The sequence below is a fragment of the Cygnus atratus genome, chromosome 7 (assembly GCF_013377495.2).
Source record: "Cygnus atratus isolate AKBS03 ecotype Queensland, Australia chromosome 7, CAtr_DNAZoo_HiC_assembly, whole genome shotgun sequence".
Taxonomy (NCBI): Eukaryota; Metazoa; Chordata; class Aves; order Anseriformes; family Anatidae; genus Cygnus; species Cygnus atratus.
Window position 1 is genome coordinate 20,682,421 of NC_066368.1, and position 107,526 is coordinate 20,789,946.

Sequence of the window (107,526 nt, forward strand, 5' to 3'; positions counted from 1 at the left end):
GCCCCCGGCCGGACGCCCCCCGTGCCTCAAGCAGCGCCCCGGGTAGCAGGAGCCCGGCCCCGGCCGCCCGGTGCAGCGGGCACGGCCCGCGAGGAGCACCCCACTCCCTTCCCTCCCTGCTGCGGTGCGTGAGGGAACGGCGTTAGGGCGGCTCGGACGGGTCCCGAGGCCGTGGTGCAGTTTGTGCCACAGCACGGACGGATCTTGCCCCATTGCCAGCAGGCTGTGTAATCGGCACCTGCCCGCACACACGGTTCTGACCCCGTCAGGGCGACCTCTCCTTTGCCAGGCACTGCCCAGCCGGGCATCCAGTCCAGCTGCCACCCACCAGCCCCGCTGCCCCGGGAGCTTTCTATTTGTCTTAAATGGAGAAGTTAGAAGAGGAAGTGTGACTTCCCCTGGCAGCGGCGAGGGACCATCAGCCGCGTTTTCCTGCCCGCAGCCCGGCGCTAACACACCCTCCTGCCCTGGGGCGGCCAGGGGCATGTGGCTGCAGGTCCCAACAATTCCAGCACAGCCAAAGGCTGCAGGTGGCCCTCGGGCCCTGCGGCTGCCTGCACTCCTCCTGCAGCCGGCAGGGACCATCACGCCTGCCTGGGCCCTGGGAAGAGGAAAGGCAACACTCACAGGCCATGCCGTTGGCCCCCTGCTGCCCCCAGCTCAGGTTATACAACCCTGGGCACAGTATTGCACACTGGGACTTGTAGTCCCTGGAGATCTTCCTAAAAAACTGAAGCCAAGCTGGCTCCTCGAAGGCCCAGCGTCTTTCCCTGTTCTGTAGCATGGCATTGCCCCACCTCTCGCAGCAGGACGCTGTGCCCCACAACTTCGTACCGTGCTCCCACACCTGCCTTTGCCTTGCTGCCGGCCGGAGGACAGCGGGCCCGACCCTCGCTCCCAGCGGCCCCGCGGTCGCACGGCAGCGGCAGGAACAATGCTGCCCAGTGTGGCGGGCGCCGGGCCAGTGCTGCAGCTGCTGCTGCCTCCAGCAGCCTTTGTGGGGCTGGGATTGTTCCTGGACAATGGGACGGGCAGTGCAAACCCAAGCAGGCTGCTTTGCATGCGCAGGTGGTGCGGAGCAGAGGGGGATGCGTTTTCAGGATGCTTCAGGCTCTGACACGAGCAGGTTTCCCGATGGAGCTCAACAGGTGGCGTTTCCAGGAAGGAGCTTGGTAGTTAGGGAAAAGCCAGGTCACTTTTGGATGGCGCCTCTCTGAAATCACTGGGTCTGCTGAGTACGCTTTAGCACACGGCCTTTTTTCCTGTTAATACTGAATCTGAGTAAAAGCAACATTGCTTCAGATTCTGCACTTACAAGTTTCAGCGTCAAATTTACATTTTTCAGCCAGAGCTTATCTTTTAAATAGGGCTTTCTCGTGTTAGGCGGCTTCATACTGAGGACAACACCAGCTCCACAGTAAGCCCTTCTATTGACATATGCTGATTACTGACATTTATTCCTGCTCTCTTTCAGCTGCGGAAGTTCTTGATGTACATTGGAACAGCAAGAGGCAAGCAAACCCAAACTACTGTGATGTCTGTCCAGCATCCTCTGGAACAACAGTGAGTCAGACCCGTAAAAATGAGAAAGAAGTCCAAGTCTAGCAGAAGTGGATGCTGGGACAGGCTTGAACGCTAGGGCTGTGACCACCCCTACTCACCAACAGCCACTGGCAGCACGGCTGTTGTGTAATTCGAGTTACAAGGAAAAGTCAAGAGACTTGATCAATAAAACTGTATTTATCACACAGCAAGTGCTACCTGTCAGCTGATCCTTGATCTCCTCTGAGCTCACACTAAAACAATTTATGTTTTTTTTTCCAAAACACTTCAAGCCTCTTTATTGCAAAATCCAAACAATGCTGAAATAAATTTATCTATTTTTCAGCCCATTCCTATTTGCACTTTAGTGAAAACCGTCTAAAGTGCAATTTTGTCTTTCCATCCTACATTCTTTACATTCCAGTCCCATTTCCGGCAGTTTCCTCTGGTAGCTTTTGCTTTGCACCACGATTGTCTGAGTTCAGATACAGGAATCTAGGTACAAATTGGGTTTGCAAACAGTTTAAAATGCAGCATCCTCAAAACAACTATCTTAAGGCAACAGGAAAAACTGGGCTTTGCCGGTAAATGACTGCAGTCCAAGAAGTCAAAAGGCTGTCCAGGGATCAGAGGGCAGCAGTGCTGACATAAAAGCACTTTAGAGTTGAGCAATGGCTTATGAAGAGTTAATCATCTAAAGGCTTCAGCAAGCGGTTTGGAGACAGCTTAGAAAAACAGAGCTGTAAATAGAAGTCAAGCCTTGAAAATACGGGACAGAGGTGGGCTGGACATAGAAGCACCATGGGCAGGCAGGGCAAGGGCTCAAAAGCATGAAGGAAAGTGTCTAAGAGCAGCAGGGACACCATGGCTTTGGTACTGGAGGGCGAGGAAGAGAAGGTTACAGGAATAAAAGTATTCAAGGAATGGTAGAAACAGGCAAAGATAACCAGGATTTATTAACGGGGCTTTCCTAGCATGCGCATCACATTTCCATTACGCAATATTTAGACCTTTGACCATGAAATTCAAACGAACTCAGAAGTTTTTAAACTCCTTATTAAGCCCATAGGAATCCTCTGGAATCCTTCCGATAGGGAAGGCATCAGTGCCTCACACAGCTCTAAAGACACTGTGTGGATCTTACCACAACAGAGCAGAAAACATCAGGATGGAAGTACCTGTGGCTGCCCACATCCATGACAAGGAATAGCCCTGGAAGGCTCCAGGATCTCATGCCCTCACCAAGTCAGAGTCCTGTCAGTGGAAATAAGGATTTCTTCCTCATCAGAGGGAAAACGCTTCTTTCCTTGAAGTGAGCCACACTGTCACCGAGGTCTGTGTTCTGGCTGCGTGCCGAGATGCCGCAGGGCATCTGCTCTTCAGCCCTCGTTTCTGTCCTCAGTCCTGGCTGTGCATGAGCACGCACCATTACACCGGAGATCTTACAGCTGACACCAAAGTGCTGCCACGAAAGCAAGAGCAGCCTTAGTTGTTACAGCTCTGCCTTGACCTTGGTGGAACCATTCCTGCCCCACTCTGGGCGGCCCCAGCCTCCACCGCAGCCTCCCGGCTGAGCCGCCCAGCGGTCAGAGCAAGTCCCATGGACAGAGCTCGCTGCTGGAAGCGTTGGTGCATTGAGCCAGGGCAGAAGGGCACAGCACCGTAAAAATTAAACTCTCCACTCTTCCCAGAGCTCTGGGCCACAGAACCACAACAGGAAAGGAGCGCAACACTGGAACGTTCATTTACAGGATGTATTTATTACACTGTAAAAAGTCCATTGGATTCGTAAGCCATTTACTCCATATGTACACTGGCTGTACTGCCACCCCAACCTTAGGTTCCTCTCAGTACAGCACACGCTGGGTTGGAGTCAGCGCCCACGCCCCTCCCAGTCACCAGTGGGATTTCTGAAGCTGGTATTACTGAGAATTTAGCCAACCAATTTAGAGGAGGAAGAACTGAGATGCAGTGCTTGCCAGGCAGCCAGCTCTGCGTTGGGCACGAGGCAATGGAAGAGCAGGACACCCCTGCTGCACGGCAGAAGCACGGGAATGACTACCAGGGACTGTGTGTTGACTTCAGTTGCAGGAACACCCTAGGTGGAGAAGGAGGCGGGCACCCGACGACCAGAAGATGCAGAAGGGTACAATCTTGGCAGGAGCTTCCAAGAGAAAGCTGCTCCTCTACCAGCAGGTGCCACAGATCCCAGCGCCTTCTCCAGCTGAAGAGGAGGGGACAGCCCTGGGGCTGGACACTAAGAGGCCAATGCAGCAAGTGGTAGAAAACACAGCACTGCTGTGCACCCCAAGGGGAGTAGTTCCCCAAACGCTGTTTGAGAAATGGCCACAGTGCTCTGCTCTCAGCTCACAGGGCTCTGCCTTTCCCTCTCATCTGCTTAACTAGGCAGGGCCCTCTGAATTTGCTCCCTCCATCCAGAAAGCCTGATTATGTTTGCAGGACGAGGTGGGGAAGACAGTGCTGTGCCTACCAGGCTGCCCTGCTCCCTACCTGGTTAGGGGATTGCTGTGATCCACGTTGCAGAAGGAAAGCATGTGGCTACAGCAGACAAGAAGCCCTACATCGCAAGCTGGGAACTACGCTGCAAGCAATCATCTAGGCAAAATTCTCAACCTGCTGAGCCCAGGCATGTCCAGAGCCCAAATAAAGCAGTGCGACCAGAAGCGCGGGCAGGAAAGGTAGGGAACAGCTGGGGAATTGTCCAGGGACTGGACTGAACCATCTGAGAGGCGGTCTCATAGTGCTGCCCCTCTCTGGTGTTACATCAAGGATTTTTCACTCTTCGCCAGATGACGTGGTGGCAGCTTGGTCCCAGGCTGCTGGGTGGGGGTGTTGCCTGGTCCCTGAGATTGTGAAGGCAGGAAGGAACTGGTCAGTGGAACTGGACACCAAGAAGGCTGCAGTCAGGGGTTTTGGGGCAGTTGCCACAAGAAGGGAACAAATGTGATGTGCTCCGGGGACTGCAGCAGCTGCCCTTCTGCTCAGGTTAGCATCATCTTCTAAAACAAACATGCTCGCTACCAGAGAATGTTTGGCCAGCATCCTCTACCCAGAGCTTCCTCAGCGGACAGTTCTTGCACACCCTCAAGCTAATTGACTTCAGAGGTTGTCATGGGGTCAGTGGGCCGTGGAGTAGCTAAGAGAGGAACAGGAGAGGTGGCTTCTATTAGGGCTGGATTGAGAATGATTGGCAGAGTCATAGGTGGCACCCCAACCTGCAGGGGGGAGGCAAGGGGCTGCAGGATGAGTGGTGGCTGTGCTGTTGTAGGAGGTACGTCTGCAACGGGGCTTGCCTTGGTTGGAGCTGATGCTGTGAAAGAAGGAGAGGCAGAGGTGCTGATGGTGGGTGATGCAGGTGCAGTGGCTCTCTCAGACTCTGGAAAAAGGAAGAGACAAAAATATAGCCTTACACAGGCCTTGACAAAGCCAAGCCAGGCTAAGGGTCAGCTCAAGGACCTTTTCGGACTTTCCCCATCCACGTGCCTTCATTAAGGGGCCCTTGAGAAGCAGGTGCCAATCACAGGCATTCTGCCCCAGCCTCTGCCCCCAGTAACCACAGCAAGAAGGCTGCAATCAATCCATTTAGAAGCAGGATCAGCAGCACAAGACAACTGGCTACTCTAGATCACGCCAAAGCAAGGAAAAACAAATGCATGGACTCACCAGTGGCACCCATTTCACAGGGCTTCTCCAAAGGTCCTGCGTGGGTGGCTGACCTCACATCCCCCACAGGAGAAGGGGGCAGGGCAGACACTATTGATTTCTGAGGGTGTTGCTCCATTGGCATGCTGGGGACAGGATCTAGGAAAACAAACACAGAGTGAGACCACACACCAGTCTGCTCCTTCCTTTTGCCTACCCTCCGTTTGCCCTCCTCATGCCAAGCTCTGCCCCTATCATCTCAGCACCATCCAGACACCATGGCAGCTAGGCTCAACAAGGTGCAAGCGCTGGGCCCAAGACCTGTCTTTTAACGTCTCTCATCCCCTTGTACCTTGGATGACTGTCTGTTTGAAGAGCTCATCTCGAAGCCTCGGTAAGAAGCAGTCAATCCTCTCCCAGGTGATCTCCCAGAGATCCGAGTATCCTGTCCGTGAGTCAGCACTGTGGAATATCCCAGCCGTATCCATTACAAGCAGCATATTCTTCAGAGATTCTGGGATGGCCTCCAGCTGTAATCAGAGACACTCGTCAGGACACAGAGGTGGGACATACAGCAATGAACAAAGGCCCAAAACAGCTGATGGGCCACACTGGAAACAGGCCAAAGGGAAACACCATGGAACAAAATGGTTTTGGAAGGGTTAAAAGGCTAAAAAAGCCTTAAAAGGTTAAAGACCATGAATGGTTGCTCAAAGCACTGCAGCATCACTTTCAGCACCTTACCAGTAAGTCACTGGAGCCAGCATGCATGTATTTGTCCATGAAGTCCAGGATTGTCAGCCACAGGGCAGCAAAAGTGGTCAGTGAGAGCAACGGGGAAAGATGCTGTAGGAACACCTAGAAAAGAACACAACTACTGTCAACAAGCAGTATCAGGGCTGCTGCTCAGGGCTTGACAAGCTTATTGTGCAAATCCAGAACTCCCTCTCCTTGTTGTAGGCCAGGAGCATGCACAGGCCAAGCCCATGGATACCAGGGGCGTCCTTTCTGAGCTGCATAAGCAGAGGAGTAGGTCTTGACTGTGATGCCTGAGACCACTACTCAAGTCTAAATCACCACCTCTTCCAGCCCTTCTGGCTTACACTTTTGACATGCATCATTCCACCACTGGAACAGACTGCCTTCAACTAATGTTGAGCTGAAATACTTCATTGTTCATAAAGTCACAAACTCCTTCCTGACAGCTTTTCCAGAATCATGGAGACTGTTCTGGAAAGAAGGCAAGTCCCAACAGGAGAAGGTGTTGGAGAAACTCAGCACTAAAGACTGTCAGACTAGCAAAACACCACCCATCCAGGTCAGAGATGCTGAGAAGCAAACAATTTGGTCCTCTTGATGCACATGGTCTCCCCTGAGCTTTCAGACAGTAGAAGCGAGCTCACCTTGGAGAGCAGCGTTGAGGCTCTCATCCTAGTCTCTTCCATCCCACCAACATCAGCCGGGCTGATGTTCTCGAGGAGCTTGGTTAGCAGAGGAAACAGCACCTGTTGGACAGACATTGATATTTTTTAGTTGAAAAACGACTGATGAGATTTTCACAAGCAACCTCAAAGAAGGAGCTGACTTTTGGGACTGGTTTATAGACAAAGAGCGTGGGAGAAGCAGTGAGAGATGGAAACTTCAGCCTGGAGAAGAGACGGCTCCAGGGAGACCTTATAACATCTTTCTAATGCCTAAAGGGGGCTGAGGGGGGGGCTCTTTATCAGGGACTGTAGTGATAGGACGAATAATGGCTTTAAACTAAAAGAGGGTAGATTGAGATTTGATATAAGGAAGAAATTCTTTACTATGAAGATGGTGAGGAACTGGAACAGGTTGCCCAAAGAAGCTGTGGATGCCCCATCCTTGGAGGTGTTCACGGTCAGGTTGAACAGGGCTTTGAGCAACACGATCTAGTGGAAGGTGTCCCTGTCCATGGCAGAAGGGGTGCAATTAGATGATCTTTAGGATCCCTTCCAACCCCAACTATTCTATAATTCTGTGATTCTATGAAGTGTGTGGACTGATTTCCAAGAGGCTCTATCAGAAGCCTAAGAGGAACTTTTCAGAGGAGCAAAGTAGGGAAAGACTCGTCTATTACAGTGAACAGACTGCTCAACAAGATGGTGATGAAGTAGGACACCATTCTGCCAATCCTACAGAGCTTTGCTCTTCATGACAGCACTGTCCTGCCTGCATGCCCAACCCAGCCAGGAGGTTACCTTGTTGAAGCAGGACTCCCACTCCAGGGCATCCAAGGCCTGCAGGTCATGTACCAGGAGGGCCCGCTGCAAGTAAGTGAGTGCCTGCATCCGTACCTGACGTCGGGCATCACAGCACAGCCAGGCAATACCTGCGAGAGAAGGATCCAGTGTAGAGCCCACAGAGAAAGTGTCTCATTCCCACTCCCCCAGCCTAAGGTGAAAAGGTTAATGAAGACCAAACACTCTGGGGCAGGGGGAGGGATTATACTTGTTCCAGGTCACAGACTTGGAATCTACTGTCAGGTCTAGAAGTAAGCTGGCAGCTAACTCATGCTAAAGATACTTTCCTGAATCTGACCCAAGTTCTTAATCCAATTACAGCAGACCCTAGAAACAGCCTCTGCCTGCTTTCTGCAGTTAACTCCTGGCTCCTCAAATGTCCTGAGTGCTGCCTTATATTGGAAGTCACAATTTGCTCACTCTCATCACAAGGGGATGACTTTACCCTGTAGCAAAGGACACCAGCAGTTGGACCACAGTGTTCGGGAATCTGCTTCGATTTTCCTCCCTTCAGTCTCTAGATGGCGTTGCTCCTCTGCCCAGGAGCTGTAGATGGTAGCCGCTCGCGTGTGCAAGGTGTGCATGAGGTCCAGGAGCTGCAAGTCAAGCATCACATTAAATAACACACGGTACTTAAATTCTTCAATCAAACCTGGTCTCTACTCTTCCCTGAACCAATGCTAAGAGGATCTCCTTTTTGTGGGCTCTCCTCTCTCCACAAGCTCACATGCCCTGTCAGACTCCACACTATCTCCCACATAAACCTCACGTCTCCAAATGCCCTTGATCCACATTTATCGTACCTTCTACGGTGACTCAGTTCCAGGCACCCACCCTCCTGGCTTTCCACTGCTCTTCTGCTTTTGCCTGTCCAAACTGCAGTCTTCCCCTCTCACTGCAGAACTACACACTGCCACCAGACCTACCTTTTGCTATTCAGTGTCCACTAACCCAGGATGCAGCCTCCCTTCCCCTCCTGAAGGATCCCAGTGACTCCTTAACAAGGCCCTGAGTATGGGAAAGGAGAGGAGGAAATCCTTGCTATACTTACGTCCTGACTAACCTGTAAAGACACAGTGTGGTAGCTGGCAGGGATGCTCTCATCCTCGTCCTCATCACTGTGTGTGTGGGCCTGGTGCTGGCTCAAGACCCGTGATCGTCGTGTGGAGCTCTCCTTTGGCTTTTTTTTTAACCGACTGGATTTACTATCATGCCTGTGGCTCTTTCCCCTCTTCTCCTGGGACTTGTAGCCTAAAAAGTGAAAGGTGGCAACATACCGTATAAACACTCCATCACAAAAGGTTCTGCTATTCAGTGCATGCAGCAGCCACCTTTTGATATCCCCAGTGGAGGGTTCTGTCCTGTGAAATGACAGCTACCCACTTTAAGAGGTTCCCAGTGCCCTTCAGGAACAGCATTCTGCAACAACAGGAAGTCACGACTCCTGCTGATACTGCTACCTTCACATTAGCCGCAGGTCTCCCCTATACCCCAGTGACAGATAAGAATACGCTCCCTGCTGTCAGCAGGAGCCAGGAAACTTTTCTCATAGCAGAACATATTCTGGGGGCTGAGGACTCACTCCCTCAAAGTACTTCACACTTCCCTTCACATTGTCTGGCCACCTCAAATCAAATCAAGTCAAAGGCCACCTTACCCCCATTCAAGCTTGCCTCCACAAAGATGCGGATGGTTTTGACACAGAGCTCAAAGTTCTCGGGTGTCACATGGGCAGCATCTCGCACGATGAAAGACAGAGACTCCACGCACTTCATGAGAGACTTTGTGTCATGCGGGCCCAAATCCAGCCCCACAGTCAGGCTGTACTGGTTGACAAGAGGAGACGGCCCCAGCCTGTTGAGCCCAGCACTGGGTTTGGAGGTGTCAATGTCATCTTTCCCCACCTGCAGGGCACAGCAAGAGGGTAGTAGGAAAGGTTAGTGTAATAAGCAGTACCTTACACACTTGCCAAAAGGGCCTTTCTTCTGAAATGAACAGGTAATGTCATTTCTGTAGCACCCTTTTCCCTTTCATCCACATTTGCCTGCTAGCTTTCTGCTGTGGCTGCATCTCCTCCCCATCCTCCCTTTACACTCCACTCCCCTTAGGATCTGTATTTTCTACTGTCTTACTCCTTCTCTCTCTACCACACACTCTTCTCAAAACCACGCCAAAATCAGTCTTCTTGAGGCACCAGAAGCCCCTTGGTTACTCACCACTAGCCAGCCACTGTTCATCATATCCACATCTGTCACTGAGCGATGCATCTTCCCCGGCTTCCCATGGTCTGTGTACACCTCTGAGTCAGAAGTGTAGCCACGATCCAGGCTCATGTCACTTGGATGATAGGAGGAGGAGACCTCACTGTCCGACTGTGCACCTTGAAGACAAAAGGTATGGGTTTTAAGAGAATGAACTTGGAAGAGCAGCTGTGGGTAAGGGAGAAGCAATCCAGATCACCATCAGCCTACAACCACCTGTGGGCCCTGGAAGAATCTGGGCCAGGGCTCTTCTCCTGGGAAAGAACAACTGTGACAGGAACATGCACAGGAGACAACAGGAAACACAAATCTTGGGCAATGCTTCTTCCCTGCAGGTACACCTGGCTTTCCCCTTCAGAGGAAGGGGACTCCCCATCCTCCACTAAGTTGCTTGTCAACTTGACCGTGGATTTAAAAGGGCAGAGTCTGATGCTTTGGGCCTGGGAGGAGAATCAGATGTGCCACACGTTTTAAGAATTACTGGAGGTGCTAGGTTCAGCCAAAGCAACTCCAAAAGTGCAACAAAGAATGACATGACTCACATGGGGCCTCTGAGGTCAGTCAGACAGCTCCACACTCATATGGGTGAAGTATTTCTCACAGACAACAATCCACTTAAGCATGTTCCACCTGTCAGATATACCTGCTCTGAACTTCAGGATAACTTTAAATTTCACGTGTCCACAGCGCAGAAATCCTTGCAAGGGCCAAATTTAAGGCATTGACATAAATGTTATTTTAAGAAAAAAAAATATGTTCTTGATCGTTCAACATTACCTAGAAACCTACCAGCACAGAGAAAGACTTGCTGTGAACACAACGTACCAAACACTTTCAGGAGGTAAATGCTTTGATTTGCAAGGTGTCACAGTCAAGTAGTTTGCTCAAGCAGCAAAGACAGAAGCAATAAAAAAGAGCTAGGAGAAAACAACCTAGTATTAGCCCCAGAAGGCAAAGGCCACAGGGATTTTGTAAGATCAGTTTTTCCCAAGCTGTTTAGCATAATGCATCAGGACTTAGCAAGGAAGTTCTAGAAGAAGCAGTGAGGAAAACAAAGTCTTCTAGGAAAGTCCTTTTTTTTGACGTTTGCTTTAAAAGTCTGAAGCTGTCAGCCTCAAATACACTGCCAGCTGGCTGAAGTGGAACGGGAACAGTTTGCTGAAAAGACAGGCTTCTAGCACAGTTGAGAGAAGAGGGAAACATTGGGTTGGTCTTGCGGGCATGACTCAGGCACTATGAACACAAATGGATTTGGAAATAGAAGTTTAAATAACAATTCCGTTTACGAGATCCTTAAAAGAAGGGACAGAAAGGAATCAGTCCCACAAAACAGGAACAACAGCTGGGTTTACATTACACACCCAGATGAGAGATTAAGTCTGTATTAGCCATGGCACCAGACCACAAGCACCAGCAAACGTTCCTTGGGGCAGAGCAAAGACCTTCTAGGGCTGCTACAACCACTATCAGTTTTCCTCCCACTGCTCCCCCAGGGACTAGCACCTGGACTGCTGCTCAGAGTATGAAGAGATGGCAGAGTATAGACAGGGACAGACCATGGGGTAGGAGTGAACAGCAGGTGCTGGTCTTTAATCTTCCTAATGTAGTTTAATATCAGCTTTGTTTTCTTGCAGTCCCCTTTGCTAATTGAAAAGCTTGAGGAAGCAGCTGCTTATCTGGCAGGCAGGCATCAGATTTCCTAGCAAAAGCTGGCCTGTCTTACCTGTGTCGTTATCTGCCCTTGCTGTAACCTGCAGGGCTGCAGGCGGCTTCACCCCAGACCCAATACACTCCAGGAGGGTGAAGAGCGTGTACCAGTCATCCCCAGAGTGAATGTTGGCAGCATTGGTCTTCAGCAGTTCATGGAGGCCGTAGGCAACCTCATGGCTAACTCTGCACAACACATTTGGCTTCATCATGAGCAGGATACGTAATGAGAGGAGAACCTAGCCACAGAAGGAGACAAAGAACAACAGACCCTATTGCTTATACTCCCTTCTCCAGCTAAGTCCACCTCACTTATTTAGGGCTATTTGCAAGTGCTGTTTGTTGTTACCTGCAGCATGGACAGCCTAAATATGTGTCCATCCAACAGTGATTGGTTTCCTGTTTTGCCAGGTGTAGCCACAAAAAAACCCAGCAACTGACCTTCAAAAAATCCCTTACCTGTGCACTGATTTCTTCCCGACGAAGGAGCCGAATTGCCAGCCTCAGCAGCCCCACCACTGCCCTCTCCACCAAGAAGCAGAACTCCATCGCATGGACACAGAGATGATAGAGGTGGTCTCGGACGGTTTGCCAGACACACGTCACACGGTCCCTAGCCACAACAAGGAAGAGGGAAAGGGTAGGGTGAAAGGAGATGAGGCAAGCAGGATCCAGCTATTTCTTCCTCCAGAACTCCTCACAACCTGCTACTTCATCACTTTAATGAAAAGCTCCAGCAGAGAGATATAAGAACAAGCACAGAGAAACAACAAAGCTGTGAAGTTTCTTATTTACTTCATTACTCTCAAAGCAATCAGGTGGGAGAATTCTCCCTCCAGAGTTCAGTTTATGTTCTCCATATCTCAGGATATCAAGCAGTAATTCATGGGTGAATAGTACCTACGTTTGCATATGCTAGGATAGAATTGCTAAGCCCTGAAATTACAGCCACATGCTGCTTCAGTTGGCAAATCAAGCACATAAGGAACTCATTCCCTAGACTCAGGCAGCAGCTGCAGTAAAGCAGGGACATTTACAGTGAATCTGAATGTATTTCAAGGTCATACCTATTCTCTAGCACAATTCTCAGAAGCATCTCCAAGCAGAAGGCAGCATCCTCTTCGTCATATGTCTCCTCATCAGGAGTCACAGAGATGAGAGCCTACAAAAACCAAGAAACATTTGTGACTCGCAGCTCCTCAAAACAGGAGGACCAGTGAGGACTAACAGAATGCTTCAAGTCTGGACAAAACAGCACTCCAGTATCTGGGGAGGTCATGCACAGCCCATCAAAAATGCACTGGAGGTCAGGGGTCAAGCTAAGTATATGGGAAATCCTATTTTATTATGCAAGATGTAATACGAATTTAAAGAATGTTAAATTCTGACAAAGTCTCCCAGATGGGGAAGAATTCTGAAAGCCAGCAGCTTCTTGCTAAGTCCATGTGAAGCACAGAAAAGGTAGACATATGCAGGAATGACTACAAATACTGGAGGTGTTCCTCTCAAGCCACCAACTTGCCTACAAAGGGAGAATTCCTGACATAATAAGAGTAAGAGCAAAATGTTCTGAGATGGCACATGAAAACTCAGCCACTACTTCCCCAGGTGGGCCAGCAACATACTGGTCTTTGTGCAATCCAAGCAAGAAGTTCCACTTAAGCTGTTTTAAGTACCGTTCTTTGGGTTTTACTTATTTGTCATTTTTATTTTGAAACTCAATACCTATTCTCTGAACCTCTGAAGAAAGCCTTGATAAATAAATCTTTCCTCTGTTTTAGTACAAGTCCCAGTAGTGTCATGGATCCTATTGATGAAGCTAGTGAACTGCCATCACGGCAGCCTGGAGAAGACACTTGCACATTAAGGAGCCATAGAATCAGGGAGCACACACTGCTAGCCTGCACAGCACCGCTGCAGGGCTTGCACTGTGCTATTTACTATTGGAAGTGGTTTCTCTGCTACACATCAAAAGGCTTCCAGTGAGCAGCTGGCACATTTGTTCCACACCCTGGAGTGGTCTCAAACTCCACAACAACCTGAGGAGTTACTACCAGTTGCTACCATCCTCTCCCAGGGAGATGAGCTTGTCCAGCCCAAAGGCTAATGAGCCCAGCCTTGTTACATCTCCCACCACAGCCAGGTTTCACTCTACCTAAGGGCACACAGTCAAGTATTTCCGATCAACTCTTGTCTCTAAACTGGCATTTTACAATGTTCTCATTAAGCACACGGCACACCAGAAAAGGTGTGAAGAAGCACAGTCTACAGTTTCAGTTCCTACACAGAGCTACACATACTTTCAAACACTTCCCGTAATCTTCTAAAGGCTTTCAAAATGCATTCCACAATTTAATGTCTCCCTCTGCTGCTAAAGAAATTGTGTCTGCCTGCACAGAAGTTACACGTAAAAACCAAACTAATGGCTGGTTTCATATCCAAAATAGGCTCAAGACATCCTCTGAGGACAGAGGAGCTATGTGAGTATACAGCACACATCCATGATCGCTCACAGCATACTTGCTCCACCACCAGTTCAGTCCTTTGCCCAGTATCTTTCTCACCTTCATCAGCTCCTGGAGGGATTCAAGTTGGAGGAATTTGCTTTCTGTGATCAACTTCTCAGGATCACATTGCTGCAAAAGATAGAAAAGAGGATGGTAAGTCTAGACAATGTGGAAGACATACAAACAGATCCTCCAAAACCACAACTTGCTCCCACAATAGGTATTGAGAGCGACTTCAACACAATTACCTGAAGGAAAACTGCTGCCAGCTAGCTCACTACTTGAACAGCAATTACCCCTAACAGACCTGATCTGTGCTAGACATATTTTAACACATAACTCTTTGCCTCTTAAAAAGAAGCCTCTGCCTACAGATTGATCAACCCCCCAACTCAGATTTTGTTGGCAATATATGCTTTCAGACTGTCTTGGAAAAGATTAGTTATTTGAGAGTTTATACATTTGTACTTAATTATCAGATTAAGATGCCAAGGGCAGATCCCAGTTCTTTGTGTGAAACTGTTCCTATTTTCATGTTAGCACGTTTGTACAGCACAGCACATAAGACCCTTCAGCTGGCAATACAATTACACTCCTCTGTAGTTTCTTGTAATTTCCAAGTCCTCTGGAACCTGCCATACTGCCCAGAAGCATGCATATTTAAAGCTTCTGTTGCCTGTTATCCACACAGCATTGTCACCACAAACAAAAGCTCGTTCTTTTATAGCCTGTACATTACCTTTATGCATTCAAGAGCTGCTCGTTTTGCCTCCTGTGTCTCCGTTGATGGCCCTCTCATACCAGATTGCTCCGTCCCACTAAGGGTGAGCCAACTAACAAAACTCAGCACTGTAGATTCACCACTGCAAATTGGAAGACACCAGCATCAGTGAGAAAACAAAACAAAAAATCATGCAGTATTATTCCTCCAGCATTGAGGGAGAAAACAAAAAGACGACTGCCTGAGCTACCTGCACCACTCACCGGTTAGATGGTGTCTCCTCACGTTGCAGATAGATTTTGCCATTGGGATCCACAAAATCTTCGACCTGGAAGACAGACCAGAAGATGTATACATTCAGTCGTCTACTTCTTTGTAGCCTGTTTTTGTTACCCCTGTAATGTTTCACTTGATGATGTAACACCACACTCACCATCCTCGGCCAACTCACCACACTCAACTAACCTCAGCTCTTCAACCCCTACCTGTACAATGACTTGTCTCCCCCATCTGGCAACACAAATGCTGTACTTGAATACTTCATGCCTACAGTGCGTCCCTCTTCCATACAACATTCAAAATTTGGTCAAGTAAAACAAATACCGGAATTCCTCAAATACCACAAAAGGTAAAATGAGAAAAAATGAAACACTGTGAAACAAGCTGGAGCCTGCATGTAACTTGAACATTACACGATTTGAAGGCTCAGCACACACTTTACCAAACCCAGGCCTTTGCAAGAGAGATTTCCTCCTCTCTGAACTGCTTCTATGAAAAGCCAGCTTCCCACTCCCTGGGCCTTCAGTTACCCACGAGCTGGCTATTATTACCTCCACCATGGCCTTGGGCAGCAGTTCTGCTCGGAAAAGCTGAAGCATGGCCTCCATGATGTTTTTCCAGCCCTCCCTCAGAATGTCACCGTGGCGATGGGCCAAATGAAACACAGTCTTTGCTGCAATATGGGCCTTGGGATTACTTCCAAAAACAGTCGGCAGGTTCTCAATAGACTGCAGGAAAGAAGAGGGGGTGGTAGTCGGCAAGAGATGTTTCTTTTTCAACAGAAATTAGGGCAGACTGTTCAGATTTGGCTACAGAAAAGACAACAATTCTTTGTACAGGGCTGTGGATAACTAACTCCTCAGCTTACATTTGCTTTGCACAAAAACAAAGACAAGGTGGCTTACCTGACACAAGCTGAATCACAGAGGCACTCAGACACAAGCTCTTCAAGAACAGCAATGATACTGAGCATTTTGAAAGTGCTTGCTGAAAACTCACTAACTTTAATTGATTGGGCTATAGGAACTCATTCCAGGATCAAAGCCTTCTACAAAAATTATCATCACTCCCCTGGAGGCAATCGTTATCATCAGAGGTGCAAACTGTGGCCAAAACTGCTACTGACTTACAAAGTTACTCTTACCACTAGTTACTGCCAAGTTAATCCCCTCCATATTCCTTTCTATTCCTCTTCTTTCAACCAAACATGCATAGTAATTGCGGTGCTCAGAGAGGATACCTGATCACCAGGGCGATCTGTCCCAGGAAGGACTAGCAGCTAAGTGACACTTTGCTGTTCTTCTCTTGCTTTCTAATAGTCGCTTTCTGTTTTGTCTCCTCAACCCCTGAAGACCGCCCCTCCTTTTCCCCTTCCACCAGACTCTCGCTCAAATATTTGTTCAGTTGTCATATTCCACTACTGTCTCCAAGCCCTACAGGAATTTAGGGCAGCAGAAAGTAATTGGTGTCGTTGGAATCTTGCCAAAGATAAGAACTCCCAGCTCTCTTCAAATCCAGAATTCCCTGATTCTACAACATCACCAAAAGACATACTTTCTTAATTTACACAGACCTAGGACTGCTCTAGATTCCAGTCTCCCAACTAGATGGGATGCAGCTGGCAATAGCTGGTGCCTCTGAGGGCTTGGTGTAGTTGCTTCTAATGTATAAATCTGCGTCAAACAGTTGTTTAATGGCAGACATTCCTCTGCTTGTGTTATCTGTTGGTAGTCTCAAGGTTTGGTATGCTTGGAGAGGGTTAAGTATTGCATCTCTACTGTTGTGAGCTGTAGAGGAAGGGGGGATCTAAAGCAACCCCATCGCTCAGGCTTTTTTTTTTTTTGTCTTCTAATTGTCAGTCTGGTACTCTTTCACTGCTACCAATGCCAAGATGCAAGGGATATAAAACAGCCAGGCCAGACAACACAAATTCCCAATAAAAAGAATGTATGATTTTAGAACAGCCTAATTCCATTAACTGAACTAATTTGTAGGACTGTTCTTTTTCAGATATCCCTTTAAGGGATTTCAAAGATCACTTGTCTTGGTCATTTTAGACCTATGCTTTCTGTCTTGAGTGATCTTCTTCCAGCCCCTGCCTTTATTTTTATTTTTTTTTTGTGGTGTGTGTGTTTGGTGGTGGTGGTGGTGATTTTGCAGTTCTATTCTGCTCACTGTGGATCTTGCACAGGTTCTCAGAACAATGCTGTGGGTTTCTTTGCAAGTTCTGACCTTAGAAAGGAATTGCTGTCATCTTCTTAGCACAAAGCATGGTTCCCACACACTATCTATCAAAAAACAGTCTGAAGCCTGTTGAGGAAGAGAGCTCCAATATACTAAAAGCCATACTTCTTTTCCCTCCTTGCAACTTACCTCGCTGCTGAGGGCTGTAAACTTGCAGAGAGAAATTATGAGATTGTCAAATACATCACTAAGGCCATAGTGAGCAGAAATCATTGCACATTTCCTGGAGGAAGAAGAAGAAAACAGAAGAGAATGTAATAACTTGGCAGAGAGAAGTCTCTCTACAGGACAGCAAATCAGATAGCCTCTTTGTCGATGTTTTAGACCTTCCTCTCCACACACTCATAATATAAATGTATAAAGAGACACAGAGAGACACAGACACAGATTTCTAGGTTGGAAGAGACCTCAAGATCATCGAGTCCAACCTCCGACCTAACACTAAGTACTCCACTAAACCATATCGCTAAGCTCTACATCTAAACATCTTTTAAAGACCTCCAGGGATGGTGACTCCACCACCTCCCTGGGCAGCCCGTTCCAATGCTTAATAACCCTTTCGGTAAAGAAGTACTTCCTAACATCCAACCTAAAACTCCCCTGTCGCAACTTTCGCCCATTCCCCCTCGTCCTGTCACCAGGCACGTGGGAGAACAGACCAACCCCCACCTCACTACAGCCTCCTTTAAGGTAACTGTAGAGAGCGATAAGGTCGCCCCTGAGCCTCCTCTTCTCCAGACTGAACAAGCCCAGCTCCCTCAGCCGCTCCTCGTAAGACTTGTTCTCCAGACCCCTCACCAGCTTGGTCGCCCTTCTCTGGACTCGCTCGAGCACGTCCATGTCCTTCCTGTAGCGAGGGGCCCAAAACTGAACACAGTACTCGAGGTGCGGCCTCACCAGAGCCGAGTACAGGGGGACAATCACTTCCCTAGACCTGCTGGCCACGCTGCTTCTTATACAGGCCAGGATGCTGTTGGCCTTCTTGGCCACCTCAGCACACTGCTGGCTCATATTCAGCCGACTATCAACCAATACTCCCAGGTCCTTCTCGGCCAGGCAGCTTTCCAACCACTCATCTCCCAGCCTGTAGCTCTGCTTGGGGTTGTTGCGCCCCAGGTGCAGGACCCGGCACTTGGCCTTGTTGAACTTCATACAGTTGACCTCAGCCCATCGCTCCAGCCTATCCAGATCCTCCTGCAGAGCCTTCCTGCCCTGGAAGTCTACTCATGTATAAAATCTACTCTTATCCATCAGATAATCACAATCATCCTCAGATCCTGGAATCCTGATATTCGTCTGATATATGTGATGATGCAAGGATCACTTTCAAGAAGAAAGTCCAAACAGACGTACCAGCTGCAGCTGAGCCAATACACCTAATTTCATGTCTTGACATAAAAAGTTGCTGACATTTGCAGTAGTGTTGAAGGTTTAGTTTCCAAGAGATCATGGCTACAGTAGTATATTAACAGAGCTTTAAAGCTGCACTTAAGGCATGGTTTGGTCTGAATGCAAGCACCATCATAGATCATTACAAAACAGCTTCTCACAGATAGCAAGATTTTAAAATACTGACCATCTGGGAAATTAAAAAGATACAAAAGAAGAAAAGAGGAAAAAAAAAAAGGTTCCCCATCTTATCCAGCCACAGCTATGGCCTCATACACAGGTTTTACCAATATACAAGGATTTTGTCAGCATCACGGTGCAAAGTAGGAGTGATATTTTCTGCTCACTTCTAAGCACTACAGCTATGTCAGCAAGTCTTTCAAATGTAATTACACTGGAATTTAAAAATACATACCCCAAAGCACTTTGATTTATTGTAACACAGCAGTCAAACCAAACAGTGAGTGGCACCAAGAAAGGAAGAGATGGGATGAATCAATACAAATGCTAGAAAACTAGAAGAGCGTAGGTCACAATAAAAAGCTCTTCAATTGCTCGTAACAGATGGTATTCACTGTGACCTGCCTAGCAGGCAGATGTGAGGCAATGGTCGCACTAACTGTTCTGGGTTTCATGAATGCAAGAGTTACCTGAAACCAGAGATAGCCTTCTGTATGATTGTTTCTTCTAAGCTCTTGTCAAAAACATAAGAAAGTGCTGCAATGGTTGGCCCCCACGTCATGGTAAAGAGATCATGATCATAGCTTCCAGGAGGCACATGGAGAAATATTCCCTCATCAGTGGCACCACGATGTAGCAGGACATTCCAGATATAGTTTTCCTTCACCAGGCCCGTCTGTTCTTCTGGCATCACTATCTCATCATTTCTACAAGGAAGGCAGGCAGAAAGGTTGAATTTTTAATTCTGAGCCAAACCTAACATTTACACAGTGCCTTTTGCTACATGGTCCCAAAGCTAAGTGATACCTACTCTGAAGTGATTTTGCCAGCTCCTGAAACATTCTATTTTCTGAGGCCTGCCTGCTTCCCTTGTCCCTCTTTCCAATACCTTTGATATAAAGTGCAGTGTCTCTCAGGAGCACTTAGTAACTACTGTGTAAGGACACTACTGAACCAGCAGCTACCTAATACTACAGGTGGAAAATACAATATATACTAGAGTTAAATGATGGTAAACTTTGGACAGAACACTAGCACAGCTTCACCCCCACCCCCTTAGAGCACTCAGCACATCTCATTATTCTCAGATAAAAAACTGTTATACCATTGCAGTCAAGAATAAGCATGAGTATCTAAGTATAAGAATAATGCAAATATTCAAATGTATTATTATGTACAGATTACAGTCTGTTCCCCGCCCCCTGATAATAAATACGAAGAAAACAAACTGTCCCCCAGTCTCAACTATGACACTGTGGCAATCTCTTTGAGATGGAGCAATTCTGAAATGATGTATCAATTGTTTTAGCCATCAAACATACTGAAAAAGTTAAAGTATCCGGTGAAGGGAGGATAGATAGGAATACACTGGAAGAGAGGCACTACATCACTGCAAGATAATAAGAAAATTCTCAGGGTACTACTAAAACGACATTAAGAACACCCTCGGGGAGACACTAATCAAAACTAGAGCTCTATTTGAAAGCTTGAGTCATGTCTCGAAGAATTTCTAGATATTCAGTACAGGCAGCATTCCCACCTTCCTGAAGCAGGCTCAAAAGGGAAGTCAAGCACACTGCCCTGCTTCCAGCATGAGCCACTGCCTGCAACTGCAGACTGAAACCAGCTGAGATTCAGAGTCACATCTTGTCTCCTCAGAAACATAATCCTCTCAGCTTCAAGTTGGCAGTGTCTGGATTTACTGATAAGGCAGATTTCTGAGCTACTGCTGAAACTCCCCACCCACAGCTAGTCCACGCCCAAAAGGGCCTCGGCCACCAAAAGTTCTCCCCAGTTACTGGGAGAGTGCCAAAAACTGTGGTGGCAGAAGAGATTGGGTGCACACAGCAACTTCATATGAAAACCTCAAAAGCTTTTGAAATGAAGTATTAAACTGAGACCTGGATATGTTATGTCATAGCAACAATGCTGTCCTTGGGATGAATTGCTAGCTCTGGCACTGCATAAAAAGTTCTGAAGAAGCCTAAAGGCCTGGCCAGGAGGACAGAGGCTTCTTAGATACAGCATTTCACTTGTGCTCAGACATTCTTTTCCATATTGGTATAAGATGTATTTTTTTAACATTAGCTAAAGCTCTGTGGATTAAAATACCATGGCAGGAATCCAAAGATACAAATCCACTGCAATTACTATGACAGGCTTGTTACTCTAGCCCCATATGGAGCTGGAAGGTGGTTTGAAGCAAACATCATCAGTGAGCCTCCTTTCAGAGCTCTCTGGAGTTCTCACAGACCAAACAACTCTAGTTTGCTCTCTGCATACAAGGAGATGACAGGTTGATTCTTACTTGATGGCATGGTACATGTCTTCCAATATGTCCTGTTCAAAGTCTTTGCCTCCATTCACACCTTTCAGGTTCTTCCGAAACTCCTGTGGGGAAAAAAAGTAACACCAATATAACTCTCCTAGTATCTCCACCTTGAACTGCTTGGCTGCATTCAGTTCTCCACTTGCTTTCCATGGGATCAGGAGCAGATTTGGCTGTGCTCTTCAACATGCAGCCTCAAAGTTCAAAGACAAAAAGCTATTCTTAGTGGCATTGAAGTGTGCACCAGCCCATCCCATCTCCATTCTTTCAGTGTGAGCAAACAGAACACATACTTAGCTGAGGCTGGACATCAGAACGACAGGTCTGTACCAGTGCACTGACACTCAAAGGACTTGACCTCTCTCAAAGCCCCCAGCAGTTCAACAATCTTCTCATTCTTACCTATGTCTTAGGATACAGTATGTTAAAATAAAGAGGCACCTTGACTAAACTGGCATGTTGTCTGCTAAGCTTAGCATTTCTTCAGACTGTCCTTCACCCCCAGCCCTCCTCTCCAACTGTACTCAACCAGCGCTGCACACCAGCTTATTGCATATGAGTCATGAATGCCAGGAAAAAAAAAAGAATGCCATTGAGATAACACAGATACTGCATAGCTATCAAAACAAGAGAAGTCAGGTGCCTACACTGCCAATACCCACCTCCAGAGTCATTGGGACATTCTGCTTGCGGACGTTATGGTTGTGCTGGTCAGTGTTCAGCATAATAACAGCATAGGCCAGGGCAAAGCAGGCATCGCTATTAGCAAATGGGGACCCATTCGATTTCTGAAAGGCAAATATGTACACAAAGTCCTACATTAACAAGGATGTATCAATGACCAAGAGAACCATTTTCCCACCCGCAGTACTGAATCATCTCCGGAACAAACAAAAAACCCGAGGCTCTGGCTCTAGCTTCCAAAAAGCACCCTGGAAATCTACATGCCACTGCTATCTCCTACAAAACAACAGCTGCTGCCTGCAGGACACAGTAAGCTTCTACACGCAGTTTGATCTGTCATGTCCAACACGGTGTTTGAGCTTTCTGCCCACCAAGTACACACCCTCCAATGTTCTGTGAATGCTTCCAACAGTCTCTGGATTACGGGCGCCTCTCCTGGTAACCTGAAGGCCTCCAGATAAAGTCTTAAAGCTTCATCCAGCCTTAAACCTTGGAAGCTGAAAGTCCTGCAAGAAGAATGAATTGCGATGAGAAATAAACACGATGGAAAAGGTAGGATAAGCTTACTGACTACAGTCCTGTTTGGTTCAGCATTGGAATGCCAGATGTCACAGAGAACAGACAGTAAAGAGGGAAGGGTGAGGAACAAAGAAAAAGACCATGAGTAGGCAAAACAACAAAGAACCGCTGATAATTATACAAGTTATTAATTACATAATTATCTCTGCAGTCTTCACAGAGACTGGCCCCTACTGAAAGAAGTTTGGGTGTCACACTATCATATTCATCTAAGGTGCTATCCATTTGCAAGAGATGCATAGAATCATTCTATGATTAAGGCATATTGATGCACATAGAGCCAAATGATACAGATCCCAACTACTGTTGCACTGCATTTTAATTTATCACTGAACTCTCAGCTTTCACCCCTTTGTGATTAAAGGGATATAGAAAGACACTCACCCAACAAAGCTTTCCAGCAAGTCTATGTTCTTACGGTCACTCACAAATTCCCCAATCATCTTCTTGTCCAGGCGAGGGTTTTCCCGTAGCCACCTGGCCACCTCATTGTTGTCAATGGGGGTGGCAAGAAGGTTCTTCTCTTGCAGAAACTGTATTCCTTTCTTTGGCTTTTGGTTGAACTGCTCTGTGCCAGTTATCAGGAGCTGAAGACAACATTCTCATAATTACAAACTGGAAGTGCATTATTTCTTATTTTAAAATGTTCTTACATTTGAATCAAAAGCAAATAGATTAACCTTAGCATGATAAAGTTTACTGTACCACGTGAGTAGGAAAGGCTAACCAAGGCCAGAAAACCTGTATTCATCACAAGAATTCAGTATCAAGTCATACATACGCATGAGGTGCCATCTTTGAAAAGCTTTAAGTTTCACTGAGCAATTAGCTCTGCTACTCCACATGCCTCAACAGAGCAGAGGAAAGGTCTTTGATGAGCCCCAAGCATGTTGAAAAGATCAGCTCTACCCAGCTACAATGGCATTACTACTCCATGTCCTTGTCTGTCTCCTTTGGCTCCAGGCTCTTGTACTCTAGTGTGACATGCAGCAAGATTCCTCAGCTTTTATGCAGCTGCTGAAAGAAGTGCTGCAAAAGCCTAAGAACTAGACAACACCCTGCAAGTGAGACATGCTCCTGAGAACATCTGGTGCTCCAGCATGGCTAGGCAGAGAAGATGCAATGTGGGCAGAGAAGAACAGGTGCATTTTTGGTTTTGAAGGGAAGTCAACTACTCTTCCCTGCCTGATTCTTATTTTAAGACACTAGATAGTACCACAGTCTGTGTAATAAAAAACCTGGCTGAGAAAGGGTTAACCAAAGATTCTGTTGGTGCTCAAAAAAACCAGAAGCACAAACAACTGTATGAACTTTACTAAGCGCCAGAATAAATGTCAGTTCCCCATTAGCTCCTATCACGATCAAACTGCTAGTGATGACCTAGTGAACTAAATTCGTGACCATCATGACTACTAGCTCCCCTGGGTTCTCAGCAACTCAGAAGCAACCAGTCTTCTGTTTTCTGCTTCCCTGCAAACATACCTGCATGAACATCCTCAAATTGCAGTGAAATACACAGATCCTGAAACAGCACAGAGAGCACAGGGACCCTGTGAGGGCGTAACAAAATAATACCCATGTGCTGCCCAAGTATGACAGGCCTGAAGGGACTGTATGACACTAGGAGCATTTTTGTACAGCAATAAATCCTGTAACACAACCACGAGGGTATTCTATTGTTATATAGCACATAACAACAGAACATGTTTTATTTCTTAAGACCATCCGAAAGGAACTCAGATAGCTGGCAGTTTACACTGCATTTATAATCATGTCAGTCCTATGCTTCTGAGCTTCTGGTCATTGCTTTTGGAAACATACAAGAAACCTTTCCATTCAATGCATAATTTGTTCTCTGCTTTTATTTAGCAGATTTTTTTTTCCTCCAGTACTTCAGAGGTTAAAGGAAGCAGAACAAGCTGGTGCCATGTCAGCATCAACATTTCTGAAGTTGAATGTTTAGTGTGCTCTGTTGACATGCTCAGGATGAAATCATTACCAGATTTAGCATCAGGAAAGGATTTAGCATCTGAGCAAACTAACAGATTTACGAGTGTCCTTCTGCCCTCTGCTGTAGCGTAAGGCACTGTCCTTTTTCTAGAAGCACCTGGAACTTTCTTTACAGAACTCTCAGCTACTGCTCGGACCAGCTGCTGGCAATGCTCTTGATTTCTTCTAACCTTGTTTTCCAATACAATAAAGCTGGAGTCTTAAGAGAGGCTTTTGGTTAGAACAATGAAAACACTACACAAGCTCCTTCTTCAACAATAGACTTTCACACAAAATCCAACAGCTAGGCTGCATTGAAAGCTAGATTTAATGCAAAATAAAGGGTTACAAACGAAATAGTAACTGAATCAATATTAATTTCTTAGAAATTGGCTAATGCCAAAACTCAGTAGTTCCTCTGAAGACTGTGCTGACAAGCACTTCCCCTAATGCGCCTTGTGGCTCAGCATTACCCCACAGCAGCACTGCCCTGTAGGTAAAGAACCGAGCTCCTCAGTACTGCAGTAAACTTCCTAGAGAGAAATTGATGCCTTAAATTACATTCAGATCCAGAGGCTGTCAGAGTGGATCACAAAGCAAATTAGTATGCCAGCAGCAGGGGATCTGTTGTGCTTCCTTCAGTATCTTTGTTTAAATAAGTTACGAAAACATGACCATCTCTGGTCAGAGATGGTAGTACAGAGTTAAGAGTGTAGCTTGGAATAATAAGGCTCAAACAAACATTGTGGCAAAATCATTCTTTGTCTAATCAAGACAATCTTTTCAGTCATTCTCACGACAAAGCAAACGCAGGAGTAAACGAATCAGCAAGCTAGAATGTCACTTCTATTACTGGCCTCTTGATATGGTCCCCATTGACAGGTTTGATAAGAGTAGGCAACCTGACCTTTTTGATATAATTTGCTGATTATCCCCATAAATTAAAACTAGACCCAGCAACTTTCCCACCCCGAAGTCAGATGCACATAGCTTACAAATTGTGCCATAAAATTTCCCCAACACTTCTTGCATCTCAGTAACCAGAACAGATAATAATCAATGCTGTCCCTGAAGTATAGCAGGATTTTCAGTAATTGACTGTTTAATTCTTATCGGCAGAGACTGGAACTCAAGATTTCTGAGATATGACCAGTCATGCAAAGCCCCCATGAGATGGAAAACAAGGAGAACACTCGATCCATTTGCAGTATGTTCTCAATCATACCTTCTTTTTGTTCTTAATCTGCGTAAGTTCCTGAGGGCTTGGAAGGATGCAAGAAAATCGAGTAGGCTTCTTGGGGACACTCTTCTCAGCTAGAAGGACAAATTGTCGTTACAGTCAAGCCTATCCCCAGAGTACCACTCAGCCCACTATTGTGTCCCATCACAAGTTTCAGTCATGGAGTCTTGTTGAAATATTCTGCCCTACAAATGACAATCACACTCCTGCTATTCAGCTACTACGCATCTCCCACCCACATTTTCTGCAGCATAATTGCACAGTAGCTTCTTGTTCTGGACAATTTCATACATCCACAAGATTTAATTTTCTGGATGTTGTGGTTACTTACATTACTCAGAAAGAGCCCTTGACTACCTTAAAGTATCAGTACTGTGATGAATTTCACACACTTTGCCCCAAAGTGACCCAACAGATCTAACCCCCTCCCAGAAGAAAACTGTTAGTAGGCCTATGTAGCACAAATATAAAGCAAATATTCACCACATACTTCTTTCTAATTACGAACACATAATAGCTACAGCAGTCTATGGTATAGCAGAACCAGCAGGCAAATGTCAGGACTGTTCTCAGTACATACACTCAGAGAATCAAGGTCCCCCAGAGACTATTACCTGTCTCACTTCCTCCTTCCACCTCCATGCAGCCTTGCTTCATCTGGTCGGCCATAAGGCACCCACTGGTGGGAGGACATGCCCCACCTGGCTCTGAGACCACACTGGAGGATTTTGCCTCACTGAGCACTCTCTCATTATCTGTAGAAGTTAAAAACAAAACAAAAAGCCACACAAATACATAAGCCAAAGAAAAATCTTCCAATGGAGAAATAAGAAACTGACCAGTCTAAATTGAATATGTGTTTATTCAAGGGAGTTCCCTGCAGTAACTGTGATTCCTCAGTATCCTCAATATTTTGTCTACATTAATTCCACAGCATACCCTCCTTCCGCTGTGACTGCCAGTCTTGACACGGCCTTTATATAAAGCTCCATGAGGTGCACATTTTAATCTCTCTGAATTTTATTTCTGCCACACTGTTCACTCAAACAAACAGACACGGAACAGGTGCTGGGGGATGGGGATTGTAGGTGCTAACTCAGGAACTTGATACTTCACTTCTCCACGCAATAGATGAAAGACAATAGATGAAAGACAAATTAGTTTCATCACTATCACTATTGTTACAAACAGCGAAGTAGCAAACATGGCAGACATCCATCTATCTCCACAGTAAGAACAAAGTAAGTACAAGAGCTGCGCTGCTCACTAATGCTCAAATAGATACAAATAAATCTAGGTCACAGAAGCTGCTGGCCAAAGAAAAAACACTATTCTTATTCACAAGTAGGTATGAAGCAAAGACAAGCTTAGCAATTTCGTTGCCTCAGAGGAAAGATAAAGCATGTGCTGTTTTGGACAATAACCAACACAAGATTTAAATTACATGTTTTGTTTTCTGAAATTAACAAAAAAAGGGAACTTTTTTTTTTTTTGCTTAAGATTGTTAAGAGTTCCATTGTTAAGAGGTTTCTAAATCCTCTAACAAGTAAGATCTGGAAAGGGAAAGAAGCATAATGTCATTCTTGAACAGTGGACTCTCTCTCCTTGATATTCAGAACAGAGATGAGATCCGAGGCCCTGTTCTCATAGCAAGGTTATAAACACCAGTATGCAGTTATAAAACATGCAACAGGAAGACTGACAACACATTTATGGAGCTTAATACATGAATTACCAAAATGAGATCCACAGGTTTAGCATGAGATTAAGCTTAGTATCAAAATATCAAGAAATGGAATCTTACTATTGTTTGTTTCTTTGGTGCTGTTCATGGTTTCTGGGCTGGATTTGGCAACTTCCTTCTCTTGTTGATGTATGTTACTCAGCACTTTGGCCTGGCAATGTGCCTCTGTGCTATCTATCACTGTCAGCAATGCTTCCATAGACAGCAGATGGACTGTATACAGCTGTCCAGAAACCGGAAAGGCATTCTGGGAAACAAAACAAGTAAGCATCAGACAACTTTCATTCCTCTCTCCCCATAATGGGGGGAAGATGTTCCCCTTTCAGCTTCATGAACCCTAAAGCATATAACAAAACACCCTAAAATTTCCATACAACGCTTTCTAGCATATACTTAATGGCTTATTTGCTGTGTTATTATTAGTCTAGTTGTTATTCTTTGTTGCTCTGCTTCCAGATGTTAAATAGCATTCTTCATCTCTACAAACTACTCACCCCAAATCTTTAAACCACTCCCATTCTCAAGTTCTGCTTCTGTGCTTACCATGCTCTGACTTACAGACTTCCCCTTCTGCCTATCCCTGCTCTGTCCCCTCCAGGTCCCCCCAGCCCATGCAGAGGCCAGCAGCCCCAGCGAGGCGGCAGGACAAGCCCTGTGGGTTCAGCACCTTGGAGAGCAGCTTGGTGAGCTCCTCGAAGAGGTTGGCGCAGTAGTAGTCACAGTCATAGTTGATGTAGAGCTCAGTCACGAAACTGGGAATCCTCCACAGCTGAACAATGGATTCCAAAGCCATCTCCTTCATTTCATACGGCATCTTCGGGTTTTCCACTGTGATTATTTCCATCAGTTTCTTGATGTACATCTGGCAGAAACACAGGGCAGCTCAGTTTAGGGAAAGAAAAAGTAAAGCAGTACAGTGAATAGCTTTGAGGACTACAGAAACAGATGCAAACTTCGTCTTCGCACAAAATCTGACATATCCCATATTTAATGGTGACTCATTTTGAAGGTGTCTGTAAAAAGGTTTCAAACATTTTTATCATTTAATGCACCTGGATCTATCATTCTGAAAAACTGGTATGAAGGTGGGCGACTGCAGTATACCAGTCTCAAAGACATTATTATACAACAAAAAAAGTCCTAAATAGCCTACCCATAACCCACTGAGTCATTTATACAAAGGTAAGTTGATATTCAGACTGCATCTGACTGCCTAGCTATACGCAGTTAATGAGCCCAAGGCACTATTACTATGCACCCAGTGATACTCAAAACTCACCTCCAGCTGGAATTTCAGATGCTCTCTCATGCTCTCAAAGAGAAGAAAGCACACCCTGAGGGAGGTTGCATACAGATTGAGCCGTTCAACGCTCAGTAGCTAAAGAAACAAAAAAATTCTTATGAATTACAAAGGCTAATCATTATATGTTATGATTAACAGTACCCATGACAGTCTTGACATCCACACATTGTTTCCCATAGCAAAGGTGTTGCAAATAACCGAAATCAATCCCTTCAGCCTCCTGGTCTCACCTCTTGTAAGTGCGGATGGTTATACTTGATTCCTTTCTGCTTGTGGTAATGCTGTTTTCCTACTGTGATTTTGTTCTTTTGCTAACTCCACAGATTCTCTTTGTGGAGAAGTAACCTGGGAGAAGAACTGCCTCCAAGACAGCTCTTGTGCAATTAATAGCTAGAAAAGTTCTGCCTATTTACTAAGCTAGCAACTTGCACCCATAATTACCTCAAAATCAATTACATCAAAACACGATGTTATCCCCCAGTTACAGTTCATTCCAACCAGCTTCATCCTCCTCAGCCCTGGCCTAAAGAAAATGACATGTGACAACATCTTTATTTTTGCAACATCACCATTTCCCTGGTGCAATTCAGAACTCTCATTGCAATACAGCAGAGAGCTTCTTTGAAGACTGAGATCTGTCAAACCTCCAAATAGTGAATTCCAATAGACTGCTTGATCCAAATTAGTATTTAATTCCCCTGTGCCATATCCCATGTTAGCACAAGCCAGACTTACTTGAAATAGGTGTCGGCATAACTCTTCCTTCACAAGCCCCAGGAGGGACTGGCAGTTTGCAATGGGAGCTGACTCCAGGGCAACAGTTAGCAGCTGCAGCCCCATGTGGATCATCACCTCGGAGTTGTGGCGATCAAGAGGGTTGGTGAGCGAGATGAGAAAGCGGAACAGTTCTCTAATACATGGCAGTCCATAGGGGACCAGCGCGGCTCCTAAAGGAAAGCGAGACACATCGGTACTCTTAACAACTCGGCTTTTGCTGACGTCTAACAAGTGTTACAGATTACATCATTACAGACCAACTAAGGAACAAGAATTTATCACCCTCATGGCAGAAAGTGACACAGAATAGCGGAAAGGAGAAAGGACTTCAGCAACATTGCCCACCTCTCACCTTCTTTTTGGGAAGACTGAGTAAAACGTACTCCTCGGGGATTTACATAGTCCATGTCATGAACTGAGGCAGAGTCAGAATGTTCTGCTACAGACGTGCACTCCTCTAGAACCTCAGGAATAGACTCGACAGAGGCTGACTGGATCTTCTCCTCCCTCAGACTTTCATTCTTCATTGGTATCAGTCATTTGAGAAGGAAAGAAAAAAAGCAAAACAAGACAAGGCACTAGGTATGCTAAAAGAAAGGCTTATTTGCTCACTGCTCATTCAGAGCTATTAAAACTATACAGGTCACTCGTGGAAGAGAAGCAGGAAAGCAAAATTTAAAAGAGCACATCTAGATAATCTGCAGCACCCTCTTTCCAAAACTTTTATTTCCATCTAGCTCTTAACTATTTTACTTAATTCTGTGTTATGAGACTAAATTTCCACAAACACAAGAAATTTTTTTCATCAAAGATAACTAAAAGAATTCTCCTGAAGATTTCGTCTATATTTCCCTCTAATACTTTCTCCTTAATTAAGGTTGATGATATTGGCAAAAATACGACTAGTTGCATTAGATACACAGATACATAGGTGCATTGCTGGGCTGCACAGTTATTTCTGAGTCAGTGGGGATTGTCTCAAGAAAAAAAAGAGTGTTTGTGAAGTTACAAATCACTTATACAAAAGGATGTTTATTCTGATAGAGTAACTGTACTAAACCCACAACTAACTATGTGGGGAGTTGGAACTCTTCTATAAGCAACCACAAACCTGGAGTTCTGTCTGGTTTTGATTATCAGTGACTTTGGCCTCATTTGCAGGCATTCCTGCATGAAGTCCCAAAGCAGTGACCTGATCCAAGTCTGTCAGGTCTTCTTTGGAGGTGGTCTGCGAGGATGTTTCCAAACCACTGTCTGTAGAAGGGCTGACTGCAGATGAAACATTTTCTGAGCTTCCAGAGGAGCTGGGAGAAGGAGCATCTATGAAAGTAACTCCACTTGCTGATGAGAAACAGAAGCAAAAAGATCAGCAGAATTTTCTCCCTCAGCCCCCAGTTCATACACTGAATACAACTAAGGTTTACTTTGATCACAGCAACGCACTACAAATGATCTCAGATAATTAGGTATTAACGTAGAGAAATTAGACAAAGCCCTTTCTGGCTAGGGATTAAAGCGTCAAATAGATGAATAGGTGAGATACTATCAGTTCTCCAAATTAAAACATATCACTTGGAATCTAACGGATTCAGAGAATAAGATAATTCATGTAGTTAAACAAATGGTGCAGAGGGTTTCTCTAACTGAGAAGAAATCAGAAAATAGCCCCAAAGGTGTACTTTATACTTTGATACAATGGCACAAGCACTATAATATTTGCATCAAACATCAGTCAATCCTTCAAAGTGATTTTTTTAAACTATTTTTTACACTTCGATTGGAAGGCAAGACCTATCTTTTTAATTCACATTAAAGACATGAAATTGCAATAGAATTCAAACAAGTCTGAAACAATACACTGAGTATTTTTATTATTTCTAAATGTGAGACAATTCTTCCAGAATATACGTTTTCTTTTAAGGAAAACCCACATATTTGCATCTCTTCTGGTTTTCAGGAAAACTTAAAACATAAACCAAATGTTCAAAAGGTGATGATATAACGAAGGGCATGGTAACAAAGTAAATGCACAAACCAGAGGTATGTTATAAATTTACACGTAAAATGTGTAGTTTTGCACAGTCGGATGTTTTATTCATGACTTGATTTTTGGAAATATCTTAAATAAATAGCAGAATGTTACTTGATTTTTGGGAAATGAAATGGCATACATAATCAATTTTGTAATCTTCTCTTCTTCACGTGCTAAGACAGAATTCTGACATAAAAAGCACAATTAATACATTACCTAGCTCTACAAGATCAGCATTAATTATGTGCTCTATAACATTATTCAACTTTCTCTCCAAAATGTTACAGGAGTTATAATGGAATTTAACACCTATGTGAAAGCGTAAATATAATGATTTATGTAGGGATAAGCTCTCATTTGGATGTCTAAGTTGGATGCAATTTTATCTCATTACTTCCTTGGTTTTCAGCAATCATGCTGTTGTGTAGAAATGCACTTGGAATCATTCACAATATACTGAATAGTGTTCTACGTTGGAATAAGAGTCAGAAATATGTATTTTACACAACTATTGTTTCAAGCTTCCTGTCTGCTTCCTTTCACTGTTAATGTTTATGTCTGATCCGTCAAAATGTAGAGTGCATAAGAGACAGAGTACTTTGCAGCCAGAGGGACTCATTTATCCAGAGGAGAGGTTAAAAATGGTTGTTACTATTTAGTCTACTTCTATACAACAATAGGATATGGAAGTCCCCCAACATTATATTCTCAAGCTCACAGCACTAGTCATATACTGCACCACTTCTGCAGGCTGAATGGAAGCACATGCAAAAGGACTTGTGTGCATGCCCATCAGTTTCCTGCAAACAAACCTTTTTCAGGTACTTCTGCTGCTCTCTCTACTTTTTTCTACGTAACTCTCAGTTTCTTCTTACCATATCGCAACCTCTATTCTTCTCATAATAGTTGTAAGTATACCCCATATTCCTCTGTCCCTTAATGTGCATAGTCCCATGCTTTTTATTCAGATTTCATTGACTATGGGTGCATACTTTCAATCCTTACACCTGTAGTGAGAGATCTGGTCACTCACCCATTCTTGATACCTAGATCTCTGCACATCCCACAGTTCCACATGTATCTCTTCCCCTGTCACACTTTGCTCATCCTTCATCACCTCCACCCTCACCCCCTTTAGGAATACATGAAAGAATATGTCACTTAGATCAACTATCTCCTATTGCAGGCAACTGCATTATTATACAATACTTTTGCCACTACTTTCTTCCCAGCTCCAACTCCCTTAGTTCTCCTTTTTCCAATGTTCTTGTTCTCAGCCTCTTCCACATACCTGCTACACCCTCCATCTCCTCCACACAACCTCCTCCTGCACATAACCTCAGCTACCTCTCTAGGTTCCCGTTCCCCTTCCCTATAAAATAGTCCTGTAAGGCACAATGAAGGCAGAGAAATGCTGTCATGTTAGCCACATGACTGTGCTTTCTGCCATCAATATGTAATCCATCTCCTTCAAACTTTTTCTCCTTGACCTGAAAAGCTAAGACATATTTATTGCAACAGTCACTGAGAACTAAAATAAAAAAAAACATTCAAGAAATCAAATGCAGAACAACTTGTTAAGAGAAATTAAATAAAGACATTTCCAAAACAGCCCTGGAACAGGTGCTGTCTCATCTCTGAAAACAGATTTCAGCCTACCTGCAATGCCACTAGCATTGGCTGCTGGTTGTTCTGTCGCAGGTGAGACCTTAGCTACATGTCGAGGAGGTCTTGGTGATCTCTTCTGCTTTTTCCATTTTGATGATTCGCTCATTCCTCCAGCTCTCATTTTCAACTGAAAACCATAAACCATTAAGAATATCAGTATAGCAAAACCACATAGCACAATGGACTACACAAGCCAACCCACAAAGGCTGTCTCAAAACTCTCAAAGTCAGGCAACAGCACTCACATGTATCACACAAATTTATCAGCACCTCGAAATCATGCAAACCAGCCTCTGACTTCCTACTACCCACATATTAGCCAACACTCCATGTCTGAAGCAAGGGAAAATTTACTGTAGCTACTATACTACCTCTGTCACTTGTCTCAATTTACTCTTCATCTTTACAGTAATGCTATGTTCCCTTTCCTCCAGTAATCTCTGTCACTATTAAGAAGTGTTTCGCCAGCATTTCGCTCACTCCTGGTGCATGACACATTGCAAATACCACCCTAACGGCTTAGAAACAAACCATGTTCTCCTTTCATCTCCTGTCATCTGTCCTCTTCAGTTCTAAATCTAACTTAACCCTCAGCTTCCCCGTTGACCAGAATACTGCCACTAGTTCTTATGCAGACCTTCAACTGAGCAAATGAGAACCACAGTAAGAGCAATGCAGACTGTATGGCACTTGTTGCAGTGCACTGTTATTGCAGGCACGTACAGACTTTCCAGAACTTCCTAACACCATTACAATATTTAGTCACATCGACAATGGCAACAGCAGGTTTGAAAACAGCTTCCTTCTCAAATAATCTGCTCTAAGCGCAAGAATGCCTGCTTCTTACTCCTGGGTTTAGTAGCTGCGGTCAACTTTTCCGATGCTATCAGATCTCTTCAATTTGGGGGTGAAAAATTTAAACGTTGAGGAGGTTCCTTGCATACAATGGAATCCATTCCTTAAGTCTCAGTACCGGTCTCTACTTGGTATTCTTTGTAAAATCATCTCTAAGAATATTATAACATAAAATATAATTTATCTATTTCTTATATCCCTAGTATTGGGTTATTATTCTCTAGAAGACAGCTGCATTCTTTAGTCTCCTCCTTTATCTGCAACCTCACTCCTTCCAGCTACTACTACTTTTAAATAGCAATAAGCCTTCTAGATTCTGCTATGTTTTTCTGTTTCTTTCCTTCTTCCATCTAGAATTTTCTCTCTGCACAAGGCCTATAATTTTTCTCATTTAAACAAAGCTTTTGAAAATGTTATGTCCCAGTACAGTAAACCATTTGTGTAACTTCTTTGCACCACAAATTCTATTTGCTTGACAACTAATCCCTAAGTTTTAGCAATGTTACAGTTTCTTTGAGCTTGTTAATTAACAATAGATTCAGAACCACTTTGCCTTTCTTCCAAATTTTGCAGCAAGAATCTCCTTCTAAATGACAGCTTCTAACAAACACTTACATGACAAGCACACAGTCAAAACTGAAGTTTTGTAGATTTTAAATGCTTTAAAAGGTTTATAGATCACAATCCTTTCATGGAAAAATTGTCTGTTATCTTATCTTTCCTATCCACTAGCTGATAGAGCTATGTAAAATACTTGCTGTCTTTCATTCTTCCAATTCCCAATATTTCATCTTAGTTTCACTTTCCATTTTAAAATCTTTCCAAGCCTTAAATATTATCAACATCTTTATTCATTAAAGGCTATTAATTAGACAAGGTAGTTTTATTTTACTTACTAACTATGCTAAAAATAGCCATATTTAATTTTCTCCCTTCTTAGTATAAAAGGGAATGTGAAGACGTTCATAGTTTATTGTACCAAACTGCTCCCAGTACGTAGGAAACCTAGAGGCATTATACGTTAAACCCAAGCCTGTTCCATATGATTTCAAAACAGACTTTGGTTCCAGCTACTATATCCTGTTGTCATGATTTGCCAGGTAGAAAGCAACTTGCTAATAAAAATGGGGGGGGAGAAGGAAAAAAAAAAAAACTTGAATCAAAGTAGAGCTAAGATACTGCTCAGAGCTAACCATCTTGGTACCACTCCTTTTACCCTCAGACATTGCTCCTGAGAAACAAGTAACTTTTGAAGCACACTATTGGAAAGTCCAGTCTGACAATCCGACCCCCATTTCTGATCTCCCCTTTCACACAATACCAACTACAATCTCAGATCAACATTAGCCTTTTTGAGAAAGTGCTTGTCCTCAGGCACAATACTCATTTTCAGTGACTGTCCTATGCTTTGTACTAACTCCAAGATTTTTCCTCTTGAGGTTTGTTATAAAGGCCATACGCCCATCTGCCATCATTTTGATGAAGCTGTGCTATTTTTTAGAGACGGAGTCACAACAGCCTCAAATGGACAGGAAACTATTTACTCAGGGAAGCAAAAAGACTTTTTCTTCCCCATCCCAAACATTTAAACAAATTATAAAACATTCAGACAAGTATGTAAAATTATTCATTTATTGACAAATTAATAGACAGGTGAGATTACCAAGTAGGTCTTTTCCATCTTGAACTATCAAGTATTTCACGTCCTACACAAATTGGTATTGTTTTATTACGATTGCCTAGGGCTACCTCCTATATCTTCAGCCCCCTCTTTTTTTTTCCTTTGCTATTTCCCGTCAGTAAGAGATAGCAAACTACAATGACAGTTGCATAGCTTAGAACAATTTGCAGAAGCACAGCTTCATAGAAATGTTATACCAGTTTCAATTGGCTAACTGTTTCTTTAACCAACTCCACGTTTGGGAATTCTAAAACAATACACGTATCAAAGGACAACTAAAGTACTATCTTTCATTCCATATTTTGTATTAAAATTAAAATATAACAATGCCACCATTTCTTGCTTTTTATGTTAGTATAAACATGTGAAAAAACTTCTACAGTTTCTCCTTGACCAAAGGAATTATTTCTAATGCTTGTTTTACCTTCAATACCAAGGTTGATTTTGCTAGAAAGCTTAGTTGCATGTTAACAGGCTGAGATTTTAAACCTTAGATTTCGTTCTTGACTAAAGGTTGCAGCTAAAAGAATGTGCTAGATCACTAGTAAAATGAATTTTAAATATCATCTAAAAATGTCCTTCCCTCTCTAATGCTCAGTCATATCTTAGTTGCATTAATTTTACAATTATCAGTGTCCTTCAGATTAGATTAAGCTTGTACTTCACAGTATACATAATTGAAGTTTGTATTTAAAATGCATTCCTTAGAAATCAAAGTAGAGTGAGCTCAGAGCTATTGCTCGTTCATCTTGAAACTCAGTATATATTCCACTACATTTATCTCAGTTACCTTTGCATAAAGAAACGTGTACACAAAATGGTAGAAGAAAAAAAAAAGCTACAAGACTCCTAATGCTTCCTTTAGTAGATGAGGTTTTAACAATAAAGCTCCATCTCAAAGCTACGAAGGTGAAAAATGTAACTCTACAAGGTTCTTTTTTAAAGGGTCCATGAGATCCCATTTTTCTGCAAGCCACCTTACCTGCACTCGTTTGTTTTTCCATAAGATACTGTAAGCCTCAAGAGAAAAGGGCAGGGGCCAATGATTAGTAACTAAAGTGATTATACTAAAACATGAGCTCATTCTAGATGCAGCATGGAACTGGTCAGCACATCAAGTAGCGTTCAAGACACAAAAGCATGCAGAGAGAACGCAGTCCATGATCCAAGTCCTGGACACACTGACGCACTCGTCATCTCACTTACCTACCTGCCTGTACTGCACCAAGTAATGTTATATGAGGTAACTTGAACGCAATCTGCTCCCAAAGATCTGTTCCTCAAAATACAGTGTTTAGCTATAATACTGCCTACTACAAAGGGAAACATTTCTTAGTCTTTTCTTCTGTGTAACTGCATAAATCTGCAAGTCTCCAGACACTGTCTTTACAAACTATCTTGGAGTATAGACACAGGACAAGTAAGTGGCAAAGATACCTCTAATATTCAGCTTGGTTCCTTACGAATTGAATAGCATTTAGGGCAGACAAGAACTAAAGCTACATTAGGTTTATGTGGAAAACGGAGAAACGTCCCATCTAAGCTAGTTTCCTGGGGCTTCTGTGATCAGTCAAAAAACATCTGCAGGCCTACAGTATTTCTTTAGAAGAGTTTTATAGGGGAGCTGACAGAGTCTACTGCATATCATAGTTCAGTCTGGCCCCACTCATCCCCCATTAGCAAACACTCTGCTGAGAATCGCTCTAAAGTCAGTAAAAACATGGCCAAAAGACATGGAAATTTTATAGCAGTTTCCTTAAAAACAAACCAAACCAAAAAACTTTAGAGAGCATTGAAGCCTGTGGCCCTGTGTCAAGTAACAACGCTCAGAGATTCACCTCGAGTAATGCTGTCTAAGGCATGCTGAGCCAAGAGACTCTTCAGGTACACTGTTACATCTATGATCAAGATCAACAGCTAGGACGCACAACATTTGAGGCTTCAGAGAGCAATCTGCATTTTAGTATGTTTCTTTTCTTCAGGTTTTCACTGTTACAGAGGACTCAAATCTTGCCCACCCCCTCCCACTCTCTTCCTTCAGAAGAAGCCATGGCAGTGTTTTAGATGGCACTCACCAAGACATCAAGTGCTGCAGAAAACAAGGGTCTCTCCCTCCCAAGCCTGCCCCAGCTGCAGCCATAACACTGCAAAGCAACCACTGCATGCATTCTCCCCAAAAGCCATGCTGTGTCAAATGAGTGGAGGGATTTGCTACACACAACATAACTATCTCTCACGTGGTGTTTACAAGAGAAGGAAGAAGGGAATAAGATAAGAAGGGAGAAGGGAGAGAGAGACCTTCAGGTTCTTAAAGAGCAATACCCTCTCTAATTGGTTCAGGGCTTTGGGCTGTTCCCCACTACTTAGTTCCAGTTTGTTGAGGAGACATGAAGAGATCTGTGAAAGATAGGCAAATGCACGGTTTAAACAAAACAAAATAAAATAAAAACTCAAAAGAGATGAATAACCTGGCAGAGTGCTAGGCTGCTGGGAAGACCCCTGGCATGCACAGCAAATAGACAGTACAAGGTAACTGCACAGACCAGACAAGGAAGAACATCACTTTACTGAGCTGGGAGCAGCCATCACTTGACAAGGGAAGCCTTTCTAAATTTAAATTCACCTTCACATTACACACCTTCTGTACACAGACTGTGACAAATTCTGATACCCACAGTACATTAACCTGATCTCTGTCAGCGTTCCTTAGGCCAATCTACCATCAGCACAGATCTTGTCACTTTTCTCCCACAGCAAGGGAAACAAACAATCATGTCATTAGGTTACTACACAGGAACTAAAGCTCCACGCTAGTTTCAGATTCCTAAAAGTAAACATTCAGTCTCTCTCAAAATACTGCCATAATTGCTCTGAAATGTACATTCATAAAACACTGCCACTTCTGTAAGTCGTGAAAAAAGAAGTGAAAGTTACAATGCAATACAATAGTACATTAAGCTAAGCTCAAAGGTGGTGGCTATTTCTTCTCTACCACTCTTCTTCCCCACCCTGTTACTCTTAACAGTACAATCCTGTACCTGTACTGACATTCTATATATGGAGCATGAAGAATATATATGTATACTAGTACATGTGGAGTTCCTCAATTGGACCTCCCTCCACCTGAGAAACTATTACACTTATAAGTATGTGAGGTCACATTTATGGTATCTACCGTACTGAATCCAGATGCTAAAAACACACTGCATAGATGGAGATGGTATTGATGAACAAACCCACAGCAGCTTTTTGTGTTTTCTAGCCCACAGCAGCTGATGGCTGTTCCCAGAATTCAGACTGACTTACCTAGGCAGCAGCACAGTTAAGATTCACTACTGAACAGTGGGTGCACAATCCCACAGAATTAAATGGTGTCCATTTATGCAGTTAAACATGCTCTTTCAGTGAACTAGGGACTTGCGAGAATGAAGAAACACACGTGTGAAAACAAACAATACAGAGATGAACACAAGCCCGAGACAAGAGTGAAACAGCCAGCACAGTGGTGAGTCTTACCTTCTTCATATTAGTTCCCATGTAGCTTTTAGGCTCTTCTTTAAACTGAGGCAACCTGAAAGACAAAAAACAAGTCAAAATACATAAGCTTTCTAGGATTAAAAAGAAGGAAAGACAGTAGTCTTTCTGGTCATGCTGCAGATTACTAGAAAACCAAAATCAGGTTTTCTCCTCAATGAGAGACTCTCTTGTCCTGCCAAAAAAACTGCTGATGGGAAAAAAAAAAAAAAAAAAAAAAACAAACAGGGCTAGTTGAGAGGTTGCTTTACATGTTATTTGGCTGTTTCTCTTTCTGGAAGAGAAGATGGCAATATGCAAAAAGTAAACTGGGATCCAAACCACCCCTGCAGTTGGTGCTTTTGCCTTGCTTCTATACCCTGATATCCATAGGCACAGGTGGTGGAGATGCCTTATCACGAAGGACAGAGGAGATGATACACAACAAGTAAGGAATAAGCACTACATGAAAATCACAGAGGCATTTGGAGAAAAAGTGATGTGGTCTCTCCTCTTTGACAATACTTGATTCTGACTTGATTCTGCCCCACATGCATCCTTTGCTTTGCATGACACAGAGTGCAAAAAGGAAACAAAACCTGAGAATTCAATGAAACTGAGTGTGGCAATAGAAACAACTGATTGTAAGAGTGTGTCTCAGAAGCAGTTTGACTATAATCCTTTCCTATTTCTGTACCTGCACATTTTCTTTTTAGAATATTCAGAGAAAGTCTGATTGCTTCACTAGACAGAAAAACAGTTTTGAGCTTAAATAACTTGCTCGAGTTTAAAAGTAACCTTAATAATTACCTGAAGGGTGCTGAAAAGGGCAGAACATTTGTCCAGAAGACATATGACCTCAAAAATTTATAATTCTTTGACACATCAGATCAAAGCTCTCAGCTTGAATTCAACATGTGGACTATTCAATACCATTTCTACTCTCTCTCCTGATGACTACTCTCTCTCCTGAAGAGAACTGTATTTTTAAGAGTACTTTTTTTTTTGAGTGAGGTTTGCATTCTCTGTCTTCAAAGAACTAGTTCCATATCCTAAAGCTCTTCATTACTGAGCTGTCCATCTCTCCTCAAAGAATACCTTAAACCATGCAACCTTCTCCACCTCACTCTCCCTGCAGTCTGAAAGGGTCAGCCCAAGAGAAAAGTGCCAAATCTTTCATCCCCTTCCACCTCTAAATAATGACCATTCTGGATGATTTTTCTGAGGGCTCTTAAGTGGAAGCGTGGAATCTTTCTGTCCTTAGAGGGCCATCTCGGCAATGCTGAGGCAAACACAAGCAGGTTTACCTTGTGAAGAGCAGCTGCACCATGTCGACCAGAGTGTGCTCTGCAGATTTTCTCAATAACTCTGCGAAGACAAAAACAAATAACACAGGTGTCATTACTCAGTGTGATATTATCAAGAGGCTTCTTCAAGCAGACTCCCCTCCAAGTCTTGTTTACAGAGATTACGGCAAATTTATTAAAACCAGCTCCAACACTGCATTACTGCAAATGGGAATATAATCACAAGGTGGCGCCACAAAGCTGGGAAAAAAAGGAGTCAAAAGTTGTACAGTCAACTCCTAGCAAATTTTCCATGAAGTTGTAGGAAGACACATTAATATAAAGCTCAACAGCTTTCCATGGCTGCATGTTCTGTAATAGAACTAGCTGAAGAAACCAGATCATTTCTTAGGAGTAACCACAGTGGAAATACAAATAAACCTACCGCTGAGTCTCATTTCAAAGCATATGCGGAAGCAGGACTGCATGATCTCACACACAGATTCATTGGTGAGGTGGGCTCCCACGGGAGTCAGCAGCAAGGTTCTCAAAACCTGCAAAGAACAGCACGTACATGTCAGATGGTACCAACGACACTTGCATGCATTTCCAAGAGAAGGTTGGCTTCCTCAAGGACTCGCTGTGATTTCTGCTATGAGCAGAAAACCTAACGGTTTCCCAGGAGTCATTTCCAACTGAATGCTGTCCTCAAAACAGACAGATTAGGAAACAAAACTGATCTCCCAACCCAAATCTAAAAGATACGCTGCATGTAACCTGAAGTTTAAATTCAGCAGCTAGCTATCCCCTCACAAGTAAATAGATCAAAAAGCTGTATGGCTCATAGGTTTGTCTCTACAAATAATTGTTCTCAAACCTACGTTTCAGAGCTCCATATGTTTAATTTATCCCTCCCTAACAGAGGCCGTGCACAAGGTAGGATTATCAACACTAGTACATTATCAAGCACTTGATTTTAAAATCATTTCATTTAAGCTTTTAATTATTTTCAATTGAAAAAGCTTTTACCACAGGTATATGAGCCATCTGTTTAAAAATAAAGTCTGTTCCTAAGCTCCTACAGAGTCAAAACATTGCTGTCTTCTCTTCATCTCCATGTAACAGGATATGCTCCGCAATGGGCAGCAACCATTATGGTAATTACCATTTCTCTCCACTTACCTGGAGGATTTTCATCAAGACAACCTCATCGCTTGCATGATCTGTTCCCACAAATCGGGCGTGAGTGACAGCATCTGCCATGTTCTCCATTCCCTCAGCTGTGCCCTCATGGCTGGGATCTGAGTAACAGAATAAAAATACATGACAGGAAAAGGCCACCTACAGCCTACCACCTCTGTGGGGAGACATCTACACAGAGATACTTTGCTTTCATCTGGTTCTTTAATTTGTGCGGCTCAGAGTGAGTTGCCCATACAAGAAAAAAACTCATCCCCTAGTAACAGAAAGACTTTTTAATGGGAGCTTTCAGCAAGACTTTATCAGGAGTCTATTTACATTTGCAAAAAGATACAACCTAATACAGAAAAGTATTACAATTCATTTTTTTAGATGCTAACTGTTTAGATTATGTCCTATTCCCTACAATACAGAACAATCAGCTGTTAAATACATTCAGTTCCTCTTTGGGAATTAACAGAAAACAGATTTTAAACACATGGAACCTCAAGTTTACTCCCACGAGGAGAAAATGCCAAAGAGGTTCCACTAGATTGAGAAGGAAAAATTGTCTCTTGTTCTACATGCCTCCCAAGGAACAGGAGCTGAGGAAGGAATGGGCCAGTGGTTCTCCCCAGAGAAAACAGCAGACAGACATGATCACAGTTTAGATATCAGAGTTGCAGGCCTCCCACTTCAATCATTCATCAAGGCTCCTTCTCTCTATTTCAGTCTTTTGTAGCTACAAACAATGGGGCAGTTGAGAGAATGTTTAGGACAAGATTGTTGCTAGTAACCGTATCTTGTGCCACATTACAGGGGCTTCAGAAAAGCAGCCTCTGGCTTTGATTTCATTCTTGCTTAAACAATACGGCACTGGGCAAGAATCTTGTTACCTTCATACCTAAACAGTCATTAGGAAAGAAAGACGACAACCTAAACACTAGTTAATACCTCATTAATTGGCAATGGGGCCTCGAGCTCCAGCAAGAACGAAGCTGACAGAGGAACCAGGCAAGATCTTGCATGCTTTGTAGACAAGTTTTGCAGACTCACTCTGACTCCAGATGTGTTCATACCTCGGGACTAAACCTTAGGTGCTACAGAAAACTGCTCTTACTGTGGTCCAAAGAGAGCAGCCTCCACTAGGATGAGCAGATTCTGAAGAGCTGCAGGATAAACTTCTTCTAGTCACAGAAAACCAAAATCCTGTCTGTGCACCTGAGAATTTCATCTGCCTGCACAACAACACCACTTCTTTCCCCTCTCTTACACACCCCTGATTGAGAGCAGAGCTTGCCTACTTTTGAAATATTTGTGAGACACACACAAATTTTGCATAGTTCAGAGTGAGTTTTCTCCTGGTTCTCAAGTCAAGCATCAATGAACCAAAAGGGATTCTGTTCTAAGACCAATTGGTCATTTTCACCTGCTTCATCAACTAAATCAGGCAGAGACCAGTGGCGTTTCAATGCCAGCACCTATAGTAGTAGCATTACTATTAACCAAACCTCAGCACTACAGTGGAAAGAAGGTAAGTGGGCATTAAGAGGAAAAACAAAAACAAAAAACATCTGCAGCAGGAAAGGCTTCTATATGCAGAACATGCAGATTCCCGTCACTATCAACTCTTCCAGTAGGTCTGAGTTCCTCTAGGCTTAGTGATATATTTTATCATAGTTATGGATAAATAATCTGTGTGAAAAGGAAATGTAATCAAGTGGTACATATGCTTCTTTAACAGATCTGTGACTACCACTTGGCAGTTCTAGCCCCTACCTTTAACACTAATAAACACACCTCTCTCCCAACACATATCACGCTTGACCACTTCAGTCCTGGTTCCCTGGAACAGCTCTACAAATTCAGGTCAATTTATAAAGCCTCTTGAGTTCAATTAAAAGCACAGATACTTCTACTTTGCAGAAAGAAAGATAGAGAAAAGCTCAACATGCTTCTTTGTTCCCTGGTGAAAAACAGTATGAAAAGATGTGTCAATGCCTGCTCAGAATCACTAATAAAGGAGGTTTGTGTGAAGTAAAACACCAGTTCAAAAACTGCCACCTACAATACAAGGATCTGGAGACCCCATCTAGACTTACACATTTCATATGGGGTGTACTCCCACAACAAGCAAAACAAAAAGCAAAAAGCAGAAAATCCAGGCTCTTAACCATGAGGGAAATCCAGCAGCCTGCTCAGTAAGACCTTTAATGCAACTAAAATAAATCACCAAGGAGACACAGAAGATAGAGGGGAGAACAAGCTTTAAACTCCCCAAACAAGTCCTATTGCTGGAAGCCGAGCAACAGCTGCTCACTCACAGATACGTAGTTCTCAGGTATGCCAGGAGAAGTTAACTTTAGAAGTGGAGCCTGAAGCTGCTCTGGACACACTGTGATAACAACACGAGCACATACTTTTTCTGAGGAAAATAAAACAAATACAATTCAGAAATTCAGCCACTAGTCTTCCTATAGGTCAGGTTTGAGCTCATCAAAAAGGCTGCCAGCTAGCTGTAGAGAACTGCTGAGTAAGGAAATAACTAATCCGAGGGAAAAAATCAATAGAGTTTAGTATTGTTGCAAAGTTTTCTTGTGCTTTAAAAGTTACTGTGCCATTTATTGATCATAATTCTTGAAACAGCAGTACTTATTTCAGACTAGAGGATAATCTCTTTTATTATAACTATTCCTGTCAAAATACATGCATAGTGGATACAAAGTCATTTTGTCTAACTGAGCTGCTGATTGCACACTATACCATCAGTGAACTGCTGCACCCAACAAATTCAGAACAGATCTTTGCACTTCAGACTACTAGGGATCTAAAGTCAAAAAAGAATAATTTTTAGTAGCCTTTTAAACTAGTTCTAAAATATACCCCGACAGCAACGCTGGTCTGAAAAGACAACAGATAACCATCTAGTGGCATATGACAGAATAAGAACAGTGAAACAGCACAAGGATTAGCAATGACATGTTTTGGAAATAGGAAAAGAAAGAAGCTTTAAACAAAATATAACCAACCTATCAAAGGAGTTTGGCCCTTTCACTGGCCACTGGTTTTAGACCCTGTGGGTAGTGCAAAAGCTATCCACTCACAAAACAGACACAGCTAATGATGCTCACGGAAAGTGTTCTGGTATCACCCATCAATTTATGCAGCATCAAAATGCGCCATAAATATCAGCCACATTAGATTTTCACTCATTGTGGTTTGCTCGAGTCATTCGTTCCTTGTTCCGTACAGTTTGAAACAGGTTTGTATGTTAAGGACAACTTTAAGCTTTTCCTTTCTTTAGGCAAACAAACTTAGCCTACCTTTAGTCTTGTATTACAAAGAGAAACACAAGACCAAAAAGCTTTAATTTAACAACACCACCCTAGCCAGATGTTCAGTCAGCAACCACTAATCCCAGCTTTGCCGGTATCTGGAGCAGCACAAAGGACAAGGCCGCTGTGAATGTCACCTCCAGCAGGGACTGAGCTCTCCTCCTCTACAGGTTCAGCTCGACAACAAAAGCCAGGTAGAGGGGCTTTTCTGCTGTGTACTACACAGACACGCTCACGCACAGCTACAGGGAGGCATCCTTGCTGGAGTGACCTAACAAACATTCTAAATAACAAGTACCTAAAGAAAGGCTACGAATTTTTAATCATTTTCTTGTTTCTGCCTCAAATGAAGTATTTGTAGCCAGTTGCCCATGCAGACATTTGCCTCAACACACGATATCAGTCTGATGATCTGGGTGGGATCAGAACACAAAAGCACAGGAGAACCCATCTCCCATTCCACTTTGAAACTAACATACTTGCGTTATTGCCTAGTCCTTCAGAGGGACATTTCACAGGCTTATTTATTAAGCTTCCTTTATTGTCCTATCAAGTGATATTAATATCTCATCATTTTAGTTATTTCTTGCCACTTAATTATACCCAATACTCCCCACTGATGTTTTGATGCCATTATATATACATAATAAATTCCTCTTTCTTTCTCTAACTTAACTCACGCTTACTCCAGAGGACAAAATCTTTAAAAGAGCAGAGAAAAAAAAATAAAATCAAGTGTTCTTTTAGTATAATGGAGGAAAAGAACTAGGAAAACTGGACTTTGGAGGTGAGGGGACAGTGATAAAAGAGGTTCTTCTAAATGAGACTACGCATCAACAAATATCGCAGATTATAAATTCTGTAATTCATACAGGTATGATCAGAAAGCATTAACAGAATTTACAGAGAAAACTCAAACAGCACTAGTAGCAGGATGACACACTAAAGGCAGACAGAAAGCAAGCTAATGAATTACTATGAGCCAGCTGAGCCACAGCAACTGACCACACGCACATTATTAGCCTTTCACAAACATCAAGGAAGATGCGTATATTTCAAAGTCCATTGAAAAATCAAGCAACTATTTTACCTCATATCAGGATGAAGAGCATGCCTAAGAAAACTAGAAGGATTCAACTAATGCAATTAAGTCTGGCTGAGGGCAAGGGCAAAACTGTTTCACGGCAATTCTGGCAAGTTACGAGTACAGGACCCTGTCCAGTGTGTGCCAGAACTGGGTAAAAAACATCCTCACTCTAGAACAGAAATGTTAGTCCACAAAACTAAACTATTGTGTTTACGTATATTAGAACACTATAATCCCCACTGGTGTTTTCCCTTCCCTGAACCTTTTACTCAGATTATATTGAAAAGTCTGAACTGCATTTGGTGAATACCAAAGTTCATCAGTGGGCCATAAGCACACACAGCAGTCTGGGCAAACCAGAAGCTGTGGCTCCATTTCCAGCCATTATTACTTGAGTGCCATGAAAGACCAGCAGGAATAATACTGAGAAACTGCAGATGCCTATTTCCTCAGCATTAATGATAATTTTCCTCTTTCTCCAATCTCCTCATTAAGACTGCAAACATGTCTCCTGGCCAAAGACATGTTGCAAGGAGATGTATTTGGCTGGCATTTTGGTAAATCCCAGGAAGACATGTTACATACCTATTAGTGCATATGAGAGGAACTTATTCACAGAGGTGAGGGCCAATCCAGTTATGGGGCCTGTAGTGTCTTCAGAACGGATTACTTCCAGGAAAGGTCGAAGAAAGACATTGGGTTCTATTTCAGATAGCTCTGTTAAAAAAAAGAAAAAAAGACAGACATGAAGTTAGACTTAATTCATTAGGTTTCATTTTGCTTTCTTTTTAAGAATCTACAGCAAAATTAATCAATTAATTAATCTAGGAAATTATTAATTAATCTAGGAAAGAAGCCTGCAAAAGCTTAGTTTCAGAAGACTGGTAGGAAGGTCAGGGTTGCTTTTACGTATATACATATATACTTATATTACATTTATATATAGGAATATGTATATATTTTTAAAAGCAATGGTTTGTAGGGCTTGCTATTTCTTATGCAAATATAATCATCTTCAAAACAGCCTTCTGGAGACTTACAGAACAAATCCTATTGTAAGAATACTAAATATGACAGACCCAGCACTACCTAAATTCATGCTTTAGTTCATTAGCAGATATGGCTGCATTTTCCTAGTATCTCTAGAATTGTGATCACATGAAGTATGAAAAATCTGCCCCACCTTCTGCCTTTTTTTTAAACATCCTACTGCACATATAGCCCCATAATAATCACATGCAAAATATATGACGTTAGATGGATCTCTTGCAGCAATTTGCCTGAATACAAATCGCATTTCTGTAACACTACATGTTTTCTTGTAAAAGACAAAAAAAAAAAAAAGATGAAACAAACTTGAAAACAATTCTAATCTTGTTCTCAGAACAGCTATATAAGCCTCTGAACCAAAGAAAAAAGAAGGGCACTCTTTCTACTTGCTGCTTTGGACAGCAAGTATCCTCTCTAAAGCTGCAATAGAAAAGCTGATGCACTGAGCTGTTGAGCTGGGGAAACAACAACTAACGAGCTTCCTAAACTTTTTAAGATGATCAACAGAAACTTCAAGAATGAAAAAGAAATACAGAAAAGATTGCTCAGAACTAGGCAAAGTGGAAAAAACAATAACAACAACAACAACACAAGGGATCTAGATAGGAGGAGTCTTGAGGATTTAGGAGAAAAAGCAGTAAGCAGGAGGTGAAGTCAGCCACAATACAGCCGGTACAGAGGCAAATAAGAGTGTGTTAGAAGTAACTTGGGCAATCCTGAGAAAAGAAATTCTGCAATACAGGTCTCTGTAAGTAGAAACAGTTGGCTCAACTTGCTGAAACCTACATTTTATTCCTAATCAAAGTTAACAAGTCTAACGGCTAATAGTGTCACAGGAACGCTGGCATTTACATTCCTGATGACACAATATTTCACTTAGCTGTCATATGAGCTTCTTTGGCATAGGGGAGAAAAAGCCTGCGATTCCTGGATCCTGAAACAAGCTACTGGTTTTGTATCTGCCAACACAATTATTTTACTTTAAAAGTAAGATAAAAATAAAATAATATAAAACCTCCTATACTAAGATAAGTGAAATTCCAAGTAAAGCAAAAAGCAAACAAAGCTTCTTAACATATACTTGTGACAAACCATTGTGAGATGACATGACATTGTCAGGCAGCAAAAGAGGAAGAATAATAGGTTTTGGTTGCTTTTTGTTTGTTTGTTTTACATTAAGACCATGGGGAACAGTATCCAAGTGCAATAGTTTTGCGGTTAACTAAAGCAAAACTGTAAGTGAAAAAAGGAACCTCGGGAATCATTCTGCAGTCTCAGCTACCTTTCAGCTACCAGTTCAAATCAGGCCAACACCGTTAACTTGTGAGAGGTTAAAAGGAACGTGATGATTCAATCTTTTTGGCTTAAGAACAACTCCCCCAACTCGTCAGATAATATTCTGGTGTGGCATTACAATTGTGTCACCTCTCAATAGCTCATGGAAATGCAGAGGATCATAAGACACGCTTTCATCAATGTTTATTTAAGTGTGCTTTATAGAGCACTTGTCTGTGGTTACAAGCATCTGGACAACATTAAATATAATAAGACTACTAGGGATCAACACTCAAGCTCGTCTTCCCCAAAGCTGATCCTTTCCACAGAACAGTCACCACCTAATCAATCCATCACAATGCTGTCAGTTCCTTCAGCATCCTTCAACTCAAAGAGCCCCAGGATGGAAAGGCTGCACCTTGGCCAGTAAGAAGATGGAATTTCAGAGACACCTGGATTAACATTCCCAACTCCAGGTATTCCACACAGAGCAAGCCAACAGAACTGAACCATTTCCCTTCGCACCAGAAGATGATCATTCAGTTTCTGTTTCACTGACACTGTGGTAAGCAAAGAAAGCACAGGCACCACATCCTCAGGATCTAGGACTTGGAAGCTAACATTAAACCCCACCCAAGGAGATGAACAACAACCATACGCATCCTGCCCATCAAGAGACCTTGCATGAGCCCCTGATGTTTCTTCCCCTAATCCACAAATGTCTTAACAGTACTTCTCTTAAGCTGTTAAGTGTAACACAAGTGCACCAAGGCAAAAGGGAAAGCACGCCAGGTAGCATTCCGAATGCACCACAGCTTGTCTCATGGCATTACGTATGCACATAGCTGCACAGGTGGAATGAGAGGAAGCAGCCAAATTTACTACCAAAGGATGCACAGGATATCTTACTCTCCATTAATCCCATTTCTGGTCAATAAACAGACCTTAACTTCACAAGCTGGAGGGGATCAGTTGTTTTTTTCTTTTCAGTCCTACTGAAAACAAGGCAGACACAAAACTTCACGTAAACTGTCTGAAGATTCAATTCCCCTGCAATTTGACTGAATGTCCCCGCTCACATGAAGATCACAAAACGGCTTGCAATAATTAGGGTTTAACTTAGGCACATGCTGCTGATTACACAGCAGCTCTGGCCAGCTTCCCTGATATTCAGAGACGCCAGCTTTTATGGTAACACAGCATTTTACATTAAGCTCTCTGAAACTCATTGTGTATGCTGTAAAACTGTTTCAGACCAGTTAGTTGTTGCTGTGTCATCAAAAAAAAAAAAAAAAACCTAAGGAAGAAGGGAGTATTTTTAGTGCAAGATTTACCCATTGAACAACTACTTTCTGAGAGAGATCTAAATGTCAGTGAAATACCAATCACGCTGCTAAGTTTTTTCACGTCTGAGGATTACTCACTTATTACTACAATGCGCCCTTCTTACCAGCATTTGCAGACATTTAGGACTTAAGGGGATCACGGGCTCTCCTTTCAAAAAGAGAACTCAACCTCAGGAGCAGTGCTTGCTTCAATAAGAGGACTGAAAAAAACTCATGCTGTGGCTATTCTTGGTGTACGCTGTCTTCAAGCAGATTATTCTCACTGCCTAAAATACCAAATTCAGCATCTGAAAGTGGCAGTAAAGCTACTTGGTTTTAACCAAATAACCGAAAATTATTAAAAACCAAAGTTTTTAACCAAATAAAAATGTCGCAAACAAGTCAGTAAGCCAAAGAAGATCACTGAAAATCTCCCTGAAAGGCTTTTATAGCCTGATGCTGAACATGGCAGTGTCCAGAACCAACCTGCCACCACCTTCAGGTCAATTACTGTAACTGCACGGGGTGCTCCTACCTTTTCCTACTGGGGCTCAAGTTTTAATCTGGAGCACAGAGCAGAAGGAATGAATAAGACTCTTTTCATAACACTTTGGTAACGTAGAACCATGTTCTTAAAAATAAATTGTTCTGCCCATAAGTTAAGACTTCATACAAGAGATACTTAAAGGCACCTAAAAACAATCTGTTAGGTTACATAAAGTCTGGATCTTTCTTGGCTACCTAACTGAAAGCAATGCCATGCTCTCCTGAAAAAATAATAAAAAAATGTAGAGAACCTCAGAAAGGGCAGTAAAATCAATTACAATTTTAACAATTCCTTTCCCAAAGCAAAGACTATATAAAGTAAATATTGAATGCTTGGAAATACATACTTGGAGCCTTACAAAAGTTTTTCCAAAAAAGCAGCTCTGATTTCTCATTTCTTTGGATCTTGCTCTGCCAGATTCAGATTCAGGCATTACAAGTGAGGAAACCATAACCAGTGAGAAATTTGGGAACTGCTGATGGAGTTGTTTCTTCCCAGCAAGAGACATTTCTCAGTATCTGAATTACAAGACATGGGACGTTTCTCAGCTTAGGCTACTTGCAACTTGAAAATAAAACCTCTAAGCGTGATCTCAGTCTAAGATATTACAAGAGCAAAAAAGGAACAAGGGTCCACAAGGAGATCAAAACTTCACTAGGGATTCCTACATGCAGCCTTCCTTTAAAATCTATTCAAGGCTATGAAAAAATACATTAAAACAAGATCTAGTCTTACATGAAGGGCCTGAGCTGCGTTAGGGACTGGCAGGAAAGCCCTTCCCATTCTTTTCACCCATGATCCATGGGCCCCTTCAATTAAGTTGAAGGGAAGCCAGAGACCAGCAAGAAAAGTGCTCCCAAAAAAGTTCAGCTAGCCCAAAGCAGTACACAGAGATTGAAAAGTAGGGAAAGAATATCTTAAGTAGCAGAAAGCCAACTCCAGGGCTGGCGATTTTAATACGAGAACGGAATTCTGCTGAGACCACAGAGCTCTCCTTCACTCATCCTATGGATTATTTGCGCTTAGACACACATGTCTATAAAGATATTTAAACAACTAATTCATGTTTAAGCACCTAGCTCCCATTTCAGCAATCCCATCCAGCCGTTCTGGCACTTCAGCAAACAAGCGTTAGCAGACCCCTGGTGTTCCCTCTCTCCTGAAGTACAGGAGCAGGTCCCTCTCAGAAGCGGTTTCTTATTGTTAGCACACTGTTGGCACATTCCTGATGTAAAACGCTCACATAAGCTGCTTTCTCTGGCAGTTCAACTCTTCACTCCTGAATGACTCTTATCAGGATCGGCTATGCGTTCCGAATCAGAGTAAATGAACGAGAAAAAATTGTTTATGACAAGTTATTTCAACATCATTTGTCCCCAGGACAGGCAACTGCAACCCAAACCACATGACCTGGACTCCTCTTATGCAGCAGCTGTTGGCCTTTGACGCTCAGCCTTCAGAAAGGCTGTTTGAATTTTATCCCACGCACCCTCCAAAGCAGGCGAGCTCAGACAAGAATGATGCTTGAGCATGTGCTATTACCTTCCCTGCTTATGCACTGAATTGTACAAAAAACAGGCATTCTCTTCTTAAGATGAGAAAAAGACAAAAAAAAACCACCATTACAAAGAAGTCCAGCTCTTTAGGACTCCTGCCTAGGAGCTCTATGAATTATGCCATGGAAAACAGAGGCAGCAGCAAGCACTTCCTGGCTCACCATCGAAAACACTTCCTGCAAACGTTGCCCTTCTGGTCTATGCAACACTACATGAGCCTTATTCTTGATTCACCCACAAAAAACACCAAACCTTTTTGTCTTTTCACCCAAAGATGAGAAATTCCTGCAGTCTCTAAGTTGGAGAGGGAAGTAAAGTTACAAGGAAAAAGGACAGAATTGGACTTGCCCTTTAAAACTATCTGAAAGCATTCAGCAGCCATACTTCTCAGATTTAAAAAAAAACATTTCCAAAGTCTGACTGCTGGAATAAGTAGCAGCTCCTTCTCACTCAGATCCAAATGCAGGACCACATGGCAAGGACAATTAGTTAATTTAGAGATTAACAAATCTAGCAAACAGAACTACAGTAACTTGTCCCTCTCTAAAAATCTGCATTGCTTGAATTTGTTCCACACAGAATAAATGAGGCAGCAGCCCCAGAACGATATAGGCATATTGGTTCTAGGTCCCTTGGCAAAACTACAATTTCATCAGCTCCACAGCTGATGAATGGAGGAGGCACACGTTTCACCACTCTGAAAACAAATTCTGCCCACTGACTGGTCACACATGCCATTCTGCATCTGCAACGAAAGACATGCCCTGACTTCTACCAGCTAGCAAGTTTAGTCCAACATTTAACTCCAGTTACCCTTCATTAATTGGCAGATAGTTAGCACGTGTAAAAAAAGCTAAACTAGGTGATCCACGTTAATTGGTGCCTGGACTTACGCTTCCCTCTTCACAGGCCTGGTATATAGTCAGGGTTTCAGTGGAAAGACACCTCTGTCCTGTCTTCCAACAAGGGCAGGGGGCTGCTGTTATTGTTTTGGTCTTTTTTTTCTTGCAAGGTCTAGACCAGCCATTGCAACACGGTGTTTAAACTAGGATGAAGCACTTCTCGGAATAATTTCTCACGTGAGAGAAGAATGGATCGCTACTTATACAATCTGACCTAGCAGCTAATATAATCAGAGAAATCTATAACCCCACTTCCTGAATATAACGATGACAACGTCTACTACACTCAATGCATCAGAAGGGGGTCATCAAAAAGACCAGTCACCTGACATTTCCTACAGGTCCCCCCAAACCTCACTGTAACATCCCAATCTAAGCCCTGAATACAGGAGATAACTGCATTCTACACCTGCCCAGGCTGACAGCTGAGGAGAAGCTGAGGGGCTGGGAGCTTACACCCCCATTTCCAGACCACATAAATACTAGTCTATTTTAAAAGACTGCGGGGATTGTTCATCGCAGCATACAAGCTCACCATGGGGATGTGTGGAAGAAAGCTTTGTGCATCTCTGGAATCAATTCTTCACCACAGTAAGCGCTACCAAAAATTTTATTTATGATAGACGTAAATATAGATCCAAAATTAAGGATATTCAAGCCAATGAAACAGCAGTGAGAATAAATTCCAATCCTTTTCAGTGTGTCTGTAAAATACACTCTTCAAACCTAATTCTCTGTGAATTAAAATGGTCACTCGGGGGCCCAGGCCCACCATACCAAGAGGGAAACGGTGCCATTCACAGGCACACATGAATGCAAGACTAGGATTACAAATTCAGTTTGACAGGGGGAACCCAGAGCTGTCAAGTCTGTTCTGTTTGCCTAATTTCATTACAATGGCACAAATTCTTTCATTTGTCACACTCCAGCTTCATGTGTTTATCTCCCTTTCATTAAACATGACTTTAACAAATGATTGTTCCATAGTGCCAAGATCTCAAGAGCCCCTCAGAATTGAGATTTTATTTGGGGGAAGGATGACAGAATGCATACTGAGCATTTGGCAGTCTTGATATCCTCTGGTCAGGGTGGCATAAATTCAACTGAAATGTTGTCTCCTATAGGAATTATTTACATCTACCAGCAAAGCAGGAGCACTGACAGTCCCACCAGCGTTAGCCATTAGTTATCAGGGGTTTCATCCAATGCCACGCTTCAAATTCAGCTGTTCTGACTGTCCATTAAAAATCCCTGAACATTTTTTTCATAAGCAGGTAGTTGCTCTAGTATCCTCAGCCAAAATTACACTGAAAATTCCAGCTGTCTCTCTGCTGTTATTTCAAGTGCTTTTCACCCAGCCGTTGTGTTCTACTCCAGAGGGAGATATGCTTCAGTGATATTATGAGAAGTAGAAGATGCTCACTTCATTCACAAGGAAAACAAATGCCATCAACAGGAAGCATCACAAAGCACAAACTTTTGTGATTTCTATCCAGATAGACTTAAAGTACAGAAGAAAAAAAGATTCGGGATGAATTCTGAGCCCAACACAACTGTTCAGATTTCCTGAGTTTTTATCAGCAGTCATCAGATTGCTGAGCGCAGAAATTAAGTTGTTGGAGAAGCAGTTTATTTCAAAAGTTAAAGTTGGAAGAATTTGTTTAATTCTCATCTCATTTCCTACCACTGAAGAGACCGCAGAGATTAGAATAATTGTACTTGACAAACTTTTTTCTGAGCTGTAGTTGACACATATTAGAGGCATGAACTGAGGGGTAATTTGGCATAGTGAGGTTGAAGGTCACTGGGAGCAGGCCTTGCTATGAATCTTAGAATGTTTCCTCTCACTCTGTGACCTGAATACCTCTGGAAGAACAATGATTATTCTGATGAAAGCAAACAAATCAATTATACTGTACTATATAGTACAAGCCTATTGTTTCCATATTGGTCTTCCTAAGGGTGTTTAGAGCCCACCTACCTTAGTGGGATTTCAATGCTCATCCACACTTGTTTTTCAGAAACTCTTCCTCATACATCATAGCAGAAGATAAGTGCTAGAGCAACACCTGATTACACGAGCACATTCCAAAGAAAGATTAGACACATGGTTTGTAAAGCCACATATACAAATTCAGAAGTACTTAAACTTTGATCTCAGTTGTAGAGAGACTGATTGCTCTCTGGGAAAGGAGATGAGTGGACACAGCTGAGCGGACCCTCTGAAAGGTATACAGGAATACACCACAGGTATAAAGGAATACACCATGACTTTTGTCTTTTTTTCAAAGACAGATGCAAGCTCTAAATTCATAGGGCCAATTGTAAAGGCACTTAATCCTACTCCAGAAAACTGAATGGCTCAATAGCTCTACAAAAACTGATTTGAGATCCTATACGTTTCTGAAGGGTTTTCTCCCATAGGTGGAAGTTATTCAATACAAAGCCCTGAACAACTTCCAGAGAAGAAAAATCAACTTTCACGTAAACCTCTAAGGAAAAAGTCCTTCAGTAAGCTAAATCTCAATTAATTTCACAGGTGGCTGGAAGTTTAACTTTTTCTTTTCTTTTTAAACAAAACTCTCATAGCAATGGAATGAGAAGGCCAAGAAGCAACAAAACCAGTATTTTTTTAAAAGGACTTACACTCATTGCAGCAGTTTTCAGTGTAATATTTTTGGTAGAAGACAGTACTGCAGCACGAACAACTTGCCAGATCTCTTTGAAGGAACACCACAGTGCTTATAGCAGCTTTTGCGATCTGAAAAATATACTAATCCCTACACAAAGTTCCCTCATTTCTTTTACTAGGCTCAGCATAGCTCTGGTTGCTGGTACACAGCAAAGCTCTTCAAGTGGTAACTGAAGGCAGTGTCAGTTGCATGCCAAGATCTTCCCCTGAAGGAAAAGCTTCCCCTGTGGAAGAACAGCACCACAGCTGGAAATCACCAACACCTACACACTCTTCCAGCTTCACCTCTGGGTCTGTGCACTTTGGTGTCCTGGCAGCAGGTTTGAAGGGAAGCTATTTTTACAAGCAGATTACACTGCAGCTAAAAGGAACAAGACAATACAAGTGTGGATGCAAGAAAAGCACTCCTCCACAATTTGGTAGGATCAGCAAAGATGTAGAAAATCAGCACTGCCCATTTATTTACCATTCATTTAAATTGTTGCTGATACCTGGTGTCCTTCTACATCACGAACATGGAAAGCAACCGTGTTTCTGGCCTTGCACTTAGCTCAAATATTTTACAATGAAATACACCGTGAAATACCAAATTTAAGGTTTGTTTTCTTAAGACTCCACCACTGTTTATCTTTTTTTTTTAAAGCATGAAAATAAGCAAACCGTTTTTCTATTGATAAATAGCAGTCAAGGATTCATAAAAGTTCACTGCACTGCATAAGATACACTGTCTTCCAGCATAGGAAACAACCATCTTTAGTACTGCTCTAGGATCAAAGTTACCGCACCTAGCCCACAGTAGCTTCCCAGCAGCTGCTTATGTAAATCCCAGAGAAAGAACTTCCTACTCCTTCCGAAGAACAGTCGGTATTCAGCAGTAAGTACGCAGCTCCCATTACTGCACCGGGGGAAAAAGACGTACTGTTTTATAAACTGAACTTTCAAAAAATCTGTAATGAAACATCTGCATATCCTGACAAAGGTACATCAACGAAATGCAGGTGATCTTCACCTTTAATCTCTGTTTAGAATCGGCTCAAATTGCTTAAAAAGATTTCTTACAAAAAATCAACACACACATGACACAAACCAGTTCTCGTGATGAACCTGCACAGGCTCTGAGCTTCAGAACCCACGGGCAGTCCTCAAATGCAGAGACACTCGGCTAAATGAAATTACTAAATCAAACTAAACCAAAGCAAAAAGCAGTCATCCCATGACAAACTCATCTGCCCTTGACCAAACACTGATAGTTATTGATCTTGCTGCCATTGTGAATTAGGGCCAGGTTTCCCAAGGTTCCCTCCTAATACGAGACAGGCAGCACAGCCACTCTAACAAGGCCAACTAGGCTAAATGAAACCTACGGGGAATTGCATCGCACACAGCCAAGTCCAGAGGATGGACTGATCTGTCCATCTTCCTGACAGCACAAGTTTGATGTGTGTCAAGTTTAAGCACTCTTTTTCCTCTCTAAAAGAAATTGGCACATGTCGAAGGAAGAGCAATTAGGTTGTGACACTCTGCAGAACCCTGCTCAGGCACTGTACTTGCTCCGCCATATTATTTTACACGTCTTGCACGGTACCAGGCCCAAACTAAGCAGGCAATTTAAAAGCCCAGGAGAAATTAAAACTTTCTTCCCTGGTATTTTAAAGCACAGTAATTCTCCACAGCCTTGTGTGTCTACCACACTATGAATAGCTTTCTCATTGCAAATTCACCCTGTTGTGCAAAGGAAAGCTTCACTATTTCTGGAAGGCTGGCAAAAAGAATTACAGTGTTATCATCAATTAGCTGTCTGGATGTTACCCTGTTCTGTTTACCTCTTCCTCGAGGGAAGCCAATGAGTGCCAAGGGGAAAAATTAAAAGGAAATCAAAGAACAAATCCCAAAAAAGCTAAGACATTTCTTGTGTTGCCAGAGAACCTAAAAAGGATCAGTGAGACAGACAACATCCAAAGGAGTGAAATGAAGAAAGGTCTGACGGCCCAACAGGAAAGAGAATCTTTTAATAAGAAAAACCTCTCCAAGGTTTAGTACACCCTACTGTTATGATTTACACAAATTCTTCTGTTTGACCTCAACCAATCTCAGAGTCATTGTGCTACAACCCAATATTGCCAGAAAGTAAAATTTACAAGTGCTAATGGTAAAACACAGTTGCCCAGAGCTCAAGTACCAATACCCTGAGTTACCACAGAAGCAAAATAGAAGCCTCAGGGGAGCAGGCTGCCAGACATCTTGGGAGTATTAGTTGCAATCCTACAGAGATGGAAAAGAGACACTATAGAACAGAAGCAAAAGGGAGAAAAAATGGGCTGGTGGCAGTCAATCCTGCTGTTGCCTTAAGACATCTTAACAATAAAAACATTAAGCAACTTTTTTGTTGTTTTTTTCCTGCAGCAACGCTGAAGCAAGCAATGCTACTGTTTCAGAATGCGAACAAATATGGGTAGCCTACGAATGCAACTATTTCCATGAGGCAACACCAGACTACTCTGAAACATCAGATTGAGTCAAAGCTCCCACTGCAACACCTTTGCCAATGATCCGTTGCAATCTGGGACAATTTTTTTCTGTTCACATTCCCAGTTTAGCCTGAGAGTTTCTCAGGACAGAGAGCGTCCGTGCATATACTGACAACTCATTTCTCTCCTGGTAAAGTTCCAAACACCAAATAAAGACTCAGGTACATGGCCTGACATAAACAACCTCATCATCCTGCTCCTTAGTGCAACAGCTTCTTTTGTGGTACTAAGTTAACAGATAACATAGCTAGTCCGTCGAGGGAAGTGATTGTCCCGCTCTACTCTGCGCTGGTGCGGCCTCACCTCGAGTACTGTGTGCAGTTCTGGGCACCACAGGACAAAAAGGATGTAAAACTGTTGGAGAGTGTCCAGAGGAGGGCGACGAAGATGGCGAAGGGCCTAGAGGGGAAGACACACGAGGAGCGGCTGAGGTCACTGGGCCTGTTCAGCCTGGAGAAGAGGAGGCTGAGGGGGGACCTCATCGCAGTCTACAACTTCCTCGTGAGGGGGAGCGGAGAGGCAGGTGACCTATTCTCCGTTATCACCAGTGACAGGACCCGTGGGAACGGTGTGAAGCTGAGGCAGGGGAAGTTTAGGCTGGACATCAGGAAGAGGTTCTTCACCGAGAGGGTGGTTGCACACTGGAACAGGCTCCCCAGTGAAGTAGTCACTGCACCAAGCCTGTCTGAATTTAAGAAGAGATCGGACTGTGCGCTTAGTCACATGGTCTAAACTTTTGGGCAGACCTGTGTGGTGCCAGGAGTTGGACTCGATGATCCTTATGGGTCCCTTCCAACTTGGGATATTCTATGATGCTATGATTCTATGAACAAATAACCAGTATACTGAGCAGCAGACTTCTTTAAGGAACATGAGTAACTGTGGTATACAGGCCACTAGCACTACCTGAGAAAGACAACACTGGTTCCCATCTCTACAAAATTGCCAAACAGATCTATTTCAGACTACCCTCAGAATTTCTGATATACTATATACCCATGACAGAAGAAAGCACTAGAGTGCCTCAGAAGCTCAGCTGAGTGATCCTGTCCTAACTTTCTAAAGACCATCACTGACTGCATGTTGTCCAGCATGTGATCTAAAAATGATGGCACACCACAGAACTTTAATTCACACAGATAAATATGACTTTGGGCAAGCCATCTCCAGTTCACACACTTACATAGGCTTCTTCAATCCTTCTCTCCTCTCCTTTGGGCACAAAGCAGCCCAGCTCTCCAAGTGGAACACACAACACACACAGAACAGGTCAGCGGACACTACTCTGCTTTAACCTGGCACCCCTAGCACTTCTGCTGCCATGACCTTTGGGACAGAGTCATTATACTTCAACAGTGTCTGTTCCCAAGAGCTGGTTAAAAGGCAGAGACAGAATAATTTCCTGTAGATTTTTAAGCCTAAACCTGATAGAATTTGCTCTGAAAGTACATAAGCACTTATGGAAATAACCAGCATTAGATGGTAGCAAGGTTCTTGATCGCAGGTAGGTAAAGCAGTTCTGCTCTCAGACTCTGCTGCTCACCTCCCCTTCCCACCTTTGGGCAAGTCACTTCATCTCTGCTACAGTTCCTCATATGAAAGGGAAGATATTTGGAGTTCTCAAGTCCTACCAGTCCTATCATCCCACTTTTCCCCCTCAAACCAAAAGTTAGCTATGACTCTTGGTGAAGGAAACTATTTTTCAAGTCCACATGTAAGTTAGGGAAATTCAACAAGCACTGTATAACGTAAGTTGAAAATAACTTTTATGATTCATCACACAGAGAACCAGTAGCTCAGAGTTCAGTCTGTGAAGTACCGGGGAAATTAACAGGGACGTGCTGGTGTCGTGTCTAGAAACAACTTGGCACTATCTGGTCACTCGCTTTTGGGGTGTCTATGTTAAGGAACTCTACTAAAAACCCCTAACTTTTACGGGAGGAAATGTAGATCCCTTTTTCAAAACCAGCAGTTAAACAGCTAGTCTTGTCAGAACGAAACCACTTGATACAGAGCAGTATCTTGTTCAGCTCTGAGGCCAGTGCTTAAAGCCAGAAAGTGACCCTAGGTACAGAAGGACTTCGAGGGCCCTTCCAAAAACTTGGGATGAAATCCCAAAGCTCTGGGAGAGCAAGGCGAGCACCTGTTTTCCTGAATGGTCAATTTTTTTATGCTGCATACTTTACACAGAAGCTGTATTATTCTGGAGAAGCTGCATTCCAGCCAAAAGTGCACAGTTAATGTTTTTTGCAGCCCCCAGCCTTCGGTGATGGATGACCATTTTATAATGAAATACTTTATGCTCAGTCAACTTACAAATAACGGATGTTTTATCACACTGAATTAAAAAGAATGTTTTTAACAACAACAACAGAAAGCATCAGACAAGAGGATCGGTGATGAGCAGAAGCAAAAGTTATTCCTGCTAAGGAAAAAAAAAATCCGAGTGATGTTTCACTTAACTCTTTCACTGCTCTCCAGCAGCACGTGGAAATGATGCACGAGCCAGTATTTGCTCTGAAAACACCACCATGAGAGTCCTGGGCTAGACCACTGAGGCGTGCGTATGTAAGGCTTCTACAAAAAGGGTTTGGTCTGTAATGTCTCAATTAGGTTTCCACAAAGGTACGGCTATTAACTATGCACTGTCTAAAGATAAAGCTTTCAAAATCCTTTTCTCTCATGCTTTCTTACCAGCATTACCAAAATCATTCCTCAGCCAACCCTTAATCAGCTATTAATCCTCCTAGCACTGCTCCCACCTGCCAACGGTGAGTGATAAGCCAGGGAAGTAAATGCCCTGCACTCAAAGACTACTGCAATTTCTACGTTAAGGTTGGCAAGCAAACCCTCAAATTCAACTGATAACCTTGTTCAAGATTCAGTGCTTGGTATTACCCGACTGTTACTGCTGTTACATGCTGCAGGACAAGAAGCCCCATAGCTCACAGGAACACATTGGAATCAACACCAGCCTTTGAAAGCCCTGGCAAAAGCCCACCACAGCAGAAGCCCTCATTGTGCTTTTCTCAAAACTAGCATATGAAAAAGTTTCTAATCCAATCCAAACATGGCAGAATGCCTTTTCATCCTCATATTACCTTTTGCTTTTAGGAAAAGAGTCTCTCTAAACAATAACAAAGCAATGGAAAATACAGATACGTCCGAGATGCAGGAGACACAAGCTGCAAAAAGGGAAATGCCAACTAGATATTATGAAAGACATTTTCTACAAAACTGTGGTCAAACACCTGAAGAGTTTGCCCAGAGAGATTGTGGGAGCTCCATCCCTAGAGATACTCAGAGTCCAGCTCGCTGTATCCCTGAAAACAATCTGACTTCTAGACTGGTCCTGCCCTCAACAGGGGTTTGGAGCCGATGACCTCCAGAGGTCTCCTCTTACTTGTATTATTCCAGTTCTGACTTGTGTTTACTCCAAAATAAACAAAACAAAAAAGTTTTCTGATATTTTACACTACAACTGTAGCCATTCTAACATTCACCGAATGAAGAGGTTCCCTTCCCAGACCTCCTACTGGTCAGTATTGGCAATAAGGAAATCCAAAACAGGAGCTCATTCCAGAACCATCCATAGAAAACATTCATGATTTTCTAACCCAGTCTTCTAAATAGAAGCTGCAGACTCAGGCTGGGACTGAACTGGAAAACAAACAAAACAAAACAAAAAACCCCACACAGTTTACCAAATGTGGGGGCTTCCAGAAAATGATCAGAAATGGATCACATCATTCCTCCCTTCTCTTAAAAATATATGGTGGTTGCTGCAAGTGTTAAGATCAAGCACAAAGCACCTTGGCCCACAGTCACAACTTCGGGTCTAGAAGATTTCCCCTCGACACACTGCAACCACTTCCAGCTCCACTAAGCTCAGGGTTAATTCAGGGAGCCTTTACACTCGTGTTTGAAGCACTGCAAATATTAATCAGCCCGTGATTTCAGTCACAAAACCCAGCTCTCCTCCCCTCCCCATTCCTCTGCTGAAGGCTGGCACTCCATGAATCAGACCAAAGGGAGAATAGAGTTTCCAGCACCTGCTTCAGCATTTAAGTGTCCAACTGAAAGCGCTGTGATCTGGCAGCAGGCAGGCTGAAGATGTCATTTTCCTGCTCTATGAGGGCTGAATCGCAGTGCTAAAAGAGTCCAAATGGAGAAGCAGCAGCGGACAAAGGATGGCACTGCTTAATTTAACATGGCCCAAAAGAAAAAGCAGCTGAAGACAGCGTGCTGCAAAGTACTAAGTCTCCTCTACAACTGAGCATCTAATTCACCCTCTGCCTAAAGCTGACTGCTATGGGCAGTGCCGAATCTTTTCACATTTGTGACACCACTCTTTCAAAGAACGGTCTAACCCATGACCCCACGTCATTGTGTGCTCTGGAATCACCTCATTACTAGGACATTACTTACTAGGGTTGTTTACTTCAGTAATGGGAGAATTTAAAACCTGGAAATATAAGATACATTCCCTTTTAAGAGAGAAATCAGTCAACAGAGACAGCACACTCGTGTTGTATCAGCACACTGATGGGAAGCTTTTATTTTCTTTTTCTTTTTTTTAGTATACATAAGGACACACTGGCAATGCACAAATATAATTCAAGGCATGCTTTCCTCATCCAGAGAAACAAAGAAGTCAGACACATTCCTCATTATAAGGGATATTCTAACAAGGGATTGCAAAACTGAACCAAGAATATACCTACAGGTAGATTCCTTCCAAACAGGAAAGAAACCCATACGCTTAGCACAACTTTCTGCTTCCAGATTCCCCACCACCCCAAAAAAACAAAGCTTTATCTTTAGCCCTGGTCAATGCAGAGCATCTCTACCACCTCCCTTAAGAGTATGATTAAAGCTTGAGAGTTATAATGGCAAAACTCCCAACGTGAATTGCAGCTGTACTGGGTTAAGAACTTTTGCAGAAGTACGGCAGTGCTCACAGTAAGCAGGCTTCACTTGCGGGCTACTGTGAGCAGTTGAACTTCAGCTTATATTTGCCACTAGCACTGAGCAAAATGGAGAGGTACTGGAATTTTAGCAAGCATGCAGAAATGTAAGTGTCTCAACTGTTTTAAGGAAACTAAAAAAAAAAAAAACACACCAGTCCTACACACAACTCATCCATACCCAACCTTATTTATTTTATCACCTTCCCCTGTATGACCAGTGAGATCTAATTCTTGCAGCTCTCAAGGCCTCCTCGGCCACAGAAATTGCTCACTGTAATTTCACAAAATGTTGAAGCCAGAAAGCAGAGTGGATGAAGGGGTTAATCCACAGCTGGGGGAAAGTTTCCCTGGAAAATTGGAACACATGCTGTGGCTGTGACTAAATTTCACACTGGTTCTGTTGAGTACAAACATCCACAACTGTGTGCATTTGAGAGAGTCAGAGAAAAAGAAATGTTCCTTATATATTAGCTTCACCTGCTAGGTTCCTTCAAATGGATAATGACATGCTCTAGGGAACAGCAGAATCCTTCAGATTCACTTCACATTTCAAGCAGAGCTGAGGCCGGGCTGGGGAATATATTAAACTGAAGGAAGCAGTCCTTCCCTTCCTTGCTCCCACATTTTTTGAACATACTGGAAAGTCATGTCTAGGGTCTCAAAGAGCTGATTCCACTGTTTAAGACTAGGCATGTCAACACAGAAGTCACCTCAGCTGAGATTTAAGACACATCCATTCTCCCCAAGTACATAAAAAGAGAAATTACACGAAGTGACTAGGCAAGTGTGTGTACACACATCTGTGTGTGTGTGTGTGTGTGTGGATTTTAAAGATCAACCACAAGTTTTAAATCAACATGTAGCACTTCGCTGGTCAGAGATAACCGCATGGTGGGGATTAAGAATTACTGAGATTGACCAGCACTGAATCACAGAAAGGTTCAGGGTGGAAGAGATCTCTGGAGGTCACCTATGCCAGCCTCCTGCCCATGGAAAACAGACAGTTCTGGAGTTTTATCACACTGCTCAAGGCCTTATTCAGTCACACACCAAGTCCCCATGGGTGGAGATTCCACGGTGTCTCTCTTCCCATGCTCTAAATATTTAAGACTCTGTAGGAAGATTTTACCCTTATGCCCAACTAGAATTCTTCTTGTTAAAAATTAATCACTGTGGATCTCTCAGCCCCTCTGAGAAGAACGTAGTCGTGTCTTTTCAGTGATCCTCCTTTGGGTAGTGAAGACTGCAATTAGGGCCCCCTCAGCCTTTTCCAGACTAAAGAAACCTTCATATTAAGACTATAGCTATGGGTCTGTGCAAAAAAAGAAAAAGAAAAAAAAAAAAAAGAGTTTGAAAGCAGTGTACTGCAACAGGAACAAGCAAAGCAAACTGTGATCCTCTGGAGTCAATACTGAAAGGAACATGGTATTTCATGGTGTGGATGATTCCCTCAGAAGTTTTAACTGGTTAAGCATGCTGCAGAAGACTGCTTCTTAAGGATCAGAACTGATAGGTTACTACCTGTTCAGCCTCTTCACAAAGAAAGATGGTGAGGGCACAACGGCACATGGTTTTCTTCCACATTAGTATGGAGACTACAGGAAATTGAGAACTTTTCTATTGGAGAGCCAGATCAGTGCTCTAGTGAATACTTCCATGTCTAGAGAAAGTCTAGGAGACTGTACAGATTAAACCAACAATGTTTGTAATATAGATTTTTATTCTAATAAAAGACTTATGCTACAGAGAGCAGGAAAGGGTTTAAAAAGGAAAAGGTAGAAAAACATTGAAGCATCTTTACTGACAGGGGAGATCTCAAGAGGAGCTATCAATGCCAGAAGACAGGCATAGAGAGGCTAGCTTTTACTGTTATCTTTAACAGTAAATAATTATCTATTAGTAAATAAGTACAGATTAAACATACAGTAACACATTCGTCTCATCAAAACATTTACCTACTACACAGGGAAAAGCAGAAAGCTAACAGACAAAATATCTAAAATAGACATAGACATATGATTACTTTCATCTCCAGGTTGCCCAACATTGCCAGGAATGGACAGAAAATTTCTACACTATTCATTATTTTGTTGCCCCTATTTTCTGAATGCCCACAAAATTCTGCTCATTTTCTGGATGGTTTTCTAGCCATGTCTCTTTGACAGGAGCTAGTATATGCAGGGTGGTCAGATTAGAGTCAATCACTGCTCCAGTCTTCACTATGTATTTCCTCACATAAACTAACTTTAAAGGTTTCAAAGGACACTCAAAGCAACATACTAATCACTTGCTCTCACCAAGGTTACATAAAAGACATTCCTGCTGACATTAAATACCTACTTTCACACTCCAAATTTTTTTCATTAATGGGAACACAAATCTTTTTTAAAAAAAACAAAAAAAAACAAACACACCAAGTCGAACATGACCCAGCAATGTGCCCCTGCCACAAAGAAAGCTAACAGTATCTTCGGCTCCATTAGGCAAAGCGCTGTCAGCAGGTCAAGGGAGGTGTTCCTTCCCCTCATTCAGCACTGAAGCCACATCTGGAGTGCTCGGTCCAGTTCTGGGCTCCCCAGTACAAGAGCAATGCAAAGCTACTGGAGAGAGTCCAATGAAAGACCAGGAAGATGATCAAGGGACTGGAGCATCTTTCCCGTGAGGAGAGGCTGAGAGGGATGGGACTGCTCAGCCTAGAGAAAAGAAAGGTCGGGGGGATCTCATCAATGTATAGAAACACCAGCTTATTCAGCTGGTCTTTTTAGGTACCTCATGCTATGATTCACAAGGGGAGGAGGTAAATTACTTCATAACATATCACTGCAGTCTTTATTCTGGCACTTATATGCATGCATGATGATCAGATGAGTGTGGCTGCCTGGCAAAACAAATCTGAGAAGAGATTAGAAACCAATCTATAATTCGAGACATCAATATTTATTATGTCATCCAGGAAAGTTCCACAAATATGTTTGATTTGGGGTGTGTGGCTTTTTTGTTTGTTTGTTTTTAATTTCCAGTATTTCGGGCACTAAAGGTAACTCTTAGAAAGGAGAAGAGGGAAGTCATCGTAACTTTGAAACTAGCTCTTGTACCTCCTTCACGTTTTTCTCTTTCAATAACCATTATCTCATGGGAAGCAGTCCCTTACATTTTCCAGTTCTCCTTAAAACCGTAAGCAGCTGCCTTGCCTAGAGAGAAGCCAAGTTCTTCAGACTGTATTAAAGCAAAACAAAACCAAAAAAAATGTTTTTAAACTTCACTCAATTCTACATCCATTTTGTTCAAAATGCTATAAATTGTTTAGTAACTGAACTTATAGGCATTTATTTACTTTAGGAAGTCTTTGGTAGGGAGCATTTAAGAAATATCAGATCTTTATTTTACTTGGTAATACACAAATTAGTATATGATGACATTCTGATAGAATTCAGCTGGGACTTGCATCAGCCCTCACTGTACTAACGGGTGATCATTGGTCAATAAGCTATGCTGCTACCCGCTGCATAGTTAATGCTGCATCTTAAAAAATACTTTTTTTTTTTTTGCTTAACTGTATCCTAAATAATTCCTGCAACCACTGAACAAACCTCAGCATATGCAAAAGTGCGTTATTTGTACACAAGAACCTAAGACAAAATAAAGCACTTTTCAAAGACTAACAGAAACCACAACTGCTGCTTATTAAAAATACATTCTTCTGAGTTAAGCAAATATCTCAGAAACTATTCAACTAATGTATGAACGAAAAAGCCTAATAATGGGGAGGCACGGAAGTTTTCTATTAGCCACGATTAAGTATCTTGTTCTGCTGTACTTGAAAATTTTAATCTTCTGGCATAAATCCTATCGGTTCTTGTGCTTTCTAGTACATTGTCAAAATAACAATCAACTCAGCAAGCCAGAATACAGAAGATACAAGAATCCTCCTATACAAACTGGAAATTCAGTGTCTTCCAAACAAATATTATGCACTATCCCATTAGCCACTGAAGAGATGTAGCAGCACTGGGTGAGGCTGGGGAGAAGGTACCTCAAAAGTCAGAGTAGAAAAAGCAAGAATGTCAGTGGTCTATTACTACTACATGTTGAAATTGAAAATCTAGATAAAACAAATCATCAGAATAATTTGATAGAACACTAAATGGACAGTAATTAATTCAATAACCTTAGAATTCTGTATAGTGCAATCCTTTTTCAGAACCAATGTCAATATATGACAAAAAAGACCAAACATTTAAGACCAAAACATACATTTCAGCAAGCTTCATATTTAGCATACTTTGAATTTTCTTTACAACCAGATTTATTCTATCAGAAATTGTATATGGTCTCTGAAGAACTAGTGCATGACCTTGCATCTCTTATGAGAAGTCACAGCTGTATTCCGACATTGACTGATAAAGACAAGTGAACAGGCAAGCAGAGTCCCATCCCCTCTTCAAAACAGGCCAGACATTTTAACTCATCTCACTGAAAAATGATTTGCTGCCATCATAATTAAACACTTCTGGGTTTCTATGACACAGTTCAAAACAACAGAAAACAAAAAAAACGAAGTGCCAGACAACTTCAGACTCCGATCCAAGTGACAAGAGGTAAGAACAATATGGTGAGGGCTTTTACATCCCTTTTTAAAGGCTGACATCCTGGCACCACAGATCTTAGTATGGTCAGAATTGGGTGACGTCTCAAAGAAGATTCACTCCAAAACCAGAAGTCTTTGAATTTGGAAAGAAAAAAAAGTCAGGTCCAAAAACTAAAATCTAAAAATAAATTTAAAAAAAAGATTAAAATGTTGTGGAAGCAGAACAGCCGGTTAGAAAAAGTATTTTAAGAAAGCTCAGGAGCACAAGGAAGGAAAATATCTTGTTGGAAGGATTTACAGTTAACATAACCAGCAGACTGATATTCTGAGTAACAGGCTGGCACAGAGTTAGCAAGTGGTCAATATTATTTATTTTTCCCCATTTTACATAAAGACTACCCTGTTAAACACCAACATGGCACTAAACAGACATCTCCCAAATCTCTGCCTAGGTACGCATTTCAGCTTGTAATGCAACTTGCCATTTGTATGAATATGAACAAAGTCTGCCTTCCACAAAGATAATCCCTATTCAGTCCAAGTACTCTTTAGATATAGGACTCTACTTCTGAAAATTTAAGTGAAAAATAAAGACTACTGAGAAATTGCTTCTGACTTTATGTTGAATACAGCTCAGCACACTCTGTCCCTTACACTGGCTCTGCTTTTCCAGCCCACAGGTCTGGTTTAGTAAGTCTGAGCCTTTGCACCACATTCAGGGAAGGATTAATTGAGCCACAACCCAGTTTACTTCCCACCGTGTTAAACACTGGTGGCCCAGCCTTGTTGGATCCCTGTTCTCATCCTCTCTGACACATGGGGAGTAAGTTACTGCTTCTTTCAAGTTGCTTTCAATCTCACTAAGCTTTACATTTCAGACTGAAAGTGCAAAAAGCAAATGATAGGCATAAAGAGCTTAAAATCTTTACATACAGATCTTAACCTTTACTTGCCAGCTTTTGCACGGCCTCTTCAGTTCGTACTAAGGGGTCTTCGGGGATGAGAGAAGCAGCCTGCACTGCTCACAATGCAGTATTTGCAGCCTGTCAGCTTTAACAGACACTGATCAGAGAGGTCATCCCCTGAACTCCCACCATTGTCCAGGTCCACCAGCTAGCAGTTGGTGAGTTTTACCTTTGATCTCTTCCCAACCACGTTGAAATGGGCATGTCAGAGATTAGGTGGGAAAGTCATCTCTTCAGAGCTTTATAGCAGGCACTCCTTGCCCACACCATTGTTTTCTGCTCTGTTTCTTTAACCTATTCTTCCTTAATCTAAACCAATAAATAACACAAAAACAATTCCAGAGATATCCATAATGCACATAAGGGGAGAAAAGAAGAGAGCTATTTTTCCAAAGCTTTGGAACTGAGGCCTTGGTTATTTTGAAATAGCAGGTTAATGCTCATCAGCTTAGTACTAATTAGCTGTCTTCCTACTCTGTAGCTTGAATGTTTGCAGAAGAGATGTTAATTGGCACACCGCACCGGGAGGATCAGAGCAGAGAAGTGAAAGGATCTGCTATCTCCTCACGGTACAGCAAGGAACCTGAGCGATTTCTGCTGTTTAGTGCAGCGCATTAATGTATCCATGCTTCACCCGATCTCTTAATTTTATTTTTTAAGCCTCATTTAGGTTGAGGTTACCTCTTAGCACATGCTGCATCCAGCTAGGAAAATCATTACTCCTGATCCAAAATAGGGAAATGGCACTGAACTGTATGGTAAGTACCCTTTGCACTCCTGTTTCTTCCTGGCCTGTCCCGCAATTGTGTCCCAATCTGCCAGCATTAACACAGATACACAGCGGTATTTATTTGATGCCTAGTCCACCAAGCTGTATTCACACTAAATCCTCCATGTGTATTTAATAAATCACACTAGTTAGGTGGGCAGGATTAGTTCCAAGTCACCTAATGACTATATCATGAGCTGCAGTATTAAAGGGATTAATATTAATCTTAGCCATTTCAATTCACTGTGAGAGGCCAGTCCCTGCTCCAACAGAAGCCGCAGCAGGCAACACAAGAAATTCTAAACAAGAGCAGGAAGATTAATGAGGGCTTCCTCATTCTGCCTGTGAGTCTTCTCTACCAGGACACAGTGCAGCGAATCCCCAGCAAAGACAGGCTCATAAATAAACACACACCACCACAAATACTTGGAGCAGCTGAGCCCAGCGTAGACTTGTTTTCACTCACTATCTGCCTCTCCTGTAACCCACACCTCCGAGCACACTCAGGAATTTGAAAGGCTTGCACAGCAGCTGATTTGTTTTCTTTCACATAAAAGCACGCACCTCATTACTCATAATAAATTACTCATTTTAAATGAGTTTGTGGAACGAAAAGCTGAAACGAGCTGCCTGTGTTCAGAGAGCAGGAGAATAGCAGGAGGGGAATGAGAGGGTAACTCGCTGCACTGAGGTTAAAACGGATGTCAGACTCAGTTTCAACAGATTTGACCTGCTTTATTCCTGGCAAGAATGACCATTACTAAACCAAAGAAGTTCTTAAGAACTGAGAGAAAGCCCCTTCTACAGTGTTTGCATTAAATTAATGCATAAGAATGGACTGGATACAACTAAGCAACCCGATTCTCTGACAGAGTGCTGCGTTTCATCATGCCACCTCACTTTCATTGATATTATCAGCCATAACCACTAGCGCAAAAATTCCAGAAGTAAATCTTGGTCTACTGCAGATTTAGACGTAGCTGAGTGATGAAAAGGAAAAACCTTTTATAGCTCACTGTTAACTCAACCCACCATATAAGCTGCACAAGACCAGCAGCTGCATCCTGGAGACTAGATGGGAAAAAAATTAAGAGGGAAAAGGAGGAGTTGAGTTGGCAATATTCCCTGCCTTAACTGAAACACTCTAGACCCTCAAAAAATAGTCAGAGATCAGGTTGAACTGGAGCCTAGGCCTGTCCCAAGCTATCAACACCTCAGCAGGTCCTCCATGCACAACAGCAGCCTCAAAAACTGAGCGTGGATACAGTGCAGAGCTGAACACGGTACCTCTGCTTGGAAGCAAGGGCTCACAACTAAGGTAACATGAGAGTGTCGCTGCATTAAACATGACAGAAAAAAAGTCTTCAATTTTTGTTACACCAAAATGTAAGGGATGTAAGGGGCTGGTGCCAATCTGTTCAGGTTTACGAACTAAATGCCAGCAAACAGACTTCAAGTGGGATTGCATCACATGCGGATGAGAAGGGATCCATTCCGTGCACTGCCTGGCTGTTCCGGGGCAGAACGGAGCAGAGATGGAATTGACATTTTCTGTATTTGTAAACAATCTGCTGTTCTTTCATGTAAGAAATATCTGGCAGCAAGGAAGGGCATAGCTCACAATCTCAGACCTTTTTTTTTTTTAAAAAAAAACAAAAAGCACAAAGGAGGAAAATCCAGATTCCAACTAGATGCAATGCACACAATTTTTATACTCCACCAGCTCCGAGGAATCAGAGAACTCAAGTCCCAGTGCATCTTTTAAAAGGTGTGCTAAGGGCTGTGCAGCTCAAACTATTTCAGATGCTTGAGGAAGGATTTTGTTTAGTGGGCCATGCTATTTAGAAATGAATGGAACATACATCCCAAAGGCACACTGACATATAGGCAGGCTCTTGAATGTATTTTTCAGGATAGGCAACAAGATAAACACACAGATGTATTGGCTAACAGTTTTTAACGCCAGAATAGTTAACTTAAAAAGTGACAAACACTGAGTTTGATATTCAAAACCCTACAAATCTAGAATCTCTCATGATTCAAAACAATTATAAAACAAAAACTCTGAGAAATAAGAGAAAATACCTGTCCCCATGTTTGAAGGTTTTAAGCTCATATTAAGCTATTCTCAAGCACCATTAAGCTTAGTCCAACACCAAAGAAACATCCCCCAAATGCTGAAGCCCATTTACATGTTTTCACCTATGTATACCCTAATATTGTGATACACACTGAGGCAGAGTACTGGCCAAAAGAAATGAAGTAGTATACCCTATACTCTTGTGATCAAATGGGAACCATTAGTCATTAATATTCTTTCCTCATTTACTCTTGCCCAATTTGAAATACTCAGAAAACTGTACTACCTCACTTAAAAAAAAGTGAACGTGTTCTCTTAAACATAGCAGTCTTTGTCAAGTGTACTTTTAAAAAACAAGTTTCAATGAAAGATAGCCATCCAGCCTTGTAACTTGCTTTTTGAGCAGTGAAAGCTGCAGATCCTGTAACTTGGCTGACAAAAAAGTATGAGTAAGAAATTAGCTTTCTTCTAAGCACTAAGTTTCATTTCTAGAAGTGTTTGGTCTTTAAAAACAAAAATAATAGAATGCTTTTACATCTCAAATACCTTCTAAGTTTTTAGTTTTGTGGAGTTCAAGGGCGGGAGCTATTCTTTTAAATGAGGAAAAGAAGACGTGTAAATTAGAGCCTTCTACACTTGAACCCCCCTTAAGGCTGCTGAGAAAAACAACTTACAACTTTCACCTGATTTTACAAAACCAATAAAAGCAAACTGCTTACAGCCTCACAGGAGGTGTAGATGGCAGGGTATTTTTAGCACTTTGGCAAGGACAAAGACAGTCCCAGTACCAGACATACTTGTAGTGCTAACAGGCTGCAAAACCCTCATACGAAAGATGCTATTCAGACCTGTGGACACTGTATAAATATAGGCGTATGTGAAAACTATTTCTGTGCACGATAGCAAATTTTTCCTCCCCATGAAGTCCTCTATAGATGAAACCTTTCTGCCTGCTGCTGTGTCCACAGTCCATTCTGCACACAAGGTCAGGCCCATCCAGTGGAGCTGCATCAGTCTCCTGGAATGCTGAAGTCCACATATTTGCCATTCAACATGAAAACTGCTTTTCAAGTTCAATCAGCTATAAATGTTGCTTTGTTTTAATTTTCCACTGAACTTCCTGGAACCTATTATCAGACTGTCAGGGATGTATATTTAGCAATGGCAACACGGCCTCTTTGCCGCTGCCCCACTGCTCATGTCACCTCCAATAAACAGAAAAACAAACCCTCAGCGAATGACATTTTTTGCAGGCTATTTACTGCCTGTGCAAGGTAGTGGGTAAAGATGGAAGTGCAGGGGAAGCCTTCATCCACTTTTTTTTTTGGTTTTTAAAATCAAGTGATCCCTAAGGACAGGGACAAAAGGGAACATTAATTTATCGCTTACACTGTCTCATATACTGCCTCAAGCTGATATCTACTAGACCTTCAGTCTAAGTGAAAACCGTTTGCAGAGAAAATCTGCCTCAGTGAAACCACATGCCTCTTACACCCGCAATTGTCTAAATTTCAGAGTCCTTTTGAATGGTCATGCACGAAATAACTGCATTGCGTAAACGATTATTCTTACGCAGTATTGTTCGAGTGCTAGAGCTTAAGAAAATTAAGATTTTTCTTCATTTTAGATAGTCATTTCTAACTTCATATGACAGTCATTTCTAACTTCGAGCCTCTCTGGATAACTAAGGGTGGTTTAAGAAGCCAATAACTGAAACGGATTGAATGAAAAATTCCAATTTTTCCTCAATAAGATGGAATCGCTAGAATACCACATTAGCCAAACAAACCAAAACCTCTATAAAGTTTGGTATGCCAACCCCAGAATTATAACATACCAATTTTTAAATGTGTTTATAAATGGATCCTTTCTGAAATAAGTTTCCCTTTGACATACTTTCATCAGCACCATGAATACACATCCATTAAAAAGCATATGGCAAGACAGTGCCACCTGTGTACTGTAAATACAAACAGCCCCTTCTCCTCTCCCTCCTATTCAGTTGCTCCATGAGGATCCTCAAGGATCCTCATTCAAACCAAGGGGGCATCCTTCAAAATGTACACACACAAAATTAAACAAATAAACATCTCCCTGAAGATCAACTCTGACAAGTACGAGATGTTAGCTCTGTTATGCTTGCTTTCATTACCTTAAAAAAGTAGACAACTACTTATTTTCACTAATGAAGGAGGCTGAACATTAGATACAAAAAAATTTAAAGCTCAAGCCGAGTAGCACTGAGGTTGGTAGTTGGACTAACAGATGAAGAGTGGCTCAGTACCGAGAGTTTCTTACAAGCAGGTATGTAACAACAGAGAGGCCTACACAGTGCCCATGCCCACTGATCTCACCAGACGGTTGAACAGGGCAGACTGTTTTCCCCTTCTGAAAAGAATTTAAGAATTACCGGAACAAGTGTGTGGATGCAAGTACCCCAATGACAGAAGAATTAAACGTAACAAACAGTACACATAAAAAGTATCATTAAAAGAAAATCCCACTGCCACAAATACTCAGCCTAGTTTTAAGCAAATACCTGACTGCTTTCAGAATAAGGGTTATGCAATGTAAGTTTTTCAGTGCTTGAGTCTGTGACTTTACCCAGCACCTGGGATGACCAGGCCTCATTATGAGCTGGGTTCATTGGATGGAATAACAAAGGAAGAACATCCACCAAAATACACACAACGTGGTACAGGAGGACCCTTGTAAACATTCAGATCCAGCACAACTAGATTGGTAAATGGAAATTCAACATGAACTCTGAGCGGAATCTCTTTCCACCTTTCAGATAATTTATAGCTTAATGTCAGCTAAACATAGCAACTAATCCCATTTGTCCACTGAAAGTAAATTCTTGGCTGCTCTTCCAACGTCATTGCAGACATTGCTGTCAATCCCCAAACCGTGGCCTGTCCAATCAAAGTGTCAGCACTTACCTGCTGCTCAACACTTTGGGCACATGGACTGTCATATCAGTCAGTGACTGATCAGGCGCAGAAATCAGATAGAGCCTTCTCTTGACAACCAGACTTGATTAGAGTCCAAGCTATGCATCAGCCTCCGAAGCCTAACAAACGCGAGCCCACGTTAGCAGAAGGCAGCTTTGCTGTTTATGACAAAGCTGCTATCGTCTTTGCAAACACTTGGGAAAAACAGGCCAGTGAGAACAGCAGTAGCTGCAAGAAACTCCTCCTCCTTTTCTGTGCGCAAATGATTTAAGGCTGAAAATGTTTAACAACAAGTCTGAGGATGAGAAGTCCTCTGTGTAATCAGGGAGGAAGTAAAGAAACATAAGGAGACATAATGAGCATCTTTAGCCTGAATTCCCACTACGAAGTCTCAATACAATGATGAAGAAAGTAGTCATTCTTGGAGCTAAACTAGTCTCCCTCCAAATGTACTTTATTTTTTTACAAAAAGTGCAACATACCAACAGAAAAATGTTAGCAGAAACAAAATGGTATCATTCACCTTATGGAAGCTACTGAGCAGCTGAGAGTTTTCATTCATGCCTGCATTTTTAGAGGTTCAGAGGCCAGTCCTGAAACTTAAATCTTCCACATGCAACATTTTTTTAAGCGACCTCTTCCCTGACCTGCATATGAATGAATGAAATGTCATTTAGAATTCACATTTAAAATTCTAATGCTGCCAGCATCTTGTGTCTGTGTCAGGTAGGGCTCCATCCAAGCCACCTAGCATGCCTAGCTAGCAGGAGGAAGACACAGACATCTTGTCAAGACACTGTCCCCTTAGCAAGTCCCTAGCCCCAAGGCAGCACTGAGACCAGAAAGTACCACACCGTGCTATTTCCAGCTCGCACCAATCACTTCAAAACAAGCAACGTGGCCTCAATAAAGCGGGTCCAGCCAGTACTAAGTTTATCAGTAATAATGTCAAAGCTCCACAAAACTTTTCTTCCCACCACAAGTGCAAAAGGCCTATGCCAGGATGACCTTAGATTTTTTTTAGCTCATGAGTCAAGTTTGCCCACTGCTGTCATCTTCTAATCCAGAGCATGAGCCTGGCAGCAGGAAATGACTCCAGAAGCCACAGCTGTTGCAGAGTCCAGTCTGCATCTTCCAGCCCTGAGAACTACTTCATTTCTTTCTTTGATCAATGTGCACAAAACTAACCACTAAAAAGGGATGATGCCGCAAACCTGCTAGTAACAAACAAATTTCCACCATTCACATCTCCACTTCAAAAGACAGAGAAAGTCTATGACAGAACCATTACTTCCCTATCCACCTGCTTAGAGTTCAACTCCTTTGACACTTACTTCAGTAGCACCACACATTCACAGAGTTCTACCAACAAATCGTGTTCAACAGTCCAAAAGGCTCACAAAAAATCAGTACAGTACAGTCCATCACAGTATAACACAGAATAACTATTGTTCTTTATGGCAGAAAAATTTTAGGACAGAAGTGACTGACTGCAAATCCATGCTGCCATAAAGACTTGATGCCACTGGGAGGAAGAAGATTATTAAATGCTTTCTAGCCAATATTAAAAAAAAAAAAAAAGTCACTAAAGTCCCTGGCCCACAACTGTCATCCAGTTTCTTTCTCTAAAAAAAAAAAAAAAATAAAACCCAATCTCAGTGAAAAGACAGAGTGGAGAAGGACCTCCATCTAAATTTTGTTTTCATCACTTATTCTTAGCTCTTGCTGGCAAAGTGAAAACGTATAATGGAATAGAAAAGCAAAAACTGTCAGTACAGAAATCCCATTTCGTATCAGTTTACTTCAACATGCTACACACAAAAAGTTACCATTGCAGTTTGACACTGAATTTGATCCATAAGAAACACAGGTAAGATTCCTTGGAGTGTGTACAAGACTTCCTAAAGAGCCAGGAGAAGGTTATACATGTGTGTCTATTCCCCATCTGTAAAGTGGCAGTGGTACTTCCTTTATCTTGCTGTATAGCACTTTTATTTTAACCGAAACATTTATGCATGCTCTGCACTTAAAGGCAACTGGCCTAGCCACAGGTGGAGTCTCTGAGAACTACCAAAGTACTAATAGTATTATAAAATAAATACATTAACTCAGTAGATCAGTCTTTAATTTAATCAGTCAGGCTTAATTAGTCACCAGATTCCCGCAAACTCTTTTCATTGCGATCACTGTTTGACATATTCAGTGACAACTCGGGGGTAATTCCCCCGTCCAGTCCACGCGCATTACTTTAATCCACATATATCCCCAAATAACAGAAAACAGTCAAATTGCTCCCCAATTACTCTGCTCCATCAGGCTAGGAAAATCTGCAATGATGAACCATAGTACGAGCAACAGCTATGCCTAAATGTCTGAACAATAATATGTAAGGATTCAGAAACAGAACTGCTTATACGTATAGAAAAGAAATATAAGAATATCCATTTCCTAATGCTGGTTAAATTCCTCCGTATATTCAGGAAGGAGACCTTCAGCCCTCCTCACACACAAAATGGACATCAAAAGAAAGCATTAACGTAGAAACTTGACTACCCCCCCAATACCTCCTCCATCATCTCTCCTCTAAGGGAGAGAAGAAGGGATACAGCCTAATGAATAAGAATAAGACGTTCATTAGAGGTTTGTTTACACATTATTATTCAATACTAACTTTCAAAATGGACTATGATAAACAGGAGAAAGGTAATCTATACGTGGTATTATGCAGAAAAGCTGCTGTGCTTTAAATTCACCTCCTCCCTTAAAACAAATTACCATTTAAAGTATAGACAAATTTTTAGCTGGGAGTGAAGTGATTGCTTACAGAAGGGGTTTGGAGTGGGGGGAATTACTTGCCCACAATACAACAATAGTGCAAAGATAACAGAAAATTGGGTATTTTCATGCATAAACAAACACATTATTGTAGTACCCTCTGCATGACTTGCATTTGAACACCTAATTTACCAATAATCTTTAAAAACTCAAGGAAGAATGGAAAAAACAACACCTGTAGAATTCTAATTTGGGAACAAAAGTACCTACTCATCTTTACTCTTACATACTGTCCTTCATCTCACACTTTACCCTTCAGTTACTTAGTCTGCCTACCAAGACATGTCCAGCGCTAGAAAACAACTCATTGACATTTACGAGTCTAGAATGAAAACTTAATACTAGTGTCTGCAGGCTGCACATCAGCAAATCACCAAGTCCTGCCTAGCAAAAAATGAAATTAGGAAGGCACCCTTAATCAGCAGCAGGACTGCTGGCCTCAGCCTCTCCTCCCTCTCCTCCACTTCATAATGCCTATTATCTAACTGAAAAGGAAAACTTTGATCCTAATGGTTTCCGACACCTGATGAGAATAAAGAAACACAAAGGGACCTGGTGATGTGTTATTTAACGCATGACTGTTTTAATAGGGCTGTCTAATTTTCGGAGGCACGGGGCCCATACCCAATGCCCCTCGGAGCGACCCATCAGCTATTTGCCACATTCCATTCACCACATCACATGACTGAGCTATTGGCTGTTCCCGAAGGCTAAGAGTATACAAAGTCGATTAAACTATAGTTTCCCGGGTTAGAAAAGGTTAATTAGAGACAGAGCTAATAGCAGAGCAATTTGCTATACTGCAACGTTACAAAATTTTTTAGATTTCTGTGAACGGAAATCTAAGAACTATGAGCTTCAACCAGTTACACGTTACTGTATTTTTCAACCCTGTATCTGTCAATGCATTACAAACTTTGGTGTCTTTTGCCTACGTTTTTCACATGTGAAATCTAAGACACAATAAAAGATCACTTATAGTTCATCTTTGTGAAAGCTGAGTTTAAAAAAAAAAGATATATCTTTAGTTAAAGCAGGGTAGGCTGCAGTGTGAGTATTTATTTCAACGTGCGAGGGACTGTTCTGTTTGATTACCAAAACCCTTAATAAAACCTTTCATTAAATAAAATGGAAGGCGTTGATTGTGCTTCTTTAACCACTTTCTCAAATATTAATAATATGCTGAGACATTGTAAGCCTAACTTGTATCCAACAGCAAGTACCATAAACAGAAGGTCAAAAAGTATATCCTAAAGATTTCTATAATTCTGTCTTCAGCATTGCAGAAAAACATTACAGTGTTTTGGTTTTTTTTCAGGATTTTCTTTAAATCTAAATGCACAAACACTAACATAGTCGTGATTAATGTATGGAATTACTGGATAGCACATGGAACACCAAAGCCATCAGTGTACTTCAAAAACAAACAAAAAATCCAGAAAGATTAAAAAAGCATGACTTAACTTTTCTATTACATAAATGCTTAGGACACGACTTGACATGACACCTAATCCAATACATCAGCATCACATATAGCAATCACATCACAACAGTATAAACTTGTGCACTAAGCCGATCTGACCATTAACAGGAACAGAGGGGAGAACAGTTCTACTGCATTCTCTTCTAACACTGATGCATGAAGAAGTATTCTGCAATGGAAATATAAACAAACAAGAGCTAGTAAGGACAATTAGGTCAATTCACCTAAATATCTTGTTAGTGGATATATCCAAGGTCCTTTAGAGCAACTTCAAATTTCTGCACAGATGCTAGCTGCACTGAAAGAGCAAAGATTACCTCCGCTGTTCTAACAGGGTTCACGCTGGGCTGCAGAAGCTTCTGGTCACTTATACAGGACAACTTCTTTATTAGAACTTATTTTTGCCATTTTTTCCTAGGCTACCTAGATTCCCTGCACCCAAGTTTGGAAAAAAAAGTCATCTTCTATTAAAACACACTCAGCTCACGACAAGACCCCTACAACTCCATTTTTAATTAATTTCAGTGTAAAGAAGCTTACTGAGAAATTCTCAGAAATCCATCCCATACTCGGTATCTTACACATTCACAGAAGACATACTGAATTTCTTGTCACACAAGAAACTAAATCCTAAACCCTTGTTTTTAAAAACCTATTCTTAAGTAGGGAACCAGAGCTAGTATTTGCCCAGATAAAGCTGAAATGCTGTAATTATTTCTGGTTGAAGGAGAAGACAGCACTGGTAGATCAGACAATTTTTATTTGCAATGGAAAAAATATAAAATACGCACTTTTCTGTCACAAACTGCTCTCGCACTTCAAGCTCTAAACTAGATATTCCTGTAAAGAAAAGCAATTCCCTCCCTTGCCCCCCCTAAGTTGGCTCACATACAAACTTCAAAAATTTAAATGCTGAATTTTAAAGAGTACACTGTTCCTCTTCTGTAAAAATAGCAATTCTCCAGGTAGCCTGTTCAGTGCTTCTCCTTACCACCAAGTCTAACTCCATCATATCAAGGCAAAAAAATAATCCTGTCACCAAATAATCTGCCCAATAGACTCCATGCTGACTATTCACAATACTGACTGCTCAGCCATACCACCAACCATCCTAGGACTAAAGGACTAAACTAAAAGTTGTGAGAGAAGACTCTCAACGTGAGCAAAGACAAAAAGATGAAGTCCGATTTGGTTACCCTATAAATCATTGCCCTCCCCAAACGCCGCAATTTTTGTTCGCTATAAATAACAGCGGATGAAATGCAAGTGCCGTCCAGCACTGGGGTTGCACTGCCCTGCTAACACAACACAGCACACATCTCCTTCCTATTACAGAGGAGTAGCCAACAACATGCATGCTAAAGCTAACGTGCTCCAGAAGAAGACAGACCCTGTTCCACCAGTGTCTCATCAACAACAATAAGGATTACCACCATTCTGATTTATGTGACCACCAAAAACCCATAGGCAGACCAATTGTCAAACAACTGCCAGTTCGCTGCTTGCAAACCCTACTGGTCAAAGTTAATCCAGCAATACGGCGGCTGCAGCTCAAAAGCTGGTTTTGTATCCTACACAATGCTTCTGTCAGCACTTCGGAGACCCCAACCTGATTAATGACATTTGTCTGGGACCCTCCATGCACCCAGCATATTGTTGAAAGCTGCTGAAGCAGGACAACAGTTGCACCCTCCTTCACACCAGGCGTAAGCCAAACCTGTCATTCCCTGTTTAAAGTGCCATTAACTGGCCAGATTTACAGCTCCTAACCAGCTACTCCAAGGCAGCTCATTTTAAGGACTTCTATTAATCACTACAATTTACTTCAAGTCACATGGAAACTTGCAGACTCTTGCTCCTTCTATTCTGGGTTACATGGATAACAACATCTCATCCCCAAAGACTACCTCTCTGCTCTCATCCACAAGCTGTTTCAAAGCTCACACAGGCAGGAGAATTGTACATTTGTCGCTGTTTCTGGTAACATGAGCAGCAGCAGGAATTCTAGTATCATTCCAACCACTTGATTTATGTCTAGAAATAAAATTTTCAGACATTAAAGAGCCCAAACTGAAAGAAAGAAAAAAAAAAACACTTTAAAAACATGGCCTTCAGCATTACATGGGTGGCTTAAAAGAAAATTCACTATTATCCCTTCCACACCTGATCACTTACCAGTCCATGAATTCTGGAACATCGTCCTTTGAGCAGCAACTTACACACTGACTGCACGATACATCCTACTTTATAGACATGTAGTATTAACAATAGAAGGGATGTACCAATTTGATTGAAATCTCAAAAGGGAAGAGAAAATGACAGCATGTCCTTTGCTATACCCTCTCCAAAAAGGTAAGAGAAGCGACCAGGATGAAGCTGGAGATGACTCAGGTCAAGCAGGTGCCATCGGCTTCCACTCCTAGTCAAGTACCAAGGAAGTGGTCCCCCACCGTTTCAAGGGGCTATGGGTGGGGGCATCATTCCAAGTGTTTTCCAAGAAAGACAAGAGACAAAAGTTACTCAGAGAGATAAATGTATGCATCTCATCAAAATAAACTGCATCCCACTTTCTAACAAATTAATCCTTTATGCTTCCAGACAGCTCATTAACCATGTAAATTTTTTTTCTCTTACATGGCTTATCTCCAGTCACATCTGGCCTTTATTATCAGCACAATCAAGACTCTGCAGGCCAGGTTATCTACACAAAAAGCAATTACTTCTCATTTTGGTTTAATTTTACCATGCCTTTTTAGGTAGCTGTTACCTTAATGCCCGCCAAACGCCCTTCCTCACCAGTTTCCTAAGGCTCCAGAAAGTTGGGTGGAACACATTTACATTTATCGTGGAAAAGACAAAAGAAAAGCCTCCGAGATACCAAAGTCTTTAATGCAACCACCAAGAAGGAACAGCTTTATGCATTTGACTTCCCTTCCCACTCGTTCTGACTGATTATCCACGACCTTACGCTTAAAATTGCTACTCGGGTCAAACCCTTCAGAAGGCCTGGCTCGCCTATAAAGCACCAAGGTTAATCTTCAACAGATTCCATTACAGCCCATTCAGCTATTCTAGCAATGCTGTTTGAACACGCTTCCTCCACAGTGCAGGTCTTTTTCCAAGGTGGTGTTAGCTGTCTTGTTATTTTGAGAAAGCAGACTATGTCCTTTTCTTCAGCTCCCATACCCACCCCTCCTCATCGTGGAGGATATGGAACCCATCCCAGGCTTTCCCCACCCCAAGAATGAGGAGTATAAACACTGCAGCACAGTTACTAAACATGGTGACAAACTTCCTTTTGCTGCTGTTAAGCTTAATACATCCTTGCCCACCACTTTTTCCACTTCGTAGCAAAAAGCTATTTGCACAGAGAGGAGATGAGCAGCACTTTAATGCAAGCGGTTGCCACAATAGTTCTTCATTAGCCAGCCTTCGAGAGGACATCACTTGGCTAGCAGACGGCATACTAAAATTACCTTCAGCTTCGGACCATCACCTTTCTGTTTCAGAACACCACACTCAAGAATTAAATTGTATTCTGGCTTTAAGGCCAGTCCGAATCAAGACATTTTCTAAGCAGGAGCAAGCAAACACAGCCTCAGACATCAGACCCTGGGGCTCCAAAACAACTGTCTGCCACTCTCACCGTGAGGCTAGGAACTCTGCAGGAGGCAACTAGCTAAGCCTGTACCTACCCAGCCGATGTACATCCACACTGTACTGCCAGCTGTGATAGAAGGGAACTTGTAATTCTTCCCAAGGTTCTGAACGTACTGCGTATCTGCACTCTGAGCGTGTAGATTGTACTGGCAAAACCTAGCATGCTAGAAGTTAACAAAACTGTTCTGTACATAAAACTACTCAAAATATGCTACTCAAGTAGAATGACTTCAACACATCTAACAATCTATATCATAAGTCTATATAAATGCAGTGACAATTGTTAGGGAACACAGTTCTTCTTCATAACTAACATAGTTATGTATAGACATAGCAGTAGAGGTAAGCTTGAGTAGCCAACAGTCTACCTTTGGAGAAACCTGCTGTGATAAAACAAGCACTCAGTTTCTGCTTGGCCCAGCCCCTCCAGCTGTCTACTCCATCTCCCTCTAAAATTATCAACCCCTACAGCAGACTTAAACATAGGATACGTACAGCCACTCCATAGCCACCTCATCATGAAGTCCAGCAGCTTATAAAAAGGCACAACCTCGACCACTACCCCTGTGCAGACACACAATTTTGTTATGGATAGTTACACAACAAAAACTTCACCCTGCCAGCACAGCTCAACAAAACGGCTTACAGTATTAAAGACCACAGCATGACTTGCCAGATCTCATCTCTCAACTTCCGTACATAACAGAAGGTATCCTGAGCAAAGAAAGGAACTTCCCTCTCATCAACCTTCTTCCTTCACCCACACTGAAAGGCAGGCAAGGATGGGGACTTCACAGCTAGCTCTGAACTTAATGATGCCTGTGACTAAGTCTCGGTTGTCAGGAGACCAAATCACTGCCAGTCAGCCCTGAAAAAAGGGGCCACCCATTTCAGTCAAGTCTTTATTCGCATCCCAAAGATCAGCAGCACTCACACAGATTTTTCAAAGCTGAGCTGCATAAAACCATATAAAAGCAAACTAAAAAGAGCTTCATGAAGATTTAACAATGGGGACTCCTTTACTTCAATGACTTGATCAGAACAGGAGAGGCTCAAAATGAAGTATTTTGCTGCCTCACCATTACGGACTAGTGCTAGATGAGTATCTTGTATGTCCAGATACAACACAGCTCGAGCCTCACACCCAGGAAGCAGCCAGGCAAGACAGAGAAGGCGGCTCCGCAGCTGCCCTGTGCAGGCAGCCTGATCAACGACACACAGATAAAAGTTCAACCATGCGTGCATTTGGTGTGCAGCGCTGGGCAGTGCTGTCCCCAACCAATACAGTCAGGGGGTTAATATTCAGATGGCAGGTTTAGTCATGAAGAGATGCATTGCTGAATTGAATTTAGGTTCAGAAGACTATACCGAGCTTTATCCGCCTCTGAATCCTGGGGTGACTCTTGCTCACTAAACGCCGATATTTGTATGAATAAAAATGAAGGGATTTAACAAATCTTGTTCCAGCACACAGTTGTCAAAAAATCTGACCTTTATAACAGGAAAAAGAGGGGGGATTTAAAGGTTTAAAGAAGAGGCAGTGGCTGCCTGATGTATAACAAACCTTTGAAAAATTATGAAGCAGTGAAAATCCCCTACAGGTCCCAACAAAATGTGTCCAATTTGCATTCCTGCAAGCCTTCCATACACCACTCTGCTCCTGTGTGTACACAGGCAAATAAATCCCTAGGAATAATACAACTGGGACCTGAATCTGATCTCCAATATATTATTGCTCCAGAGCTCCATTCCAACCTTCATAAACGGCTTTTTTTGTTCCAGATAACTAAATCAAAAGCAGTCCTGATAAGCTTTCAAAGCAGGGAATGTGAGGAATGGTTAAATGAATGTTACAACTCAACCTATTACAGACTAGAGAGCATTACAGAAGAGGACAGAGGGAAAAAAAGGCATACATGACACTCCATGTCTGGAAGTCATAAATTCAAATCCAGAAGCACCTGCCTTTCTAAGCCCCTTTATATTAAGCCCAACAAAACTTGGTGCTGACTGTGCAAAGGAACATAAAGAACAAGAAGCGAGAAGAACTGTCAGACAAAAACACAGGGGTTTTCCTATTGAAGTTATAGTAGTTGTAAATTAGACACAGAAACGTTATGGTCTTAATGGGCTTACATGGGAACAGACAAAAATGCATTACAGAAAGTAACGGCAAGAGAGAAAAAAGGAACACAAGTCATGGAAAACAAAGCTGATTTTTTTTTTTTTTCTTTTAGAAAAGTATGCTCTTTTTGCAAGAAGATTCTGTGGCATTTAGGGCCTTTGCCCTAAGTACTGTTTGTAGACTACAAGAAACTCAGGCAGCTTTTGCAGTATAGAACTTCAGCTATGCACGCACTGGGTATGCTCCAGATGTCTATGTCCGTGCCACAAGTTTTGCCTTGCTTTCACCACTTTTTCTATCGCTTAGCAAAAGCGATTCTTCTCTCAAAACCAAGAATAAAGCTGCAGCATAAATATTTTACAATACATTGTCATAGCCAATAACGTCAGGTGTAATTTGAATTTGTGGGCACAAAAACTAAGATAAATTAATGCTTCGGGTGATTTTCATGAAGCGGAATATCAGCTCAGAAAATAACAGACACTGAAGTATCTCACAAAGGCAAGCATCACCCCTATTCCCCTGCAGCTCAGCACCCAGAAGGTGCTCAGGAGGAAGGAAAAGGTTAAAAAAAAAAGAAGTATCTATGTTCCCACTTAGATTCTATTTACCTACATATCCCTGTTTGCTCCATTCATAAGCTTACCTGCATTCTTGTCCCAGAATTAGCAACTAAAACAGCAAAGCATTCTAAAGATTTAAAATGAAATCTCTGTCTTTCGTAAAATTAAACAACTGCTATTATCAGAACAGGTCAATAATTCAGCATTTACTGACAGTAAATGAGGTTCAAATACCATATAAGCTTTCAGTATTACCTAGACAGTTGCAACTGACTGTTGAAGAATGCAAAATAGTTATACTTACAGAGATTAAATGTTTCCTATTTACGTGACAACACCCATCAACACAGCTAGATCAGAGTTACATGTACTTCTACAGCCAGCCTGAATAAATCATCATGTGGACACATCCAGAGCAAAGCCATTTTTACTGTGGAACAGTGGTCCTGGAAGAAATCCGTGCAGGAAAAATAGTTCCTCCAGAACAGTTATAACTATTCCAAGTCATTTTCTTTCCTCACAGCAGCAGGTTCAAAGACTTCTATAATTGTTCCAGAATTGTCGACTGAGCATTTTTTTTCCTGTTTTTATCTTTTTACTGAATATATATCTATCCTTTCCTTTCAATTTCATCTACTACAAATTCTCTACTGTTGTTCTTTCAGCTTCAATTTCTAACCCACATCTGGTTCACTTAATGTTGCAGAGCACTCCACGCAAGAGACACGTAACGATTAAAAATAAGCAAGAGAATATTTGTACATTTTCTACTGCTTTAAAGACTTCCAGTCAGCTTGCACATTAACAAGATAAAGAAAATGGACTACCTTTCCATTAACTAACTACAAATAGTTAGGCTTTTCTTTCACACCTCTTCACATTCAGAAACATGGTTTATGAGAAGTTTAAAATAAGATATCCCATTCCTCATGCTTATTCAACTTAGCATCATTCCCATATGCCTCGCAATACTACTCCACATTTCATTACATGTAATACTTCACAATTTCAAAGCCATTAACAAATAATCTTTTGCTTTCATCCTTCTAGATTTCTTTAGTATCTCGGTAACTGCAATTCTTTTTAGTATCACTGTGTGCGATTCATTTAACATGCTGCAGACAATCTCGGCGTTTTGCCTTTAGTTCACAGAACTCATCATTTTAAAATAAAATACAAATGTTGGGGAAAGGAACATCCTTTTACTAAATGCTAGTGAACACATGAGCAAATATAATCTTTTGACTATATGATGTTTAATTTCTGTTGTACTAGATGCATGATTAAAAAGTAGTTAATTGTAGGACATACTAACAGCTGATGCACAGAAAAGCAAACAACTGTTTACTAGTACCAGATGAGCAGTCAACACAGGTATCTTTTGACATAAAATTTCACCTTGCAACCACATCAAGTTCAGCCCTTTCAGTTTTATTCCAGGGTGAGCCAGGCAAGGTGGGGGGGGGAAGGTCAGCGCAGACTTCTTTTCTTTTTAAATGCACCATTCAGATACACTGTTCCTTCTGCTGAGGTTTACACTGCAAACGGCCTACACGCAAGTCAGGTGTGCTATGTAACACAGCTGGTAAATGAAATAACAAGTCCCAGGTCTCCTCTGTGACTGAGAAATGGTGAGATTTTCATCCCTGCTGAATTCATGGCAAAGAGCACAATGTTTGTACCTGGTACAATCAGGAGAAATAATAAAACAATCCTGATGGCTTGCAAATATTTTTGAAGAACTCCATACATGGACAGAACAGTTTTTTATTTAGGCACACAGGGTTTATCCAAAAAGTTTAAAGCAAAGAATTTCATATTCTACCCTACTGCTTTTAACTAGAGAAAGTTTTGGATAGCCTCTAGGCTAATTCAATTGCATCCTCCAGCAAATTAATCATTTTTTCCTATATGCCAAAGAAGATTCCACCATCGGTTTAGCACTTCTGAGGAACAAAAACACTAAGCTTATTACACGGAGGTTTGTGGGCCAGAATTTAGAACAGACTCATCTGCTCAGGGAAAATGCTGGCATTCATCTAACACTTTTTGTAAGTGCAGTTATTTACCCCCAATGCCCTTGGACGCGAATTCTCTGCCTCCACATTTGTGTGGTATGCTGTGCACCTGTCGGCTGCTAACCCCACCCCAGGCAGAGCTGCATCACGGGGCAGCAGACCGGGAGCAGCACGCAACCTCTCGGCACAGGCAGCAGAGCAAGCGGCGGACCTCGGGCAGCTACGGCGCACAAACTGGGCAGGGGGTCCGGCTTTCACACCTTCTTGAGCAAGCAGATGGAAAAACTGCCCACTGTATAAAAAATACCCTTCAAGCGGTACACATGAAGTTATTCCATGCTTTATGGAGAGGGAAAAAGCAGCATCAGCTACTGCTGATGTCTCTGTAGGGTGGGTTTTGTTGCTGTTTTTAAACACTGTTGTTTTTCTCAAGTTTCTTCACAAACAATTCAATTTGCCTTGAGACTTAGGTCAGTACCACGGTGGTTCGAGAGCCTTTATCCCTTTGCCAATCAGCTTTTGCTAGAGGAAAGCCTTGTAATTGGCATTTTCTACCCCTGCTTGTTTTCTAAATAGCAACTGCCAACAAAAGAAAGAAATTTTAAAATGGGCTTTTTTTTTTTCCTGGAACCAGGCGGGCTAAAACCAATTGTGCTTCTAAGCAAAAGTCAGAATTCTTCTGTATGATCATGTCCTGATTTTTTTTTAGATTTTTTTTTTCCACATTTGATGTCCATGCAGTGAGTTCTCCTCTGCCCTATTTTCAATAAGAGCTTAAACCTGAACAAAGTGTGTGCCACTGCTATTTAAACACCTCAGGATATATTGGCATCAATTCTCTATAGCTACTCCTATCGATCATACCATTTCGGGGAATGTTCCCACCATATGAACATATAAAAACAGAACCCAGCAAATGCGTCAGATCCTGCTTGTACCTTCGCTATACTGAAAGAGATAGGTCTAAGAAATATAGGAAATTGTTATTCAGACGAAAGGCAGACAACACTTCCTTTCCCAGAACAATCTGTCTCCTGCCCTGACAACCCGTTCCTGCTATATTTACCCAAGCAGATTTTGCCAGCGATATATTTCCAGATGCACTTGAGCCACATGTCGCTGTCAGTCAGCCCAAGCACAGTGGAATCTGAGCGGAGAGCAGCTCCTAGAAATCACTACATGTTAATCCATGCTTCTTCTGCTGCTCGCCTTTAGAGTTAAAGGAGACAAAATGTGTAAAGCATTATTCTCGGTTTATTTTGGAAGCAGTTGTGGGGACAAGAGGTACTTCATTTGATACAGCTATTTACTTCAACTGCTTTCTTTATGGCTGACGGAGACACCTGAACAGTAAAAAAAAATTAAAAAAATCTGAAGCATGCAGTTAAAAATAACTGTTTTTTTCAACCAATTAATACTGGTTGTCTAGAAAGCATTGTAAGGCTGTCTGAGAAAAGGCTAGATTCTAAACAAGGAGCTTACGGCTCTAACCTGCCATGGGAGAACTGGCTCATCATCCAGGGGAAAAAAAAATTGCAATCTTTGTTGGAGGAAAGCAACACAGATAAGCAAGGAAGATCAGTTCTAGACCTCAAGACAGTTCAATTTAAAAATGCTGACCATCTAAATAAGCTGAATTGTGAAGTAATAAAACTAGGTTCAACTTAAAAGCTAGCTTTGTTTCTTCTGAGCTAAGCCCATTCACTATTTTAACAGCTATATTCTTTCTATATTCTATGATACACTTCTGATCTTATCCCATCTCTTTCCAGCCCTAACTGTACCGCTAGCTTCTTATATTTTCCGTTTTATAGTCTACTTCTTATGCAATTATCTTGCCTCTCTCTGAATTGCTGAATTAAGTTCCCCGAGTTTCTTTTGAACAAAGGACCAAGCAAACTTTTCTCCACCTCTGTGTTTTTAAAAAAATCCTCTTCACAGCTCCTGCCTCCCTCAATACAACTTCAGCTCCAAAGTGCATTTTTTGAGACTATGGCAATGGAGGAAAAAAAAAAAAGTCACCCTTAAGGATCTTACTAGCAGGAAAACTTTGTTGTTAACATTGCTGGTCAGCCAGTGGAGCCAAGGTACTTCTCAGCTGTAGGCACTATGAGCCTTCCAGAGAAGTGGATGGAAGCTAAATCAGTGATGCAGCAAGAAGAGGTGAACAGAGGAGCTGAAAAGGTTTTAAACTGTAAATATCCTTCCTTTGGCTCCCTCCTCCCCTCTTCTGGAAAGCACAGACAGGCAGTTTCAACCTTTCCAGGGTTTATTTAACTGGCTTAACAGAGGGTCCTAACAGGTCACAAATAAGCTTTTTAAATAAAAAGCACAAGTTGAAATCAACTGTGGATATATCAAAACTGATGGCCAAGCCAATTTTATTGCTCAAAGTGGAATTAAAAATATTTGCAGCCCTCTTTTAAAAGCAGATTCACGTAAAACCTATTCAGCTAGTTGAACGCAAGCAGAGGTTCCTCAGAAAAAAAGGCAGTTTTGACCCATTCTTCTAAAACAAACAAGTGAAAAAAGAGCTAGTATTGTTTAAAGACAAGTACGTCCTTTAGAACAGTTTAAATTATTCTCGCTACATTAAAACCTGAAAATTGTAAAATGTTTTTAGTTGAGACACCGTTCCTTTTTCTTTAAATCCCATACACCACCGTGCTTTTGTACACTTTGTTTTTCAAATCTGTAACACTGGAATACTTGTCAAGGATCTAACTGGCACACCATACCAGAGGAGTGGAGACCAGCATGACAAGAAAGAAAATAAGCATCTTATGGGTGGTATTGAAAGATGTTAAAAATTAATGGCCAGTGCTGAGTAGGATGAAGTGAAATGTAGGCAAAATATGAACTGCATTACATTTTAGAGTTTATTAGCAGCCTCGTACAGCTGCTCAAATTCAGGCATCTAATACGGGGATGTGAACAGCTGGTACCATCACCTGCTGTTCCTGCAGAGTGAAAGCGAGTGTGTGACCTTCCGCTGCAGCACACGAGCCCGGTGCATGTGAACAAGTACCAGTATGGGTTGCGAAACCCAATAGCATTAAGAACCGCCATCCAAAATGACACCGTACAGTTTAAAGGTGGCTGAATGAAAATGAACTTCACCTTGAGGTTTTTAATGCATTGTTAGTAAACGAGAAGGGCATAAAACAGCTCGCCAAGTTTAAGTTGTTGCCTCTGACACAAGCTTTAGTAGTTAGTTACCAAACAGCCATTAAACCAAGCATTCCGGGATGCCTACTGTGGCCTCCCCCCGTTACTTCATACTACATCTCGTCAGCAATTTATTTTTCTTTAAAGAAAACCATAGCTGTCAGTTGTTCTGTTGTTTTTTAAAATGTCTGAATCTTTTTATTCCCCTCCTGCATCCAACACTCTGAAAAAGAGGAAACCATTACCCTAATAAAACATGACTGTTTTTTTTTTTCCAAATGTACAAAACATGGACATTTCTTCCCTTATGTTCTTAAGGAAACAGAAGCCTTCATGATGCAAGTGTTCATACTCCTTCCTGCACCAAGCAAAGAAGTTACATGCTATATAAAAGACTGTTGTTCAGGCCTGCTAGCAGTGCCAACACAGAAGGTTAGATGTGTAAGTTCCTTCCATTCATACAGCGAGTGTTGATTAGGTCAACAGAAACACACTCAACTCTGGAAAAACGGTCCACAATTCAGCTTTATTTTACCTTCATTAAACCATTGCTGTACCTCTCCACCAAACCAAAAGCTAATTTTCCCACAATATCACAGCACTCCTGTTTCAACTGAAATAGCCTTTTCCTGTTGACCGTAACATATTTTAACAGACCAGTAAATATTTGGCAAACATATTGGGCAAACACACTTCCTACACCTTTGTGTTCACCATGAGCACCACCACTTAGATAAATATTCCCAGGACTGTATTCTCCCAACGCCCTGTATCAGTGTGATTGCTTCACGTCTGAGGTGATTTCACACTGAGGCACAATGTACTTAAGAAAGGAGAAGCACAGACAACATTTTATAGTGCTTGTTAGATCTTCAGGCTGACTGAATGTATTTGCATTTCAGATTCTGAAAACCCAAATGTTTTAACAAAGAGCCATGCACACAAAGCAAAACAAAGCATTTCTGAACAACAAATGGGTAAACCTCAGACTGATGTGAAAACCAGCTAATGACGTCTCCCTCCTCCCATGCTGCTGTGACAGCCATCTTAGTTATTACAGAACTATTACAGGCCACTATAAACTGTCTAATCCAGCTTTGAAGAACGTCCAAGTTCCTAAGTGCAGTTAGCAAAGATGCTTACATAAGCAACCATATTCTACCATCGCCACGTTTGATTTCTATAAAGCCCCTCCCCTAGACCTCATAGACTATTCTCCTTCAGTACACAATGATCAAGATGACAACCTCACCTTGATTTACATCAACAATACCTCACATTTATAATTTGCCACCTAAATTATTTAAGCAGTTAATCAAGAGGTAAATGGAATCTAATTTGACAGCCGCTTGGGAGACTTCTTCACTGTACTAAGAAAAAGCACAATTTATTGAAAAGTAACGGGCACAAAGACACATTTCAATAATAAACTTCCCCCTAGAATTAAGTTAAACTCAACCAAAGGCAAGCAGCATTGTTCTGAAATCTCTCATCTCATTTAAGTAACAAGGTAGCGCACACATACGTCAAGAACTACTAACAGTCATGCAAGAAATTCACACTCCTGCACCAAGGAAAGAAGGCATACATGTTCGGAAAAAGACCGCCTCTGTTTTTAACTTATTCCTAGCCACGTTTAAACAGTAAATTAGTAGACCAAGGACAAGACTGGAAATCAGAACTTCTGGAGTGCTTATACACATACAGACAATCAAAGTACCACCACCATCACCAAACAATTTATCATATTCAGCTAACAGGCATTAATCAAGTGCGCCCCTTGAGCATGACAATTGTGTAATTGTGATTACAGTGCAAAATACATCCATGTAAACTATCACAGAAACAATTTACCTAAGTTAAATTATCTTAAACTAAAATATGGATTTTAATGGGATAGCTAAAGCCAACATCACTTTGAACTTCAGTTGCACTGCATGTATGTGCAAGCTCTCATCTGACACGTTGGGTTTTTATTTTGTTGCCATAATGTCGTGCCCTGTTCCTCAACTGTCATGTAACTGCACACCTTTCTTCCACAATGCGCTGGCAAATAATAGTAGCTTGAACCGACAAGTTTTAACTTCATGATTGCACCATGCAAAGAGCACAGGCACATTCAGTTCAGGAAGTTCAACTGATGAAGAGTGTGTCTATCCACACCCCCTAAACTAACTGAGGAACGTCCCAATATAATCAGGAGTTTAAAGGAAGAGCAGGTTGTCTTAACACTTAAAATGGCATTTCCAAGTCACATGGATACGGTATATGATGCAATACAAATGCTGATTTATCATCAACTTCCCACAATAACTAAGACTATTTGATAAAACATCTTGAAAAGGAACATTTATTTTCTACAATTTTGTGATGACCTGTACTCATTCACCATCCCTAGATTTACTTGTATACAGTAAATCAATCGCAGTTTATCCTTCCTCACTGTATTAATAAATTTATAGATTTCAATTCACTCTCAAACTTTTTTTCCCAAAAAGTATCTGTTGGCAATACAAACACTTGATTGAACGCTCTTCAAACTCATCCATGACATATCATTTCTATCTCTTTCACCTCAGTATCTATCATATCACAAGACCCAAGACCCAACCTTTAATCCACTATATTACAGACAACATATAACAAATTTTCCATTCTTTGTTGTATTTAGAGGTGCCGTAAAACAAGTTCAAGTCGTGCCACCTAAAAGATGACAGGAGTTATTAAAGGACTGGTGCAGCTGGAAATTTTAATATCTACTTCCAGGACAAAGTGGCTTTCGTGTATCATTTTCTAAAGACAAATTTCAAAAGCATTACCTTGACCTGTCTTTTTTTTAAAAAAGCTTACAATAAGAAGGTCCAAAACAAGTGCGAAGAAAATGCTTTTTTCCTGACTGTAAAGTAAAAAAAAAAAAAAAAAAAAAAAAAAAAAACTTCAGCAAATATATACTGTACAACACTCAGCAGACAAGCTAGGTACAGTTACCTTAAAGAAAAAAAACTCATGCAAGTTCAGCAACAAACAAGCAAGCCTCACAAGTGCACATCACTCACTATTAATGTCCCCATACCAATCAATTTGGTATTTTAATAGCAATTTTATCCATCGTTCTGCTACTTCTGTACTTACCTTGAATACCTCCCATTCTACTTGTCTTCTTGGTGGCTTTTGTCTTCTGCAACAATTATTGTGAGAAGCTGCACTTTATGACACATCCCTGCACTACCCCTGAGAACAGGACATTTTGCCTCATTGAATCCTCTTTCAAACCTCTCCTTCAAACTCACATCTTGCTACAAATCTTATTAGGGATCAGCCAACAATGGCCTATTTGAAGGACAAATGGAAGTAGTCATTAAGAAAAACCTTCAAGTGTTTAACAACTTTATATACTTAATGACCTCTCTACTTCCACCCTCTAAAGCTACAGATTTTTTGAGACAAGGAATGTTTTTGTATGCATGCTGCATATATGTGACCAGGACGTGGCATTTCTATTACATACCTATATAAATATGCACCTGCACTTTCTGCCACAGGTATTGCTTCCTTGAAGTTGACCACCTGTGAGCCATTGTTTTTAACTAGTTAGATGGCAGTGATTTAGTGAAGAAAGAGGACAGCAAAGAGAAGGAAAGCTGCGAGAACAGAAGAAGGGCTACATATTTAATGAAGTCCTACTAGAATTCAACACTTTCACATACACTTCTCCTTCCAGAAGGTTTTTACTACCATGCAAATAGCTTTACTGTCTCTTAATTGGCCACAATCACTCTTAACTGGTCTCAAACAACCACAAAGACAGCAGGGTCAAAAACACCTGGAACAAAACCTCCATGGATAACTTAAGAGGAACCTTAATTTCAGCGGAGCATCTGGCATTGCCCTTCTACCAAATCAAACTGCAATTTATAGCCCTCTAATGTATGTACATTAGGCCATTTCCTTTATGGCTCCACTTCACACAGAAGCAGTAACTGAAGGAAATAATGGAGTGCCCAACAAGTGGGAAAGTAATTGCTCAACAAGCGTGGAACAAGAGAGAGTCAGTTGCGCACCGTGCACATGTGGCAGCTCTTCAGAGCCCAGCCCTGCAGTGGTAACAGAAGGCTGGTGTTAGAGAACAAGTACACTACAGGAACTCTGCCAAGCAACAGCCAGGAGCGCTTGTCCATCTAAATCCTAGGGTCCTTACGAATTAGGGGTCAGGAAACAATTCCTTCCAACAGCACCACCTCCTGCCTGTACCTGCCAGTCATTAGCCACGCACAGTCAGGAGACCAGCTCTGAGCTCTAGTCTTACACTACACACAAAGAACTGTATTAGAAGGATGCTAAAGTGGCATTGCAAGGATGGTGGGCAGCAGAAGGGACAGTTCAGATGCCCTGGCTTTAAAAGAGATGCAGAAATACCTTGTGTGAAGACCGTCTTAATGGTTTTGGTTGTGGATTTTTTCCTCTAGATATTCCCATAGTCACTCCATTTCTTTTAAATGTATTCAGGAAGTTTCTTACAACTCAGAAACACAATATAGAATTCAAACATAAAAGCTAAAATGTTCTCAAACTAAGGTTGCTACACAGCCTCACTCTAGCCCTTTCTGCCCGTTCAGTCTCGATTACACATCCTCTGTTACAAGCTTCCCCTTCCCAGGAGTCCCATTCCACCCAGTACCCTGTGTTCAAAGCCTCACTGAACAACTCAGCGACCAGTGAGACCAGTGACCCTGCACCCGACTCCTCACACTTTGCACAAATGCTGCCCCACAGACAACAATAGAAAAGCCTTGCGAAAAGGTTACAGTGCTTGCCTTAGTGCATGTATAAGCTTCAAAAATAATAAGTTATTCATCAAGCACATTCCTCCTCTTTCTTCCTTTATATTGAACTAACACAATTTTCACGTTAGTTTCGGGCTTGAGAAGTTTACATCCCAGAAATCTCCCAGTGCGGTCATCATTCACAGGACACAATAGTGTCACTCCAGGAAACTCACTTAGAAAGTAAAGGAAAAATACTAGCAACCACCTGGAAAGAGTCTGGCTTACGATTTCTCCAGTAACACCAAGAAAATCTACGCCAAAAACGTCAAAAGAAACCTGTTATCAGAGGGAAAGTCAAAGACCTTAGCCATAAAACAGCCTTTTGCTTCATTTGATGCTACAATGAAATTAGAACAAAGATGCACCTCTCTCAAAGACAGTATCTAGAACTACTTGCAGCTTTAAAGCAAAAATAGTGTATTGATTTACATTCTCTCTGCACTTGGAAGGATGTATGCCCTTTTGAAGACTAGGAAGTTGCTTTAAAAATGACAAATTTACTGCAAAGTCTGAATACAATATACAAGAATCAAGTAGTCTGGATTCAGCCTGCAAGCAAAGCACCAGATTAAGGTTGTCACCATAATATTCCTATTTCTTATAGCAAAAAGATGATAAAAAATATTAAAAGAAATGAATTACCACTTCTGTACACTATGTTAGATCATCTGACATGGATTAAAATTGCATTTCCACCTGCTAATTAGCAAGGCTGAATTAAAGTTATGGAAGAAACCTTACTTTCTCAATTTTTAAGCATTCTTACACCCTTTCCACTCTTCTTAAAAAAAATAGAGAGAGAGCATGACAAAAGCTACATGTTAGCCAGAGTTGCTTGGTCTGAGAAAAGGCCCTACATTTATTTTTACTACTCATTTACCACTTCTTAAAATGAGATCTTAGAGGAAAAGTTCAGGCATTAATCCCAAATCAGGATAAAAGTTCTGTATTGTTTCATCTGAATGTCAGATTTTCCTTAAAAATTGAGCTTCCAGAGATCAGACATGAGAAAATGAGTGCGCAATCAAATCTACATACCAGAAAACTGATGGCTACAGTAACAAGTATATTAAATCGGTACACTGGGCAAAGGTTCTCCTATGGTTACAGTCATTTGACCTTTAGCCAGCTCTTAATGCCCCAGCCAACCCTCTAAAGATGGAGATTTGCAGCAGCAGCTTCTTGTCTGAAATAAGCCATGAAAAGATTCTTCTGAACCCACTGTACAAGCATTCATTTAAAATGTCATGAATGTGCATGAAATCTGAGTGCTTCTAACAGCTTACTTTGCAGCTTCTGTTTAAATGCACTGACTCTGAACCACAAGAGGATAAAAGGACTCAAACCTTCCAGTCTGGCACTCATGGCCCTAAAATATACACAAGCACCTCTTCACAGGTGTGTTTACCTAGTTTAAACCTTATTTAAATAGACTCTTGATGCACACACTTTCCACAAACACCTGCTTCTCCCACTGCACTGCTGGCTTGTACAAGGCAGTTGCATTCAGTTATTTTCTGTCCTAAAACCATCCTACACACCAGTAAGCAGGAATTCAGTCACAAAAATCCTGGTTACTGACTCATCCTCCCAGTCAGAGCAAAGCACAAATTCTGCCTTGAGGAGAAGGACTACAGAAGTACCTGCTTTCACCTACACATCAAGCCGGAATCGTCTAAAGACTCCAACAGCAACAGCAAGACTTAAGAAAACCCAATCCTCACCAGCTCATGGAAAAAGCAGCTTATAATGAGTTTGTGTTTACAGTCATTTTTGGTTACAAAACCTCTCCCAGCTGAGCTCAAGAGCATCCTAACTTAGAAACACTCAGGAAAGAAAAGATGCTCCGTTACCACTGGATGTCAAAAAGAAGCTTCCTTTTGTTGACCTAAATCCATAACAAAACTGACAAAGTGAACAGACTTAAACATCCAGACATGTTTTCTAGATACTCAATGTACTTTAAAAAGCAGTCAAATGAAAGTTGTGGCGCAATTACCCTAGATGGGAATCTGTATCAGTACTGAGGCTTCCATCAGTTTTAAAATAACCTTTGAAGACCTCAATTTCAATTTTGCAAGCCTAGACAAAGCTTGATAGTCATTGTTTGCATGCGGTCATAACTCAGGACAGTAACTTGTGTTTTTTTCTGAGCATTGGAAACATGAGACATCATATCAGACAGGCTTACGCTGCTCATCTTAGTTCAAGATTCAACTATTAAGTTTATCTTGGAGTAACATATGCGCCACCCAAGATGAGAGAACATCTATTTTTCTGTTTTTCACGCAGCAACTATCAACATTGAAACATATCCAGCATGCGGAAGTGTAAAAATGGCATAAAATAGAACCAATGAGAGGGGATCAGAGAAGACATGCTGTCCATTTTCAAATTATTAATCAGCTCCTATAAATCTACATAAAATTAAATTTCACTGCTAGAATTTTAGAGAGTAACATCATTCCCTGTAAATCAGGTCCAAGGCCTTTCACTAGGTATGCTGAATTGCAGAAATGAAGCTACTCTTACCATAGGCATGGGTTTGTTTGTGCTGAGCAACAGCATCTTCTCTAGATGTTTTCTTCAGGAGCCCACTTAGACATTACAATGGGATGGGATACCACTAGATAGTTGCAGGCAAGGATTTACTATTTTTGGTAATCAAATAAAAGACATTATGTAATTTACTTACTCTGGAGGAGCAACACTTTGAAATGGGGATCTTTAGCTGTGGGAGGTATACAGTGCATCTTTATACCCTTGACCAGGGTATTTCAGCATCACAGTCACGACAGAGTTAATACCCACTAGCTCAGAGGAGAACAAAAGGTACTCCACTGCAACATGCCTAACATTTACATTGCCTCTCTTTGCTCATTAAACAGGTTTTGGTTAAATAATGAACAAACTGTATTACAGACTCCGATGAGAATTCCAAAATTATAAATCAACTGGTAAAGCCCAGAGGAGAATGAAGGGAGTGGGAGGGAAGGAAGGATAATATTGACTAATATAAAGGGCGCAGCTTGACAGTGGATATTCCTGCCACACCTGATCAAACATGCTCCATGGGGGAGGGGAAGGGGGGGCGAGAGCAAGAGGGGAGATGGGACAAGGCAGCCTGAAATTTGCATCCGGAACAGATTAAAATGGGTTCTTGGGGGATTGAGAAAATACATAATATATATTACTATAAATGCAAAATTGTACTAAAAGCTAACTCAAATGTCAAAGATTACAGCTTGAATAAATTTAAATATAAAAGCAATGTGTTTCCATGAGCTAATGAAAGAGACATGAAAGGAAGGTCTAGGAAAAAAAATTAAAAAAAAACCTCTGCCCCCACCCCCAAATAATAATAATTAAAAATAATAATAATAAGCTTGGACTTTTCATTGCCTGGAAGATGAGGCAGTAGACTCTGTATCAAAGTACTGCTTGAAAACCAGTCTGTCTAAAACGAAAAAAAAGAACATAGCAACGATGTCCTATCTCAAGACACTAGTCTATAAATAACAGTCATTGAAGCTGAAATTACCTGCTCAAAAGAACCCCATGTAATCAAACCAATATGCTATCATCATCATATATAAGCAATTACTAGCTCAGCGTAAACCTACTTACATGATGACTAATACTCACAGAGAGTCTCTCAGTACGTGGAATTTGGCTTTCTCTAACGTGAGCAGATACTCAGCTTACATTTTTTCCCAACAAGCCAACAGCATATTGCATCCAGGAACTACAGATAAATGGCCAGCCCCTGACATTTGCTCATATTGCATTTGTTCAAGCATCCCGACATCTCCCCACGTTGTTGAGAAGAAGTGCCATTTGCAGTAGTGGCAAAGAACTTCACAAGTCTCATCTTCAAAATTTTATCTCATAGAAGGACAGATTAGTGCCAGGAAATCGTCCTCCTAAAACAATTTTGATGATTGTATGCATATCTTACAGAAGATGAGTGAGCTTACAGAAATACACAAATCCACTCATTTACTCTGGGGAAAAGCGTAACACCCACAACAAAGATATTATCCAAAAATACAAACTGCAGGAGTTGCCTGTGATGTCACGACCTCACAGAAGAGTTCTGCTCACACTCAGGGGATGTTCACCAGGCAAAGAAAAATAAAGCACTACACTTGCAGGCAGCCACGAACAAGGAAGGAATAATGGCTTAGAGCTAGCACAGGTCCTCAGCACCTGGAAGGGGCACTACTGTAGTTCTAGTGAACATAGTTTTGAAGGAATTCCAGGCTCAGCACTGACACGAGAACAGGCACACTCTGCAATGAGAAATGCGAAAAGACCATCTCAAATGTCAGCTGTAGTTCTGAACACTCACTGTGATAAGGTGATCAGAAATAAGGCTTTCTTTAGAATATTGCAATCAATAAGAAATTTTGGGAAGAACCAGCAGAATGTCACATGCAGCTCAGCATGAGCCTCACTTCCAGACTCTCAATATATACTGGGGTTAAATAGCTACTCCTGAAACTATAAACAGAGAAAACGTGGGTGGAAACAGGGGAAAAACTGTCTGGGAACAAAAACCTAGTTATAATCCACATCACAGCCATATGCTCTACTTCTCTAATTAATACAGAATCCCAGCTCCTTTCGGTGCAACTGGTCACACAGTAAAACACTCAGACCTTGAGTCATTCACCTCAAGATTCAAGAGGTGCAAATGGAAAGTGAAGTCTCATCTTCACTTCTTACTGATACCAAATGATGAAACCCAACAAACCAAAGAATTTAAGGAGAAACCCAATAATGGGAGCCACCTTTCCAAGCAGATTTTTCTAGTCACTCACAGATCAGAAAGCATAAACAAAGCACAAAAAGATTATACATAATAATATAGCAGATTTCCCACATTACTACAAGCTTCAGTATAATGAAAAACACACATACGTAAACACACACAAATATATACATACACACACAATACACACACACACACGGAGGGATGGATGTGTCCAGATAGTGGCAACAGTAGTATTTGTATGCTAGTTTAGTACTCATATTATTCATCTGGAAAAGCATATACTTATTAACTCTTTTCTCATTATTCAGTATATGATCTCTAGGTAGTAAATAGAATAAAAAAGTACACCTGCACACAGAACACAATATAACATTTATTTGCACGTACCCTAGAAGGTACACGTACCTGCTGATTTCTGCATAAGCTTACCTGTTATATTATTCAGCACTTCTTTTAAGACGCTAAAGCTATGCAGCAGGGGATCCCTTTCTTCATCCTATAGGTTATGTATAGGAAGGAAGTCATTAATAAAGCAAGAAGACAAATCTTAATGATGGGTATGTAAAGATCTCACCTTCACATTCAAAGAAGTACTGTGGGTTGAGTTTATCACTGTCAGCCTGTTTACTCCATCAAAATCAAGAGCAGCATTTTTATTTTCCTTCTCGTGCTACCCAATGCTGTACAGCTTAAATGTCAAAGAGTACGTTCAAGACGGAGCATTCTACTTTGGTTTTACTGTCCTTAGAAGTATTTCTGATTAGCCTTCCACTGTTCAACAAATTTCAGAGCAGATCTACCTCACACCATATTGAAATGGCTCATCTGGATTTGCTATAATGTTAATCTATGCAGATTGTAATGGGAACAGAAATACAATGACATTTGGTGCCATTAAAATAACTTGAAGAAAGAATCACAGTATGAAATTTATATGAAAAGCTGCATCCTTTAGCCTTAGTTTATCTCTAGGATATTAAAATAAGGAGGAACAGCAGTTTCTCCAAGCTATGTACATCTGCAGCCACACCTCCTAAGGGGTGGCAGTGAGCACTAATGAAGAAATGCCCGTTAGAAGGAACCCCGCCCTCTGACAAACTGAAAGCACTTGGGCTGGGTGACAGCCACCTGCTATTCACATGGCATTCTGAAGTGCACCACAGGCACACATCTACGTTGTGGAAACCATAAACTGACCAAGGCACCATTACTTAGCAATGGTGTGCTTTTAATAGCACAGGTATGAAACTATTAATGGGTTCCGTTCAAGAGTGCAACTAGCGCTCACAAAACAGAGCTAAAACAAATATACTTTGCCACATGAAAAATTTAAAACTACCGCCGTATATAATGACTTCCCCAATTGTTATTTCATGGCTTCATGATCAGGACCATCATCTGTAATGGGGTACAAAATATATATACAGACATTCCCCTAAATAAATAAATAAATAAAAACAATACCTTTAAAATTCCTGATATGATAGAAGATAAAAAGTCTAAACGAGAGATTCTCATGTGGAATACAATCAGGGTTTTGTTTGCTTGTTTTCAGGGTACACAGGTAGGAGATTTCCAGCTTCGTACCTCTGACAGTCACTGACACTCAAGAAGCCAAAACTGCTTAGCGTGAAACAATGCAGAAAAGCATTCCGACTTTAGCTCAAAAGTACTCTTCAGAGTGCCAAAAAGATGGACGAAGTTTTCTAAAACCAGACGGTTTCTGCCATAGCACGAACAGGTAGCAACAACCTCAGGTAACTTACCAGATGTGTGTGAGTGCTCCACCGGGCATTACGCTTTATGGCTCCCACCACCGTGTTGATTTCACCTTGTACAATGTAGATGTTTTTATCCACCATCCTGACGACCCTGAAAATAAAGATAATTCAATTAATTTTCAGCCCCTCAGAATCATTGCCTTCCTCAGACAAAGTATCGAGTTGGCCCTAGTCAAGCAGGAGGCCTACAGAGATTAAAAAAAAAAATAAAAATAACCCCACCACTTCTAGATCTTTGTTTTGCGCATGCAGGCGAACACTTTTTTTTTTTTCCCCCAAAAAGAAGACAAAAGGAAGGTAGTTTTCCACAAAGCATGTTTTCAAGAACATGAGAACAGACCGTTAGTTAGAACGGGACATCCGCAAAGCAAGACAACTTCACCAAGGCACATTCCTCTTTTTGCCAGCATAAGTAAGTTCAGAGAAAGATACAGTGTCAGGGTACCAGCAGGCACCCCCATGACAATGCCACAACACACTCATCTCCTGCACTTACGCAAAGTCCTGCAGCTCTAAACAGAACACAAAGCTAATCTTGTACTCCGTTAAATAAGCATCAGAGGCTTGAATAAGCTGCCTAGAACAAAGCTCTTTGGGACTTGAAACTTCGACAAAATAACATCGTTTATAAAACGCGTTGATTTCACACCTGCTTCAGGAAGAAGACTTCTTAAGAAAGAGGACACGTACAAAACGGAAAGAGCAAGATCCCACAAATGGGCAAAACCAGATGGAACATGGGGAGAAAGTGTGAAAGCAAAAAGCAGACGTTTACACTCGCAGAGCCTGAGGGAAAAGCTTAAATCTAATGTACCCAAAGAGAAAGCCACAAGAGAAGAATTGTACAAGAAGAGAAATATTTTTAACAGCCTGAGAAAAAGAAACCAAGAGTAGTCTACTACAGGATTGTTCTCTCTCCACTAGCTATAGCCCAGATATAGTGGAGCATAAACAAGTAACGATGGAGAGGAATGAACAGACATCACTGTTTATAGAGAATAAACAGGACTTATAAAGAGTCCAGAGTCAGACGACACCATGTCTGCAAGCAAGAAGTACTTAGTGAAATGGTAGATGATAATGAGACTTTTTCAGAAGATATGAAAGGAACACGAGGAATCCAGTTTTAAATCCCATCAGGACATCCATAAGAAAGCAAACGACTGAAAACAGATGAAACGCCAATCACAGCACTTCAAATCCGAGAGGCACATTTAAAGGACTCCATTGGGGGGGGGGGGAGAAGAAAGAATATAAGGATTTTTGCCCGTGTAGCAAAAGCAAAGCTGGGAGGATGCAATTTTGGTCCATCACCCCAAGCTTCGGAAACACCGCCACACAAATCTCAGAACAGACATCCTGGATCTGTCAGGCTTGGCTGTAATTAACATGTTTGAATTATCAACAACACTCCAAATATACAAATATCCTCTGAGCAAAAGAGATTAATTTGCTTCAGGACTCTGTAAACAAGAAAGAAAAATATAAAACGATGCCTTATCAGGGGAGAGCATCCGATTTGTTGTTTCGATTTTGTACGTTTGCAACAGGATGAACAATCTTACAGCAACACTGCTTCTTACTTCATTCAGTTAGTTAGAAATAACGGCATTCCTGAGAGCTACGCAACAAATTAGGGGCAAAGACAAAAACACTTTATAATACAGGAACTGGCATAAGAGACCAGATCAACAGTTTCTCATTCACTGCTGGATGATTCAGAAAAATAAACAGCTGTGCCAAGTAGTGTGCTTGTGCCCTGAGGAACAACAGTTTACAACCTCCCTCTACATTTGTAGGTAACAGAACCCCAGGCATTTCCCTACTCATCTGTCCAATGCTTGAGAGATGTCCCCCTTCCTCAACAGTAACTTATTTCATGTATTAGTTACATGACTGCTTTAAAATATGATCCATAATATTATGCTTTTTTTTTTCCTACCTCAGCACATCATCTTTGTTTCAGTACAACACATTTATGGGAGATTTTATCTCCCCTGTAAAATTCCTCCCTTATCTCTTCTTTCAGCAATTCCAGTATTTTCCACATCTCTACGTGGAAAATCTCAGAGAACAGAACACCGCTCCACAAAGGCACTTTTAAGGAAATGTTGCACATTCAAATTTGTCAAAACCCAAGTTTCACTGCCTTCACTGTTACAAGCTAACGCTGAGCACGTAAACCTCGCAGTGCCATTTGAGGCATTCAGCAAACTGACTTCTAGAAGCAAAGGCTCCCCTAACCTGATTTGGAAAAGCACGTAAAGAAATAGCAAACACGTGTATCACATGCCCTGCGCACGCGCTGATACTCAACAGATACAGTTCCATTGAAAACAATACCAAAGCTTAAATACTACTCTGCACACTGTAGAATTTGCCCATGGTACTCCTATTTCTTCTGCCTTTAAGCTAAAAAAAAAAAAATCAAGAACAAAATCGAGCCCAATCTACCACAAACACAGGGTAAAGATGAGAGAAACTCTTGCTCCACATTTAAGCTTGCAGCCAACCAAGAAATTGTACGAACAAATTCCAAAGCAAACCACAGCCAACTATCTTTGTTCATGGAAGAGATCTTTGCGGCTGCGTGCTGGAGAAGGAAACAGAAAATAATTACAGGGGGGTGAAAAAGGCCAGAGAACTATTTTCAGAGAGATTCACCTTGCATGTTGGACTCAGCAAAAGCATCGTCCACCCTGTAGAACAGTTTAAAAGTTTATTTCAAGGAATGGAAATAGCTTCTCCAAACTCTGTACTTCCTGAAGCTTACCCTTTTTAAACTGTCAAGACAATTTCAGCATTCGAGCAACAACTGCTCTCACTTCAGAGCTTAGTGTAGATGTTCTATATTGAAAAAAAGTTTTAAGATTGAAAGCAATGCTCTGAAGCTGCACAGAGAAAGTTAAGATTTACTAGACCAGCACTGAATGATGCACTGGGTTTAGGAGAGCCTGGGGGTAGCCAAACACAACCATTAAATGTCTGTTCAACTACAAAAAAAATGCTAAACAGGCTTCGTGTTACAAGAGTATGCTCTAAAGAGTGGGGTATCCTGTAACTGTTGGACAGGTTGCCAGAACTGCTAAGATCAATAAACGTTGAAACAAACTCCCAAGTAAAGCCATGGTTCCTCCAGCTCCTGATGCCTTCAGATCAAGATGGGATACCTTTCTCAAGAGGAATTTTTAATCACACACAAGACAGCGGACTTAGCACAGGAACAAATGGATGAACTTCTGTGGTCTTAGTTACACAGAAAAATCAGGAAAAGTACCTACTACATTTCAGAAGCATTTTATTTTCCTATTTCCTCAGCTAATCCTGCACCAAATCTTATGTCTCTCTCATGATGGGTTCATGCATCTGCTGAAGCCTACAGACCAGTCCTCAGATTTTGCTCCTGCTCAGAGCTTCAACAGACAGCTCCGAACCAACACAGCTGCCCAGCCCACCTCGAGAACAGGGAAGCTGTCATCATTCATGGCCTCACTGCTAACAAGGTTAGAAGAGTGGAAAAAGGTAAACACCTGAGCATTTCATAGAACAACAAAGGCTAACACTCACACGCTTGTCAAAACCTTCACCAATGCTCTGTGGACAGGAACGATCGCTCTTCTGAGACTTGAAATAGCATTAGATGCAAAACTTTCATGTAAAAACAATGACAACATCTACATCTGCAAACGTTCTCTCACACGTGCGCTGAACACTCCACTGCTCAACCCTGAAACACACTTTCCCAGCGCACAGGAACCCAATTTTTTTTTCTGGGTGTTACCACAGAAAGCCACAGGTACATGTTTAGGAAACGCTCCTTTCCCTGCAGGGCAACATCTGCAACTCTTCTGGAAAACAGGCAAGGGTTAGCATCAGAAGTGAAAGTCTGGCCGGCTTCCATCAAGTCATTTCTTCCCACCGCTAACTTCACCCTTCAGCCATGCTAAAGGACCCAAATGTAGTGAAACTGCTGTAGTAAAGGGCAGCAGGGAGCAATGACATACCCACTACGTATGGAGGAAAGGTGGTTTCTTTCATATGAAGGAAAGCAAGTTTCTGCTGACCTGAATTTGCACTGCTCACGACAGTGCACAGACACGCGGTGCCTGACCTAGGTCTGGCCGCCCCAGCCCTCACCCAACACAGCACGTAGCGTACCGTACAAACGCGCTGCCACCAAAACACAACGCGCAGCCCTCTTTGCTCCACAAACCCCAACACAACTCCTGCCCAACACAAAGCCAGCTGACAACCCACAAGCCTCCTCCTCTCTTTAGGGCGCCCATGCGGGGCCCGCGGGGCCCTGTCGCGATATTTCACTTTTAAGGGGCCCCCGACAAGGCCAGGCCGGGGGCCTGGAGCCGCTCCCCCGAAGGCCGGCTCCTAACGCCTGCAAGAGAAGAGCCAAAAAGCAAGGGTTTGTGGGCACGGCGGGTACCTGCGGCCCCTGTCGCGGGCGAGTCGCGCCTGTCGCGACACCGCTGGGGCCGGGGGGCGGCTGTCGCCGTGCCCCTCCTCACCTCCCACCCCCCCGCCGGCCCGGGGGTACCTCGGCTCCGCCTCCCCTCCCCCGCCGCACCCTCCCTCCCGCCCCGGCCCTCGCGTCTCGACACTATCGCGACAGGCGCCGGCCGCCCGGCACTGACCCCCGCATCCAAGATGGCGGCGCCTGCTCCCCGCGGCGGCCGCTCCGCACATCGGTCGCGACGGGGGGGGCCCGGCCCCGCGGCTGCCCGCCCCCTGCCCGGCCCTGCCCCCTCCCTCCTGCCGGCGGCGGGCGAGGCGGCCCCGCGCGGGGTCCTCCGGGCACCGGCAGCGAAACCGGCCCCGCTCCGCTCCGCTCTGACGTGGAAACGGGCGCACCCCAACCCGCTGCCTGGTTACTGCGCTGACGGGCAGCCCGCGCAGCCAACCCGCGCGCGGTGCGGCGGCCGGCCGGCTGAGCCGCCCAATGGGAGCACGGGCTGCGAGCGGAGGGGGCGGGCCCTGCGGTGACAGGCGGGAGGGAGCCAGTGAGAGGGGAGAGGGTAGAACTAGCGGGGCGTCTGGCCAATCGCAGGGGGGACGTCCTGCCGCCGGGGGGCGGGGCTACGCCGATGGGGGGGCAGCAAGGGCGGTTGAGGGGAAGCCGGGAGGCAGGGCCGCCCGCGCAAAGCATTGTGGGGAGGAGGCGGGGGGGGGGGGCAGAGGGCAGCGGCCCTCGGGGTGCGGGAGGGCAGAGCGAGCGGCGGCCGGCCGCTGCCCCGAGGCTGGCCGCTGCCCCGAGACGTAAACGTGCTCCCCCGAGACATAAACGTGCTCCCCCATCGCAGCTTCCCCTGCCGCAGCTGGGCTGAAACACACGTTACGTTAGGCGCAGGGCAAGGCAGCGTGCAGCCGCCCCTGGGCAGCCCAACCCCAGCGTGAGGGCGGAGGGCTGGAAGTTTCAGCTGCAACTGCAGAAAGCAGCCACGCGAATTCCCCAAAAGTGAAGCAGCGTGCGCTGGTGGCCTCGCCAGCGGCTCAGAAGCCGAAACATCTCGCCCCAGTCTCTCCTTTAGCGGCACCGCCGGCAGGTTTTAGCTTGAGCCCTCAGCTACAGAACAGGTGCTCAAACGCCCAGCTAGCGCCGAGAGGCTGCAAAAGCCCCCTAAGCAGCAGGCGAAGGCTGGCAGAACAAGAAGGCTCCTGGCTGGTGCTTCCTCCTTCCCTTCTGCCCTGCTGCAGCAGCACCTACAGCCCCCGTGGCACTTCCTCCCTGGAGCTGGTTGTTTGCTCTCTGTCCACCCGCTCCCTTGCAATGGAAGGGGCTTTCTGTGGCGTGGGCTCGAGCCCCTGACACGGTGCCAGTCAGCTGAGCTTGCCTCCCCTCCCAGGGAAGGGGCCGCAGCCCCGCTGTGCCTTCTTGCCCCTGCCTGTGCCAGCTGCGCAGCTCAGGCTCACACACGGCCCGATCGGGAGAGCTGCTGAGGTGTTATTTATGGAAGCCTGTCACGGAGCTTGAAACCGAGCCAGCCAGGAGCCTTCTGCTTCACCCGAATGCATCTTAGTGCATTAATAAAGAGCAAACAT

At 42.4% G+C, this 107,526-nt stretch overlaps 1 protein-coding gene across 3 annotated transcripts; it reads right to left on the minus strand.

The window, feature by feature from the left end:
* Positions 1 to 3,282: 3,282 nt before the first annotated feature.
* GBF1 (golgi brefeldin A resistant guanine nucleotide exchange factor 1) lies at positions 3,283 to 106,375 on the minus strand. 3 transcript variants are annotated; one of them, XM_035571923.1, is made up of 40 exons: positions 106,122 to 106,375; positions 101,461 to 101,566; positions 100,124 to 100,190; positions 46,624 to 46,755; positions 41,620 to 41,738; positions 40,883 to 40,991; positions 40,459 to 40,519; positions 39,155 to 39,209; positions 33,094 to 33,229; positions 30,514 to 30,743; positions 29,755 to 29,923; positions 29,361 to 29,572; positions 28,602 to 28,700; positions 27,990 to 28,184; positions 27,383 to 27,569; positions 26,193 to 26,333; positions 25,564 to 25,652; positions 22,734 to 22,936; positions 22,153 to 22,276; positions 21,749 to 21,874; positions 21,066 to 21,148; positions 19,228 to 19,464; positions 17,318 to 17,411; positions 15,496 to 15,672; positions 14,929 to 14,993; positions 14,684 to 14,807; positions 14,002 to 14,073; positions 12,505 to 12,599; positions 11,897 to 12,050; positions 11,454 to 11,676; positions 9,686 to 9,849; positions 9,127 to 9,373; positions 8,521 to 8,720; positions 7,915 to 8,065; positions 7,428 to 7,558; positions 6,609 to 6,710; positions 5,950 to 6,063; positions 5,558 to 5,735; positions 5,227 to 5,364; positions 3,283 to 4,939 (listed from the first exon to the last, which is right to left on the minus strand). In XM_035571923.1, exons 1-40 carry the CDS (start codon positions 106,127 to 106,129, stop codon positions 4,653 to 4,655), a joined length of 5,604 nt encoding a protein of 1,867 aa, XP_035427816.1. In that variant the 5' UTR covers positions 106,130 to 106,375; the 3' UTR covers positions 3,283 to 4,652. The 3 variants fall into 3 exon arrangements, with proteins under 3 accessions (XP_035427816.1, XP_035427888.1, XP_050567840.1); XM_035571995.2 differs by having other exon boundaries at positions 8,533 to 8,720; positions 106,122 to 106,350; XM_050711883.1 differs by lacking the exon at positions 106,122 to 106,375 and adding an exon at positions 105,043 to 105,122.
* Positions 106,376 to 107,526: the final 1,151 nt, after the last annotated feature.

What these genes read in the sequence shown, in the direction of transcription:
- GBF1 (XM_035571923.1), bottom strand. An exon ending in GACATGTACCATGCCATCAA is followed by an intron (nt 19,465 to 21,065) that starts GTAAGAATCAAC and finishes CCTTCCTTGTAG; the next exon opens with AAATGATGAGATAGTGATGC. An exon ending in CCTCAACGCTGCTCTCCAAG is followed by an intron (nt 6,064 to 6,608) that starts GTGAGCTCGCTT and finishes GTTCTTTTCTAG; the next exon opens with GTGTTCCTACAGCATCTTTC.